At 42.9% G+C, this 144,179-nt stretch overlaps 1 protein-coding gene across 1 annotated transcript; it reads right to left on the bottom strand.

Moving 5' to 3' along the window:
* Positions 1–29,068: 29,068 nt before the first annotated feature.
* Positions 29,069–97,383, bottom strand: PAPSS1 (3'-phosphoadenosine 5'-phosphosulfate synthase 1). Its single transcript, XM_066573895.1, has 12 exons — positions 97,216–97,383; positions 90,992–91,106; positions 88,904–89,139; positions 85,648–85,786; positions 83,426–83,544; positions 71,689–71,802; positions 68,843–68,954; positions 62,707–62,912; positions 60,861–60,996; positions 49,825–50,093; positions 38,256–38,485; positions 29,069–32,752 (listed from the first exon to the last, which is right to left on the bottom strand). The coding sequence occupies exons 1-12, from the start codon at positions 97,273–97,275 to the stop codon at positions 32,614–32,616; spliced, it is 1,875 nt and encodes a 624-aa protein (XP_066429992.1). The 5' UTR covers positions 97,276–97,383; the 3' UTR covers positions 29,069–32,613.
* Positions 97,384–144,179: the final 46,796 nt, after the last annotated feature.

Below are 144,179 nucleotides of genomic sequence, written 5' to 3'. Positions count from 1 at the left end.
GGGCTGACAATTTGAAAATTAAGAGGGATGCATTCTATGGAGCGTGTTATTATTATTATTATTGTTGTTGTTGTAATATGCGTAAGATCTTATTAAAGAAGATAGAGCCCCTCAAGGGCTGCCGCCGTGTGGATGAATCTGTAAAATGTAAGAAAACTTATGAAAATGTGTGACACCGACCCGCACGGCAGATTACAAAATGGTGTCTGGGGGGAGGTCTTTAGGACCGAGAGGTGCCTTGAAAGATCAAGGTTTGCTAGACAGTGCTGGAGGAGGAGGAGAGAGAGAGAGACAGTCAGAGAAAGTTAAGTATGTACACATTATTTGTTTAAGAAAGTATCCGTAAGTGAAATGTTGAAAAGTACAGTAAGTGATCAAGAGGGCGTCAGGAGAGTGTCTATTGAAGGTTATATTGGCAGTTAGGTAGGGGAGAGAAATAAGGGGAGCAGGCAAGTCGATAAGAAAGTTACAATGCATGTGATTTGTTGGCAAAGAGAGATGAAAATGTGTATAATACAAGATAGATAATAGATATGGATATATATGTGTATATATGTATATACTGTATGTGCAAATAGTTAACTGAGCTTGCTTTTAGATGAGAAAGATTGTTGACATGTAGCTGCAGTCTCTGTGTAGCCTTCCAAGGTCAAGAAGATAACAGCGAGAGAGAAAATGCAATAACAACCTTGGTTAATATCTTTGCTTGCTTACAATGAATTGAAATGAATTTAATTAATTATACTGTCTTACAAGGCAGGAAATATAGCAATTTCTAAAACATATATTCTTACTTATACAGGGGTTGAAAATGAATGTTGCGAGGTCCCAGCATATGTGTTAATTATGAGTTCAAATGCAGGGCTGTGCAGTCTGTGTTTCATATTCGTAGAGAGATAACAGTTTGTTTTAAAAAGGTGGGGGCTTTCAGAATTCACTCCAAATTCAGGGTCACAGATTCTAAAATACTTCAGCGTTTAATACAGCATATAATAGCTTCAGTAGATAAGAAATATAGAATGTATCAGCAAACTTTTTTTCACATAATTTGTCAAAGATAGCACTCATTCACAATCTCATCTCAATAGAATCATGTACTTTATAACATTATAGCACTCACCTCGGTGTTTTTCAGCTGATGTATGTATGTTTGTCAAACTTTTTTTGTCTGTGCATCTGTATGTACTGGTACACCTTCAATAGGGGGTGACAGAGCAGACTTGAGAGCATGGATGGATGTGAGTTAGTGACCCGTGTTCGGGCTGTGTGGAATGTGTGATGCAGGTAATGACTGGAGATAAAAGTCCTCCCCATGCATGGGACTTTGCTTGGTTGAGATGTGGATGCTTGGACTGTTAAGCTGAAATGAGCTGAGAAGACGGATGCACGGAGCCAATATCGAAGGGGTGGAGCTAAATGATGTAATAGTACGTAGTAATGTTTCATCCCTCTTGCACAAGGGAGGGGTGAGGAGCTTGAGCAGCTAGTAAAAGTTTTTGTTTTGTTTTTTCTCTGCAGAATACATTCTATTGCAGGCAGGAACAGACTAATAATGAATTCACTTAAAGGGATCTCACATTTCCAATATTAGTAGATGTTTTGTAGATTATTCTGCCCCGGTGTAACTCATGTTTCTGTTATACATGCTAACATCTTACAGGCCTTATCTGCATCCATCAAATCTTTTTACAATGTTGTACTACCTTAAACCGGGTACTATTGTTCCAATTGAGTACCCTGTTTCAAAGGGGGGGAGGAGAAGGCATAGGTGATCTAGGTATTGCAAGTCAGCCATTTTTAAATTCAGCCATTTTTAAATTTTTTGCAAGCCATTTTTTAATTTTTAAATTTTTTGCAACAAGGTTCTGATCTTTTTCAAATAGAATACCAGCCTGATTGTCTAGCAGTGATGCAACAAGAAAATTTAAGTTTTAAAAAAAAAGTTACTGAAAGCCCTTGTTAATAATGCATATTTTGAGTTGTTTTTTTATAGATGGTACCCAGGGTGATTGACGACTCCACACTGGATATGCAGTGGTTACACAACAAGATGTCCTAAAAGCAGAATGTCTCTGCATGTCGCAGTACAAGAAGCGGAACTAAAAGCACTCACTGAGGCGTGTGGAGTGGAGGAAGGTAAGACGGCAAACATTTACACTGACTCCCGGTATGCATTTGGCATAGCTCATGATTAAGGCCCAACATGGAAGGCCAGACAGTTTTTTACCACAGCAGGACAGCCAATTAAGAATGATGCAGCGGTGCAGTCTCATGGAGGCCCTACTTCTACCTGACAAAGTGGAAAGCTCACACCAATTCCTACACCAGAGAAGCGAGAGGCAACGCCATCACAGGCCACACAGCAAAGGCAGCGGCCCTCAAGCCGTGGAAGAAAGAAGAAAGAAGAATTCGACAAAACTTGGACTTTGACAAAACTTGGACTTTGACAAAACTTGGACTTTGATATGAACTTGGACTTTGATATGAACTTGGACTTTGATATGAACTTGGACTTTGATAAAAACTTGGACTTTGATAAAAACTTGAACTTTGATATGCTAAAGACTTTACAGTTAAGAAAAAGACAAATGGACTAAAAAGGGACGGCGTATGGTGAACAGTCAACAGAACTTGCTTACCATAGTCCCTGTGCCCCATGATGGCCCAGCTGACGCACGGAAAGACGCACCTCTCAAAGCAACAATGATGTCAACGCTTGAACGAGGACGGGTGGCTCCTTGGTTTTCTGTAGCTGCTGCATCATTTGTCCAATTTTGCATGATCTTTGCCGTAAAGCAACAGGGCAGAAGTAAATTTGCCACATCACACTTGCCTAGACCACTCTACCCATTTCAGGGATTGCAAATTGGCTACACTCAGCTCCTACTTGTTGGGAAGCATGAATATGTGCTTGTTGTTGTTAATGTTTTTCAGGTTGGAGACCTACTCTGTTACCAAAGTAAATAAGCAGGTAACCACACAAAAGTTCATGAATGAGGTAATCCGCAGATAAGGGGCACTGGAAGTGATTGAGTCAAACAAAGGTACAAATGTAACAGGTGAAATAATGCAACACATCATGTCTGTTTTGGGTATATTCTAGGCTTTTCACACACCCTACCATCCGCGGAGTAGTGGGAAAGTAGATACAAAAGACAATAGAGAAAATGGTCAAATTTTGAATTGAGTGTCTTTCATTAGTTTTTCTTTTTCTTAGGAGGATACATGCCAAAGTAGCAGAGTTTGGGGAATGATTTTCTTGTTAATTTTGTCATAGGCCTCTCCAAGGAATTGTCAATAATGCATTCTGTAGTCTCTGCTTTTCTCCCAGGTCCTACAGATGAGTGTCACAATCTGAAACCAGGTGACAGGGTCTATGTGAAAAAGTTTAGGAGAGAAACCCGGTTTGAATGTCCTTACCAGATGTTGTTCACCACCCCAACTGCAGTCAAGCTCGAAGGAAAGCCCACTTGGATCCACACTTCGCACTGGAAAAAACTCATGATCCTGTATATCCTTTACATGCTATAATGTGGTACAATTCCTCTAACACACACCTTTGACTACTGTACACTAGCCCCCTGTTTCAGAACAAATTAATACAATCAATAAGATTACACTGATGTGAGAATCCAACAACACATCGTGCTAAGAGAGAAGTTGACGCTCCAGGTGGTAACTTTGATCCACATGTACACATAGATGTAATAGGAGTGCCAAGGGGGGTGCGAGATTAATTTAATTCTAGAGATCAGGTTAAAGCAGGTTTTGAGTCCTTATTTGCTATTGTCACTGTTAATAATAATGTAGACTGGATGAATTATATCTATTACAATCAGCAGAGGTTTGTAAACTACACCAGGGATGCTTTGCAAGGGTTAGCTGACCAGTTAGGGCCCACTGCATCCATGGCGTTCCAAAATAGAGTGGCCCTGGATATGATTTTAGCAGAAAGAGGTGGGGTATGTAATTTCCTGTATGTGTATTATCCCTTTGATCAAAAAGAGTATGAGTAAGGGACTGGACAATATGACACCAACGTTTCCCTTGTTTGAAAAAGATGAAGAGCCAGTTCCGATAATGCCAACCACGTACGTTACCAGAAGAATGGAGAGATGTACTAGTACTGCGCTGCCTCAGTCTCCTAAGATGGATTGTCAGTGGAATTCCCATTTGCCTAGGGAAAGTGCAGAAGACCTTAGGTTCCGGCGAGGGCACACCCTGTGGGGTGTTAACTCGTACAGATAGAGGGTATGGATGCCCGGAAATAAGCCCAGGGAATCCATGGCCTCCTTCTGAGGTGAGGTAGGGATCCCTCCCTTTTAGGAGTAGGGACTTACGGGCAGTGGAGAAACCCTGACGCAAGGGAGAGGCGACCGAGGAAGAGTGCAAGGTCTGATGCTTGATCTCCATATTAAGTTTTTTAGGGGGGTTTGTGAGTATATATATATATATATATATTGCCATATGTTTTTTTATGCTTTATACCTATATGCAAGTTTTATTCAATTCCAAATGAGAAAAAACTTATATGTCGCCTTACATCAGATATTCCAAGAGGTCTTGCCAGGCGAAGACAAAAACGTATCTTGAACAAAATGTATCTTAAACACAGCAAGGAAGAACCAGACATGAAGGCCGCATGTACTTGGCCGTTTTCCCAGAAGCGCTGGAACAAGATATCAAGATGTTCAACCATGTACATAATTTTCACTGTCAGGCCGGAAATCCGGACTGCCCATATATGGTTATAAGCCCATCACCCCTTGATGGGGATGGGACAAAGGGTATAAGATCTCATGTAATCTGTAATAAAGCACGTCGGCAAAGCGCAGCCATGTCCCGTGTGAGGAATGATACCAGACCTCTGTGTGGTGTTTTTTTCTTTACCGCCGGCAACGGGGCAAGTGGGGTGGGCCCGATTGGTGCTGTACTTAGAAAGAATATTACCCTGACACCCCTGTAAACTGGATAGTCATTTTACTGACCTCGAAAGGATGGAAGGCCGAGTCAGCCTTGAGCCGGCTACCTAAACTACGCGGGGATTGACCCGTAACCTTCAGGTCGTGGGCGAGAACTTAGGACTGCATTCTGCTGCCCCAACACTCTGCGCTACACGAGGCTCATAGGGCATCTATAAGACTCCATTAGAAATAAACAGGCTCAATGGGCTTATCAGGGTTTAAATAAAATTAGTAACTTTAAGTAGATATTCTCTAATAATATGATTGCCAGATAGGTCTCGGGCATCTTCATTAGCATATAACATCGCAAAACATGAACTCCCCTTTTGTCAGAGGAGTAGGGGGACCGTTTAACAGGTGGACATTTGCTCATTAGCTTCTATTTGTTACAGTACAGTGAATGGCTACTTGAATAGCAACACTTGCTCTTTCAGGATTGGAGCTTCCCCTATATGAAAAATTACACATGACCTCAGAGTGCAGGAGCTCCGTTTTAGTGTGAATCCATATTATTATGGGAAAATCAAGAGATCAGAGTAACTTCGAACAAAGCATGGTCTTCGGTTCTAGACAAAGCAGGGCCAGTAATTCAAAACTGCCAACCTTGTGCAGTTTTCTTCTGCAACAGTCTCAGGAGTATGCTAAAAAATGGTGTGAATGAGGAAAAAACATCCAATGTAAAGGGATCCTGTGGTTGTAAACTGCTCTTCACTGAAAGGGGTCAGAGGAGGATGCCAAGAGTCATTATGAGGAACATGTGGTGCCCAGTGAAGCTAATTGCAGTCAAATTCACACTGGTGCTCCAACTAAGATGGCCAATTGCATAGCTCATCATTCCTTAGCACGTATACGCAGTAACAGCAAATGACCAGTTTGAGTGCTGTTGCTGTCTATGAGAAACAGAAAGGCAAGACTCAAATGGGCAAAAGAGAGCAAAAATAGTTCTGAGCAGTGAAAAAAACATTGCCTATTAGATGAATCTAGATTTCTATTGTTGCATGTTGATGGGAGGGTCAAAATTTGCCATGGGTGAAATCAATTGATGAACCCTTTCTGTCAGGTCTCAAGAGTTCAGACTAGTGGAGGTGAAGTAATGATGTGAGGAACATTTTCTTGGTGCAACCTTGAGCCCTCCGATACCTGTATATTAGATGGCAGGAGGAATAGCTGCGGTTCTGAAGGTCAAACAAAGTCTAACACAATACTAGATGGGCGTCTATAATAACATGGCCATTCAGTGAATGAGTAAATGTAAATGCTAGTCATCCGACATTTACATGTATAATACTCCTACAGCTACACTCAAACTTGCATTTGAAAATGGCAACATGAATGATCGTTGTAGTAACAGAAATGTTCTTTATCCTATGATTTGGAGCTTCACCGAATATGCCTAAAAGCTATCATCATCGGTTCTTTCACCTGATAATCCTGATTTTGACAGTAATTGTTTTGTTTTCTTCATCGTCCAACCAAATTGTGCAAAGACTTTGCCGATATAAAGTTGAGAGGTCTTTAGGCCTCATGTCCACGGGGAAAATCAGGCCCGCTACGGATTCTCTATGGAGAATCCGTAGCGGGTCCCTCCTGCCCCGCGGAAATGAGGCATAAAAATAAGAGTTAACTCACCTCTCGCCCGCTCCGGATCTTCCCTTCGCTGCGGCTTCATCTTCTCTCCGTCGCGGCCGGATCTTCTTTCTTCGGCTCGGCGGATGCACAGGGCACGTTGGTCGCGTGCCCCGCGCATGCGCTGGCCTGAAGGAAAAAGATCGGCCGCGACGGAGAGAAGATGAAGCCGCGGCGAAGGGAAGATCCGGAGCAGGTGAGTAAATTCCGATTTAGGTCTCCCGCGGATCCGGACGGCTTCCATAGGCTTCAATAGAAGCCTGCAGGAGCCGTCCCCACGGGAGACCCGCACGAAAATGGAGCATGGTCCAGATTTTTTCATGCTTCATTTTTTTTAAAATCACTTTTATTGACCATCCGCGGGTATTTATCTACCCGCGGGTGGTCAATGTATCCCTATGGGATGCGGATCCGCGGACAGGAGAAGAGTTAAAATCCGCTGCGGATTTTAATTTTTCTTTTGCCCGTGGACATGAGGCCTTAGTCATCATAATTCTTTCTTGACCTTCTCACCCGAGATGGCACTCCTATCTAATATTCCAGGCCCCATCAAGACAATTAAGAAAGGGGTCCTCAGGTTTTTTCTTCTTGCAGCAAGGCAAGTGATACCACAATTGTGGAATACCACAACAACCCCCACACGCACAATGTGGGTAAAGGCACTAGACGATATTATGCATATGGAGGAATTAAGGGCCAGAGATGAAACCAAAGTCTTGAGTCATTATACCTTATGGGCGACCTGGTTAAGTTTTTGCTCCTCTGCTAAATTTAACTCTTGGATAACTAATGATGTGCTACAACCCTAAATATAGCTACAAAGGACAGCGATAAACAATAACAACAACACTTAGATGGCAGCTGCCGGATGGGTAAGCCCACCCCCCACCCCCCCCCCCCCCAGTATCCTAACACCTAGGGCTTATATAGCCTTCCCAGCCCTTTCTCACCCCCTCTCTAATCCCTCTCCACCCTCTCATTCTTCCCTCCCGACTGCTTCTGCTCTACTTTCTCCTTTCCACTCTTCTCTTCACCAGCTAAAACTAACGCTTTGTTTAGACAACGCTGATACGATCTACAGCACAGAGGCGAGTTACGCACTATACTCTCGCCGCTGCTTATAAGTTTACTTAAGTTTCTTTATTTGGTTACAAGATGATAACATTTAACAAGTTAATGTGCCTTCACCGGTTTACTTGCTTGAACTGACTGATTTATTGTAACTGTCAACAGTTAGGTAAAGTTATCGACATGTAAAGTTACTGATATCCCAATAAAATACTTATTGAACATAATTCTTTCTTGTCTACTGCCATGCAATTTCTAGCAGATCTAGGGTTAACTATGTAGCGTGAAGTCAGAACTTCAGATTTCTCCTACTTTATGGAATTCTTTTCAGGCTGAAAGCAAAATATGAGTTAGTTGTAGGAGTTTTGATGAATCCAAAAGGATAGAAATGAACAAAGGAAACCTGATATTTCTGATTTTTTTCTGGATCTACTCCTGTGTTTGGCTCAATAACTGCTACAAAATCTACCATGGACAGCCTAAAGCTACCATGGACATGAGATATCAACAGAGTATTGGCAAAGCAGCTAAATTTGGTGAGATCTACTGACAATCTGATGTCCATGGTGGATACAAATATAAGATTAACAGCTTTATGCTACTTAACCCCTTAAGTACCAAGCGCGCTTGGTCCTGGGCTTCAATCCTGCCTGATCTCAAAAATACGTTGCAGGATTAAAGCCTCTGCTCCTGCAATCAAGCAGGAGCAGATCGGATTCTGGGCTGTTAGTCACAGCTGAGAACCCTTCTCCTTTCCCTAGTGCATAGCGCTCAATGAGTGTTATGTACTAAAAAGTGAGAGTGGATGTCTTTCTTCCATTACACAAGCTGACAGTCATGTGTCTGCCAGGATTCCCTGGCACAGCATAGTTGTAGGGTCCTAGCAGACTCTGATCAGCTCTGCCAGTGACTATTGGCACTATAGGGAGATATTTTCCCCTGTAACTGGGGCTCCTATGGATGCTCAAGCTACATTGGAAAAGCTAGTAATAAAAAAAACTAAAACATGTGAATGTCCCCCAGAGGTCTTATATGACATCATGGAGGACATAGATGGTTAAAAAAAAAGAGTTACAAAAATAAGTAAGAAAAAATTACAGAATAAAATAAAAAATATATACATAACAAGGAAAATGACCCAAAGTCGACGCCAACCAAAACCGTCATCGTATGCGCCCTGTAATCCGAAACCATACATATTATATATATCAAAGCGTCCGAAACAAAATGAGGAACTCATATTTTATTTTAGCGTAAATACACTAATTTAAAAAAAACTATAAATGGTAAAGAAAAAAAAAATTTGGTAGCTTTTTACCCCCAATAAAACAAAAAAAAGAATGGGAAAAAAATGTCAGTGAAAAAGAGATTTAAAAAATAGCCCTATATGCCATGAAAAATGCAGCAAAATTAATTTTGGTAGCTGAAGGGAAAAAAAATAGGGCAGTAAAACCACCACATGGGTAAAATCCCTAAAAAGTGTCTGGTCCTTAAGGGGTTAGAAAGGTGCCCAAAATTATTAAAACATGGATTTTTGTTTTAAAAAACAGCATCACACATGTTCACATACTGTGTCTGGTACAGTCATCACCGATGGGCAGGTGTGGTGCTATTCCTGGAGGAAAGCACTCATGTTCTCCTAATCCTGGAAGCCAATAAACTGGATCTGCCAATGATCTATAGATGAACATCACATGTGAATGGTCAGCTTTAAGGTGTTATACACATAAGAGGAAAGTCAGCTAACAGCAAGTGCTGGTGGGAAAGAAGACTTGGTCACGTTGGATGTTATCATACACAATCCTTTGCTCTCAAGGGAAATAAGCTAGGGATGTCCATCACTAGTTTGGTCCCTCTCTGATAAATATGTATACTGTGTATAATGCATTTACATAAGAAAAACATCTATGAGAAAGTGTAAAAAACTTTTTGTAAATATTTTTATAATCATAATTGCTGTTTTCCATTAGATTAAAGGTAGCATGAACTTTGAGAAAGCGCTTTTTAAAGAAATAAATTATGAAAATATGTCCAGGTTCTCAAGTTTAATAGCAATTTAAATCCAATCTTGGCAACATACCTTCGTGTTCAGTTTATTTGTTATATCCAATGGTATGGATTAGATTTATTACTGTATGAAAGGAAAAGCATTCCAGCAACATCAGGTCAGCATGTGTTCTAAAGGTATTTTATTATTTGCTAGAAATATATTTACTGCTTCTATTCACCTTTTTTCTGTTTACCAAATGCCTTGAGCTATCGAGCCTCCTCCACTCAGACATAATGCTGATTAATTTTTATGGTGATGAGGTACATATGACAGACTTTTTCAAGAATGTTAGACATTACTAAATACAGTGATACCTTGGGTTAAGAATGCCTCAGTTTACAAGCTTTTTGACTTGAGAGCAAGCTCTCTCCCAAATATTTGCTTAAGAGCAAAAACTTGAGTTAGGAGCCTTGCTCTCAATGGGGCCGCCGCTGCTGCCGGTGGTCCCATTGAAAGCAATGGCCTGCCGGCAGCCCCTGCAGTGATTTTCGAGGAAGGGCTTTAAATAAAAGCCCTTTTCTGAAAATCTTCCTGTAGTAAAAAATACATACTCACCTGTCCGCTGCTGCCGGGGCTCAGGTGTGTCTAGCCGCCACTTGTTCTGTCTGCATTTTTAATCCCTGCCTGCTAAAAAAAAAAAGCTTTAGAGTAGTGTAGGGAGAACAAAGCGGCGGCTAGATTCACCTGACCCCGGAAGACAGGTGAATATTTTTTTTTTTACTACAGCTAGGGATGATTTTCAGGGAAGGGCTTATATTTAAAGCCCCTCCCCAAAAATCACTGCGTCCTATTGCTTTTAATGGGTCAATGCCATTCCCATTTAAATCAGTGGGAGAGCTTCGCGAACGGGAACGGATTAATAGCTTTTTCATTCATTTCAATGGGGAAAATTGATTTGACTTACGAGTGTTTGGCGTTAAGAGCTCTATCACGGAATGAATTAAACTCTTAACCCAAGGCACTACTGTAGTTAGAAAGCGCTGCGGAATAAGTTGGCGCTATACAAATAAAGATTATTATTATTATATTATTATTACATGTATGCAGAGAATTGTACACATACACACAAAGCATCTATTTATCTACTCAAACATATGGACATATGTATGTTTCTCATGATCTTCGGACAGATTCATATGGGCGAGCTTGATATCGTAAAGAGAAGGGGTTTTTCATTCAAAACGCCTTGCATTACGTCTGTGAAATTGTGATCCTCAGACGTGTTTTATATGTGTGTCAGAGGATTGCAAATAATTCCCATTGATTTCAACAGGAAACATCGCAGGGCCATGCGATGTCTTCTACGGTCCCACTGAAAACAATGGTTGTCAAAAGATAGATCATGCTGCGATTTTTCATATTCGTACAATTTTGGGCATCCCACACCACACAAAATTCGTGCAAGATTGTTGCCCATATGAATATAGCCTTACATATATTTAGATGTAAAAGATTGTGCTGAAGAGTAGAACTGTTGTGATTGTTTGACCCCCCACGGTGGTTCTAGTGTTAAAGGAGTATGTCATATAGAATACCTAGAATATATGCAATATTGTAGATATGTTTCAGCTGAAAGTCCGACCATTATAATAAATGGAATAAACAAGATATCAAAGGAGCCAGAAATGGTTCAGACAGGAGCAATACAGGCAAATTAGTCCAGTGTTGTTCTTGAAAAATTTTAGGTTTTTCGTTAGTAGTCTAAGGCCAGATTCACACTCTACTTTGGAGATACCCCTGAAAGCCAGGTATCAAAATGTGTGTCTAGAATTCGTAATTGTATCACTTCCAAGGGTATTTTAGGAATCCGTAGAAGAAGGATCCTCAATGTTAGAGATATCTCTTTCCATATAAGTATGTTGGCTGCTATTGTAGGAGATGTAAATGTAGGAAATATTTTAGTTAAAGGGGTTGTCCCGCGGCAGCAAGTGGGTCTATACACTTCTGTATGGCCATAATAATGCACTTTGTAATGTACATTGTGCATTAATTATGAGCCATACAGAAGTTATAAAAAGTTTTATACTTACCTGCTCCGTTGCTGGCGTCCTCGTCTCCATGGTGCCGACTAATTTTCGGCCTCCGATGGCCAAATTAGCCGCGCTTGCGCAGTCCGGGTCTTCTGCAGTCTTCTATGGGGCCGCTCGTGTAGAATGCCGGCTCCGTGTAGCTCCGCCCCGTCACGTGCCGATTCCAGCCAATCAGGAGGCTGGAATCGGCAATGGACCGCACAGAAGCCCTGCGGTCCACGGAGACAGAGGATCCCGGCGGCCATCTTCAGCAGGTAAGTATGAAGACGCCGGACCGCCGGGATTCAGGTAAGCGCTGTGCGGGTTGTTTTTTTAACCCCTGCATCGGGGTTGTCTCGCGCCGAACGGGGGGGGGGTTAAAAAAAAAAAACCCGTTTCGGCGCGGGACAACCCCTTTAATCTTGAGATGCACAAAAGATTTGACAATTTAGAATATCCAGTAATACTGGATTCAATGTAAACCCAGCGTTTAGAAGGGTCATCTGTTCACCAACTTTGCAGTGGGTTAAGAAGTGTGTCATAGTAGTAATTCATTATACAGGCACAGCCCAAGCCACCTTACGAGGGTTTGAGAAAAAGCACTTTGGACGAGATTCACACTCTTCGATTCTGTCACATGAAAAGCATTAGTAGACCTTGAATTCTATTTAAAATAGTGTTGGTCACAACCATGGGCAGATTACTGAACAAATATAAGATTTTGGGGAGTAATAACATTTTAACAATAGCTATACTCCCTATCCAAGAGACAAATAAACACTGATAATGTCTTTTTCTAAGTCTGTTAATAGAGCTTTGAAATTAATGGTTCCCAGCTGAGATATGGAGAATGTTCACGTGATTCCCAGATATGAAATATGTCCATCGGACCATTTGTATGGGTAATGATTTTGTAAATATGTTTGGACAGGTTTAGGGATGCCCGTATTGAGAATAGTGGATTAAGGTGCATTAATTTTATAATAACTTACCAGGCCAAAGTTCCCAATAAGTTTTGAGATTGTACTAAGGAGGGATTCCAAGGACGCCAGGCTAAGAAGTGCATCCTCTGCAAAAAGCCCAATTCATGTTCAATGTTGCCTATAATGACTCATGCACATCCAAGGATGAGTAAATCATCTGGGAAAAGGGTTCCATCACCAAGGCAAATGTAATCATTAAGAACGGGTTTTTCTGGCGTGTCTCATTTAAAGGGGTTGTCCCGCGGCAGCAAGTTAGTCTATACACTTCTGTATGGCCATATTAATGCACTTTGTAATGTACATTGTGCATTAATTATGAGCCATACAGAAGTTATAAAAAGTTTTTTACTTACCTGCTCTGCTGCTGGCGTCCTCGTCTCCATGGAGCCCGCCTAATTTTCGCCGTCTAAAATGGTCGAATGGCCAAATTAGACGCGCTTGCGCAGTCCGGGTCTTCTGCTTTCTTCAATGGGGCTCCGTGTAGCTCCGTGTAGCTCCGCCCCGTCACGTGCCGATTCCAGCCAATCAGGAGGCTGGAATCGGCAATGGACCGCACAGAAGAGCTGCGGTCCACGGAGGAAGAGGATCCCGGCGGCCATCTTCAGCCGGTAAGTATAGAAGTCACCGGAGCGCGGGGATTCAGGTAAGCGCTGAGCGTTTTTTTTTTTACGTCCCTGCATCGGGGTTGTCTCGCGCCGAACGGGGGGGGGGGGGGGTTGAAAAAAAAAAAACGTTTCGGCGCGGGACAACCCCTTTCAGATGTTGAATGAGTCTGAGGCTGAACCAGATGAGTGCACCTGAGCCAAAGGCTAGAATACCGTGCCATTTTAGGGGAAACCAAGGGTCCATCAAAGCCAAACCTCAGTAGTACCTCCTTGAGATAGCCCCAATGCACATGGTCGAATGCCTTTTCTGTGTCTAAAGAAGCAGAGAAGGCGCTCCCCAATCTGACACCATAGCTATGAGGTCAATGAATCTGCATGAACCCCACCTGGTCTTTGTTAATGAAATTTAGCAAAACCTCTGAGAGCTTATTTTTGCTAGTATTCTAGCATACAATTTTATGTCTGTGTTCAAAAGAGAGTTGGGTCTAAAATTAGGAAGACAATCGGAGTCCTACCAGGCTTCGGTATGGTTATAATGAGCGCTTTCAACATTGCCGGAGGGGCCCTTTCCTTGGAAGCAATTTCATTGAAAATTCTAGATAAATAGCGGGCTAGAGTAAGTTTATAGTATAGTATTCCATCAGGCCTAGGGGATTTGTTGGCCTTAAGGAATTTAACAGCCACTAGGACTTCTGTAGAATTAAATAGCTGTGATAAAGTAGTCAATTCGGCAGAAGACAATGTGGGTAAATTAAATATGCATGGGTTGAGGGGTAATGTCGTAATCTTTTAGATTATATAAGGGTTTATAGTAATCTGCTACCGTAGTACATTGACAATACCCTGAGGGTCAAAGATTTTATTTTCTTCGGCATCATAGATATAGGTATACAGGATTTATTTGCGCTTGATTTTGCATGTTTTGCTCATATTACTCCTGGTTTATTACCTTGCCAATAACATGTCAATTTCAGTTTCCTCAAAGCTAGGTCATAATCATACACATTAAGTTCATGGAGTTGTTGAGTGAGAGCGGATATTTCCTTGGCTCTGTCTGCTGAGTAAGATGCTTTACTTAGTCTATATAGAGAGCAAAGTTGTGCTTGCAACAATATAGTAGAGCACCCCCTTGTTTTTTGTCTTGAGAAGCATGCCTTATAAAATGGCCTCTTACAAGTGCTTTGTGGGAACCACAAGGTAGAATCGGAAGTCTCTCTATTATAATTGAGCTCAAAATAATCAAGAAGTGATTGAGATGATTGAGGAGCAGATTTTGGGTGCTGTAATAAATAATTATTAAGCCTCCAAATTTTAATGGGTGGACGACTGCATTTCGCTCGAAATAGAATATAGAAAAAAGTGGCAGCATAGATGTTGTGGAGTTTCACAAACAACACAATTCTTTATTGCTCCATAATCAGACATATAGGCAATGATTCAAACTATAAGGTCTTTTTCAAGCCTAAGACTGGATTCAGACACACGTATATCGGCTCAGTTTTCACGCCGAGCCGATATACGTTGTCCTCATCTGCAGGGGGGGGGGGGGAGGATGGAAGAGCCAGGAGCAGGAACTGAGCTCCCACCCCCTCTCTGCCTCCTCTCCATCCCCTTTCCGCCCCTCTGCATTATTTGCAATGAAAGGAGGAAGGACGGGGGCAGTGCTAAGTTCCGTGAATTAGCCCTGCCCCCACAAGTACTACACTCACGTGCCCAAGGCGGGCCTCATGTAAGGCCCGCTATTGATATAATTTTTCTCATACATTTTTTTCCCTTTGGTTTGTTGTCACTATAGGCCTGTGCACTGTGGCAATCTGTATATTCCTCCTTATTCCCTTTGTTTCATCATGCATGCGCTACTAATGATTTTTGCCTTGGGCACGTGAGGGTAGTAACTCTAATCAAGCATAAAAAATCCGGCGGTATTGGTCTAGCAGATTTTGAACACTATTACAATGCAATACACCTAGCCCGTATTTTCGAACTTATACCCCCTTCTAAAAATAAACCGTGGGCTCAAATAGAATGCCATTCGCTAGAGACTGAACTCAACTCTCTACCCTGGATAACTCCATACAACAAACCTTCACTAAAAGGAATTACCAAGCCTCTCACCGCAATCTCTTTCAAAATCTGGCACAAATTTAACAAGAGACTGTGCTTCTTATCCCCTAATTAGCAGATACACTCCCTTCCTAAATCTATTGCCAAACAAGCTGGAGCGTCTTAAAAATTATCTCTTACAACACTCAAATCTCCATAATGTGCCTGTCCTGAAATTATTTCATAATGATTCGTTTATCTCGCATTAAGATCTCGAAATATCCCTAGACCTGTTGGAGATGTTCTAAGGCAGGGGTCCCCAACTCCAGTCCTCAGGGACCACCAACAGGTCATGTTTTAAGGATATCCTATGGTAAGTACACCTGTGGCAATGTCTGAGACATTTACAAGAATTACATCACCTGTGCAATACTGGGGAAATCCAGAAAACATGACCTGTTTGCGGTCCCTGAGGACTGGAGTTGGGGAACACTGTTCTAAGGCAGAGGGCTCTCTCTCACATATCTTGTTTTCGTGCCCATCTCTGGTCCCCTTCTGGCACGAAATACAAAAGATTCTAAAATTAATTCTGGGTTCTGAAGTAAAACTCACACCCAAGCTGCTTTTACTAAACATAATCCCCCTGAGGGCTTCCAAAAGGAGAAACCCATTACTCCCTTTTCTCCAAGATGCAGCAAAAATACTAATTCCGAGGCATTCGAAAGACGTTGACCCCCCTAACATCTATTAATGGTTTAATGAGGTTAGCTTAATAAGGAGCTTTGAAAAAACTAGATGCTTGCAAGAAGGAGAGCCAGAAAAATATTTCAAAACTTGGAACAAGTGCATCTCTTAGAGGAATAAACAACCCTCTATTTAGGAATGTGTGAATCAAGCAATTTACCCCTTCAATACAATGATTTGTATCTTATTTCTTTTGCATGACCCCCAATGTGGATCATAAAGCAAAGTTACTAGAAAACTGACCCTGTTATCCCTCCCTACCCCCACTTTCACCTATTAGACTCTTTCCACTTTTTTTTTTTAATTCTGTTTCCCTTTGCTAGTTTCATTAGTCGTAGAATAATTGACACTTCCAACTGTATATAAAGACAAATTTCAGTGTGCTTCAGTGTGTCCTTTCTTTTCCTTTCTGTACCCAAGTTAATATTATAAATAAAGAATTTGAATTAAAAAAAAAAATTTAACATTTTAACAGTCTGTCACCCATTGTAACTGATGGAATATATTTATAAACAAATACAATAATATTTTAATGGTGGTGGCGATTTAATCCAAAGCGCAATATTATATGGATGTATTAGTTAGAACACCTCAACTTCTAAAGAATGCAATTTTATAGCATTACAATAAAGGCTCAAGTGCAATGGTGACTTGTTTTTATGAAAGTTCCAGTAAAGTTGAGTGATTTCCAAAGAGACTTGTATCCATTTTCTGAAGAGACTGAGACAAGAGCGGTTCTGTACCTTTCATGCCTACTGTATCATTAACAACATGTTATAGCCCAAATCACTCAAATACCTACTCATATAAAACAATTCACTGCACAGATCACATTATATTCCAAAGTGTCCAAAGTCACACCACAGAAAATCTTGTTTTTGGAAAAATGGCATTTGTTGGGATTTAAGCCACTTTGGAAGTCATCTCTTCAACTGTGGGTTTTCTGGGAAATATGGAAGCACTTTACAGTTAAAGGGCCACTCCGGTTACACAAAGTTGCTGTCAAATGAATGATAATCAAAAAGTTATTAAACTTTGCATTGTGGTTCTGCTTTGGATTTTGTGTCTGCCGCTCTATAAACTATTACCTTCTCCTGGCACTTCAGAAGTGTTTATTTTCAGGTTGTCCTGGATACGACCTGTAGGCATTGCAGTGCTACAGGTCGGGCGTGCTCAATAGGAACTGAATTGCAGACGAATAGCAGCGGTCGCACATTGGAAGAAAGTACAGCGTGGAGAATTGCCCAAAATTTAGCTTCAAGCTGAATATCAACAGGGAAGCAGCGACCATCTAGGAAAATAGTGATGTTGGTAAACATCAGAAATGGGTTCAGGGTTAGAAGCTAATGTCTGCTCGATTTATACCCTTAAATCAGTTTGTACATAAACATGGCACAAACACCTTTCATATCTGGGGTTTTGAAATTTCACTTTACAACTGGAATACCCCTTTAAGTATAGCTTAATTACCTTATTATGCACTGCCATACTATTCATGGTAGGGCAGCAGATCTAAGTTAAAGGGGTTGTCTGGTTACCAGAACATATTTACTGTATATGTCCAACTGTGCTAGAACACAAAAAAAGAGAGCTGTATTTACCGATCCTCTGCTGCAGGGATCTAGCTCTGTAGCCCTGCCCTCCCCCCAGTGCTTGCTGGGAGGTCATCGGATATCACCTGACTGCTGCAGCGTCACCATTCTGAACTCTTGGCATCATGGTGGTCAGGATGTGGGCATTGATGCTAGGAGAACAGTTGGTGGCACTGTGGGCTCTGATTGGCTGCAGCAGTAAGATGATATCCAGCGACATCACATTCTACAAGAAACACCAGGAAGATGTTGGGGCTACAAAGCTGGATCCCCGCAGCAGAGGGCTAGTATGTACAAATCCTTTTGTTCTCTTAGCACAGTTGGAGCTATATGGGGAATGTTCTATGGTATCCAGACAACCCCTTTAAAAAGTTTCTTTTTAAGCTTCCTTCACATCCTCTTTTTTGGTGGCTCTTGTTATCCCAAACGCAGTATGTAAAAAAGCCAGCATGTTTTCTAAAAATATATATTTACTTCCAGCTAACATTTGACCGCAGACATTAAAAAAAAAACCAAACACCTGCAAGACAACGTAGCATTTTTCCTAAATACGCCATATGTGAAACTACCCCGAAATAGTAACACACTATGTTAGGCTGAATGAAGACAATGTCCATCTAGTTCAGCCTGTTTCAACCCCCCCCCCCCCCCCTTGTTGGTCCAGACGAAGGCAAAAAAAACCCCAAGCAGCCATTTAGCTCATTTGGAGGAAATAAAATTCCTTCCTGCCTCCCTAAAGGCAGCCAGAGTAATCCCTGGATCAACATTTGAGATAGACAATCCCGCCTGTCACCTAATGTCTATATCCTGTAGTATCATAGCGCTTTAGAAAGACATCTAGTCCCCTCTTAAACTCCTCTATGGATTTTGCCATCACCACGTTCTCAGGCAGAGAGTTCCAGAGTCTCACTGCTCTTACAGTAAAGAACCCTTTTCTGTGTTGGTGATAAAAGCTGCTTTCTTCTAGATGTAGCGAATGTCCGCTTGTTACCGCCGCAGTCCTGGGTATAAACAGATCATGGGAGAGTTCCTTGTATTGTCTCCTCATGTATTTATACAGAGTTATTTGATCGCCCCTTTTTTCCAGGGTAAATAATCCTGATTTTGATGGCCTCTCTGGGTATTCCAGTCCTCTCATTCCGTTTATTAATTTAATTTAGTTGCCCTTCTTTGAACCCCCTCAAGTGCTGCAACATCTTTCCTGAGCACCGGTATCCAGAACTGTACACAGTATTCCATGTGAGGCCTGACAAGTGCCTTATATAGTGTTCTCGTCCCTCGCCCCTAAACCTCTTTTAATGCACCCCAAGACTTTATTTGCCTTTGCAGCAGCTGACTGGCATTGGTTACTTCAGTTTAGTCTGCAATCCACTAGTACCCCCAGATCTTTTTCCATATCACTTTTCCCTAGCAGTACCCCATTTAGTGTATATTGGTAACAACCATTTTTGCTGCCTATGTGCATAACCTTACATTTATCAACATTGAACTTCATTTGACATTTTTCTGCCCAAGCCCCCAGCTTATCTAGGTCCGTTTGTAGCCGTACATTGTCCTCCGTTGCATTAATTACCTTGTATAATTTTGTATCATCTGCAAATATTGATATTATACTGTGAAGCCCCTCTATCAGGTCGTTGATAAATATATTGAACTGTATGGTGCCCAATACTGAACCCTGTGGCACCCCACTAGCAACGGTGGTCCAGTCAGAGTACAAACCATTTATTACCACCCTCTGCTTTCCATCTCAGAGCCAGTTCTTTACCCAGATACACACGTTTTCCCCCAGACCGAGCTGCCTCATTTTATATATCAGCCTATTATGTGGCACGGTGTCAAATGCTTTAGAGAAATACAGATATATGAGATCAATAGACTCTCCCAGGTCCAGCCTAGAACTTACTTCATCGTAGAAGCTGATCAGATTGGTCTGACATCATCGACCTTTCATGTAAGGGCCTGGTAGAAATCTTATTTGTGAAAAGATGGAATTACAACCAGGATTTGAACCAAATAGAAACTCTCCAGAAAAGTTCATTGTAGTTGAAGCACTGCATGATTGGGGTTTATTTGCAAGGCTGTGGTCAATGTCATATTTTGCCACAATTTTAAAGACTGTCATCAATGATTCCATCACGAAGATTTTCGCTACCTAGATGGATGACGATCAGTGATAGTTTTATCATTTAGTACTAAACTTTTACAGCTTTTTTTTTAAAGATGGATCAAAACAGCTTTAGGAATGTTCTAGTGTTTTACAAGGATGCAGACATCAGAAATATCTCTTGGCCTTAGACAGATAAATTAAAGAGCCAAGTCTGTCTCAACTCATACAACGGAGGAAGCCCAGCAGTCTGACGAGAGACATACTGCCTGCAGATCATAATTTGATAAACATTGTTCGTACATTTTGTATATTACAACAGGAACTGCAGTATGGTCAATTTGTAACACTTCAGCAAAGTCAACTTGATTGTTGACATATAATGGTAGTGTATATCAAGTAGGTGAACTGAAGCCCTCACTGAGTCCCTGGCAAACTCAATCAAAAACCCCAACTACAACTGTAATTTTATACAAGCTACTAAAAACCACGGTGTGTTCATATGTAACGGACTTGGTGCAGATTTTCTCAAGTGAAAAAAATCTGCACCATTTGGGGTAGATTTCGCACCTTATATTAAAGGGCTAAAGTCTGCTGTAGATCTGGATCAAAATCAACACCAAATGGTGCAGATTTTTCTGCTGTGGGAAATGGGCACCAAATCCGCTATGTGTGAACACTCCATCAAGGGAACCAATGCAACACCATTACTGGAGCAGTTGCCTATAGTAGCCAAACATCACTCCATCACTGCCTCCAAGATCTGAAGTTCTTTCCATTAATTAGCATGATATAGGTCTCCTAATGAAGAAATTAGGAAAAAGACAAAATATAAATAAGAGAGAATGCCATTCATGTTCAGAGAAAATCCTGGAACTAACTTATCAAACACTTTAATTCCTGACTTTTAAAGTTCCGATAATTTTCACACACATTGTAATAAAATAAAACATATAGAGGTATTGTCCTGCCAGCACCCAAGGCTTGTTCACATCTGTGTTGGAGGTTCCAATCGAAGCCTCTGTAAAGGAAGCCGGACAAACCCCATTATGGTCCTTGAGGTCCATTTGTCATCGTCCAGTTCGGATAGAATTGCCCTTCCCATTCCTTCACAGTAAGAGCTCTACTTAATTTATATCCCTAACCACTATACACAGGATCTGAGGAGAAAGGAATCTGCCCTTACAGGAGATATCGCATCAAAACCCCTCCACCGACGTCCTCCCACCTGTCTCCAGTCGGTGGTACGGTTGCTCTTGTTGCACAATCAGCGATCCTCCAATGGTATCCACACTAAATGGAAAAAAAAAGCTCTACTTGTCTTTTTGAGAGCACGTCCCACTACAACCAACAACAAACATAAGGGGACGAACAATTTGAAGGCACTCCTAAAATGACAGATGTCAAGAGAGAAGAGTTTACAGAAGAGGCAAATGTGAATATGTAGGCTTCCGATGTGAAAAAGGAAACAAAACAGCGGACACACAAAAAAAGTAAGCTTTACAAATGATTTCCTGCTCTTGAATAAACAGATGTTGACAGATTTGAAGGAAAATAGCTGAATTTTGGAGAGCCGCTCACAACACTGGCGTTTTTCAGAAAATTTTTCACTTTGTGCTAGAAAAATTCTTTAATTCAAAAGGGAGTTTTTGACATGTTCCTTGTCAGATGTCGATAGGGCTTGAAACACAGTAAGATAAACAATCAGCTTTTAAAATCAACCATTTGTCAAACACCCAAATGTCAGCAACAACTGTCCTATGGTGGATCTGCAGGAGTCCTGTGCTCTGCTTTCATATAAGTATACAGTATATCCACACATGCAGCACATTTTCTGCAGACATTTCTAAGACTGCCTATTTATCTAAATGGGGATTGGAGAAATTCAAACACCTCAATTGACTCCTTCCTGAAGTGAACCATACATGTATGGCACACGTCAGGTGTCCCTGGATGGAGGGGGCTCAGGAACTGAGCCCGTTTCATACACCGCAGGTGTCAGCTGGCATTGACAGCTAGAACCCACCTGCAATTGGAGACGACGCCTACCCAGCCAGCGCTCCCAGAATCCCATAAATAGCAGGGCTGAACCCCCACAATCAGTTACAATCAGTTCTGACATTTCTTGAAACATCACACTGGTTTAAGCGTTTTCACCATTTACTACAACAGTTGAACATTTTTGTGGGTTTAACGCCTTGCAGCTGGTCTTAATAGTCATTTTTATTACCATGTATACTCCAGTATTAGCCGACCCAAGTATAAGCCGAGTCAATAAGTGTTACTACAAAAAACTGGTAAAACTTATTGACTCAAGTATAAGCCTAGCCATACTTGAGTATATACTAGATTAAAAAAAACAGCAATACTTACCTGTCAGCTGCCATCTGTGTCACCGGCAGAGCGGCAAGCTGCTTCAGACTACTCCCCGCTGTCATCTCCCTGGTTTTGAATTCCCCTGCCGTCAACGCTGTGTAACTAAGCGCTGTGATTGGATAGAGCACCAGTCAATCACAGCCGGCGCTCAATACACCAATCACAGCCATTCAGTGATGTAATTCACTGAATGGCTGTGAATGATCAAGCGCCGGCTGGGGGAGATTTAAAAACAGAGCCAGAGAGATGACTGCGGGGAGAAGTCTGAAGCAGCTTGCTGCACCGCCAGGAACAGCATCGCGCCGGGGACACAGATGCCAGCTGATAGGTGAGAATTGCGTGTTTTTTGTTTTTTTTTACCTCACTCGAGTATAAGCCAAGGGGGCCTTTTTCAGCACATTTTTTGTGCTGAAAAACAGCTTATACTTGAGTATATACGGTAATTTGTGAGATGCAGCTTAAGCTGTGTTCTGCAAATTTGTTTTTAGCCAATAGATACTTTGGACCATTTAGCTACCGGTAGTAATTTTGGTCTTGAAGCCAGTATATATTCTTTAATGCAATTAGCTTGTTTTTAAACCATTTGCATATTACCATATTTTTCGCACTACAAGACACACTCAGATTTTAGACAATAGAAAATAGCAAAAAATATTTAATGGTAATTAAAATTTCCATGTTGATTTAAAGATGTGGAGAGATTGTCACCAACTTTGATCTTCTGGTCCAAATTCAAGTCCCATACAATTCCAGGCAGAGGGCTTTATACGGTTCTTAAAGACAGGACACTTCAAGCAGATAAGTTAGAACGGTAAATTATTATATATTTTACTAGAGACAGAGAAGAGCGGACCTTGGAGAAATCTTATGGGAAAGTCTGCTAATGATGACTCGGAAATGTTATGAACACTCATAAAAATGCTATGTGGAATAGTCTTCAGCCCAGGCAGACCTCCTAGGTAGACGAGCGTGGGGGAAGCCTGGGGACCTGCATGGCAGCAGGATTGTATTGCGGATCTCCTGTGAGCTATTATGTGCAATGTGCAGTGTGCGTGTGTGCGTGTACCCATAGAGGACAATGGGCTCTATCTCATGTGTATACATGGTAAAGTAGAACATGCTGTCTTCTTTTTTGTGCTTGCGCATTATGAAGTTCCAACACGCTAATGTGAGCATAACTGTGCAAGCCAACGTAATTAATTGCCTGTGAGTTACCACGGATCAAATGGGTGTGCAGCACCCCCATATAACACGTAGTGATCATATCCCCCATGAGCCCGACCTGTATATCCATTCCACCTACTGTAAGGCTGGCTAGCTTTGCTGAGGAATGGATTTCACCCCAAAACATGTTCTCTCTGCTGGGTACTTATCAATAAAAGACAAGTCAGATTTATAGGCATCTGCTTCAAATTGTTTTATTGGAAGTTTGTGCCGTGAGCAGATTGTTTTCATCTTTCTACAGTCTTGGGTGCGGTGTATTTTTCTGGACTGACAGCACTTCTGTGATTACTCAACTAGCCTCAGTTTTTCTGGCTTCTAAGTTCCCATACTTCCAACCCAGAGGTAGCTCCACCCACTTTTTTAAAAACCTTATCCATTTATTAAAATATCACAATCTTGCACACAGAATGGCAGGAGCAAAAAAATACACAATGCCAGAATTCACCCCACAAAAACAAGCCCTCACACAGCTGCATTGACAGAAAAATAGAAAATCTATTGAAAAGCTATCACAAGGTAGCAACTAGAGATGAGTGAGCATATTCAGTAAGGCGATATACTTGAGAGAGCATCGCCTTTTTCGAGTACCTGCTGGCTCGTTCCTGAAGATTCGGGGGGGGGGGGGGGGCGCGAGTCGGCGCGGGGCAATGAGAGGGTGCGGGGAGGAGAGTGAGAGAGATCCCACTCTCTCCCTCTCGATCCCCTCTGCAACCCCCCCCCCCCCACCCCGAATCTTCAGGGACGAGCCAGCAGGTACTCGAAAAAGGCGATGCTCTCTCGAATATATCGCCTTACTGAGTATGCTCGCTCATCTCTAGTAGCAACAGAATTTTTTTTTTTTTTTTAAAGGTATTTTAAATTTAGTTTTTTGGCACTGCTACATAAAAAAATTTGGTATCACAATAAGCATACTGACCCACAGAGTAATGTCTTTATACTGCATTGTGAATGCCATAACCCCCCCCCCCCCCCTCCAAAAAAACAAACATTTTCTCCCATTTAAAAAAGTTACAATTTTTTTTTAAAAGGCAGCCTGTGGATTTTGGTACAGAAATAATGGAGGTTTGAGATGCGTCATGCAGCCTAGTCCATCCTATGCGAAAGATCCTTTATTGGTCCTACTCAGAGATCTCCATTTAGTTCTATGTTTGCTCCAGTCTATATTATACATATTACAATCATCTGTAACTGGACTTCAAATCTTTGTTTCATCAGCTTTATGACAAACCTAACAATTAAGATTAATGAAGATGCTGCATGCTGAATGCTGAATGTCTGACAATTCAAGTGATCCAACATCGTTACCTTTAATTGTTCTTTTCTTCCATTCCTCTGATCCCCTAGTCTCAGGTCCAATTTCTGGCCTTCCAAGATGGCCAACACAATCTTCACACTTCCTAATCCCCACGATGCATTGGTAGTGTTTGAATACAAATTCACTATCAGGTATAATTCACACGACCGTTATTTTGGCGCGTATTATACATGCGACGCGCGACAACGTGACATGTGGTGAATAGAGTCAAAGTATATGAACTTTTATTGGTCCGTTTACATTAGCGTGTAAACACTGCGTATACATATACGCATTAATAAGATTGCAGCATGCCGTTTCACCACATATCATGAGCCCTATTCTTTTGTATGGGTAGTGTATGCAATGCTGTCCACATGCATTACATTGCATATGGGTGACAATACTTACAAAACCCCGCTATAAAACAGAGCGGGGAATTTCGAAGAAAAAAAAAGTCACACTGCACATGACAGCGCACGTGAGATACGCAGCGCGCCTGCTGCTGTATATGCTCTCTGCTGGCTCACACAAGACTGGTAAAACTCTGCGTGACTCACGCAGGGTTTTATGCATACGGTTGAGTGAATGAGCCCTAACTGTTCTCTGTTTGGTCAGAACTAATCACGTAATCAGCAGTGGACAAATCAGAGAGCGGTGCACAGTGTGCATTAGGTTGATGGAAAATTGCTGCAGTCATATTGGACAGCTGAAAATGAGGCCTGGAAGTAGTGGATTGGTGGGACAGCAGAGAACAACAACTGCAGGTTGAAGGGACCTCCAGGGTCATTGGGTCCAACCCCCTGCTCAATGTAGGATCACTAAATCATCCCAGACATTCCAAAATTTTGTTCTGGAGAACTGAAACATGCTATAAAATGATTGTACTTGTAAAGTCCAAATGCTGGCCAGAATAAACACTGCTGGAGGCCTATGGGGCAAAATATTGGGTGGTGTGGCGCCCCTCTCCATTTCATTTTCTCCAAAAAGGTCTCATGTCCACGGGTGAATTTTTGCTGCGTTCTGCTCTGGATTCCACAACAAGAACCCTCCATAGCATGCTATGGAAAATTATTTTTCATGTCCACGAGGGGAAACAAATTTTGGTTTCCGCTCACGGATGAAAAATGGCAGCATGCTTCATCCAGTGCAGAAAGCAGTCTACAATGTGCCCGAAACAATGCGCCCAGTAGAGACTGAGAACATTTTGTTTGTAAAATTTGTAAACAGGAGATGGTGGACAGCCAGGAATAATTACCCCATTGCCCTGCCACCATTTATCCCTGTCCATATGCAAATACTAAAGCCATCCTTGCTATACAAGATCCCTAAAAAATTAAAAACTTGGGGGTAATTGTCCATTAAGCAGGGCTGAGAGGCCCATGATACACTTGATTCATCTCTCTTCTATCACATCTTTTTCTTGGGTCCCTTCCCCCATATATATATATAAATATATATATCATTTCCTTTATGATTGATTGGCTCATAGCCCAGAACGCAGTTCCTGTTAAAACATTCCAAGATTACGTCCTATCTAGGTAATGCAAACCAAAACTTCCTCCAACGATTATAGCACAATCAGAATGACACATGCTCTGTTTTTCCTATTCCATCTTTGATCATTCAGAAAGTAATGTTTGTGAAGGCATTCTATTTATTTAAAAGTGTCAGGATAGGCATCGGTATGTCTTGTGTCATTACTGCAACGCAAAGAAGAATCCTTCATATTTCCCTAAGTGTGGATCAAACCATGATTTGTTATGTGCAAGTAGGCCAGCAGAAACAATAAATTGTATAAATATGTCCCCCGTCTTCTATATATCTTCTATCTATTTATCATTTTAAATGAAACCATAAAAAGGAAAAGACAATTAAATAAGAGGAACATTCTGGGTCAATGCACAGGGATGCAATTCTTCCATGAGCCAATATCCGGCTTGAGACAAATTACAAAGCTTACAGTCAACAGGATTCCTGCTCGGCACTGATGAGGAGCAACTAGCTCGAAAAGGAGCAACTCACAAATGGGTGTCTCTGGTTTGGTTTACAACTCAAGTTGTGTTTCAAGGCTATTTAAAGTCTTTAACACTGACTACAGGTGACACTGACTAGTTTTCTCTCTTCTCAAGAGGAGCTATATTGCATAAAACACAACACTGTTTCAACACAAAGCATACATATGTTACTTGTTCTTTCATCAAAATTATGCATTTTGAACATTTTCAAAAGCAATGGATGCCCAGCATACTTCTCATAGCAGCTAAGGTATACAATATTTTGAGGGGGACACTCTCCCTTCTCAGTTGACCGATAACTTCTTTAAATCTAACTGCATTTATAGAAGAGGATGAAATATCATGATTACTTAAGACCATCTATGGGATTTCAAAGGATTAGCTGGAAATGGTTTTGTGGATCTCAAAGTTAGATGCATACTTCTGGCAAAAACAGACAAAGTATGCGCAACTACGCTTGTTGCTACGGAGTTTAGTTGTGCAAGAATGGGGTTTTTTCCCACCCTTTTTGGGAGGTTCAAACTCCGCGCCATGAAGCAAGAGTTTGAAAAAAAACAGCAAGAAGATACGTCCTAGCTAGAGATGAGCGAGCGTACTCGGTAAGGACAGATACTCGAGCGAGTATCGTCCTTACCGAGTACCTGCCTGCTCGCAAAGATTCGGGTGCCGGCGTGGGTGAGCGCTGTGTTGCGGGAGTGAACGGGGGGAAGAGAGAGAGAGATCCCTCCCGTTCCCCTCCGCTCCCCGCCGGCACCCGAATCTTTGCAGGCGAGCAGGCAGGTACTCGGTAAGGACGATACTCGCTCGAGTATCTGTCCTTACCGCATACGCTCGCTCATCTCTAGTCCTAGCCTATCTTTCCCACACATTGTTAATACAATGTGCGGGAAGGATAGGGCAAGTCCTACTTTTCTTACCTGTACTATTAACAGGTGAAAATACTGCTAGTAAAACGAAACCATTGAAATCAATGTTGTGTTTCATCCAGTCATGCAGCCGAGATTATCATGAACGCATAACAGAAGTGAATCCCACCCATGTGTTTAAGCCCTTAGTCTGATATTTAATATAAACCACTTCTTTGGTCTTGGAGTATGTTACAGATCTTATTTTCCCCCCATTCAAATATTACCAGTTTTGGCACCAACACATTAGAGCTTATAATGGGGGAAACCCCTTTTCTATTGTTCTAATTTAGCAACTATTTCATTGTCTCGGACCTGACCCACTAATTGTTTTCACTCAACTTCTAGCAACTGAACTGTTTGCCAGAAAAAGGCTACACATACAAATTATAGACTGAAGTTGCAACAAGCAAAGAAACCAAAAGGCCAATTGGAAACAATAGCATTTGCTTTTCTTAACTTTAAAGTATAGAATGCAGTCATAGCAGATAAAGTTGAAAGATCTGTGTGGGAAGTAGTCCATAATCATTTTTATGACAGGACATTCTCTCCTGTGATTGATAATCCATTCTAACATACAATCCCACACCATGTAATACTATGACAGCTGGAACAAGAACAGAGAAGTGGACCCTACTTTTATTATCAACGAGCTTCATATGCAAATGTGAAAGGATGTTGCAATTTCTAGCCATGGATACAAATACGCTTTTGCTAAAAAAGGATGCATATTGAAGAGGAGTCTTTTTATAGACACTCTGTATTGGACCTCTACGAGTGATCTACTAATCCAAAAGTCATTGTTGCTTGCCTATACAACCCTGATACAATGTGGATGCAAAACAAAGGCTTTTTAGGGTTATATTTGACTGATCAGGGTTTAAATGTACTTCATACTTTTTACTTGGTTCCAAGAAGTAGACAAGTACACTTTTTTGTGGTACTGAATAGTCTAAGCTTTTCAATTTTCTTAAAATAAAGATAGTATCCATAGGAAGACCAGCAAGGCATATGCCAAAATAAGTCCCTTTTGGTAGACAAATGGGTGCGAAAAAAAGAGTTTTTGAACTTCAAGTCAGAATACACACCTCTTCACGAATATTTGGAGTGTTGTCTTCTATATCTTGTCTTCTATACATGTTATTGCAACCTATTGACAGGATTGGTCATTGAAGATGTGCTCCGTTGTAGAGCATGACGATTTATATAATTCCCCTAGAGTGCGCTCGAAAGCAAAACGAATGGACCTGCCCGATCCCCCAGAACAAAAGCGGGACTTTCTAGCTGCTCTTCAAATCTGGCACCGATCAAGAGTTCCCTCTTCCTTTCTATGAATTCCCCATATCCCAAAAGGGTGTTGGAATAAGTCTTCCAATCCATACAACCCTTTCTAATAAGCATTATATTGCCAATATTCAAATAACCATAACTCTAAAGTAAATATGCATTTAATTCAGAAATCAAGAGCATGTACACAATTTTATTAAAACAGTATGGAAACAGGCAATGAGCTTGAAGTCATTTAGACAAAATAGAAGTTAATTAAAGAAGCTTTAACAGAAAACGTTTTAAAAAGAGAAATATAAAAAATACTTTGTATAAGCAGTTATTAACAAAGATAAAACAAGCCTCGATGGGAAGTTATAAGGGGAGAATATGATAAAATTGCCTCACTCTAAGCTGAAACAAAGTATGTTCTAACTGTGCTCAAAGAGTGAAATAAGTTAAATCACAAAATTTGGGAAACTATATTGGCCGAGCAATGGCTGCCGCTGGAAAGGGTCAAACACTGAAAGTTCGGCGAAATACATAATAATTACTATAAACTGAAACAGTAAAAATGAGGATCAGAACAGTCTTAGTAGAGAAGAGAAACTACATGTAACAGAAATAGGCATTTGACAGCTCAAGCTGCGGCTCAGTAGTATAAGCAATATGTAACAGATCAATATATAACAGCTGTCGTATGAATCAATGGAGTAGGAACATCTTGGAGAAAATGTAGCGGACTGTTTAACAATCGAACATAATATATGTAACATAAATATCTGGATGTACATATGCGAAGGCAATAAGCAATGCACATCCTAAAAGCCGAGTATGACTTAGAGCAGGGTCCTTCTGTTTATATAGAGAGCATACTTGCAAACTCAGCAGGAACATTCTAGCATCGATCATGTAAGAGCCAATCCTTTATCGAAAATGTGCTTTAAAAATAAAATGTGCACATATATACAAATTAACCGCTTATGTGCTTCGGCTTGCTTGGAACCTTAAGGCCCTTTTACATGCAACGATTATCGCTCAAAATTTGTTAAAACTGTGGCTTTTGAGCGATAATCGTTGTGTGTAGATGCTCCCATCGCGCACTTTTCGTTTGAACGATGATTTTTAGTGGAGTTTAAAAACCATAGTTCAGACCGCACGCTGCGAGCAGGAGAGAACATTGTATTCTTTGTGCAGCCCCTGGGAGAAAACAGATCACAGGCTGTTATCTATACGAGAGCTAGAGATTACATTGTTTTCTCTAAGCAGCCCATGCCTGAACAATGGAGCTAATTGCAGAGCTCAGACCTCCTGCTGAGTTATGCAACAGCTCCTGGAGGTTCATTTGCACGGAAATTAAGCTGATAAAGTACTAATGGACATTAGTGCCCATTAGTACCTTATGCAAAATGATTGCTCAAAACTGTCATTCTCTTTATCTTTTGAACGAATTTTGAGCGATCATCTATGCGTGTAAATGGGGCTTTACTCATAGCAACATGCCATAAGTATAGCCCGAAGCTATACAAAATGCATGATCGGTACCAGAACTTACCTGCTGAATTTACCATTTGTCTGAGTCCCAGCTTGGTATTTCCATTTCTGTGCACCTGCTTGATGGATCAATGTGGACAACGGATAGCTATTCCATTCTTCTGTGGATGGTGAGCTGTACTTATTGTTTTTTCTTTAATTACAATACTTGCACAATGCAGGAAAAATTAAATGTAATGTATCATAAGAGTGAATGCGAAAACAGCCGCGTATAGCGCCCAGCCATTTTCCGTTTGCCCCATAGATTCTGAATGGAGGGGCAGGGCATACTGCTCTACTGCAGCTCCATTCAAACTTCACCTCACTGTGGTCATGCAAGAAGAAAGAAAGATTCTCAAGATTCTTGTTCTAGTGATCGATGGAGATTCCAATGGTGGGCCCCCAGCGTTCAGACATTTATTGCCTACCCTGTGGCTAGGTAATAAATGTCCATTAAGGAAAACCTTTTCTGTGCTGTATGCAGCATCTGCAGTTAGTGCTGTAGTATGCGAATTCACTTTGCCTGCAGTGTATAGATACACTTAATTCTCTGCACAGCAAGCAAACTGGCCAAGTATCTGCACATCTGACATAGCTTTACATGAAACCGTTCCATATGCACATTTAAAAGCAAAAACAAGGATCACACAAAAATAATGGAAGTCATGTTGATTGTTTCCCACTTTCTAGTTATACTAGACACATACGCTGCAATAACCGTAGAGCTACCCAAACCATGACAATAAGTGCCATTTTATAGATCAGCTTGTTCACATGTGCAACCAAAGTAACCATTATGCCCCGACTATGGATGTTTTGGAAATTTGGTTAAAATTTGTAACACTATAAGGCACCACATCAGAGCTTCAGTAGCTAAGTTTCGGAGTGCTATATAAGGAGTTAGAAGGATCGCCATTTTGGGGGGGATTCCATTTGAATATATTTAATTATTCCGGATTAGCTTCTTAGCTCATCTTCATAGTTTAAACTACAGTGTGCTGTTCTACAGTCATGTAGCAGCCTTTGATCCCCATTATCTTCACAAGCCTATTAGTAAAACAACACATTATATTAAACGGAAATCTCACATAGATAGAGAATTGCATCAAAGTGAACCTGCCACCAGGCTTATGCTCTCTGAACCATGTGCCGCATGAATCTGAGACAGCCACGACCACTGCAGGGGAGCTAGTTTAATTCTGAAACGCTGCGGTGTTTCAGAATAGACATACTACGAATATCTACATGAAACAAAGCTCAACGTCACAGGTTAGGTACCCTTACACAGATTGATTATCACCCGATTAAACCGCTGTGAATTTGGGTGATGGTTGTCCTGCGCACATGCAGCAACTCACACAGCACTATGCAATTTCTTGCTCACTTGTCAGAGTTGTCTATGAATGACTGCCTGTTTACGGTAAATGGAGGTGGGCGGCTGGAAGAGATGTCTGGCTGCTCCACCACCATTTTCTGAATGACTACTGCTTCTGCGTGAACGTACAGTCAGTGAGATGGCTTTTAGGCACTTATGTGCCCAACAGTCGTCTCATGTAAAGGTAGCTTCCTGCTGGGCCTCTCCCCATACAAGATTGACAAGGTGTCTCGCTACATTAAAATCAGGGAAAGACCTGCCAATCCTTGTGATTCAGGTAAAGAGAGGCTGGCAAGACTGGTGATAGGTTTCCTATAAGAATTTTTTTTTTCTGGTAAATTTTGATTATTACAGACTGCAATAGTGTATGTGTGCTATACGGCATAAACACAGAGTTATGAAAGCTGCCCTCATAATGTACTTTAACACAATTTGTCATCATAAGCCAAAGCTGAGAGTCTAGAAATTGGAAAGAAATTCTAGAGGGAATGGTGGAAACGTATTTGGACTCTATTCTTTTTGAATATTCTACAGGTTATTAAGGAACATCCATGCGTTAATGAATTAGTCGCCAGCGACTCAGTGCTAAATTAATGAAACGGAAGGTTTAAGATCGCACGCAATGATAGTGCAGCATTAGAAAGAAGGCTTGCTAACGTAAAACTATGACAGTTCACAGTTGAGTAAATAGAAGATCAATCCAAAAGCCAAGCATACGTTAAAGTAGTACAAATGCTGGTCTTCAGAGACAAACAATCTGGCAGAAGCCACGACAGAGAAAAGCATTACTGTGGTCCATGGAAAGTGTAATATGAAAAACGCTAGATCGACTTATGCTTTTTCTAAAGATTTGTAATATTCCTTCAGCACGACCCAGGCCTTCGGTGCCATGAAACCATCCGGTGGATTTTGTCCCTCTCGAGCCAATTTGCGCATTCGAGTTCCAGAAATGAATTCATAGTCTTCAGCGCTGTGGATATAAAAACATATCAATGAAGTATCAACCATAGACAGTAAGATCCATAAATATGTAGTTACCGGATCTGAAGATGCTTTTATTTTATGTTTGACCTTAAATGCATAAAAAATTATCATAATAAGCCATCATAAAGGCAGTTGCTAATGACACAAGTCTACGGGCACATGACATAGACTTACTATCTGGGAAAGACCATGATTTGGTGGAAGTCTGTGACAGAGATTCCCTTGGGTAATAAAAACATTGCTGTGCAACGCCTAGTTTTATATTCCCCTCATCATTTCGAGAAGGTGTGTAGGATGAGAGGGGATATGATGATAGCTATAATATAGGAATCATGATAGTAAAAATTAGAGAAGGTATTTAATCCCTTTTCCTCTCCACTTTCAAAACTTTCGATCTAGTTGTCCGATGGCTTGTTTGTTTTACGAGAGGAGTTGTATTTTTGAATGGTACCATTTAATGTACCACATAATGAACTGAATATTTGGAGTGAAATCTAAAAAGATGCAATTCCGCCATCTCTGGGTGGGTTTCTAGTTTTTATGGCTACACACTGCGGCATAAATGACAGATATCTTCATTCTATAGGTCAGTACAACTACAATACGAAATGTAAATATTTTGTCGACAGCTGTACTACTTTCAAAAAATAAAATATCTTTGGAAAAAACAAGTTGCGGCGATAGATTATAATTTTATTTACTTTTCTGTCAATCTAGTTGTGTGAAGGCTTGTTTTTTTGCAGGCCGTCATGTAGTTTCTATTTAGATTACATACGACTTTTTGATCGCTTTTTATTACTTTTTATCTAGAAGGCGGGTTGCTACTTTGATAGATTGCACTTTTATGGACACAGCGATATCAAATATATTTTTTATTATTTAGATATTTTTATGATAAGTATGGAAAAAGGGTTTTTTGAAGCCTTTATTTTTTTAATAGCACTTTTTTTTTTACTCATTTCACCATTTTTTTTTTAGTCCCAATTAGTATTACGTTATACTGCAATCTGACAGGCAGTCTATCAAGCCACGCCACAAGCATGGCTTCATAGGCAATCTGCAATGGTAACCGAACAGCACCCCGTGATCTTTTCAGCAAGCCATGAAATATTTGAGAATTCAGAATGAAAATCAAGCTACATATGGGAACTTATGGAAAATCCACAAAGTCAGACCCTCATGAGATCAATTCTTGCAGAGCTAACCCGTGTTCCAGAGTATATTAAAGATTCAGCAGAGATATTAAAGACCTTCTTAAATTTTGACTAGCATGATTCCTGGCTTACTTGTTAGGTCAATGCTCTTGAATTCAAATATACCCCATGATCTTAGGATAGTAGCACTAGCACATTATTTATAGAATTACAGCGATTACATAGAAGAACTATAAGTTCAATATAGAGGCTACCAAATAGTTACTTCAATATAATTAATTCTTCCTCCCAACAGCATATGTACAAGTACCAAAAGATCGTGAAAATCTAACACCCATTGGGGCTCCCTAGATTTAAGGAAGAATTCATAATCAAAGGAGAAATAATTAGAAGACCAGATAATCACTTTTGAGTTGATACTCGTTGGCACAGAAGAGTTATCGATTATGTTTTTTGATAGTTTAGAATGGCATCATTTCGAACATTTAAATTTTTGTTTTTAGTATATTAAGTTTTAGTAATATTAGCAACATGGAAACATTAATCCTGGGAAGGCGATACCATTACAAGAGAGGTTATGACCTCTTCTTACCATAAAGCTATAGCTGGTAACGCAGTCTTACACGTAACCAGCATTCATCTGAAACACACATTAAAATTAATCCCTATGGGGGAATTAACAAGGATCAAACACACACGTTCACATAATGCAGTTTTCAAAATACAGGCCTAATACACCAAGCACCGACTATTTGCTTGGGGCTATCTGAAATGCTCATAAGGTCAAGATACTACAGGAACACGTTGCTGTATAATAAAACCAAAATTAAAAGAAAAGACAGTAACTAAAATAATAAATAAATCACATCGACAGAATACTACACTGCATTGGCCTTCTGTAAATGTTTCAAGGTGGTCACACATGCTCAGCCTTGCTTCTCTCTCTGCTCCATGTGAAGGGATCCCCAATATGGCGAATGGCTGCTTCTGAAGTTGTAACATCTTTTCTGCTTGTCAGAGGAGATCCTGAGCCGGTGATAAGAGTGAGACAGCGTTACCACTACCGCACTTACTACTCAGCGTCTCTTTTGATAAGCGGAGAAGATGCTGGAGCTTCAGAGGCAGATGTTCACCCCAACGGAGATTCCTCCGCAAAGCCAGTGGAGCATAGAGAGAAGCAAGACTGAGCATGTGTGACCACCTTGGTACATTTACCAAGGTGGACACATTAGAAAGAGCGGGGGGCGCTATTCTAGCATTAGTCTTGGAATATATGGTGACATAAAAACATTTTTAATAAGTGTTAAGTACAGAAAACTTAATAACGTTTATTAACTGCGCTTATCTATAAATAATATTCTTTGTAGGACAACCCCTTTAAAGGGCTTCTAAAGTGGAACTTCACCTGAAAACTAAATTTCAGTAGAAAACAATTATAGATCAAGCAATATATAACTTTGTTACAGCACAAGCAAGTCCACTATTTCCAAAGTGCCTTTGAGTTGCACTTTGTTCTAATCAGGTTACCAAGTATCTTGGGCAAATACAATACTAAATCTCTGTAATCCTCTAGAGTCCAGCGGCTCATAGACAAACATATTCATGTTAAAAGTAGCTAAGACACCTGTTTAACGTGGGCGCTGAAAAATTCCTGAAACAAGACTATTATAACTCAAACAATAGGAGCAACGTGGAATGCAATCCAAACCTCAGTAATGGTGGTCTGACCACATAAACTGCAAATAGGCTCTCCCACATGAAAGGTTATTTTGCTGGATGACTCTGTAAAGGCTTTTTAGATTAAAGAAAATGGGAGCCAGATCAGTTATGCTGTTACCTCATTCTTCTTCATAATATATCTGTCACCACACAACATTTCTGGAATGTCTTCTGTAGCTTCAATTATAACGTACAATGGAAACATGGACTATCAGGGTTGCAAACTGCATTATGTTGCTATCCATTTACCCAAATACCCCCCAAACATATTTTTATGGTAAAGCCAACTATGTTGAGGGGATTCTGTTACCACAATACCAAAATTGAGCTGTTACTATAGAGCTATGTGCCACATGGCACAAAAACGAGAATATATTAGTTAAAAGCAGAAGATTAGTTAACACTGGTAAAACTTACTTTTATAAAGTGGCGCCGTATATGCAAATTGGCCCACCATGAGTCACTGAGGTGGGCCATCTGAGCTCAGTGTCACGGTGTCCCGAATGTGCCAACACCCCTCCATCGCTACCCCATAGCCCCATGGTTGCCGATGTCAGTGCAAGCAGCAGCGGGGTGTTGGCACAGGTAGGGCGGCATGACTTGGAGCTCAGGCGGCCCGCCTATGTGACTCAAGGCAGACCCATTTGGATGTACAACGCCACTTTACAAAAAAGGTCATTTAATCAGCAATAACTAATAATCTGCTTTTAACAAATATATGCTCAGTTTATGTAGCCCTATTTTAAGAGCTCAACTTCGATATTGTGGTGACAGATACCTTAAAAGGTAAGTGGAGAGAAGGAATAGGACTGGGTGTGCATCCAATCATTCCACAAGCCGGGGGAAGGAATGTATGGCCGCTGATACAAAACAGGCTTTTATTATTTCAGTGTACACAAAATTGAGAAGGGGGAATATAATAAAAGAGAAATGCCCTTGATACTTTTATTCCATGATGTGGGAACACTTTCAAACAGTGTCATCAGATATCAGACTAAGCACAGAGGACTTAAAAGATGAAGCCAGAAACAGCCTTGTGTTACCTTGTGTGCTAAAGGTCACCGTCATAGTGAGCCTTGGTACAAATTTTTGATTCTTTAGCAAATATGTGTTCAAATAGAAATGGACCGAGGCAGAAGGCAACGCTGAGGGTCAAACGTTCTGTAGTGGTCGGACCCTGGTGTTCACTAGAGCTTGGTTAGAAGGTAGCAACAGCTGCATCTTTTACAGAAGGTAAAACTTTTCCAGGTTTCCTCGTTGTAGTAAAAAGTTCTTGAATCATCTATAATGTTATTTGTAAAATTTGCACAGAACAGATTCCTCAATTCAATAAGGTGGTAACAAATCATAAATACGCCAAAAACATGGTATATTGTTCGATTCAATACAGTGAGCTGCACCATGAATAGCAAAATCCTAATTATCATCCCGATATTCTCAACTATCAGCAACTGCACAAGCAGATCCTGATAAATATGCAGTATATAGCCTCGTATACTTGAAGGTGCTTTCATTCATACAGTAGATGGATATCACTGACAAGGTATATCTAAGAGAGACACCAAAATAGTCAGCTGACTTTTGAAAAGTTTGGAACACACTGCCAAATAGTGAGAAAAATAATGAGAAATAAAAGAGATTATTTAGAAACATGAACCAATTACGCTGGTTAAAGTATTGCAGATGTACCCCTACCCCCTCCCCCCCCCAAGATGGCCAAGGCATAACCCCACTTTGTAGAGTGTGTTGAGTTTCCTTACTCTGAGAGGCAACGGATTTCATCTCAATCCACCACCCAGCCCGCTCCCTCCACTTCGCTAATGAAATCAGATTAAGTGCCCCTTTAATTCAAACCTCTCATTCCCACCTTTAAAACTTCTCCAGAGCAGCACCAGTCCTCTGGAACAAGCTACACAAAACTATCCAGGAAATCCCCGACTTTCACAACTTCAGTCGTGCTCTAAAAACGCACCTCTTCAGGGAGGCGTACCATATCCCCTAAACGAAACCCTTCTGTACTCCGCCTGACAGCATATTATTATATTCCACAACCTGATTGGCTGTTTGGGTTAGCTGATTCACAGTGATTGGTTGTTTGGTTGGGTCGAGCAGAATTGTTGTGGAATATAAAAATATGCTCCCTGCCTCTCTGACTGCAATCCCTGCTAGCCGCCATCAACTGCCCCTGGCAGTCATATCGATTCAACCACCACGCGGCTTACTGACCATTGTCTATGTGTATAGCTTCCCTCACTCTCCACCTCGCCATACTGTGCACATCTCCAGCCCCTTTACCTTCTGTTTCACTCCATTATCTGTAGTATGTAAGCTCGTTAGAGCAGGACCCACACCCCTATTGTTTCCATCAATTGATTACTTCATGTAACAGTGGTTTTTGAATCTGTGTTTCTTGGATCTGTTCTCCCCTGTTTTGTAAGCGCTGCGGAATATGTTGGCGCTATATAAATAAAGATTATTATTATTTCACCAGACATTTGTCAAACTGTACACAGTCAGGAAGTTAGAAGTGATTAGGACAGACATAAGTGAGACAACCCAATCATTCACCAAGATGTTTACACTTGAAATCTGTGCTGGACACACAAAGTGACTTACTGTGCAGAATCAAAGTAGTCCATGCTCTTTTTCTTCTTGTTATAAGCAGCCACACGAAATGGGACAATTTCCAGGGAGATCAGACCAGGAGCCATGGTGAGCACTTTCGCCCCGTGCGTGGGCTCATACAGATCCTTTCCGGTCACTGGATGTGGCATTCCTGCAGGATCTCGACCGACTATATAAAAGTTAGCACCTGCCACCATGCGAGCTCTGCAGTGCCACTGGACCTGTAATGTGGACACACAGCAGTGAGAGCAAGGGACACTTACATTTAGAACCAAAATGACATTAAAAGTTAATTATTGGGGTTCTTTTACCAAACAAAAGTCACCACTCACTACTGCTGTAAACATTAGAGTAGATAATCCCCAGAACCTTGGTTTTATGTAAAACAACTTATCATTAAAGGGGTTCTGTCAGTAAAATAAAAATATTTATACTCCCCTGCATCCCTGTACAGTCTAAGCTGTGGATGGAAAGAAATACAGTTTAAAAAACAAAGCAAACTCACCTAATCCCGTTGTACTTCTTCCATCCCTTGTTACCTGGTGCGTGAAGGTCATCTCCCAGTGGCTCCTGTGCGCTGACGCCGACCTGGCCGCATCTAACCTCAGACATTCTTAGAGAGTCGACCGCAAGTGCACAAGCATGCCGGGAAGGGGGATGCATGCGCACTCGCCATCGACTCTGAGGACGTTGGAGGTTAGACGCGGCCAGGCCAATCAGTGGGCGGCAGGACCTGCCGTCCAGCAGTGGTCGAAGCAGGGGCGGAAGCTGGAACTTCGACAGCTTCTGCCCTGCGACTGGACAGCTGCCGGAGGGACAGGAGAAGAGCGGCAGCTTCCCGGTGAATGGCCCCCGTAGGGCACAGGTGAACATCATTTTTTTTTTTTTTTTTCTGATAGAACCCCTTTAAACAGTTATGTAATTTCCTTATACACTCTGTGTTTCTGTTCGCTGTCAACATCGGTTTCCATCCAACGGATGTAAACCCTAAAAGATGCCCACAGACATAAAATGGACGATGGTCAAAAAAAACATCACACAATTTATGCAAAGCTCAGCCGACGGGTCACCTTTTTTGTGCAAGTTCTTGATCTGCCAGTTTACTTTGGCATGTTGACCGTCTATATGAAAGGTCTAAATCTTGACTGAATTGTGGCCAATCCTAATCTTGTGTATCTAGGCAGCTTTAAGATGATAAATCAGCCGCTGATTGTGCAGCCAGGCTTATAAAAGTAGTAAAAAGGAAGAAAAAAAACAGATGTATTTTGGACTAACCAAGGGCGATATTTTCCAGATGGGCGGCTCACACTTTCAGCCATCCCGATCATTCACATAAAGGTTTCAGATGGTGGTTGGCCGACTATCTTGATCAGCTTAACAGACTTGACACTTTTTTCCCAGATGAGGAGGTAGAGACAATTCTATTCAGTCTAGGCAATTCTGAGATCAGCAGCCTGAACTTAAGGGGAATGTGTCATCAGAAATGACCTATTGTATATATGTAGTTTTTATGCTAAAAACAACATTTAAGATTTTTCTTTATTTTTGAGGTCATAATCTATATTTACAAATCAAAACAAAAAGCACTAAAATCCTACGTTTTTCACACTGACCACTACACTAACAATTTGACACTTCCTGTTCTGTAGAGAAAACTTTTCAGCAGCCGTCTCATTATCATCGCAGGTTTGATTACAATGAAAGGTAAATACCCATATAGACTAAACAATTATGGTTTAATTTTGCTCACTTGGAACAATTTCCTGAACGATAATCGTTCAGTTTAATCTTGGGCAAATGACTGAACGACGCTTGAGAATCACAATGTTCTTGCTAGTCATTCAGCTACAGTCGGCATAAAAACCAGCGGGGGCTTGTGCACTTCTCAACACTGAACGAATATTGCACGAGAACTGCATGATTCTTAATGAGAATCGTACAGTGTAAACAGGCTGCACGAGCGCCGATGAGCTAGTGATGATGTCACCGGCTTGTCCATTTCGGCAAACGAGAATTGTGAAAAAGAGTCTTTACACCTATATATAAAAAAGACATAACACCATTCACAGTAGAAGATGGTCACAGCTTATCCACTCCTCCTCCCTGTACAATGACCTCCGCACAGGTCACAGAGCATGTCTAGAACAGTCTCCTAAAGAAGTCAATGGGTCCCCTCCTGTCCATTGTGTGAATGACACAGGATTTCACGTGAACGGCATTTCTAAACGCTATCATTTGTAGCTCAGACAAGATGGCCGTCCTGTAGTCATGTGCAGACGACAGAAAAGAAAAACAGATTAGAAAAGGTTGACCATCCAGTTCTAATCAGTAGGTGAAAAAAAAATAAAAGAGTGATACATTCCTTTTAAGGCTGCAACATTTTATCTTGAATGATGTAGTGTAATAAAACGTCCTGCGGGGGACGCACAGCTGATGGATCTGGTCTAGTGCTGTCAGCTATATACAAGCGGAGCAAACCCTCAGCCGAGTGACATGATAGATGTAGGCATTTCTAGCCTGTGCATTTAAACATGTTTTAAATTGAAAAACACTCTATATCATTATTTTCCATATCCAAGTTTCAAATCTCTGCATCTGTTTTAGATAATACTACATAAAAGATGACAGAAGAACAATACCTACACGATCATTCTACATGAATACCACATTGTGAAAGGTGTACAAATAGCCAATAAATGAAAAAAAAAGTTTTATACTGCAGATAAACATAACTTTTTGACCATTGAGGAGAATCACATAGATTAATATACTGCTCGTTCATTTCAATGCCACACCTAAGGCAGCCTGCACACGAATGAATCGGATTCCGCTGGCGGATTCCCACCATGGAAGACCTGTGATTCCACACGGAAATGAATTGCAATTGCTTGCGGACGATCGCAGATGCGGTTGTTTTTTTCGCGTGGATATACGTGGATTCACAGCGGATCGTCCACACGGAAAAAAAAAAGATCGCAAGCAGGTGATTACACATTACTGCTTCCTTTTATTCATTTTATGTTAAAATCCGCGTGCCATTTGCAATGTAATTGAGTGCGCATTCACAAACTATGTCATCGCTACAGAATTTAAAAGGCACTGAGCATGCCCGACCAGAAGAACAGCGGAGCGTACAGGTCGTAACCACTGGAGAACCTAGCAATGGGGGTGGGAGAGTCCACAGGTAAAGCAAGTTATAACATTACATTGCAAATTTACCTGTTATCGCCTTATGAAGCATAGAACTTTCACTTTAAACAGTCGGATTACCTCTTTAAGGAAATCAAGGCTCGATTCATTTGCAAACTATGTGTATGATTACAAAACACGTTTTTTGCTAAATTTGTAGTGTATTTAAATTAATGAGCTGCAGTGTAATCTTATAGAAAAAGGCCAAGTATGCATCATACATACATGGAAACAGAAGTTTTAAAGGGCTTTTTATGGCATTCCCGTGCAGTGTGTAACTTGGCTGGAACATTTGCCTTAATGTTTAGCTTGTTAACGCCTATTGTCTTCCAATTGAGGCTGGTATGGGGGAATCCTTCCAGTTTGGCTCTAAAACCCTAATCTTAATAGAAAACAACTTATTAGACTGTATAGACATTTTACCCGGCTTAGGATTGCCAAAAACCTTATCAACGCAATACAAATAACTCACTTAAGAATTTTAATCCAAGTGGTGCAGAGTGTTCATAGATGTGAGCCTCAGGAACGCACACAGTCTATAAAATAGAACTTCTGCACAAAATAGAAGTCAAAGTGATGGGGTTCGTGGCGCTTGTTATGTCTGGTATCAGCAGAAGTTGTTTCAAAATGACAATCGATATAAAAGTTGGTGGAAGTTTGATGATCGATAATGTTACTTCCAAAAAAATATTAAAGGGGTTGTCTCGCGGCAGCAAGTGGGTCTATACACTTCTGTATGGCCATATTAATGCACTTTGTAATATACATCGTGCATTAAATATGAGCCATATAGAAGTTATTCACTTACCTGCTCCGTTGCTAGCGTCCCCGTTGCCATGGTTCCGTCTAACTTCGGTGTCTTCTTGCTTTTTTAGACGCGCTTGCGCAGATGCATCTTCTCCCTTCGGCTGGTCTTGGAAGCATCGGCGTTTTGGCTCCGCCCCCTTGAACGCATCATCGCGTAGCTCCGCCCCATGACGTGTGCCGGTTCCAGCCTCCTGATTGGCTGGAATCGGCATGTGACAGGGGCGGAGCTACGCGATGACGCTTACAAGGGGGCGGAGCCAAAACGCTGATGCTTCCAAGACCAGCCGAAGGGAGAAGATGCATCTGCGCAAGCGCGTCTAAAAAAGCAAGAAGACACCGAAGTTAGACGGAACCATGGCAACGGGGACGCTAGCAACGGAGCAGGTAAGTGAATAACTTCTGTATGGCTCATATTTAATGCACGATGTATATTACAAAGTGCATTAATATGGCCATACAGAAGTGTATAACCCCACTTGCTTTCGCGAGACAACCCCTTTAAGGCTGTAAATCTGTAAAAAAAAAAATCACAAGGGTTTTCTACGAGGCTACCCGCTTCCAAGGGCTATAGAATCAAACTTCTGGAAAATATGAGAAATCTTACCTACAAGAATGAAGCCATGTGACTTAATGCCATAATGGAGGTCTAAAAGTAAACTATAGTACAGGAAGGGTAAGCAAAACAATAGACTATGTAGGAAGTGAATCAATCATAGGTCACCACATTGAGGGCCATAGTAAGTATAGGTAGAATTTAAAGGGTTTCCCAGGGAGAATACTACTGATGACCTATCCTCAGGACCCCGACCGATCCGCTGATTGCGGCATGGTCATCGGACACACAATTACACAGGGGATTGGAGCGGAAGTCTCTGCTCTGACCTCTGTGAAGTGGCCGATGCTTGTAACTGTAGGCACGGCTCACGAGTCATGCCTTCAGTCACAAGTGCCGGCAACGTCACAGAGGTCGGTGCAGAGACTTCCGCTGCTTCCACTCCAACCCCTGTTTTTTCGGCGCTCTCAGTGGGCTCACAATCAGCTGATCGGTCAGAGTCCTGATCGACGGATGCCAGCTGATCAACCATAGATGACCAATCCTAAGGGCAGGTCATCAATAGTATTTTCCCTGGGGAACCCCTTTAAGATATCTTATGCTTCGCTTCCAGACGGTCACCCACTTTACTAGGAAGTTGCATTGATTAAAAAGTTTGATCATAAAGATTTAAATATCTTGTATAATGAAAGCATCATTAGAAGGCATATTAGATAGACTCAAGTTTTTCTGACAACTGGTGGACAGCAACTGTAAGCGCAGTTGCCGCCTGACAACGCAATTACAGCTTGTTAATATTGCTAATTTCCGAAGGGCACCTGCGCTTACAGGTGCCACCCAGCAATTGTTGTGTAAACGCTCATGTAATAGCATCATATTCAGTCCCCAATGTCCCACTCTACTAAAATGTAACCTGTCATATACAGTAAACTCAATAGAGAAGAGAACAGCTGTAAGAAAAATAAAGCCCCCCCCCCATATTTGTCCTCAGAGATCATTAAATAAAAACAATTTTTGGGGTTCTAAGAAAATGGTCTGCAGAGAAGGTTATCGAAAGTCTGGATTTAGCATGTCGGCCATTACTGCTACTTATATGAAACTACTTTTTCTAAAGGTGGTTGTACAGCATTAGAAGAACATGGTTCTTTCTTTCACAAATAGCGCCACACCTGGCTATGGGTTGTGTCCAATATTGCAACTAACATCGATCCTAGTGAATGGGTCTGAGCTGTAATGCTACACGCAACCTGCGGACATATTTGGAAAGCAGCCAAGTTTTTCTAATCCTGGACCACCACTTTAAAATTTACAGGCAGGATAAAATACGGTATACTAGTGATGAAGTATAGCCTAACAGAGTCAAAGTTAAGGAAAAAAAAAAAAGGAGGCCTGTAAATAATTTTCTTTTATAGAAAAATGGTATAATGTCTTCTCTATGACCCAAAGAAAATGATTAAAGTGAGGGATGGGTTTTATATTATTGTTATTTTTTGGCAAAATAGACTATGTTGGCAAGACTTTGTCTGAAGTCATTGGAAAAAACAGCTAGTATTGAGGGATTTTGTTTTTCATTACTTTTCTCCAAAGATGACGTAGGGAAATTAAGGCTATAAGTGCTTTCAAACTACTAAAAAAAAAAAAAATCTTTCCCTTTAACTGGGAACTGACTGTGGAGCCATAAACTGGGTGGGAAAAAGCAAATGTTCAGGTGTTAATGTTCTATTCTATAAAAGAGCTACAATACGAGAAAATGTACTAAAGTAATGATTGAGAGTCGTGGCAATACCGCCATTGGCACCACGACAGCGTCCGTGTTCCTCCATGGGAAAAAACAAAAACTTATAAAACTTTTATTTATTCAGTTAAAACAGTCCCTCGCTAATAAAACATATATATGACTTCAATTTATGGCAGGATGAACAGAAATCTTCCACCAAAGTGAACGAGATAAATGTTATAGCACCTGGAAACTTAATACAAGACAGGGCCAGAATACACTCTGGGCGTATAGTTAAAGGAGATGTCTCGAGGAAGCAGTTACATTTTTTTTTTGCCCAGTCCCCCCCATTAAGTACACATTACTAAGCCCCCCTGTAAATGACATTTCTAGCTGGTTCGTACTTACCGTTCCAGCGTTTCAGCAACTTATAAAGTTTTCTCAAGATGGCCGCCGGCTCTTTCCCCGTCGCTCGCTGCAGCCCGACGTGCGCGCTCCCGAGACGCCGCCAGCTGTGTCTCCATGGCAACCGGACGCATCGCAGCCGCCGACCAGACGCCCCGCAGCCGCCGACCAGACGCCCACCGCCAGGCAGCAGGTAAGGCGCTAGCCCCCGGCTCCCCAGCGCTAGACCCTCAGCCCAGGTGAAGGCCCCGGAGCCCAGCGCTAGGTTCCGGAGCCCAGCGCTAGTTCCCCCGGCCTAGCGGCAGCCCCCCCGGCCTAGCGGCAGCCCCCCCGGCCTGGCGGCAGCCCCCCCGGCCTAGCGGCAGCCCCCCCCGGCCTAGCGACAGCCCCCCCGGCCTAGCGGCAGCCCCCCCCGGCCTAGCGACAGCCCCCCCGGCCTAGCGACAGCCCCCCCGGCCTAGCGCTAGTTCCCCCATCGCAGCGACAGCCCCCCCCCCGGCGCAGCGCTAGTTCCCCCGGCGCAGCGCTAGTTCCCCCCCGACCCATCACTTACCTGGGACGCTTCTCGGGGCTGCTGGGCTGGGCTGGGCTTCTCCGCTGGGCAGCTCCAGTTTCTGCACCTTCCTCTAACAGAGGAAGGTGCAGAATGGCCGCTGCAGCGCGCTCCCGAGCAGTGACAGCTCGTCTGCGCATGCGCAGAAGAGCTGTAGCAGGGAGCACACTGAAGCGGCTCGTGCTGAATAGAGAAGACCGGACTGCGCAAGCGCGTCTAAAAAAGCAAGCTGCCAGCGAATTTAGACGGAACCATGGAGACGAGGACGCTAGCAACGGAGCAGGTAAGTGGAATAACTTCTGTATGGCTCATATTTAATGCACAATGTACATTACAAAGTGCATTAATATGGCCATACGGAAGTGTATAACCCCACTTGGTTTCGCGAGACCACCCCTTTAATTACACAATGTGACTCTTCTGGTGGTGTATGCTCGCATGTTGCGATCCGAGTACACAATGCATGGTGCTCTTCTCATTTGCAACACACTTCTGCCCAAAAGTTGTCACAACCTCATGGTGGAAGTGCAATGCAAATTTGGATACAGTATCATCTGTATTAATTGTTTCAATTCTAATTAAGTGCCTCACGAGATGAGTGTTGGGTGCGTAAGAGTCTAATGGCCGCCCCAAGAATTATAGCGCCTGCGCTTTTACACAGGAGTGACAGTCATTTGGTGAAGGGAGGTGGAGTGTACCGGAGATCTCTTCTGGTCGCCTACCTGAATGACTGAGTGTTTACACAAAGAGCGAAGTCGCTCGTTAGTCGCTTTGTTTCAGTAAGTTGAAATGTAACTTGTGCAGGAACCAATGAAAGGGAGGCCATTATGGACCTAGTACTAACTAACAAACCGGACCGAATAAAGAGGGTACAGGTTGAGGGGCACTTGGGGAACAGTGACCACAATATAATCAACTTCCAGCTGTCATTCAATAAGAAGCCTTATCAGGAAGCGACAAAAAAACTAAACTTTGGTAAAGCAAAATTTGATCAGCTAAACCAAAATTTGATATACTATTGGTAACGTTAAATGGGACAACATCCTCAAAAATAACGGTACAGAGGATAAATGGGAAAAGTTTAAAAGGATCCTAATCACCTCATGTGAGCAGTTCATTCCCTTTAAAAATAAAAGATTCTCAACTAAAAGGAAATGTGGTTCAACAAGACAGTAAGAGGGGCAATAAACGAAAAAAAAGAAAGCGTTCAAACTACTAAAGCAAGAAGGCACTAAAATCGTACAGGAAAAAAAACAAAATCTGCAAGGATAAGATCAAAACTGCCAAGGAGGAAGCAGAAAGACTGATCGCCAAAGAGAGCAAAAACAACCCGAAGCTATTTTTCAACTATATTAACGGCAAAAAGGTTTGCAGGGAGAGCACTGGCCCTTTAACAAATAATGCAGGAGAAATCATTGAAGAAGGCCGCCTGCACATGGGCGGAAATCCCGCAGCGGGATTTCCCGCGGGATTTCCGGCACTGAAAGTCTGCTTAGGAGTGCATTACAATACGCACTCCTATGCAGACGGCCGCGGTTTGGCCGCCATGTCGCGCGGCAAACAAACTGTGGCATGTCCTATTTTTGTGCGGGGCTCGCACTCACCCGGCCGCCGGCTCCGGTCTGCGCGTGCGCCGGCTGCGCGGCAGCCGGCACATGAAAGAGCCGGGGCCGCCAGGCGCGGGTGAGTACGCGCTCGTCACTGCAGGCTCTCGGGTCGGGTCCCGCGGCGAGAATTCTCGCCGCCGGATCCGACCCGCTCGTCTGCAGGCGGCCGAAGATGGAGGGAAGGCAAATCTATTACACAGTTTCTTTTCAAGCGTATTCACAAACGAAAAGGAAATGCCACACGAGATGCAGGGGAATAAAATGAATCCCTCGCAAAATATGTTGAACCTAACGCAAGAGGAAGTGCGGACCCGATTAAAGAAGATTAAAATCGATAAATCGCCAGGCCCAGATGGAATACACCCAAGGATATTAAGGGAACTAAGTGATGAAATAGCTAGGCCGCCCGCTATATCTAATATTTCTAGACACTATCAGGACCAGTGTTGTACCATTGGATTGGCGCATTGCCAACGTGGTTCCAATGTACAAAAAGGGGACCATAAGTGAACCTGGTAACTACAGGCCGGTAAGTATCACTTCAGTAACGGGAAAAATTTTCGAGGGGTTTCTGAGAGATGCCATCGACGAGTACCTCAAGGAGAACAACGGAATAACTCCTCACCAGCATGGATTCATGAAGGGTCGCTCATGTCAGACAAATCTGATCAGTTTCTACGATGAAGTAAGCTCTAGGCTGGACCTGGCAGAGTCTATTGATCTTGTATATCTGGACTTCTCTAAAGCATTTGACACCGTGCCTCATAATAGGCTAATATACAAAATGAGACAGCTCGGATTGGGTGAAAATGTGTGTAATTGGGTAAAGAATTGGCTCAATGATAGAAAGCAGAGGTTGGTAATAAATGGCTCATACTTTAATTGGGCCACCGTCGCTAGCGGGGTGCCACAGGGTTCAGTATTAGGCCCCATTCTGTTCATGTATTTATCAACGACCTGAGAGAGGGACTGCACAGTAAAATATCAATATTTGCAGATGACACAAAATTATACAATATAATTAATGCAACGGAGGACAATGTACAGCTACAAACAGACCTAGATAAGCTGGGGGCTTGGGCAGAAAAATGGCAAATGAAGTTCAATGGGGATAAATGTAAGGTTATGAACATGGGCAGGAGAAACGGATGTCACCAATATACACTAAATGGGGTACTGCTAGGGAAAAGTGATATGGAAAAAGACCTTGGGGTACTAGTGGATTGTAGACTAAACTGGAGTAACCAATGCCAGTCAGCTGCTGCAAAAGCTAATAAAGTCTTGGGGTGCATTAAAAGAGGTATAGGGGCGAAAGATGAAAACATTATCTTTCCATTATATAAGGCACTTGTCAGGCCTCACATGGAATACTGCGCACAGTTCTGGTCACCGGTGCTCAGGAAAGATGTTACAGTGCTGGAGGGGGTTCAAAGAAGAGCAACTAAACTAATAAACGGAATGAAGGGACTGGAATGCCCAGAGAGGCTGTCCAAATTGGGATTATTTACTCTAGAAAAAAGACAGCTAATGGGCGACCAATAACATGTATAAATACATGAGGACAATACAAGGTTCTCTCCCAGGATCTGTTTATACCCAGGACTGCAACGGTAACAAGAGGGCATCCGCTACGTTTAGAGGAAAGCAGGTTTCATCACCAACATAGAAAGGGGTTCTTTACTGTAAGAGCGGTTAGCCTGTGGAACTCTCTGCCTGGGGAAGTGGTGATGGCAAAATACATGGAGGAGTTTAAAAGGGGACTTGATGTCTTTCTGGAGAGGAAGGATATTATAGGTTATAAATCTTAGGTTAATTGTTAATCCGGGTATACAGGCCGGTAGGAACTATTAAGGGGTTGATCCAGGGATTAGTCTGATTGCCATTAGGGAGTCGGGAAGGAATTATTTCCCCAAAAGGGCTAATTGGCTTCTGCTCTTGGGGTTTTTTTGCCTTCCTCTGGATCAACAACACAGGAGGATAAACAGGCTGAACTAGATGGACATTGTCTTCATTCGGCCTTACGAACTATGTTACTATGAAATGAAGCGACCATTGACTAATGGGCGATTTCTCACTCACTGTCAGGTCCTGCTTCTACATGCGATGACTGTCGGCCGAAAAATTACTCAAATGAGCGATTTTGACCAAAAGTCCAGCCGTGTGAACGTACCTGTAGATTACATCAGTCAGCAATAATTTAAAAGCTAGTTAGGTTTCCGGCTTCCTCTGCGTTATGTCAGGTGCTGGATTTTATTCACCCCAGTTACAAAGTATAATGAAATGTATGTAGGGGTTTTTTTCTGTGCGTTTCTTGAGCATTTTTTTCTGGTCACGTTTGCTATTCAGCTTCTAAATACTAAACTACATTTATTCTTTCAAGGGTTAACCCATATTAGAACTACTCTCATTTCTCTGAAACTATGCAGGGGGATGAGGTGGGGTTTTTCGTTCCCAAGAAAACAATCTGAGATGGTCATATGGTTACTTGCCACTTTTTTCTGGCACCTGTTGTGGTCATGACTCGATTTTACAGTATTTTTAAACCCATGTATAAAAGGGTGTGAAATGAAAAGTCGTTCCTTCCAAAACATGTGCTTCTCCTACTACTGTAGTAGCGTTGGAAAGCATAAATACGTTATTGTAGTCCTTGTCTGGACATATTTCTGCAAACATTGCCTTATTCTTTAAAGAGAAGGAACATGAAATATATAAGCCAGTGGACAACTTACCTCTGTAGGACCAGCATACATCATTGGTGATGGAAAGATGGCTACCACCGTTGTCTCTGGGTCAAGCACACCTTCTTCCAGGACAGCAGCATGCTGCTTCATACGCCACATCAAAGGAACATCATCATCTTTAGTCCATCCTCCCAGTGGGTGAAGTAAAAGCACTGGTCGCCGGTAGCCCCGTTCAAGCAGCTGCTTGTGGGTATCTTGCATCAGTAGTGCATGCCCATTATGAACAGGGTTACGCAACTGGAAGGCAAAGACTGCATCTGAAAGCATAAAATGACAAGTCATTTCAAGGGGTTTTCCAATCTATGGTAAACGAGGGGTGGAAAAATTACTGTAGCATTTAGGACAGGTAAAGCATTGCCGGGACCATTTTTTAAATTTTTTTTTTAAATATGCGAAGAATAAGAACTACATATCATAAATATTTATAGAAAAGAACAAAAAAGTCAGTCTCCAGTTATAAATTTGAAGGAGCAGCGAAAAAAGATCCCAGTAATTGGCAAAAAACCTTACGTTTCTAATTTGTAATGTTCCATTTCCTATAATGTGAAAACCTTCTTAATTAAGCTTTGCCTATAGAATACCGTGAGATTCCCTAAATATATATTACACAACAGCACATCCAATAGAAGTTAATCAGAGACATTTATTTATGGCTTTACATGTGACAAGAAAGGAACCTGTTGTGAAGAAAATAAAAAACTGCGGTAAGCACCGTCGTCTACACTTTACCGTACAATGGAGGGAAAACTTATACAAACTGATGCCCAAAAGATACTTGCATCAGTCAGTTAAGACATATACCCTGCCCCTAAATGGCTTCTAACTCACATCATCAGAAATTACTTCAGTGTGCATGATTACCAATGGATGTGATTGGCTCACGGTGACCTGGGACTAGATCCAGTCCAATAAACTATAGTGACTGAACATACATACCCATAACACCCAGCAATGACTGGCGCTGTGATAAAGAGCTGCCTGGAATCTACCACCGCAGATCCTCTTGGAATAAGCCCTTTGTACAATATTTCTGTACATACGAGTGGTTGTCGATTACCACAGGAACACAGACATAAATATACAAGATTATGCAGAACCTCTTAGAATCCTATACCCTTCTACAAAAGTTCTTTTAATTCCCATACTTTACTGCACAAACTCTTACATTCCACATAAAGGCTGGACAGATCTGTCTGGGATGACCTAGTGAATCCTGCACCGAGCAGGGTGTTGACCAGATGACCCTGGAGGTCCCTTCCAACTCCAACAGTCTATGATAAACTGCTGCAGAACCTCTTAGACTTGCCTTAAAACATTCCAGAATATTTATCCTTTTCTAATTCTGCAGAATTCAATACCACTAGCACAGAGCTCTATGATACACCAGTCCAGAAAGACGTTCTGCCCCACGTTCATCGTTAGCCATCGGTATACACCCAATGGCAGGATCAGACATCTTCATACCAAATGATAGGATCTGGCAGAGGAAATACACTGCAGCTGCAGAGTGTGGGCTGATGAGACTGGCCTGGCATGGATGGCACACATTGGAGGCTGGCAGGGTGGCAGCTGCAGGACATAAATTGTTACTGTATATAGATTGTTACCATACAACCTGCTAGCTACTGCCCGGAACACACACAAAATAAGTGGATCCTTTCCTCCTTGGAACGGCATATTCATTGACTTACCATTCTGAGCTGGTGGGCGGGCCTAAGCTAGTGGTGGTAAATTTATACTAAAAGAGGGGACTGGTGAAGAACAAACCCAATCCTTCATTCTGTTAAAAAAAAATGTGGGAATAGTTGGCGACCCTGGAGTAAAAACCATGATGCCCAAGGTTGGCATTTTAGCAATTATTCATGATTAGAGATACTTTGCTTAAATCGTTAATTTCATCTATTCCTTCCCCTGTGTGTCTAATCACAGTGTGGGGAAGTCTGAAACAGTGGCAGCCACATTGTGGAGAGTGGAGCAGCGGAGCAGAGAAGAAGCAGCATGGACACCGATGGCAGCATCAGGAATACGGACTATACATTTAGAATAGTCACATTTTAGTTTTGGACTGGAAAGTTGTTTTAACACTTGGCTATGTGTAACAACTTCCTCACACCTGAGACCTTAAGTTTTCTTCTGCGAACAGGACTACGATTTGGAGCTTTCTGCTGATGACAAACATTACAATTCGTGGCAAATGGACATTCCTCTTCTTCAGTGAACCAAGAAAGGAAACCTGTCACCCTACTTTAGGTAGACAGAGTTGGGCAAACACTACATTGATAAAGTCCAGCTTTAAAACTGCCTTTAATGACGGCCACAATTGACATAACATAAACCTGCCTGCGCTGAAGTGTAGACCACAATGCAGAAACGGCTAGTATAACAAACCCAGAATTACTCCAGGCACTCCTGAACAGGAAAAGCCGCTACAGAGCTGTAGACCATCCAAATCTTCACCCTGGAGGACGCTGCTATGCTGCAAGAAATATTTAGTCATGCAAAAGGGTGCCAAACTGCAAATTACTGAGAAATGGGGTGTATTATTTACTCTTGTGAAACACTTTGATATCTCATGACTCTTGACCAGGAGACATGAGAAAAATATGTTTCTTTGCACTATGGTTTTGACTTCCAGCCAACTTGGAAACACTGTCAATTCTGAAGAATAAAAGATCATTTTGTGATTATGCAGGTAATGGGTAGACTTAATATGAAAAACGTGTTTAATTTGGGGTTTTTATGGCCCATTCTTATCCAACTAAGAGCACAACAAATTGTTTGCGGCAGCTGAGTAAATGTTCACATTTGTGAAAAATTAGAAAAAAAAAGCAAAAAAAAAAAGTGCCCCACACTGGGAATAGATGTCATCCTTTAATAAAATAAGACCTCTTTCACAGACAAGTACTCCTAAAGTCAGAACAGTATTACTACTACTAATGTAGGCAAGTCCAAAAGAATCAATATGGGTGTCCAGTCTATAGAGGAGCAAATCAGAGTGCAGTTTTGTGAAGTTATGAAGCAGTGGTTCAATTGTAAACTATTGCTGTTCTATAACTAGGATAGGCCACCAATATCTGATCATGCACCCAGCTGATTTCTGCAGGAAACCGTGAGCTCCGTTCCCACTGCCTCTAATACCAAGCCTGGCCACTGCAGTGGGAACGGAGCTGCCTGCTCCCTGCAAAAATCAGATCCGTACAGAATCACATTGGCCTGGCGGGGTCCTGGGCAGCAGACCCCGCTGGTCTACTATTGATGGCCTAGCCTACAGGCACGTCATCAATAGTTTACAAGTGTACAACCCCTTTAAGTTAAATGACCATATAAATTTGGATGCTACAAATTTGTACGATTCATAAGCATTTTGTAAATCAGCAAATATAAGAGCCTCATTCCTGATGATAAACTATTAAATGCAGCTATTCTTTAGAGAAAAAAATACATGTGAAAGGACAAATATTTAATTATTAATAGCTTGGGCTCACTAAAAGCAGACATTATTAGAGGTCATGGACATAGAGTTTGTATAGCAGCACACAGAATCATTATTGGTGCCTTCAGTGGAGCAATATGGAGATATTTTCCACCAGTAGTAAAGTGGGGGTGTGGGAATGTACAGTTAGGCCCCGTGGGAACTGTGTTACAGCTCCGTACAACCTAAGGATTGTGAGAAGTGGCGATATGGCTATTATGCACAAAGTCAGACTCTGTCCTACACACAATCCCCCGAATGATGTTAGGTGGTCTCATATGGTCCCCCGTGATGAGATCGTGGCAGTCGGGGGCCTTCTGAAAGGCCCCAGGGCTGTCTTGGCAGAATGCCTATCAAGCCATGCCTGTGGGGTGGCTTGATAGACTGCCTGCCCAATAGCAGTATGAAGTAATACTCTGGCATTACATCATACTGCAGGAGGGATTTAAGCATCGCATGTTGTTGTCCCCTCTGGAGACTAAAGAGAATTTTTTAAAAAGTTAAAACAAGATCAATAAAGTTTTTACTAATTATAAAAAAAGTAATAAAGGTTAAAAAAAAAACCCTTTATAATAAAAAAAAAATCTAAATAATAAAAAAAATACATATTGGTATCGCCACTTCCATAAAAGTCAGATCTATCAAAATAACGTATCACTTACCCAGCATGATGAATGACGCTAAATAAAAAAAAAAAAAAAAGAATGCCAGAAATGCACTTTTTGGTCACCCTGTCTTCAAGAAAAAAAATGCAATAAAAAACGAGCAAAAAGTCGTATGTATTCCAAAATGGTACCAACGCAAACTACAGGATGTCTTGCAAAAAATGAGCTCTCGCACAACTGAAAAAAGTTGTCAAAAATAAAAAAGTTATTGCGTGCAGAATATGGCGGCAGAAAATAATTTTTTAAAAATTTAATGTCTTTAAAAAAAAAAAATACAAGTAGTTCAGAAAAAAAACCTAACTATAAAAGTTTGGTATCCTAGTAATCGTACTGACCCATAGAATTAAGTCATCATGTTATTTTTATTGCAGTTTGTGTGCCGTAGAAACAGGAGGCACCAAAAGAGGGCAGAATATTTTTGGTTTTTTTTCGATTTTACTCCACTTAGAATTTTTTAAAAGATTTGCAGTACATTAAATAGTACCATGGAAAAACAACTTGTCCAGCAAAAAAACAAGCCCTCATACAGCTACGTCGATGAATACATAAATGGGGTTACAATTTTTTTTATAGGGCGCAAAGAAAACTGAAAATGGGGGGGAAAAAAGGGCTGTGTCATTGGGAGGTTAAAAGCTTCCCATTCTTCCTTCTTTTAGGGATAGTTAATGATTGTGCTTTGAGAATCTCATTTTGCAATATTTCCCAACCTTCTTGGACATTTCTGTCCTTAAGAGCATCCAGCCATTGGACCCTTTCTACCCTCTTTCTGTGTGCAAAAAAATGTGAAAAAGTTAAATAGACGGTAAATATGTATTTCTGAATGAGGTGACTTGGAAGGCCTCCTGAGGCCCTGTTGTACGCTGTTCTGTTGTAGCCTTCACTCTCGCTGTACAGCTACAGGAGCACGTATCAACATTCCAGAAGCTAATCTGATGCTTCAACTCTAGGGGTGTGAAAATGCCCCACAATACCACTTGAGCTTGGCATGGAACCTCTGAAACGTGCGCTCTTAAAACAAAATTCCATTTTTGACCAAATAGTATATAAATGTAAATCTATCATTCAAAGAGTGACAGCATAAGGTAAATGGACAGGCAGCGCAACAATGAAAATGGACAGTTACCCTAACAAACTAAGTGAAGAAGAATGTCTGGGTTTAGGAAGCAAACCACATGCCAACACATGTTCTTATTAGACCACATGTTCAACGTCAGTGTTGCAAACTGTACAGCTAACTGTAAACTGTTGCCTATTAGTTAGGGAACAAGAAAAATCCCACCTAAAATGAAAAGGAAAGTGGAATAGGGATGTTGGGCTTATAGAGGAAGAACAGTGGCAAGATATCATGAAGCCCCTAAATTGTCATTTTAGGTAAATTTGCAATAATCTATGAGCTTCTCTATTACATAAGGTCTATAAAACAGTCTCTCTATGACCGAGGGCTGCAAAAACTCCCTTTAAGCAACCAGTGCAAAATTGGTAGTGCTGACTTATTGCATCTGATGTGGTTGTGTACCAAAAGAATGCGCTTTATGAAAAAGGTATTAGAGGTCGTTAATTCAATCTATGGTCCCAACATTGTACTGATGGCCTATGCATGTATCCTTGGACGATAAAGATGGCTGTGGCTCGATCATTGTAAATGGCCAAAAAGTTTCTTGTTCAGAAATGGCTGCAGGAAAAGGGATAAGACATATGTTTGAGGACACATGGTCAATTTAGCTAGATTAATCGCAATTGGCTTCAGCCGCCTTGGCCAAAGGCAAACTTTCTTTTCAGACTGGTATGGGACTCCTGAAATCTAGGCTTTCCCAATGTGAAAGACTGAAGAATGCAGTTACTGGTGTCAAGATGCTAAGAATGGACGCGGGATACATACCTTGATGTTAACGCAGTACCTTATGTTATTGATGGTCGAGGGGGTTGGAATGGCTTTGTTTATTTTTATGACTATAAAAGAAAAATGCTAATAACTACATGATTAAAAGTGTAAAATGTTTGTCGTCAACGGCCCAATGCACAGGGACGGATTTTTGCTGCAGAATCTGCAGCAATGTCAGTCCATAGCACGCAATACCAATTCATTCTTCCACCCACACGAGCGGAAATCCCTTGCGATTTCCACTCGTGGAGGAAGAATCGCAGCATGCTCTATCTAGATGCAGGACTTGCACGACTGGCTTCCATTGCACTCAATGCAAGGTGTTTCATCCACGGCGTTTCCAAAATGTCAACTTTGAAATCGCAGCGGATCCGCGTCATCGCTGGCCCCGCATTCCCTGCACTGCGCATGCGCGACGGCCGACACATCCACAGCAGATCCGGACAGGCGAGTATGTATCTCTAGCCGGGCACTGGGTCGAATCCTGCTAGCAGAATCCGACCCAGTCGTGTGTATGCGGCAAAAGAGGTATTTCCTGAAAGCTGGGGCTACTTATAACATACTCCGACAGAAAGACCACAGGTGTTTGATTGTTAAAAAAAAGTTTGCAGACTATGAAAAGAATTATACATACTATAGTTTAAAGGTAAACTAATAGGTTTAAAGGTATTTCTACAACCTCGAAAAAGACAGCCATCACCCTTTATAAAAAGGTTTCCCCACTTGGATGTGTTATGTATAAATGTCTCCTTGCTGTTGCTTAGTGCTTAACACCCAGGGACCCCGTGGCCGCTTAACACCCAGGGACCCCGTGGCCGCTTAACACCCAGGGACCCCGTGGCCGCTTAACACCCAGGGACCCCGTGGCCGCTTAACACCCAGGGACCCCGTGGCCGCTTAACACCCAGGGACCCCGTGGCCGCTTAACACCCAGGGACCCCGTGGCCGCTTAATACCCAGGGACCCCGTGGCCGCTTAATACCCAGGGACTCTGACAACCATCAAGAGTTGTCAGTTATACATAAGAGGTGACGTACCTGTAGGGTTTCGTGAAGAGTAAAAAAAAGCCTGTAAATGACTGCTACGGTTCTTGCAATCCTCTACAATAATGCTCACTAGATTCCCCATGCAGTGTAATCCCAATAGCCTTACAGAAAATGTCTGCTTTAATTAAAAGACAAAAAAGTAAGAGCTTCGCTCAACAAAAGAAAGTACTTCAGACTATTGAAAAAGAGAAAATCAACTATATGCCCTTTGATTTTTATTTAGATTTTCCTGTTAATTAGCTTGGCCCGCAAATACTGTATATGGAAACACAAGCTTTATGAAATTTGAGCTTGAAAAGTGTTTTGGAATGTGTGATTAATAAAGCTTGGAGAGTTGGGATGAAAACCTGATAGCAGGAACTAAGTGACATATTAAATCAGAAGTTCTCTTCAATGTAGAATTTACAATCCAGAAAATTTATACCAGGCTGGCAAAAACAGGCGCCGTCTACGATCTCAACTTGACAGATATTTTTGGTATGATAAACAAAAGGAGAAACATAAGTACAAAAGACATAATTTGAATGGTAACATGGTGCAAATCAGAAATTAAAGGAACGCTCCTAATGATGTGGTAAAAGGTTTCATTTACAGCCGCATCATAGAGTAGAGTAATATTTATAGCAGCAAGGTCAACTCAAGTTTTCCAACTGCTTTACCAACTTTTAGTACACTTCAGAAACATTTTAAAACTTCAAGAAAACATGCGTGATTGGTGAAAAGCTAAACCTAAGCAACAAGACCATATTTTACTAGAAAAATAAAAGACGATTAGAAAAGATATTAACCCTTCCCAATCCACTGTCTGACGTCTAAAGACATTCTGGTTGACGTTTGTGCAGCTCCGATGTCGGAAGATGTCCGGCAGGATATTCTTACTGTATATTACTGGCCGCTCTGTTGTCGGGGGCCTCTCCAGCATGTCCAATACAGCAGTACTGGCTTTAGCCAGCAGATGGTGCCGTTGTATAATGGCAGAAAGAGAAAACCCCCTAGGAAATCCTAAATCCGAAATTAGATTGCAAATGGTTAAGATGATCTGGATTGAATTGCATCTCCAAGACCTGGATTTATGTTCTATCACTCAAGTGTATTTATAGAAAAAAAAAGCTTTAGATGCTTTTCTTTAAAAGGAGTTGTACCAACACCTTTATGATCTGTGGGATTTTGATACACCCACAGTTGTTGAGACTGGGCATCCCAACGGTCCTTACACGAATGGAGTGAAGGACCGGCATGCATCCCACCAAATATTGTCATCAAGGGAGATTGCCGAGCGCTCGCATTTGACAATTTCTGACGGTCTAAGCGGTTGGACTCCCACTGATCATAAAATTATTCCCTATCCTGTGAATAGGGATGACTTAATACCTTGGTACATCCCCTTTAGCCTCCTCCTGTGCCAGGTACTTCCTGCACAATGCCATACTAAGACAAGACAGCAATAGCTTTTTTTCCCATAAAAAAAAGGTTTTATTGTGCAAATGTGTAAAAAATTTAAAGAAATGTATATTTGCTATCACAGCAACCATAATCTGTAGAGTAAAATTGATGAAATGAGAAACTGACTTATGATGCCATTTTTGTAAAGGACTTTGGATGATTGGTTTTAATTTTTGATATCATAGTCTATTACAAAATATCCTAAAATGCTACAATTTTCACACTGTACACCAAAGGCCCATGCAGCATAAACGATGGACAATGAGATGATCACTCAGTGTAAATAGTCATTCAGTACTGAATGGCCGCTATGTTAAGTGAATGCAGAGGGGCAGGGGAGCAAGAGGGGAGAAGCCTCCTCCAGCCACCCCGCTGTGAGTCAATGATACTCAGTCCGATGCAGCAGCACGGGAGCGAATATGTGCGGGGACCACTGTCGGGCATTGTTTGCTTGACATCCGTCCCATGTAAGTCGGCCTTAGGCCTAATGAATCAACTGACACTTCCTGTTCTGTAGAGAAAAACTTTGGTAGTCATCTCATATACAAACAGAGGCTCCACCATTCACAATAGGCCATTGTCACAGCTCCTCCCCCTCCCTGCACATGACTGAGCATGCTTACAGCACTCTCCTATAGAAGTCAATGGGTTCCCTCCTGTCCATTGTGTCTATGGCCCATGAGGCTTCTATACAGCATATATCTAAATGCTGTTAACAGCAAGTTTGTCTAAGATGGCAGCCCCTATAGTCATGTGAAGACCACAGAATAAAAAAAAAAAAAAGTATAAAATCAGAAAACAAGAACAGTTTAGAAAAACTATAAAGATTTAAAAAAAATGGAATGCTTCACTATCTAGTTAGAAATTCGTAAAACAAATCAATATTTCAAACTATTGGATTTGCTGATTAACCTATTTTTGAGAGGTGGAAGATAATCAAGACGTTATTTTACTTCTACATTGACAAAAAAATACTAGTACAAAAGTTATGGCTCTCTGAATGTAACCATGTCCTTAAAGGGGCATTCAATTCTAAACCAGAAATGGCTGCTATGGGAATACACACTGTGGCCATCAATGGTCAGAATTACAACTGGCTGTTCTAGGCTGTTTCCATAACGCCCATAGTGAATAGGAGTTATGTAAACAGCGTTGAACAGCCAGTTTGGCTGTTTCCATAATCCTGGCTTTTATATTTTTTTACATTAATTTTTTGTTGCTTTTTGGGTGTTATCTTGTACAAGCGATATTGAAGGTTTACTGAGATCTATGAAGCTGAATGCTGGAAAAAAACCACTTAATTTTAAGAGCCTGCTATTAGAGATGAGCAAACGTACTCGTTAAGGCAAAATACTCGAGCGAGTATTGCCATTTTCGAGTACATGCCCGCTCGTGCCAAAAGATTCGGGGGCCGGTGGGAGAGAGCGGGAGGGGGGGGATATCTATCTCTCTCTCTCTCCCTCTCCCCAATGCTCACTACCACGACCCACCGCTCACCCCTGCCGGCTCACTAATCTTTTCTCACGAGCGGGCATGTATTCGAAAATGGCAATACACGCTCGAGTATTTTGCCTTAACGAATACGCTCGCTCATCTCTACCTGCTATGCTTTGACGAATATGTCACGAACCGAAATGCTATATGTCAACAGATTGAAGGACCTAAGAAGTAAGCACTTTCCAGATTCAGCTTCTGCATACAGTCCAATAACAAAATATCTAATAGATATCTATCTAATATCTATATCTAATATACCTGTATACATATACAACACGCACAGATATCTTAGCCTGATGTGGTGCGTTTTGTTATCAAAACAATTCTGACCTCATGTCTATGCATTATGTAACTATGCCTCACAGTCACTCATCATCGCCATAGCATCTACAGCCCGGGCCACACTCCTATGAAAGCTGTCTAAAAGAAAATCTGCCTTTGTTGCCTATAGCAATCACAGCATAGCTTTTATTTCTTATACTGTGGAGATACAATGAAAGCTGTGCTCTGATTGGTTGATGTGGGCAACAGAGATTTTCTTTTAGACAGCTTTCATAAGGTTGTGGTGTCGGCCTAAATTTCCATGGCCCAACTCGTACAACAAACTTCATGGGGATGTTGTTTACTGGGAAATATTTTAATTAGATCACTAAGAATAAAAGAAGTCACTGGAGGCTTCCGAAACATTGTGACCATGTCTACAAAAGTGGGTCAGTGGGGCAACGAGCAAAGGGACTTCCACGCTGGTTTTCAGAGTATTTCATGTATTCGAAACAGCTTTTGTATTCTAACTATAATAGACCCTTAAAAGTAAAAAAAAAAATATATTACAGACTTTTATAAAATAATGATTAATAAAAGGTAAAACATAATTAGATCTCAGCCAAGAGGACATCATTAGAAGCAGTTACGTATTTTATTGCTGCATTCAAAAGAGTGGGGATATCCCTTATAATATTAAACATGTTCCGGGACTTTACTTGGCATTGTATAAAATAGCAAAAAGATAATAAACTTACCCGCATTCAGATCTTTAAACTTTTGCTTTAGCTCAGCTGGGGTAAGCCTGTACTGATCTAATCCATCACCCCAATAAATGCGGTCGAGGACTTGCAGGTCTCCACCCACCAACCATTCTCCACTCTCCATCACCATCTGCAGCAAATCAAGAGACATCACTCACATATAGGAAAAGCAACTAAGGTTCATTTATGAGTATCAGTGCAAACGGAAAGCCGGAGTATTGCATGTCCAACTCTTGAGCGCATTAAAAATTAAGAACACAGACATCATCATCAATTTTCTCATCTCACACCAACTTGATAAAACAGCCATATTGTCGGTTAGTGGCCATTCCATTCACAATAGAAGACGCCTACCTACTGTTAAAACACCTCTCCATCTAATATAGAAGCTAACACGTGTCCAGGAATATTGTTTGCACAGTTCATCATCTTGTTATAGCAAAGGTTTGGACCCCAGAACTGCTCTCCCTACTGTAATGCTCCTTTTACACTGAACGATTCTGAACGAAGGGGTGGGAGGGGACTTGTTATTTGTATAGCGCCAACTTATTCCACAGCGCTTTCAGGTAATTTATTTATTACCCCCCAGCAGGCTGGGTACTCATTTTACTGATCTTGAAGCATGAGTCAACCACATTAGTTTTATATTGGCAATAATGTTATAAGAGACCTTAACATATCAGTATTTGATTATCACCAACCTATTCCACAGCACTTTTAGGTATTTTATTTATTACCCCCCACCAAGCTGGGTACTCATTTTACCGACCTCGGAAGGATGGAAGGCAGAGTCATCCTTGAGCCGGCTACCTGAACCAAGCAGGGATTGAACTCGCAACCTTCAGGTAGTGAGCAAGAGCTAAGGACTGCATTCTGCTGCCTTAACACTCTGCGCCACACGAAATTCGTTTATACGAGTAAAAGACCTGGAGATGTGATCCCCAGCTTGTTCGCGCACCATGTCTTTAGAGCAACGATTGGAAATGGAAAACGAAACCAGAATCCATCCTCAGACAGCTGTTTCGGGGGTTTTGCCCCTCATCAGTGTGCAGTAGGATTCTGGCCCGACTAGTGAGAGGCCTTTGAAATGGGTCAGGAATTTGTTTCACAAACTTTTGCTCGTTTGATCGATTTGTTGAATGATCAGCGTTCCATCTAAATGCACCTTAACTGTGAACAGGAAGTTGTAATCAGATGGAGGCTACGTGTCATTGTATAAGCTTGTATCCCACATGGGCCAATGATAGTACCTGCTCTCTATTCCCCCTAGTGTTGTGTAGGTTACTCCCAAAGATCTGCGTATGTACCTTCCGTGTCTGAAAGGGTTGAAGAATTCCTACAAGACCTGAGAACTACCAATGCAAACTCATATTCTATTTATTGTTTCCAAATGAGAAACAAATTAAGAACTATGCTTTATAAGGGATCAGTCAAAGGAGCTTTAAAAATATTTCATGGGTAGTACAAGCTAAGCAAGAGTCTCACTGGAACATTCATTTTCTATTACATATACTTTATGATTGCTTCTAGAATTTTTCCATATTTCTTCACTATAAAGGCTTAAGCAATATATCAATTAGCTACTGGTGTTCTGATCGGATTCATTAGGATTAATACGATAAAGAAAGTATAGTCCATTCTGTGAACGTAAGGGTTATTTAAGCGCCTATTATGCAGGTAAGGTGCATGAAAAATGCTGCAGGGGCGCCCTCTGCTGGTTTGAGTAACTGAATTCCAGAACAACTATACTGGTCAAAAGATGTCCAAACATTTATTTTATTGATGCATTAAACACGTTTTTTAAAATTTTTAAGCAATGAAATAGGATGTCAAATCGGACCTTAATATATGGGTGCTCCTTACAGGTGGTCCCCCATTGCCTGGCACATCGCTCCTCTTTCCTGTGCTCATAAAACTCTGGATGGCGTAAAATAGCTACTCGCCTTCCTTCATAAACCAATGCAAAAGCTGTGCAGCCATCGAGTCTTTGCTTGTCTTCATTGGTTGCGGTCAGCACAATGGGCACAGATAAATTGATGACACCCCCTGTGGAAAAGTAATGAATACATGACAATAAATGATAAAGCCAATATTAACATTTTCATCACGAAAAGAAAAAAGTAAAGTATAATGGAGGGAGAACTCGTATCTCCGCCTCTGCAAGTGATATACAGTAGGTAAAGATAGTACTGCCTCCTAGTCTCACTATGTATCTCATTCATACTCCCTAAGCAATGGAAACCGGTCAGTGAGAAAAGCCATGGCTGACCAAACAGACGGGCAATAAGAAGGTTGCTATAACAAGCACCAAAGACAAATTGGATCTAGCGCTCGTTAAGGGGGGCATAAGAGAAATTACTGCCCACCACTGCCAAGTTATTCGCGTAGCAGAATAGTTCTGAGCTGGTGATTTTCACCATGAACGCTGAATCCTCAGCTTTGCTAATGAACACCACGAATCAGGGCAACCTTCCAGACTGCTGGTCACAATGTTTGACACTACAACTTCCAATTTTTTCCTGCTTTGATATCACCATATGACACATATTAAAACAACATTAATGTATCATGTCAAAGAAACCGAGGGAGTCAAATCCTCCTCTGGTTATCTGGGGAACAAAGTGTCAGAAGAGTTTTACTGTGTAAGGATAAAACCAGTATGATGGGGTGAGCTCTTTGCATCTGACCTCACTTACTTTTACTGTAAAAGGGCTTTTTACAAGGATTAAAGTCTTCTTTTGATGTGACTGTAAAGCCAGAGAAATGGCTAGAGAAAAATTGAGCAAAAGCGGGGAGTAAAAAAAAAAGAAACACTTTTGCCAACTCTGCACATGGAAATATGTATTGTTTGTAATATAACTCTGTATTAACAGAAAGAAAAAACGCACGCAGGACTTAAAAGATGAAGAACAGTGCAGTATGAGTCATAGAATGGTCGAGTTGGAAGAGACCTCCAGGGTCATCGGGTCCAGCCCCCTGCTCAGTGCAGGATCACTAAATCATCCCAGACAGAGGTCTGTCCAGACTTTGTTTGAAGACTTCCATTGAAGGAGAACTCACCCCCTCCTGTAGTAACCTGTTCCACTCATTGATCACCCTCACTGTCAGAAAGTTTTTCTAATATCTAATTTGTGTCTCTTCCCTTTCAGTTTCATCCCATTACTTCTAGTCTTTCCTTGTACAAATGAGAATAGGGCTGATCCCTCTGCACTGTGACAGTCCTTCAGATATTTGTAGACCGCTATTAAGTCTCCACTCAGTCTTCTCTTCTGCAAGCTAAACATTCCCAGATCCTTTAACAGTTCCTCATAGAACATGATTTGCAGACTGCTGACCATCATGGTAGCTATCCTCTGAACTTGCTTGAGTTTGTCTATGTCTTTTTTAAAGTGGGGTGCCCAGAACTAGACACAGTGTTCCGAATGAGGTCTGACTAAGGAAGAGTAGAGGGGATAATTACCTCACGTGATCTAGACTCTATGCTTCTCTTAAAGGGGTTGTCTTGCGGCAGCAAGTGGGGTTATACACTTCTGTATGGCCATATTAATGCACTTTGTAATGTGCATTAAATATGAGCCATACAGAAGTTATTCACTTACCTGCTCTGTTGCCAGCGTCCCCGTCGCCATGGATCCGTCTAATACTGATTTCTTCTTGCTTTTTTAGACGCGCTTGCGCTGTGCGGTCTTCTTCCTGGTGAATGGGGCCGCTTGTGCCGGAGAGCTGGTCCTCGTAGCTCCTCCCCGTCACGTGTGCCGATTCCAGCCAATCAGGAGGCTGGAATCGGCAATGGACCGCACAGAGCCCACGGTGCACCATGGGAGAAGACCCGCGGTGCATCGTGGGTGAAGATCCCGGCGGCCATCTTGGTGAAGGAAGAAGGAAGACGTCGCAGAGCGGGGATTCAGGTAAGTAATAAAATTTTTTTTTTTACCACATCCTTTGGGGTTGTCCTGCGCTGAACGGGGGGCCTATGGGAAAAAAAAAAAAACGTTTCGGCACGAGACAACCCCTTTAATACATCCCAGAATTGTGTTTGCCTTTTTGGCTGCTGCATCACATTGTTGACTCATGTTCAGTCTATGATCTATTAGTATACCCAAGTCTTTTTCACATGTGCTGCTGCTTAGCCCAATTTCTCCCATTCTGTATGTGCTTTTTACATTTTTCTTGCCCAAATGTAGGACTTTGCATTTCTCCCTGTTAAATACCATTCTGTTAGTCGCCGCCATCTGTTCAAGCTTTTCTAGATCTTTTGAATACTCTCTCTGTTCCCTAGTGTTAGCTATTCCTCCTACCTTTGTGTCGTCGGCAAATTTGATCAGTTTCCCCTCAATTCCCTCCTCCAGATCATTTATAAAAATGTTGAACAACACTGGGCCTAGGACAGAGCCTTGTGGTACCCACTTGATTCCTTCTTCCACTTGGGTTATGACCACTCTTTGAGTACGATCACTCAGCCAGATGTGAATCCTTTTAACAGTTGCCTTGTCAATCCCATATTTGGTCAATTTTTTCAATAAGGAGGGTATGAGATACTTTGTCAAATGCTTTACTAAAGTCAAGATATACTATATGCACCGCATTTTCCTGATCAACCTAGTTCGTGATTCAGTCATAGAAGGAAATTAGATTTGTCTGTCATGACTTGTTTGTTACAAACCCATGCTGGCTCTGGTTAATTACTGCATTTTTATCCAAGTACTTGCATACATGCTGTTTAATAATCTGTTCAAAGATCTTTCTTGGTATAGAAGTAAGGCTTACAGGCCTGTAGTTTCCTGGATCCACCTTCTTCCCTTTTTTGAAGATAGGGACAACACTTGTCCTTTTCCAATCTTCTGTGATTTATCCTGTTCTCCAGGAATTTTCAAAGATTATGGCGAGTGGTTCAGCAATTACCTCCACTGCTTCCTTTACTATCCTAGGATGTAATTCATCTGGACCTTGAGAATTGAATTCATTTCAGTTAGCTAAGTTTCCCTCACCATCTCTTGGCTGTTAGATAGCCTGCATTCTTTTATTCCCCCAATAGCACATGGAAGATCAGTTGATGTTCCATCTACTTTCTGAGAGAAAACAGAAACAAAATAGGAGTTTAAAAGTTCGGCCTTCTCAACAGGATTCTTAACCAATTCACCATTTTCATCTTGTAAGCATCCAATAGCATCCTTGACTTTTCTTTTGCTTTTGACATACCCCCAGAATCCTTTTTTTATTGCTTTTGGCCTCTATTGCAAGCCTCAATTCATTATTCGCTTTAGCTTTTCTGACACTTGCCCTACAGTTTCTGCAGACCGCATTATTGGAACCTCAAGCTGTATTCAACAACAGATTTCATGAATATCTGCTCACAAACAAAACATCCATCCATGCCAAAACAGATGTCAAAAGTGTTGATTTGTGGGGTTCCGCTGCAGAGATTCCCACTGATCGCTAGAAAGAGGTGGCTGCAGCGCTCACCAGTGCGCTTTTAACTTTCAGCTATCTTTTTTGCTTTTCAGCTTCTTCATTACATCATACTGCAATCTGACAGGCAGCCTATCAAGCCACCCCATGGGCACGGCTTGATAGGCAGTCTGCTAAGGCAGCACTGGGTCCTTTCAGAGCGCCCTGGCTGTCTTGACACCCGCACGGCTTCCTGCGATCTCACTGTTCAGGGCATTTAAAGGGTTAATAGTGCTGATTAGCCGTGCGGCTAATTGTAGCTATTGCCCGCGGGTGTCAGCTGTAATAAACAGCTGACGCCCACACTGTATGAAGAGAGGTCGCCTCACGATCTCTCTTCATACATAAACTGCCGATACAGGCAGTCAAAAAGCGTATCGGCGGTCGTTAAGGGGTTAAAGGGAACCTTCAGGCCTACAGAAACACAGATGGCCAAACCAGCTTCTCTGACTACCCGATGTACACCATTGTGTATTAGTAAGCATCATTAGTCTAAAGCATTGACACCTGCTTTGATTGGCCAGTGTTGCCCATGTGAGCAGTGCTGGCCAGTTAGAGCAGCAGGTAGTGTCCTAGACTACCAATGTATACTATGCACAAAGTACATCAGGCAGTCACAAAAGCGGTGCAGCCATCTTTGTTTCTCCAGGTCCGGAGGGCATATATCTATATTACACCCCAGTTTGGCACTATGCAGCAATTCCAGCAACCTCATTAGTTCTGATTCACAATTCCAGCAATCTCATTGGTTGTTTGGCTTGTGTGATTTAACCTCATTGGTTGTTTGGGTTCCCTAATTCAACCTGATTGGTTGTTAGTGCCGAACTGGGGTGTAATATAGATATATGCGTCCGGAGGGTAGCTTTGACGCTTTAGGCCTCCTTCCCACGAACGGATTTAGGCCGCGTAAATCCGCGGCAAAAATCCGCTGCGTTGCACCCTGCTGTTAGGTTCTATTGAACCTAATAGCACAATGCTCACGATGCGTAATTCCACCGCGGAATTACGCACCGCGATTTCTCCCGTCCTCACCCGCAGCATGCTCTATTTTCTGCGGGTGAGGACGGGCTGTACGCGCTGACGGCTTCCATTGCAGTCAATGGAAGCCGTCCGTTCACGCTATCTCCCGCTGTAACCAGCGGGAGATAGCGTGAAAAAACGCTTTCCCGCCCACCGCCGCGCGTCATATGACGCAATATGACGCGGCCGGCCGCGTCACGTGACACGGCCGGCCGCGCATGTGACACGGCCGGTGACGCGGCCGCGGTGGGCGGTGACGCGGCGGCGGTGGGCGGGGAAGCGTTTTCACGCTATCTCCCGCAGGTAAGTATAGGGGCTCTGGGGGGCGCCGTGACGGGCTTCACTGCGTAATATTACGCGGCGGAGCCCGTCACGCTCGTGGGAAGGAGGCCTTAATGACACAGGACATACCGTTGCGTCCTGTGCATTCAGGGTACATATGGAGGTGAAAAGAGGGTTGATCCTGCTCCATACAATGCAGGTGTTGGCTGCTTCTTACAGCCGACACCAACTGCAATCAGCACTAATGCTGATCGAGGTGGTTAACCCTTTAAATGCCCTAATCGATGTTCAGGGGTCCTTAAATGGTCCCCTGCGATAAGACTGCAGGGTGCTGTGCAGTGGTCATGGGCCTTCTAAAAGCCCACAAGGCTGGCCATTGCAGATTGTCTGTCAGATCGTGGAATAATGTAATACTATGGTATATTATACTGCAGAAGGGATTAAAAGCATTGTAAGTTCTTAAATAAAATGCAAAAATCAGTTTTAAAAAGTTTAATTATTTTAAAAAATTTCAAATTTTTTTTCAAAAAATGTAATAAAACTTGAAATAAAACCCTCTTCCCATATTTAAAAGAAAATAATCTAAGTATATTACCTATATTGACAAAAAAAAATTAAAGACGTTATGGCTGTCAGAAGATTGCGTCAGAAAGTATCTTTGGAAAAAAAAAATATATTTTTTTAAGGGCTCATGTCCATGGGCGAGTTTGAGTTCTGGAATCCGTGTGGGGCACCCGAACAGATGATCCAGCGTTCAAGCCACCCATAGACAATCATGGGCGCCTGCAGCTTAATTAAAGCATGCGAGTTTGTTTTTCGGACCTTCCGATTGCAGCATGCTCTATTTTGCCGCAGATCCCGCAGGGGCGGCTTCCATTGAAGTCAATGGAAGCTGTCCGATCTGCGGCACACCAGAACTGTCACTCCATGGTGTGCTGCGGGTCCAACGGGAAAGCAGGAGGTTTAAATAAATATACACATCTCCACTGCTTATTGGCAATGATTGCCTGCACATTTGGAGACCCTTAGTGGCCAGCACTTTAGAGTGACCTTTTTAGGTAAGCAAATAGCCATTTTGCTGGTTATCATGCTGGCCATCATAGAAGTACAAGTTTTTGGAAAAATGATTATCCAGTTAAATTCTGAAAGTACAAATATGTATCCGTGTTTGATGCAAAGTACCCCCCACACCACAGTAAAATAGTATAGAGGGAAGCCATGCTTACCATCCAACAAACAATCAAAATGAAGGCACTGTAAGTATTCCCTTTCTCTCATAAAGCCATTAAGAGGTGTAGCCCAACCTTCAGCCAATACCTGAACCCACTGCATATCAACCTGTACAAAGGGAAAGAAAGTCACTATGGCAAAGGAAAAGTTTCATATCCATACATTTATGTATACAGCACACAGCTGCATACAAATTAGTATATTTTCTTAGTTTTAGATTATATTTAGAATATACCTTATTTTATTCTTTGTCACATGAACAAAAGAAGTTCATATAACCCAAAAAAAAGAAAAGAAGATCATAACCTAATTAAAGTGACCCTCCAGTCAGGAGCTCAAAATTGATATATAAGCCAATAGCTATGGGGATGATTACCTGCTATTTATGTGGTCTCAGATCTTGCTCCTTGGCTGCTTTATAGCTCATCTCTACTAGGACAGAGCTGAGATCTGTGCCTATAGTTTAGCTACAGTGCCTAATCTGAGGTAGTCTGGGACACACCCCCTGCAGAGGAAGCAACCTGAATCAATGAGGAGACAGAGTCCAATAATACCTCAGGAAATAGCAGGTAATCATCTCCTGTTGGTACTGACTTACATATACAGTTTTGAGCTTCTGATTGGTGGATAGCTATAACATAGGCATGTTTTATAGAACTGAAAATCGCATTAAAAAAAAGTGTTCTTTCCTTAAAGAACGTTAAAAAAGTCATAGTGCTTTCGCTGGGAGTCCTCCACTCAAGAGAATGCCAGTTGTAGGATATTGAAGTGAGAGCCTTTAAAACCGTAAAAAATGGGAATTGCCATATAGAATGCAACATACTTGTGACTCAACCAAGGGGCACGGAAACCTTTACCGTATGCACAATTAATTTTCAATGTGACTTGTTTTCAGTTAGTCGGTGACCGGTTGCATCCCTGGTACTTCTGTAAGCACACAGCAGGCTGCATTGTTCTGGGTCTCGTTCTTATCATATTTAACTATGACTCGAGGAGGGTGAATGAATAGCAGATGTCAGGTCTTATAGGTGTTGTTCAGTGTGCTTTTAATGTACTTAGGAAGTGCAGAAATTCTGTGATCTTTAAATATGACAAGCATAGCCAGATAGACAAAAAGTCTTACACAGAAGGAGAATGAAAAAAACAAGTAGAAAACCTTCATTCCAGCATCCCCGGTAAGGATATGCAAAACAGTTGTTGCTATTTAAAGGGGCACTCCCATGAAAAAAAGAAGCCATTCATTATGTAGCTATTCCCCAGTATATATAAGTGAGCTAGTGTTACCTTGGTTATTATTCCTTTGTATCTGAAACTCCTGGCCTCTTTCTCCTCAGATGGTCATGTGATCTAAATTCTAAGCAGCTCAGATTTCCTCAGTTTTGAGTCAATTTCTCAGTCTGAGTGATGCAGTTACATGAACCTACCACAGAAACTGCCTAGAGGGGAAATACAGACACTCCTATCACAGTTAGGCCGCCTGCAGACTGCCGGGTCGGATCCCGCTGCAAGGATTCTCGCAACGGGATGCCGTCTTGTGCACCTGCAGAGGCCTCCGGCTTACCCGCTCCCGACGTCTTCATTCTCTGCTATGCGCCAGCTGCCGGCAACCAGGCGCATGCGCAGAGTGGAGCCGGCCCGTCCCCACTGACATTTCTGTGCGGGCCTCTGCACAGCCATCTGCATAGGATTGCATTATCTAATGCAATCCTATGCAGGTGGGCACAGGTAGAAATTCTGCGGGAAACCCGCTGCAGAATTTCCACCCGTGTGCAGGGGGCCTTACTGATGATGATCACATAGCCCCTGTCACACAGTTATAATAGAAGAGAACACAGATCATCCTCCTGACTGGACACTTATCATCTGTAGCTTATTTATATTAGTATACAAGATAATCATAATTAAACTCCCCCAGCCACCACCCACCAGCAAGCACACATGGTACAACCTCTAGCTAATGCTGTGCTGATGCATCATGGAATTGATTTGAAAATGAAAGGAAAATTTTCACCATCAAGTTGGTGCCTAATAAGCATCAGACAGGAGACTGCACTGCATAAAAGTGGCTGCAATGCACAGAGGAGACCTCCAGAGTGTGACAGGCAATCAGGTGAGAGGGCAATGACAGAAAAAAAATGTGTTTTCGCCGAAGTGGCCCTTTAATACTAGCCTCAAATAATGCATAGTAGCAGCAAAAAGGGAGCGAACGCGGTGGACAATTTACTTGACATAACTGTGCATGGTCATCTTCTACTTACACTCTTACTCGGGAATCCACCGGTGGGCCCCCGAACCAGAGTGAGCGGGGCCAGCCCTCTGCACAAGCTGCGTTCAAGAACCGCACATATTGGGTAAATGGGAGTTTACCATTTCCCGCCTGCTGCATTCTTCACATACATCAGAAGAAACAGGGCCACATGCAACAAAGCCATCTTTCTGTTGGAGTATATGTAGAATGCAGTGGCCAGTAATTTGTGAATGGGGATCACCTAATACTTGCATGTAGCTGCACACTGAGCCCTCGAAATGAATTTCCCTTGTGAGCCCTGGTCAACCCAGTCCGACATGGCTGGTAAAGAAAAAAAATATATCAGACAGACCAATTCCTTGATATATCTATATGTCCTGCACTGCAGGGGATGGAAGATCCATTGGTGGAAGAATACAGAGAAGAGAAAAACCATAAAAATATAGTAGCATTGAACTAGGAGTAAATATGCAACTCCCAGAATCCATTTCTCAGAACACAAGTGTCACATTTGGAGAGAACGCAATGAGTTGAGCCTCCAATTGTTCCAGCAGTGTTTAGACGCGCTTCACATTTACAGAACTCTTTATTCACCCTGTTTATGTCCAACGCCGGCAACGTTTCGGCATCGGTCTTTGCTAGCTGAAGTTTGTTCTCGGGTACATACAACTCCTTGACTTCGTAAGAGGCATCCACGGGTACAATATCCTATTTAGAGAAAGCAGAAAGAAGTGAGTATATTCAGCTGTTAAACAGATGCATTGAACTTATCAAGTGAGGGAGGTAAAACAACATGGGATATCAAAGCTCGATGTTTTTTTTCTGGCTCTGGAGTTTAATATTTCTTGCAATTTCTTGAGGAGAAAATAATAAGTACAAGTGTTCTGCGGGTTTACGTGAATATATTTTCTGGACAGAGCCCGTGGCTGGGATCATGGGAAGAACACAGATTTTTACAGTGCCCCGCCAATGAACCTGAAGAGGACTCCAGGGGAAATTCATAATGTACTGGAAAAGTATTCTGGGTCTACCGAGTTTAGTACTGGAGAATCTGCCCCATCCTGGAGAAGTGGGAGAGGCAGCCAAATGCCTGCGCAGAGAGAACAAACCTGTCACAAAGAAACTAACATTGCGAAATGCACATTTTCCAAGTACAAGGCTTTGGTTTACAAACTGCGGCCGTGGTAGGTTATCTGCCATGGGTTTTCAATATTATAGCCAAAATGCTGTTGTTTGCCACAGTTTCAAAAAACTATGCCAAAAACCGTAAGACGTCCCCCAGGAGTGAGCAGAGCCTAAAAGTTATTTATAAAAATAAGGTGAAAGAGGAAGAAAACAGAAGGAAGTCATCTTTTGCTATAGTCGAGTGCAATGGGAGGATAACACGTTATTTGCACTGCTTGGGGTAGCGTAGTAGTGGGTGGAACGGTTTCCTGTCTTGAGGTCTTAGTTGGTGTGAAGCATGCAGGGTTAAACTGTAACCTTTGGATGGGCAACATGTGTTACACCCAAAGTCCTGTGTAGTAGGGTAACGTATGTGCACAATATGCTCAAAAGTATATGGATACCCCACTTAAAAGGGGTATTCCCATCTCAGACTTTTACGGCATATCCAAAAGATATGCCATAAAAATCTACAAAAACTGAAGATCCTACATCTAGTTTGAGTTCTGTCTTTTCCAGTCTGGCTGTATACAGTAGTTGAGATCACGGAAAAATCCAAGCAGGTTCCACTACACAGGTTTTTGTAACGCCTATAGAAGTGCATGGGAGTTATAGAAGCAGCTCAGTACAGTGAGCTACGCTGCTCCCAAGCTCCAGGAATGGCGAATGTTACTGTGCTATACTGCTTCCGTAACTCCAACTTACTTCTATGGGAGTTATGGAAACGGTGTAAGACATCGGGCTTTCCATACTCCTGACCACTTCATACAGTAGAGTATTCTCAACGTGGCTATTGGCAGAGATAGGATTACACCTTTAAAGAGACTGTCACTTACTTTTAGGCCTACAAGCTAAACTTCCGGGCTCAAAATAGATGCCCCACTAAGTTTGGTGATATATATTTTATACTCCCCTTCCCCGTTGTTACCCCCATTGTAAGCGCTGAAAGTCGCGGCTGAATGCATTGAGCAGCATTTCCAAGTAGTTCGCCTGTTCTAATTTTATAACGGGTGGACTACTTAGCAGCGCTGCTCAATACATTCAGCAGCACCTTGCAATGCTCACACCGGGGGAACGACGGGGAAGGAGAGTATAAAACTTACATCCCCAAACTCAGTGGGCCACCTACTTTCAGCCCATAAGCTTAGCTCGTAGGGTTCAAAGTAGTCTCTTTAAATTACTGAGTTCAGGTGTCGCAATTTCAAGTCTATAAAATCAAGAACACAGCAATGCAATCTCCATAGACCACCTTGGTAGTAGTTTGGACAGTACAATACTTAAGATCTGCTGCTCCCCTTTTAATGAGGGAGGTGATATTTGCAGCAAAATCCAAATGTAATATATGTGGATTTTCTAAAAAAATCTGCGACGGATTATTTGGGTGCAAATCGGGTTGCGGGTGGATGTACTCTAATGCTAGTAATGTGCGGTGAAAGCATCTAGGAGGTCAGCCATGCAAACTCAGAGCCAGGAGGCAGATTGCTGTAGCGTTCCATTCATTGCAGCCTAACCTCTGCCAACATGGTGCGTGGGGGGGGGGGGGGGGGGGGGAATTGATGTAAATGCAGCCTTATGTGAATTTTAGGTGTGATACTAGTTTAAAAAGTGCAAGAATTACTAAAGCATATACTTTCACACCATGCAGCTGAGGAAACATACCTCATAAAGTGACTCAGTGCGATTACGGAAGTCAATTACAGTATAACTCCGCTTGGAAAAACACAAGTGTCGGTTTAACGGACAATAAATATTACACATGGAAAGGATGGAAATTGTTGTAGTAAAGAAAAGCAAAAACACGCCCGGCACCAATGAGGTGTCCCCTTGATCCAGCCAAATGGGCTGCTTGTAATTGGAAACTGAAAATGATTAGTACAAGGGATGAGTTAAAGATTCCAGATACAAGCCGGCTCCACCAGCACACATCAAACACTCTGGAGTCCGGAGAGCTCTTTGTAGCACGCTTGCAGGCCCTTGATATAGAGCAGACGTGATCTGGGGTGCATCTCGGAAAAGTACAATAATGGCCTTTAGCACAGGGACGGGCCATCGTCCGCAGGATGAACTACATCTGCCACAAAGCCGATCAGCTGTTCTCCTGCCCACGTCTATGCAGAGCACCTGTTAGGACAAGTCGGAGATTGGGGAAACTAGACTGAAAGGGAGTCGAAGCATATGATGTTCCCCTATGCATCTTGGCACGTATTGAAATAAGCTGTCAAGGAACTCAACTGATAGCTTGAGAACACAATTTTACCATTTTCCTAGCTTTTGCCATCATTTTGCCTCAGTTAAGTTTGTCATTCAAGTTAAAGTTTGAAAAAGTTCTTCCACTACAATGGCCACTAATCCCTCCGCAGCATCTGCCACGTGTCTCAGCATCTATTAGGTTTACAAACCAGGGGGGATTTTCTGTGTAGGGTAGTTAGACTGTGAAACTCACTGCCAAGCTATGTAGTAATGGCAAAGTCACTGAAAGCAGAAAGAAAGTTTGGATGCCTTACAAGCGAAGAGATCAATAGCCGTAAGACTCAAATTACGCTACAGCGAGTGATCCAGAGGACTAGTCTGACCGTCTGTGTAGAGGGGAACAGTTTCTATATGGTGGGGGGATACGCTACGGCTATATCACATATGCAGATAAGTTAGAGAAAAATGAGAAAGTGACCCTCCTGCACGACAACGGATACAAGGCGATGCTAGTGTGGTGCAGCTGCTGAGCAGCATGCTTATGTCCTGTTATTCAGATAGGTGCTGTGCAGATTAATCCCTTCACTCCTGAGCCAGCATTTTTTTTTCCTCCCTGTTGCCATCTTCTAAGACCCAGAACTTTATTATAGGCTTGCTTTTTGGAAGACGACCTGCGATTTCTATTGACACCATTTTGGGGTACATACAACTTTTTGCTTTTGCTTTCAAAGCATTTTTTGTTGGAACCAGGATGACAAAAAAAGGTCAATTTCGTGTCCTTTTCTTCCGGACGATATTCATTATGCAGAATAAATGCGTCATTTTTATGGACCGGACTTTTATGGACGCGCCAATACAGGTTTATTTTCTTGTTAATATTAAAAATGGGTGAAAGGAGGTTTTTTTTTTTAATGTACCGTATATACTGGCGTATAAGACGACTTTTGAACCCTGAAAAATCTGCTCTGAAGTCGGCGGTCGTATTATACGCCGGTAATACAAAAAAAAGAAAGTGTCAAAAAAAAAAAAAAAAAAAAAAAATCATTACTCACCTCCCCCGGCGTTCTGCGGCACTGCTGCAGGCTATCGCTCCCTCCTGGTCCCCGGCAGAGCATTGCTTTCTGGACACAGGGCTTGAAATCTCCGCCTCCAGAAAGCTAATACTGTGATTAGCTAACACACGCCATCAGCCAATCACAGCCATTCAATGACATCATTGAATGGCTGCGATTGGCTGAAGGCACGTGTGTTTTAGCCAATCACAGCCATTCAATTATGTCATTGAATGGCTGTGATTGGCTGACGGCCCTGCGTCCAGAAAGCAATGCTCTGCCGGGGACCAGGAGGGAGCAACAGCCTGCAGCAGCGCTGCAGAACGCCGGGGGAGGGGAGTAATGATTTATTTTTTGTTCCGCTGTATTCCCGGCATATAAGGTGAAAGTTGGGGGGGGTCGTCTTATACGCCCCGTCGCCTTATACGCCGGTATATACGGTAATAAATGTTAAAAACCAACTAAGTGGTAGGGATCTTTTTCTCCTCTTCTTTAACATGTTCAGGATGGCATCGGTTACAATACAGGAAAGAGTTCTCTGCTGTTGTTCTCCAAATACAAGTATCAAAGAATTAAACTTTGAATTCCCCCCGTTGTAAAGTGAACTTCATGTTAAATTCGCTTTCAATGCTGGGAGAAACTTCTGAATGCAGAAGGAGTCGCCATCCCAATGATCAGCTTTGTCCGAAGCCGTTCCTACACTGCTGGCGCATAACTGTATAACATCTCCTAGAGACCGGCCATAACATAGTATGGTGGGAATACCCCTCTAACATTCTATCTGCCTCACTTTCTCCTTTACAATTACATTTCCACAATCATCTTTTAACCCCTTGAGGACCAGGGTGTTTCAGGACCAGATACTTTTTAGAGCGGTTTTACAGCCCTATTTTTTTTTTTTCAGCTACTAAAATTATTTTTGCATTTTTTTCACCTGCCCATATGCAGTCTGCGCTACATAATATGTAACCCCCCACATAACATGTGCCATGCTCATCTTCGAAAATAAACAGGAATACGTCAGGCTGCAATTTCTTTCACACGGATCGTTTTATAAAGTAACTTCTAAAATGAAAATACTAAATAGGGTGACATACAGTTATAGGGGGTTGTCAAAAATATGGAAACACCGTACGAAATGCATGCCTTAAAAATCAGTCTCTACATGTCTTACTGATATAAGATTTCTAATCCCAAGTAATATGACATAGATGCTGCCAGGCAGAAACGAACATCTGCTCGAGCAACAAGGTTCCATTGGTCAGGGGGGTTTGAGCTCCCAAAACCACCCAGAGCAGGGCAAGAGGTGGAGAAAACACAAATTTGACAGGAAAGCTCAGGGCTAATCGTTAAAATCCCATACATTTTGTACGGTGTTTCCATATTTTGTCCACCCCGTGTAAGCATGACCTATCACCAGATGACAGATGTACAACAAAGACCTTCCATAAGTGGCATGAAAATATGGGTCGCTAAATGCACGGTTTGCATAAGTCACATATTTCTTTTATGTCCACCAATGTTCTCCCTTGGAACATTCTAGCAGAAATCAGCCGGCATCGCAGGCATCCACTTTCCTTCATACCGTCTATCCATTGCATGTATGTCCTGGTGAAATCTTTCACCCTGCTCATCTGATAAAGTCACTGCATCTCTATGGGAAGTACAGGTAGACCGCTTTGATAGGCGAGGCCCATGTTTTTAATAGTCAACATAATGTAACAAAACGGTACAATATTGAATATCAGACTTCCTTCGAATGTTTATAACTTCATTATCTTGCCTGACAGAAAATTCTGGTTACTGTATTTGGGTTCAGCACCCTGCATATAGGTAAGAACACAATTTACAGAGGAAAATGTCCCCTTGTGAGTCCGGTTTCACATCTGTGTTGGAACCTATGTCACAGATCCTGTACAAAATACTGTAAGAAAAAGCACTGCTTGGAGCCCTTTTTCTTCTGGCTGAAAGCGGGGCAGCTGAGCAGAGTGAACGGGCCCCATTGTGGTCAATGGGCTCTGTTCAGCGCTATTCGGCCGCAGGGATTCCCCTTTTCTGCTCCCCAAACAGAGCAGGAAATTGGAATCCCCGACTCAGGTGTGAACTTATCCTAACACATCGAGAGAACCTAACTGTTCTACACTAGAGTTGAGCGAACATACTCTGGCGAGCTTGATGCTCGTTTAGTATTAGCGTACTCGATGGTGCTCGTTACTCGAACGAGCATCACATCACGTTCGACCCCACCCCAGCTTTTGGCCCCTCCCCGCTGAGGGAGGGAGAGGGGGAGGGAGATGGAGAGAGAGACACGAACCAAGAAAGAAAAAAAAAGCTTGGCACCCGGCGTCCCACATACAAAATTGCTCGAGTCTCCCATTGTAGTCAATGGGGTTCGTTACTCGAGTAGAGCTCTCAAATTTTACGAAAAGCTCGATTTGAATAACGCGGACCCGAGCATTTGGGTGCTCGCTCATCTCTATTCTACATGTATCCAAAAGTAAAAACATTGAATCTGAATTCTGAATTAAGCCTTAAATTATCAAAACATAATAGCTAAAAAAAAAAAAAATCAAATTAAAAAACACACGGTCTTTCCTAAAGATGCTAAAATCAGATTGGACACAGTTATTAAATATATAGCCCAGGAAATGGAAACCTAACTTTTCTACCGTACAACTTTTCTGATATAAATAATGTAGCTTGCATATGACACCTAGTGGACAACATGAGACTTGCACCTACAAAAAAACGAAAGCAGTTGGTGTGACCTACTGTCTCAGTATGAAATGTGAACAGATATTTTGATCACATTTTAGCACTTCCTAAAACTTCTTAAGGGCCAACAGAACAATAGCAGTCTGCATGTGGGTTGAGGAACTTTCCAATTTCCCCTCAGAAAAAAAAAAAATATATATATATATAAATATATTGTGTATATAACATGTACGATATATAAATAGTTAAGAGACTGCGATATGAGTGTTCACATTTTAATGCAAGCTCTTTTAAAAATAATTTGCCAGAACTGCCTCGACTACAAACCAGTACAGCAAACATCTGCGAAATACCTCCCCGCCGTACCATGTGTGTTTTTTTAGGTGCATTTAAAACTTCAAAAGTGCTTTGAAAGCCAAATTTTGTCAACATTTTATAATTTTAATATGAAACTTTTGTTAGTAGGGAAGAGAGCAGTTACTTAACACATGTACCAGAAATGGGGCTAAACAGGACTGAATCCGATTCTTATTACCTTTATTAGCCATCTGGTGATGAGGTGCAAGAGAACTCGGCTGACACTTTTATGGTTCATCAATTATTTGCAGCAGAGGAAGCTTTATGGATCTACATATCAACATTAAAGCTTAGGAACTAAAGGTTTGCCAAGTCCTTGTACGGACTACAAAATGTGGGAAGATTTTGGTTTTACAGGACTCTCCTCATTGATCCAATTTCTGACAAAAGCAGAAGTGACGACCTTGGACAACTGTCTAACGGGCGAGGGTGCTTGTACATCTCACGCAGTCCTTTTTTTGATGTATTTAGATATACATTTGTGCTGATGAAAATATACGGTTTGTCTGCCTCGTCCCTATCCGGCGGTAATAAATAGATGCAGTCATGCTGGGATGAATGATGATAACCTACTATAGGTGTCATCATCTAAGCTATGTAACCCTATGGTAGTCCCCGGATGATCCCATATAAACTTTGGATTAAACGTGTCGGCCCAGAATTGTAATAGGGTATCTTTAAATTGGAGGGTGGGGGGAGGGACTTGTTATTTGTATAGCGCCCACTTATTCTGCAACCTTGAGCCGGCTACCTGAACCAAGCGGGAATTGAACCTGCAACCTTCTGGTCATGAGTAAGAGCTTAGGACTGCATTCTGCTGCCTTAACACGTGCAGTAGTAACATAAAGCTTACTGTCCATGTGATTGCTTTATTCTGATACACTGCAGTGCACTTTAAAGCTTGAGCTCCGAGTCACAGAGTTCTCACATGGATTTCAAAAGTCGATATCGTCTCAGGATTCACGGCCCGATTTTACCCTCGTGAAACTAGACTTACTGTTGCTTAACATAGCAATTAAGAGAGTAATGAGCAGTTGTTTGCATCTAATCAAATGCCCTTGATTAATCGATTATCTATAAAAGCAGAAGTTTTAGCAGTTTGCTAGTCTGGAGCATTCAGGCGTGCGTTAACACAATGCCAAGTATGAAACAACATGATGCTCATAGAGAAGCAATTGTTTCTGCCCATTAATCTGGGACCCAATGTTATACTTGCAACCTCTCAGGGCCATGGGTAACCTATGTGGATACTTTGTCCGACTGTCTCTTGCAGACCATAGAAAGTGGACCCCAGATTTCTTGGCAGCTGCAGATCTTCCAAGACTGGACATGATGTATGCCGTGATATTCTGCACCAGAGATAGGGCTGGCTCAGTTGGTACAAAACCAAAATTATGACAAAAAAGATCGCATTACCAGTTATATGTGAGCTAGGCCACATAAAACTAGTGTCAAACTCCCAGTATAAAAGATAGTTATCTAGTGCTATTCACAAATAGTAAATATTCATGACCATTGCAGGTGACCTCCTCTATAAAAGCAGACATGACTTCAGCAGACATATGGTAATGCTGACAACCATCAACCTAATAGCATGTACAACTTACACCCCATAGATGGAGAGAAATCATGCAATCAATCTTAAAAAAAAAAAGCTAAGATACCCTAAACATGGTCAATACACCCAGAAATGCTTATTTGCTGTTATAATTTACCTACACCCCTACAGGGCATCACAAAACAGCCATTTATATTAGTTTCAGTATCATTTTTCCACATAATGATTTATGTACAGCAGGTAAAAAAATATATATACAAAAGAAATAAGCCATTTTCTGCCTTCACCTCCAGTAAGGACTTCGACCTAGAGTAGAAGCACCATTTAATGCTTTAACCCTGGACCACCCAAGGTCAGTCTCTTGGACTCATGCCATGAAGTTTTTGAGAATTTGAGGTACTTCCTTTTAGCTTTGTGCAATATCCCTTTTCCTAGCCCCACATTATGCTGTTCCATGTATAACACGATTCTGCATTTTCTTTCTACATTATGTATAAACCAGATAAAGGCATTTACTTAAACTTTGTTCCACAGACACCCAACATGAGTCTGACGGACTCACGAGCCAATTTGCGGGTCACTGCTTCTTCCCACCTTCGTGCTTTGCTGTGGACTGCAGATAATGTATCACAGTGGCCTTGGGTAGATCCCACTACAAGTGTGAGAGATGTGTCTAGCATCAGTTGCCAGGTTGTAGTCGAAGAATAAGCTTGGGGGCAATTTTTCCCATTGTTGCTAGTGTTTCCGCATGTCAAAAAAACCCAAAACTGAGTGGCGCAGAAATATCTTGTTTGCTTGGGAAGAAGGCAACAGTGACAGAGTTCAGTGATGAGATATTGGATTCCGAACCAAATGACAGTGAAGTTGATCAGATGAATGTTGTGGGTGAAGTCCCAGGCGTACAGAGTGCTGAATATATTGATGGCGATTTGGAAAGTAACAGAACTGGACTGCCGACTGCCGAAAACTCCTGCTCTGTAGGGAAAGCCTGTTTTCTGTGGAGCACAAATCCATTGCCGCCATGCAGAGCGAGAAGCCACAAACATACAAAGTAAAGCTGCCACCTTTGAATATATTGGAGAGTCCAGTGGGCGCTTATGATTTGTAGATCACGAGTGATATTGAAAAAATAGCCAAGTACACCGATTTAGAAATAAAGAGAATCTAAGATAAAAAAAAATAATCGTTCATGTGCCCAAAATGCGATTCAGTAGAAATTCGAGCTCAGATTGGACTGCTGATCACTGTAGGCCACTTAAAAAAATAAAAAGCCATTTCTCAAACTCCATATTCTTTGAAGCAAGAAATACGGTCCACCAATTTTTCATGCCATGATGAGTAAATGGAAGATTTGAAGAAGATCTAATGAACTTTTGGAGATTTGATGACAAGTCGTCAAGAAGTCTTTGTAGGCCTTCAGACAAATTTGATTCTTCTCATGAAATATGGGACCAGATAAATTACACTCTTCAAAAAATACTACCTTCCAGGTGTGAATCTGACTACAGATGATCAACTGGTCCCATTCCGAGGTTGCTGTTGCTTTCGCCAGTACATGGGTTAAGCCCCACTTACACGGGACAAATGTCGGGCAAACCATGCCAGACACTCGTCCCCGCATTGACTCGCAGCGGGACGGCTGGAGATTTCACTCCTCGCTCTTCCCCACCCCTCTCTATTCACTTTAACAGCAGTCGTTCAGTACTGAAAGGCTGCTGTTCACACTGATTGATCGTCTTTCATTGTTTAGGCTGCATAAACTATGAAAGATAAGCTGAACTATGATCGTTCAGTTTAAACAGCAGCCGTTCAGTACTGAATGGCCACTGTTAAAGTGAATGGAGAGGGGAGGGGAAGAGTGAGGAGTAAAATCTCCTCCAGCCGCCTTGGCCCCCGATGGTCACTCTGTCAGCAGCACGGGAGCGAGTACACACAGGGTCGAGTGTCAGGCGTAGTTTGCCTGACTTTCGTCCCGTGTAAATGGGCCTTCAAAAGTCAGCAAAATATGGAATGGAGATCTTTGGATAATTGTGACTGCAGCTACTTTAAACTTACCTGAAAGACCCGCCCAACTTGTGTAAGGAAGGCAGCGGGAGAGGAACAAATATTGTATTCAAGGTGGTGAATAAATTGAAATTAGGGTACTTCGGCACCCATCGAAATATTACCATGGAACTCTTTGATGACTTGCTGAAGAACAGGCCAACAATGCTTGACGTAGCGTGTCAAACCCAGACTTTCATACCAAAGAAAATTCTTCATAGCAAACACAGGGCGGTAAAAAGTTTGTTTTCCAATTTCACGATAGACCAATCCTTAGTGTCCCGTGTGTCCAAAGAGTGTTGTGCTTCTCTCCACAATGTGATGTTATTGGGGATGACTCTTACAAACCTGAAATAATTCTTCATTACAATAACACAAGAGGAGGTTTTCGATACTCTTGATCAGATGGTAGACACCTACACTTGTGTAAGAAAACCAAGGAGATGGCCCCTCAGTGTTCATGACCCGCACTGACCAGGCCGGAGTTGTGTCGTTCAGTCTTTTTGGCAAAGAATCTTGACTGTAATGCGAATAAAAAGAAAACCAGAAGACAAATCTTCCTTGCTGATCCAACTGAAGATTTGGTTCAGGAACATTTTAGAAGGAGGTCAAAACAGGGGCTGCAGAAACCATCAGTCTATATAAAACGTTGTTGCTCCTCATGCCGGTGGAAGCTCACCTGTTTTTACATCAGATACACCAAATAAAAGAAGGTGCCACTTATGTGATCCGAAGAAAGGGCATATGTGAAAACCTGTGCGTGACCATTGTAGGAATAATGTGTGCAGGGAGCACTCTCCCCTTACAAGGAAATGCCGAAAAGGTTTAAAGTAAATTAACAGTGTGGTACTATTTGGCAACACTGGTTTCACCATCTTGTGTAAGGAAAGAGACTAATGAAGAGTTTCAGGATAATGTACAATGCATGTTAGTGATATTCTCAACCACTTAATGGTGAAACCACCAAAAGTAACAAGTAGTTAAGAAAGGGGTCGTTTAAAACCACATTTGCTACAAAACATGCAATACAGTGCTCAGACCTGTGAGTCTAACAGACTCATGTTGGGGGTCCATGTGAGGCAAAACCTTAAGATTTCCAGGGATAACTTAGTCCAATGCAAAAAAAAAAAATGTTATTTAGTTAGTAGAGGATTCCACTGGCTTCTGAGATGACATGTTAATATAGCAAATGTGTATGATATAGGAAGGAGACAGCAGATGATCAATATTACTTTCCAAGCCAATCATTTACCATTTCTTGCAGCAGCTCCACAACTTGTTGGATGCAATCATTGACATCGCAGGAATCTGTTTTTAAGACCAGCTCCGGGGCTTCAGGCTTCTCATAATCAGCATCAATTCCAGTAAAGCCTAGAAGTGAACAGAGACAAGTGACGGGAGCAGCTTTTCCAAGATATGCATCTACATCTATATCTAAAACGTACGGCGAACAAAGGGATGTCTACGGACGGATACAAGCGGGAAACTGCTTATAAAGGCGGCCGCTGACAGATCTCACCGCATTCATCAGACTCGGTTCTGACTTTAGCATCTCAATTAATAAATAAATAAATGCAGACGTTAAAACGAGTTGTCTAAAGACCGCCTCGTAAGTCTGGCTCATGGAACCTTCATTCTGCCATAGATTTCTGCTACAGTAGCCACGGAATGAGTGGTAACCCATGTTAGCTTTGTTGAGGTTTTCATTTAGATTAAATTAAAAGGCTCCTTATGTACAATTGGTATGGGGAATATAAAGGTCTGCTGATTAGCGCTGCCACAACGCAGTATGACACGAGCATTCACACCACCGAATGTTAATCTCAAAACTCAGCACCCTGCTGGATGCAAATAGAAGCTTTGACTTGCAGAAGATCCGACTCCGGCTGAATTTTCCCTGCACACAATGACACTGGATGGGCCGATATACTTGCCTTATGATGGGAGATGTAATAGTGTTACTATTCATATATGTTACCTTATCTACTTCTGTGAAGTAGCGATCCTCCGATGCAACTTGTGGGCGCGTTAGAGGATCGGCAAGTGCTTCCCATTGTCTTCAGTGGGAAACCTCACTCCGCACTGATGTGCTATGTGTTTTACTGTATCATGAAAAACAATGGGCAATGCGTTCCGAGGAATGTAAAAACATAGGACATGCCAGCGGTGCAGGAAAGCATCGCTCATGTATAGGACTCTATCCAAAAGAATGGGGCTCCTATTTGCACAAGTTTTGCAAGTCTCGCAACGTACCAAACTTTTCCCAGATTCTTGGCCACGTGAACCCGGACAACGAGCCGAACTCATAGAATGCGGTGGAACTCTCCGTTTTTACTAGATTAGACTACTGTGGCACAGCTACTGATGCATCATGAGGACTGCGCTAAATTTCAGGGCTGGAGCTTCAGAATTGTGTATGCAGCTCCAGTCTGTTACTGGCTGAGACTTGGCATAAGCAGAGTTAACACAATATATCTGAAAAGCTGCTGAACATGGTTTTTGGACATAGATAGATAGATAGATAGATAGATAGTAAATGGCCACATTAAATAGCAGCTATCCATCAGGGTCTACTGTGTACGGGAACATGCAGTTATTACAAAAAGGTCATTTCTTTGACAGCCATAATTTCCATATGGACACGGTCTAAGAAAATTATTTCTCTCAATTAGGCCCCTCTCACACAAGCGTATTACACTGGTTTTTCGCAGCACTAAGGCTCCATGAATTTCAGTAGGGCCCTTTACATTAGCGTTTTTGTGCAGTGTATTTAACTCATGCAAAAAATTCCACGCTGCATATTTCACGCACTACATAGCCATTTGAAATTAATGGCATGCTTTAAAAAAAAAAAATGGAATGAATGGGGTGCGTAAAAAAAAATAAATAAATAAAAAATTTTAAAAAAACAAAACAGTAAATACGCAATTGCATCCATAATAGTTTTTTTATGCAGTTTGCTTGCTATGCCACTAGGAGGGGAAAAAAGTTGTGACATCAACTTGCTTGAATGCAGTTTAACTGCGCAAAAATATGCAGTAAAAACGTAGATAAACACGCACAAAAATGCAGCTCTGCACGCTGTAAAATGCTGTGTAAGAGACATACAGTCATGTGAGAGGGGCCTAAAAAAACTAAATATTCTTGTAGATAATACCTGTTAATATCCATCAAAAGGAAATTATGTTATACAGCAAGTTTTAAGACTACATCGGTCTCTTCTTCAGGCTTGGTCCACAGTAAGGCATCAAGAACGCTGAGCAGACATTCCGAGCCGTATACAAGATATGTAGAGCATTTCATCTTGGTTTATGAGCAAAATACGCTAAAGAAGTAAATTTTTAAGACTCGCAGACTGAACTTTTATTTAGAAACAAAGAATAGAACATTTCTGGAGTTCCTCGCGGAGGCATTTATGCGATCACCTCCTTTCAGAGAGATCTGGAGTCAAAGGACTTCCAGATGAAGCTTTACCTTTGATTTCGCCAGCTCTTGCCATTTTATATAGACCTTTGACATCTCGCTGTTCACAGACATACAAAGGGGCATCCACAAACACTTCATAAAACGGCAGACTAGCGGCCTCGTGAATTTGCCGGGCATTGTTACGATCCTGAATAAGGCCAAATCAAGCAAGAGAGTTAATAAGTTTTGGCAGGCTTTATAAATACCAGACAGTTCTTTAAAGTTACAGAAAAAAATGTAATCCTCCTCCGCTTTGTTGTCGGAAGATAACAAACATGGAAAGAGCTTGTATTCTTTATAACACGATTCCTGCTAACCCAAATGAACACTGGTGATAGTAAATAAATCACAAATTGTGGATAATCTGCTGTGTCCAAAAATGTCTGTAATGCACTGCAAGCTAGTACAGATGTAGCAGAGCTTAACTTCAGATTCGATGCGCGATGATAACTTTCTGTGCTGCAATTGGGTTAGCCCCTTTAATCGCTTTACAATGGCTTTTGTTAAGAGGGCCACAACCTAGACGCGGACACATAATCTCCTATCACAGTTAGTGATGATGATCACACAGTTATAATAGAGGAGATCACAGCTCATCCTCCTGACTGGATTCTTATGGTCTGTAGCTTATCTAGATGAATATAGAAGGCAATAATAAATTAAACCGTCCCTCCCCTGTAGGTGAAGACGGTATAGCCTTTAAAGGGGTGTAAACATTTTTCCAGCAGCTGGGCCTATATTAAAAGTAAAAACAAATAGATTGTACTCCTCTCTCCTTGGATCCCCGAAGCAGACCTGAGTGGCTCACACTACCCTGGCTTCAGGGTAGAAGGCTGTGTGGAAGCATGTGACCACTACAGACAGTGGCCGCAGCATCACGTCCCCAGACTCCTGGCATCATGATGCCCAGGATATGAGAATTGTTTCCAGGAGCGCCAACGGTGATGCTGTGACCTATGATTGGCTGCAGTGGTCATGTGCTTCTGCCCGGCCGTCTACCCGGAAGTCTGTGCAATTTGAGCCAATCAGCTCCACTTCGGGGGTCCGAGGAGAGGGGAGGATTATCTATTTTTTTATTTTCAAAAGGGGCCCAACTGCTGGGAAACATTTTTTATACTTGTGATAAAACTGCTTTAACTAATGCTGCTTTGATGTATCATGGGATTGCTTGAAAGTGCAAATAACAAATGTAACCATCAAGATGGTGTTTGAGAAGTATCAGACAGAGGGCTGCAGGGCATGGAAGTGACTGCAATACACAGAAGAGACCTCCAGGAAGTGACAGATAATTAGGTGAGGGGGCATGCATGGAAAATGTGCTTTTTGCCAGAGTGGCCCTTCAAGCCAAGCAATCAAGTTTTTTGATGTCACAGAAAGTTATCGTACACAAGTTAAACTTTGCCACATCAGTATTTGTTTTTCTTGCCATCCTCCCCTTTAAGAGTACCTACCCTGAGTCACTTAAAGGGGTTGTATAATAATCATCAAACCTAAAATTATATACCATTGGGAAGGGCAAGGAGACTTGTGTACCAAGTTCCATGTACCACTTGTATTCTTTTGTGTTGAACTCAGGGCAATATGCTCACTGGATCATTGCAACAGAAAAATCTAGTCTCCTTGCTCTTCCCATCATATTAGTTTCCAGAACTTGTTCCAGATTATATTCTGTGCGCCTCTCTGCCCATCACAGAAGTTGGCAGATTGCGGCTATTACAGCTTCCTACAAAACTTGCCATCCTCTATGTCCCCATGTTCCTCCAACCCCAGCTCTCTACCTCCATGTTTGTTCAAAGCAAAGAACAACAAAATTCCTACAAAATATACATCTACGAAATATTAAAATCCGTAAAATAAATCTAATTCTCTGATGTATCATATGGTATTTACAGCTGAGCAAAACCTACTATTCTAGATATTGTGGAAATGATCTACATATGGTAGATCATCTTTATGGGAAAAAAAGGTAAACTCTGAGGTCATGCTTAGTAAATGACTTTTTACAGGACGCTGCGACAAAGACAAGGAAGAATACACTTTGCCATCTTAGCACCTAGACAGGTGTAGAGCAGATCTACTGGTAAGACGGACAGGTTATAAGAGGATAACAAATGAGTTTGTGCATTGATGAGGATACTCCGGGACACAGTTGTGAACTGAAGGGTCATCCCAGTGAAGTTGATGCACCAGGGGAAATCATACTAAGCCTGAAGCAAGAAATGCCAGGCTTAGTAAGGTTCCCCGTATGTTTGCAAGCTTTCAGAGCACAGAGCCTCCATCAGACAAGTAAGAAGTTACTGACTGAGAGGAAAAATGCCTGATGAAGAGGCCCTTGTACTCCAAAAGACGGTAAGGTCTCATGCCCACTGCCATGTTGGTTTCCGCCTGCGAAATCTCACAGCGAAATCCGACTCGGCGCCCCCCAGAGATTCCCATACTCACCTCTCCGGATCTGCGGCGAGAGTCTCTGCTGGGGAGCCAGTGCGCATGCGAAGCGCATGACGCGCCGGTGCTGGGCGGTAATGCGATTTCCCGTGATATTTCCACTGTGCTCACAGCGCGGATTATCGCAGTACAGCTTCCATTGACTGCAATGGAAGCCGTCCATGCGATTTTACGCGATGAATAGGACATGCTGCGATTCTCCCCCCGGGAAGAAAAAAAGAGCTGATTTCCGCTCGTGGGCAGAAGAGAATCTGTTAACATAGTATGTTTATGGACGGCTATTGCTGCAGGATTCGTGGTGGGTGTCTGACCGGGAATCTCGCAGCCATTATCTGTCCGTGGGCATTCGGCCTAAATCTCATTTTTCTGGTTAAAAAGATATCACGCTCCTACAAAAAACTTTTTTGTTTCTCAAACATACAAGTATTTATCAACAAAACTCTTCCTGGCCAACACATTACAATGCTATGTTTGTTGCACAATCAGCTCTGTCAAGTGATGAAGCAGAAGTATTGTTTGTGGTTTAGTCACATCAGTGTGAAAGACGTTTTTATCACTGTAGATTTTTAGTAGCTTTTGCATTATCTCAGCATAATTCTAATTCATTAAGTCCAAGGTTGCTTACAGCTGCTTGAAAACAGCATTCAGGCACTGCTGACACTAAAATATAGGAGTGCCGTTCATTGGACTGCAGCTATGGATGGCATATTTCTATCACTTTATTACTGCAGCTTCAGGGATTGGACGGCTACCATATAGACCTGTGTTTATGAATGCGATACATGGAAGCATGCAGGTCCTAAATCTGGGAGACCTTTACCTTGGCATATGGGGATATGAAACTAGTAATGCAAACAAGGCCAGCATCAGCAAACAGCTTGGCAACTTCTGCAATGCGGCGGATGTTTTCTTCTCTGTCTTCCTGGGTGAAGCCAAGGTTTTTGCTGAGCCCATGCCGAATGTTGTCCCCATCTAAAGTATAGCAAGGAATGCCGTGACACACCAAGTATTCCTCCAGTGCCATGCTGACTGTGGTCTTTCCCGCTCCAGAAAGTCCTGGAAAGAGAGAATCAAGAATACAAAGACTGATTAAAATGCTAAATATTGGCAATGTAACAGCATGCAACCGTTTTGTGTTGCTCTTGCTTCTTTAAAACATTAAATAGTTGTGTATACCTTAAACTGGTACCACTAAAAGCTCAAGTAGTCCCATAAGACACAAGCCCTCATACAGCTGTCAACTGAAAAATACAAATTCTCAGGTCCTGGAATGTGGCATACAGAAAAATAAAGTGTTTAAATTGTGCAAAAGTGGTAAAACATAACCAAAACCTTTCTAAATTTGGTGCACGCCGAATCGTAATGACTCGCTGAATATTTATACCATATATTGTGACCGCCATAGAAATAAATCAAAAAACAATGGTGAAATAGATTTTTTCCATCGCCCCCCACTAAAAAAAACAACAAAAACACAACTATTCAATACATTATATGTACATGAAATGGGTCCCTATAAAATCTGGAACTCGCCCTGCAAAGTACAAGGTCTCATACACCTACATTGGCGACAAAAGTAAAAAAGTAAGGACCACTGGAATGCACAAGGGAAACAATTTCCTAGCTCCTAACAATAAAATTAGTTGTTGCTGAGTGGTTGCAGTTGCACTTTTAACAACTAAGTTCTGCTTCAAACATATTTACACAAGGCTTAAAAACAAAATCTACAATAAAAAAAAAAAAAAAGTTTGGGAGTTTTTTCCCACTTTTTACATGACTGTTGGGGGGCGTTAATGCAGGATAACAAACATTACAGAAATACCTTTGTTAGGCTAGCAGTCCATATAGTAATCATTATGAGGTAGTGATTAAAACCCTGCTGTATAAGGCCAGTTTCACATGGGCAATAAAAAAAAAAAAAAAAAATCAAAATCGCACGATTTTCCGGTGATGCGAGTGAGAAAAACATGGACTTCATATTTCATTGACTTTACGCCTAATGTCTTACTTCCCATTTGCAATGTTTTCCTTCATGCAATGTGGGGGTCGAAAAAAAATCACGGCATGTGCCTTCTTGCTGCGATAAACTTTTTTTCTCACCCATGTTTCCCTATGGAGCCTCCGATTTATCGCATCTAGAGATGAGCGAGTATACTCGCTAAGGCACATTACTCGAGCGAGTAGTGCCTTAGCCGAGTATCTCCCCGCTCGTTTCTAAAGATTCGGGGGCCGGCGCGGGTGACAGGTGAGTTGCGGCGGAGAGCAGGGGGGGGGGGGGGAGAGGGGGAGGGAGAGAGAGATCTCCCCTCCGTTCCTCCCCGCTCTTCCCCGCCGCTCCCCGAATCTTTAGAGGAGAGCGCGGAGATACTGGGCTAAGGCACTACTTGCTCGAGTAAAGTGCCTTAGCGAGTATACTCGCTCATCTCTAATCGCATCGCAATGCAAAGTACTTTTACCATTAGCATCGCCTATTGTAGTCTATTGTGCAAGAAAATCGCAGGCAGCAGTGAAGAAAAAGTATTTTCCAGGAAAAAGCCTCGCTGACGCTCAGACATCGCATGAGCAAATATGCAATATTTCTGCGAGTTTCTTGCGGCGATATTGCGCTCACCCCTGTGTGCAACTAGCCTAAGGAAAGAGTTGTACTAAGTTGTGTTCAGTGGAATGTGTGAGTTATTATTGGTGTATTAGCACATCTGCTGTATTACACTGGATCAACCAATCACCATTCCCTGACCCCAACACTATCATCATTTGGAGCAGACAGCCAGTTCCACTTGACCACTGATTTTTGACTAGGGCCAGAGTAGCTTGTATGTAAATCTGTACTCCATGTTCATAGACGCATCATACACTTAGACAGCTTGCGAGGCCTCCACTGCCACATTCCCATTAACGGATTATGTACCTGTTAGCCACACTGTGCAGCCCCGGAAACCGCTTCTTGTTCCAAGAACTTGTCCCCTCTTGTTCCTGCTAACATGGTGAGCTTGGTAGGTAACATTGGTCGCTCGCTGCATGCCCTGCAGAAGGGGAAAAACATATGTACATGAGAAAGGATGCAGCCTATCCTCATACAATACCAGCTGATATATCCGTCTTCGCCCGAGTTAATATTATACAGGTGTTTACTCATCATTCACAGGGAAAATTTTAAGAAGTTATGATTACTTTAGAGGAATAATAATAAAATATGTATATACATAGAGAAGCATTAGATTCTCGTCAGACTGCATGTACTGATGTCCCTCTGCAGAATGTGCCACCCCTCCCACTCTCCTCACATTTTACCCTTAAAGGTAATGCCCTTTTTTTATTTAAATTTAAGCCCGGACTAAAAATTGCAGTCCCTTCTTAGCCTGAGGGCGCCCACCCACTGGCGTTTGCGATTTTCGTGCGTGAAAAACGCAGCGTTTTCTGCGGCGTTTTTCGCGGCTTTTCCGTTAATTTCGATTGACATTCATGGGTGCATTAAGAGAAAAATAAGGACACATATGCAACTGACAGTTCCTATGTTAAAAATTGCAACGGACAGAAAAAAAAAACGCCAGTGGACAGGAACACATTCTATACTAATTGCTCTTGAGAAAAAACGCAAAGGAAAAAAAAAAAAAAATCGCCAGTGGGTGGGCGCCCTTAGGCTGCATCCGCACGGACTACAAAATCTCGCTACAAAACATCACTCATGTGAAAGAACCCATTGGAAACCCATAGACTTCACATTGTAGCGAGATTATGTAGCCCGTGCGGATGCAGCCTTAGGCCTGTTTCTCACAGGTGACAGCAATATTGCTGCTACAAAATCGCTGCGATATTTCTGCTATGTACACACAGTTTTGTAGCATCAGCGATGCTGTTTTCTTAGGAAAAATGTAGCATCACATCGCTCCTATTCGCGATTTTATTGCGCAAAAGTTTAAGACTTTCTAATGTAAAAAATCGCATTGCATCGCAAGTTCGTGCAATGTGATAAACTAGGAGCTCCGAAGGCAAATATGGGCTACAAAACATCGCAGGTCACAGCCATATCTAGCAATCCGCAATTTTTTTCTCTCGCAATGTCGGAGGCTACAAGACCTTGCTAATGTGAAGGAACCCATAGGAAAGCATGGAAGTGACATACATACGATTTGTCGCATTACGAGAAAATTGTGCAATATTGTCGCCCCGTGTAAAACAGGTCCTAAAGGCATGTTCCATCCCAGCAGTCTATGGCTGCTTCCTAATGTACTTTACAGCCTTTCCGTATGTGTACACAGAGGCAGGGTAGACTCTCCCCGGCGTGTGCACACAGAGGCGGGGTAGACTCTCCCCGGCGTGTGCACACAGAGGCGGGGTAGACTCTCCCCGGCGTGTGCACACAGAGGCGGGGTAGACTCTCCCCGGCGTGTGCACACAGAGGCGGGGTAGACTCTCCCCGGCGTGTGCACACAGAGGCGGGGTAGACTCTCCCCGGCGTGTGCACACAGAGGCGGGGTAGACTCTCCCCGGCGTGTGCACACAGAGGCGGGGTAGACTCTCCCCGGCGTGTGCACACAGAGGCGGGGTAGACTCTCCCCGGCGTGTGCACACAGAGGCGGGGTAGACTCTCCCCGGCGTGTGCACACAGAGGCGGGGTAGACTCTCCCCGGCGTGTGCACACAGAGGCGGGGTAGACTCTCCCCGGCGTGTGCACACAGAGGCGGGGTAGACTCTCCCCGGCGTGTGCACACAGAGGCGAGGTAGACTCTCCCCGGCGTGTGCACACAGAGGCGAGGTAGACTCTCCCCGGCGTGTGCACACAGAGGCGAGGTAGACTCTCCCCGGCGTGTGCACACAGAGGCGAGGTAGACTCTCCCCGGCGTGTGCACACAGAGGCGAGGTAGACTCTCCCCGGCGTGTGCACACAGAGGCGAGGTAGACTCTCCCCGGCGTGTGCACACAGAGGCGAGGTAGACTCTCCCCGGCGTGTGCACACAGAGGCGAGGTAGACTCTCCCCGGCGTGTGCACACAGAGGCGAGGTAGACTCTCCCCGGCGTGTGCACACAGAGGCGAGGTAGACTCTCCCCGGCGTGTGCACACAGAGGCGAGGTAGACTCTCCCCGGCGTGTGCACACACAAGGAGCCAGGCGTTAGCTTTATCTTCTTCCAAAGTGTCTCTTGCTGAGCGACACCACCAGCTCCTCCCACTGGAGACGACATGCATTCCACCTCGCATGAGATGCGTCTCACTGACAACAGCGCATGGCGTTAGTGCCACTGGGAACGAGTCATAGCGCATGGTGTATCCGAGGTAGAACGCATGATGTCACTAGTGGGAAAAGCTGGATGTGTTACTTAACAAGAAAGGGGCAGCTTTTAGCTGAAAAGGCTGGAAGAGAGCTGGACTGTCGGCAGAGGTGGAACACCCATCGGAGGGTCTGGGGCTCATTAGCATATGGAGAAAGTTATTTCCTGACATCTTCGCATAGGAGACACTTTGGAAGAAGATAAAGGTAACGCCTGGTTCCTCGTGACAGTGCAAACATAAAAGTATATGAATAGGCCAAATTTAGGTGACAAACTTCCCTTAAATGGCGATTCACTTCTTGAGTAATAAAACAACTATTGTCCGAACTTCTGCATTTATTATCTTTAAAGTGAACACACCTAGCTTCAGCAACAATAACTGTACTCCGCTGGGGGGCGGTGATACCAGTCTGTGTGCCAGTGCTGTGTGCCGTCCTCAAGACGCAGTCGCACTGCGTGTGCCAAGTACACGATTACAGTGCATAGTTGCTGGCATACTTGCATCAGCTCAGTGAGCAGTCAGGACCTACAGCCCATCGAGCTCTGAAGCCAATCAAGTACAGGGGGCGTCACTCCCCTGTCAATCTTGACTCCACCAGTTCTTCCTGGTCACATCAAAATACACTAATATCCGAGACTCCACCCCGCCTCTCCTCCGCGCGTACACGCAGAGCAGACTCCGCCTCTCCTCCGCGCGTACACGCAGAGGAGACTCCGCCTCTCCTCCGCGCGTACACGCAGAGGAGACTCCGCCTCTCCTCCGCGCGTACACGCAGAGGAGACTCCGCCTCTCCTCCGCGCGTACACGCAGAGGAGACTCCGCCTCTCCTCCGCGCGTACACGCAGAGGAGACTCCGCCTCTCCTCCGCGCGTACACGCAGAGGAGACTCCGCCTCTCCTCCGCGCGTACACGCAGAGGAGACTCCGCCTCTCCTCCACGCGTACACGCAGAGGAGACTCCACCTCTCCTCCGCGCGTACACGCAGAGGAGACTCCACCTCTCCTCCGCGCGTACACGCAGAGGAGACTCCACCTAAATACTGAGAAGACTCCACCTCTGCTCTGCGTGTAAATGCTGAGAAGACTCCACCTCTGCTCTGCGTGTAAATGCTGAGAAGACTCCACCTCTGCTCTGCGTGTAAATGCTGAGAAGACTCCACCTCACCACTGGATTGCAAAGGGTTAAAGAAGTGACTGATTCTTCAGGAAGAGATAAGCAGCACCCATGTAACACTGCTCATCTCCTAGCCGATTCTGTAATGTCCATACAAATATGTCAATATTAACTATTACCTTACTCTGCGGAGGCCCGGTCTATCAGGGCTTCTCTAGCAGCACACATGGGTTGTATTACGACAGCCTCTGTCTATAGTATTACACACAGAGCACAGGTCCCCATAAACAGCAGCCTGTATACCGCAGCTACACCTGCAGGCCATCGCTAGACAATCTCATATTCCTACAGTTCCCCTTATCTAGGGACAGACAACTCGCACTGATAGCGCACTATATTGCAGAAATGAGGTGTACATAGGAGTAGTTTAACCCCTTGTAAGTACTAATTAAAGGGGTTGTACGGTTAGTGCAAAACATCCCTTTAATAGAGCCATCTGTAGTAAAATAAGTGGTACTTACCTCTCTGCCAGGACTCAGCTCGGGAGCCCCACTCCGGTCCCTTAAATTACCACTTCCATAAGGGGTTAAATGACTCCTGTGTACACATCAATATAGTGCATCATCACTGCCTTTATCAGTGCAGTTGTCTGTCGCTAGAGAAGAGGACCTGCAGGAAAGTACTGCGGTTTATTATTTTACTATTAAAGGGATGTCATCTGGTAACTGGACAGCCCCTTTAATGACGCAACAAGAAAAAAAAAAAAGAGGTTTGGTTCAGATTTTTCTTTCTTTTCCAGCATTTGCTGTGCGGGATTGACAGCCTGTTCAGTGTATCGGACAGGTGCTGCAATACCAAACATGGATTTCTAATTCATTTTCTTTAGAACAAAAAAAAAGTTTGCTAAAAATGTCTTTTTTTTCCAAACTTCTTCTATGTCCCTGAAGGGGACCTGCGCCTGTGACCTTATGATCACTCAGATAATACACTGCAATACTTCTGTGCATCTAACCAGTTACATTAAAAACCATGACAGACCCAGGAAAGCCAACGATGTCACTGAGGGAGCTTCCTCCCTGTTAAAGGAGATGTCCCGCGCCGAAACGGGTTTTGTTTTTTTTAAACCCCCCCCCCCGTTCGGCGCGAGACAACCCCGATGCAGGGGTTAAAAAACCCACCCGCACAGCGCTTACCTGAATCCCGGCGGTCCGGCGTCTTCATACTCACCTGCTGAAGATGGCCGCCGGGATCCTCTGCCTTCGTGGACCGCAGCTCTTCTGTGCGGTCCACTGCCGATTCCAGCCTCCTGATTGGCTGGAATCGGCACGTGACGGGGCGGAGCTACACGGAGCCGCTCTCTGGCACGAGCGGCTCCATAGAAGACTACAGAAGACCCGGACTGCGCAAGCGCGGCTAATTTGGCCATCGGAGGCCGAAAATTAGTCGGCACCATGGAGACGAGGACGCTAGCAACGGAGCAGGTAAGTATAAAACTTTTTATAACTTCTGTATGGCTCATAATTAATGCACAATGTACATTACAAAGTGCATTATTATGGCCATACAGAAGTGTATAGACCCACTTGCTGCCTCGGGACATCTCCTTTAACTCTATACATGCTGCGATCAACATTGATTGCTGTTATACAGCTGAGTGCTCCAAATGGAGGATACAAGCAGGGCTGCTTGTCTTCTGCATCCAGATATTATCTGCACGGAGCGCCCAGCAGTTATACAGCTGAGCATTGCGAGCGGAGGATGCAGAAGACAAGTGAGGTGGCCCCGCTTGTCTTCTGCTTCCAGCTGTTCTCTTCTCAGAGCACCCAGCTGTTATACAGCTGAGCGCTCCAACCGGAGGATGCAGAAGACAAGTGAGGTGGCCCCGCTTGTCTTCCGCATCCAGCTGTTCTCTGCTCCGAGCGCCCAGCAGTTATACAGCTGAGCATTCCGAGCAGAGGATGCAGAAGACAAGTGAGGTGGCCCCGCTTGTTTTTTGCATCCAGCTGTTCTCTTCTCGGAGCAACCAGCTGTTACACAGCTGAGCGCTCCGAGCGGGGTATGCAGAACACAGCTGTACCACTCTGTTCTTCATACCCCGGCTGTTCATGGAGAGCTCAGCTGGTATACAGCTGTGCGCTTTGTGCGGAGTATGAAGAACACAGCTGGACCGCTGTATTCTTCATACCCCGCCTATGTTCAGGAATGCATGCTCACTTAATGAAATGAGTGAAAAAGCGAATGATTCTCGTAACTTTGGTCGCGCTTAGACTGAATGATTCTCATTCGCCTTCACTTGTTTGAACAATAATCATTCCGTCTAGAAGCACCTTAAGTAGTTGGCGATGGGGAGCAGTGTTCTCTCCGATCCCCGCCGTTGTAGCTGCACTCCAGCTGTCTCCATATGTCATACATGTACGGCATATCGCGTAAACACTTCCCTCCAGGAAGGGTTAATACCGTGTGGGCGGCGCGGTGACTAGAACGGTCGGCTTGTACTTCATGGTGATTGTAGCCATCTTTTGGCGGCTCCCCTCCCACTCCAGTAATACACTAAAGGGTCATATGGAATTTACTTTGTGCACCAATGTGACAACCCCGCGCTGCGCTACTGCGTAGGACGGCGCTATATAGCAGAGTCCTACAGTAACTTTCCCAAACATGAGCCGTCACCATGGGATGTAGGGACTGGTCAGGGTGCTGCCCCCTACAGGACAAGTAGCAGACTCCCAGAGTCCTCTGCGGCACTCACCCAGTTCTGCAGCTTACTGCTCAGCTTCACCTTCTTGTTCCTGTTCTCGGAGATCTCCATGTCGTCCGGCGGTGCAGCGGCAGGATGCAGGCACTGGAGGAGAGATGCCGGCGGAGACTCTGCGCTTAATCCCGCCCCCACAGTCGTGCCGGAGCTCAGCGACTCGACCGCGCCTGCGCCGCGGACCGGAAGTGACGTCACTCTGAGCTCCCAGGCTGCCGGAAGTGATGCGCGGCCGCCGCCGTGTGTGGAGGAGCGCTCGGCCGGCTAAGTCATGGACTTGTCCGTCCGGGCTGTTCATGTACATCTCTGCTTACTGCTAATGGATGGGACATTGTTCCGTCCAGCGCCATGCTCACTAACACACTTGTTCCAGTGCAGTGATGCAGGATAGCAGCCAGCAGTATGGCGCAGTCAGTTATGTATCCCCGCAGTCAGTGCTCATTAGTGACCCCCTCACAGTGATAGTAGTTCTGTTAATGACAGTTACCAGCCCTACATAGTGATTGCTGCACAGTTACCTCCAGGGGTCGCAGGTCGCATCATCTCTGATTGGTGCATTTCTCTCTCCCTTTTCTTCTCTATCCGCATCCAGACCATCATGATAACTCCTCCCGGCCATAACTTGTCTCTGCAGCATTTGACACACAGCAGTCTTTCGCTCTTTGCTTTTCCATCACCCTCCATATGTTTTTTACACCTCCACACAGTCCATAGTGTTCTAAGGTAGGTATTAGGCCCAACGCAGAAAGTGATGCTTTTGGTGCCCTACGAGCACTAAAAGTGCCCCTTTTAGTAATGCTGCCTCATCTGCTCCATAATTAAAAATTCACCTGTTCTGCCCCCATAATGATGCCCACTTTCTTCCCCCATAATTAATAGTGCCACCTTTTTGTCCCCATAATTAATAACGTCACCATTTCTGCCCCTGTAATTAATGTCACTTTTTCAGCTCCAAGGGGTTTCCCTGGCAGCGCCAGGGTTGGAGTGAAAGCCGCTCCTTCGACCCTTGTGTAGTGGGCGGTGCTCGTAATTGCAGGCTGGGGTCCCACTGAAATCAATGGGAGCTGTGCCTGCAATTACAAGCAGCGGCCACTACACAGGAGTCGGAGCAGCAGCTTGCGCTCCAACCACAATGTATCCTGGCAGCAAGTGCTGCCTGGAAACCCCCTTTAACAGTGTCGCCTTATCTGCCCCCATGCTTAATAATTCTGCCTTTTCTGCCCCTGTAGTTAATAAAGACTTTTTCTGCCCGCTGAGGTGCGGCGGTCTCACACAGAAGGCACTCAGCAAGCTGCTACTGGAGCAGCAGGAACGTGAGCGTTCCAGGGGCTTCTTGTAAATTCCGTGGGCGTTACAGGCAGCGATCTGAAACAACGCCGGGCTCACACGGCCGTATACGGTATGCGCATGCAAAGGTCGAAGCGGATCCCAGCTGTGAGCCCTGCAGACAGCTGCGTGATGTACTGCACATTACTGCATAATCACGCAGGCGGTCGTGCGCAGTACACGTTTTCTTGTTTATTTTTCCCATGCCATTGCTTAGCGATGATGCGGGTACCCGCAGCCCGTACACATTGTAATTATGTATGGACTGCAGGTATGTCCGCGACCATAGAGCACAATGCGCTCTATTACGTGGAAATCAGTGGTGAAATAGAACATTCTCCGTTTTTTTTCTTCTTCGAGTGGATTATGTAATTCCGACTCGCTAACGTAAACGGAATTGTGTAATCCAATGCATTTGATTGATCTGCGTATAATCACGGATCAAACGCTTGCAGAATCTACAATTCATGAGAGACCGGCCTAAGGTAGATTGCTACCTTTTTATACCATTGGATAACGGCGATCACATGACCGGGGACCACTCAACGAGGCCTCTGGTCACTGCTCCAGGCTCTCGCCTACCTTTGGTAGCGAGATTTTAAATTATCCAGGCCCTCCTTAGCTTGTGTGCTTGCGTCCGCCATTTTGCCAATTGGCAAATGTGCAGAAGCCAGGGAATGGTCCGTGGATAAAGATCTCGTCGGGAGCCTTAGGTAAGTAATTTCATCTCCCTTCACACAACCGATCCGTCAGGGGAGGTGAAACTTTAATAATTTTTTTTTTTTAACTTTTCCATGATCGCCGACCGCATACCGTGGCCCCTGCTTGTTCCTAGCCAGGAGCAGAGAGAATTTAAATTTCTCTGGCAATCCCTGGCTTTTGCACCACGCGTCTGACATTTTGTGGACGGGCGCATGCGCAGAAGCCGGAGGAGAGTCCATGGATGGATCCAGTTGGGGGATAAATCTGGGGGCCTTAGGTAAGTAATGTCATCTCCCCAATCCATGAGGGGAGATGAAACGTCAACTTTTTTTTTACTTTTACATGATCGCCGTAATCCAATGGGTAACGGCGATCACGTGACCAAGGACCCCATACCGCGGTCTCCCGTGACATCTCGTTGTTCTTGGCTACTTTTGGTAGCCGAGAGCAGGGAGATTTTAAATTTCCTGGGCCCTTCCAACTTATGCGCATGCGCCCGACATTTTGCCGGTGATCTGCATGTGCAGAAGCCAGCAGCAGGTCCTAGCAGGACCAAATCGTCATGTGACATCGCGGAGGCCAGAGGTGAGTAGTTCCGTCTTCCCTCACAGATCAGATCCGTGAGGGAAGATGAAGCTTTAACTTTTTAAAACTATTATGGGATCGCCGTTCTCCATTGGATAACAGGGATCGCTTGACTGGGGACTGCACACTGCGGACCCCATGACAGCTCCGTGGCTCTCGGCTACCTCCGATAGCAGAGAGCTGTCACACTCAAAGACCCCGGGCCTTTACTCCACAGGGTTGGCATGTTTTTATGGCCCTGTAGAATAAAATGAACAAAATTAAGAAAACCAAGATTAAAATCGAGAAGAGATTGAAAAAATTGAGATTTTAATTTTTAGCCAAATCTTGCTGATCTGATAGCTTGTCAGATTTTGAGTGGCCCTTCTGTTGTCCCTCGTCCCCTGCTGTTGGCTTCACAGATGAGAGACCGTTCATTGCTTTGTGTAGGTCTTCTGGGCACTGTATCATTCATTGCCTAGTCTGGTCTGGGGACCTTATTATCACGGCAGTCTTTTGGGGTCTGTAATAATAGGGGTCTATGTTTAGGAGGAGTATGGTCTGGGGTCTGTATTTTGGGGAGCTTAGTCTAGGGTCTGTATGAATGGTGCTCTTATTAGGGTTTGTATTTAGGGAGATTCTCTTCTGGGGTCTGTATTTTGGGGGAGTCTGGTCTGGGATCTGTATTTAAGAGGCTTAGGAATTGAAAATAGCTTAAATTCCATGTGAATTCTGCTTCTAAAATCCACATTTTTTGTCTGTGAAAATTGTGTGAGATTTGTGTGATGCGAGAGGCACGAATATGAACCCCAGCATGTCCTATCTTTGGGCATTCTCTCAGAACGCCTTCACTGTGTGCGATACGAGGTTTCCCATTGAAAACAATGGTAATCTCTTGCCGATCCTCTGGCGCAGCTATCAGCCTCTATACTGCAAAAGCGCACAGGAACAAGATTTTCTACATTGAAATTCCACTCCAGATTGACATCACTGTGGGGGAGAAGTGACCCACACGGTGACAGGAGAGTGGGACACAGAGTCCCATTCTCCAGATCGCGTTGAGACCCCCAGTGATCAGCAAGTTATCCCCTATCCTAGAATCATAGACTGGTATAGTTGGAAGGGACCTCCAGGGTCATTGGGTCCAACCCCCTGCTCAGTGCAGGATTCACTTAAGTCGTCCAAGACAAATAATTGTCCAGCCTCTGTTTGAAGACTTCCATTGAAGGAGAACTCACCACCTCCCTTGGTAACCTGTTCCACTCATTGATCACCCTAATATCTAATTTGTGCCTCCTCCCTTTCAGTTTCATCCCATTGCCTCTAGTCTTTCCTTGTACAAATGAGAATAGGGCTGATCCCTCTGCACCGTGATAGCCCTTCAGATATTTGTAGACAGCTATTAAGTGGGTACTTGATATTCTGGTACAACATCTTTAAAACCAGATGACAGCGCAGTGTTAGGGTGTCTTTACACGGGACAATTAATAGCCAAACAAATCATTCAAATGAGTGATTTCCAGCTATAGCTAGCCGACAGGACGCTCAGCAAGCAATCTCTTAATAGACACTAGTTAACTCATTTCAGTTCACTAAAACAAAACGACTAGTGAGCAAGCTTACTGAGCGAGATGTAAACAGGCGGGCGTTCAACTTTAGAGTAAATGGAGGCGGGCGGCTGTAAGAGATCTCTGGCGTGCCGCATTCACTGAAGGACTATTGTTCCTGTGTAAAAGCACAGAAGCCATAAGTAATTGGATTGGCTGTTCTGTATAAAGCCACCATTAGGCCTCCAGCATGTTAGGGCATGTGGGTCCGTGTGCTGTTCATGTTGAATCATGCACAGCACACGGACCTACTATAGCCTATGGAGCTATGCATACTCATCACATATCCTATTCTTGTCCATATCATGAATGAGAATTAGTACATGCAAATGCATGTCAATGTATGGGCCATCTGTATATACTGATACCCATGGGGTATCTGGTGCAGACACATGGTAAATATGTCGAAGGCTTTGGTCTGTGTTATAGTCACTACATGTGAAATAACATAATGCTACCTCTGTATTTAAAGAATGCAACTGCTGAAAATTAGCAAAATTGGGTCAGGGGATATTTTTATGTAGCTGTTTAGTGGGCCCCTAGAAACAATTTTACTGGTGGGCTCTAGGCACCCTTGTCCAACATTGTGGTGTGTCACCATATTCTGAGAGCCATAACTTTTTTATTTTGCACCCTGTTTCTTTTTTGACCATCCTCTTCAGTACTGGTCTGCTGAATAATAAATTCAAATATAACTATAGCCATAGACTGACAGCTATATGAATATGGGATAACAGTGACAATGTGGATAGTAACTAACCTCAATATAAAAAAGAAATGCCTGCAGCATATACTGGACTTTTAAATAGAAGTTATATTTTAAAGGGATCCAATTCATAATTATTGGTTATGGCAAGAGCTCTTTTGATTTCATACCTTCTATACCCGCCGGATACGCTGTTCATATGAGAGAATCATATGAGAACATGCAACTTCAGTTGAACCGCCTTGAATACACCACACAAATTCCAGTTGTGCTTCGAGATCTTAACCCCTTAGTGACTAGCCTATCGTGCTTTTACGTCCTGTAGCTGCGGGCTATGTATGAAGAGAGATCGCGTGGCAATCTCCCTCCATACATCGTAGCTGCCGGCAGTTTCCTACTGTTGACACCCGGCGGCAACAGCTTCAATGGATAAATAAAGTGTTACATCTTTCTGGCGCACAAAAGCGCCACTCCTCAGAACGGACGCAAATGTGTCCATTTAAAACCACAAACACAGAGAGTACTTGCACTGACCAATTGCATTTCTCGGTCCCTAACTGTTCAGAGAAAGAGGGGCACCCCTACCTAAAAGCTGAGTCATCGCCTCGATAAAGGCCGCCCCACTGTCTTCTTCTACTGACTTGACTATCCCTGATCAGGGAGTTGGAGAGATGCACTAAACACACACGACAGAACACTGTTCACAGACACACAGAACAGGACTGCACATAAAACAAATGTCTGGCACCCTGCACAGACCTAACATATGTCGCTGTTCACACCAACATAGTGTAACACATAGAACAGAACTGTACACACCACATGTCTGGCCACTTGCACAGACATACAACACAAGTCATTGTTCACACCAACATACAGCAGGTAGTGCATACAACACAGACCCCACCCAGAGCTCATATACCAATGACAAACAATAGCCAGTCCAAGTGTTCTCACTCCAGGGGAATAGAGAGTCAGCCACCTTGCTGATATAGGGAGCAGTGTCAGGCATCACCCATCTGACACACAAGACATAAGACGTCTGGAGGCTGCACCTGCCCAGGGATAGGGAGAAACCTGCAGGGCGCCTGCACCTGTGTGGTCACCGTACCACACGCTACACAATGCACGCACCCCAGAAACCGTAAGGAGGGGAGGGACAGCAGGTGTCCAGACCATCTTCAGGGGAGGAGAGAGACACTTCAAACAAGCATGCAAACACCAGCTCTGAGTGGGATAAACAGTGATAAATAAGCCACGAAAATGACCAACAATCTCTCCCAAGAGTTTGTTGGTATTTATTTGCTGCAGACCAAGGGGATTGGCTGCTGGAGAATACCACACCCAGCCAGCTCAATTAACCCCTACCTGTGAAGGTGTGCACAAGGAAGCCTGTAGAACCACTGGTCCCAGACGCACAACCGTAACATAAAGAGCTATGATTTTTTAAAGGGGGGAGGAAAAAGTCGAGCAGGAGATTTGCATTATATCAGAAAAGACTGGCCTCCCCACAAGAAATTGGTTCCAGGGCAGAAGAATGCCAGCTCTACCACCACAAGCACCGTTTACTATTGGGAAGAATCAGCCAAGCTACTAACAGCAGTATAGCTATGTAACACCTCCTACTAGGCATTACAAGGGTGAGCTTTCCGGACGACCCCACTGAAGCCAGGGGCAGGGATGGCACACATCAAAAATGTGTCAAGATACATAAACTTGTAGTGTGTCTGCATGAAGACTAGGGATGAGCGAGTATACTTGCTAAGGCACTACTCGCTCGAGTAATGTGCCTTAGCCGAGTATCTCCCTGCTCGTCCCTAAAGATTCGGGGGCTGCCGCAGCTGACAGGTGAGTTGCGGCGGGGAGAGAGGGAGAGAGAGATCTCCCCTCCGTTCCTCCCTGCTCTCCCCCGCAGCTCCCCGCCCCGCGCCGGCCCCCCGAATCTTTAGGAACGAGCGGGGAGATACTCGGCTAAGGCACATTACTCGAGCGAGTAGTGCCTTAGCGAGTATACTCGCTCATCCCTAATTAAGACCCTTTTAATGAAATTTTGTTATCCGAAAAGTTAACATTTATATACGCTCTTTTGATGCTATCTAGTTGTAACAATACAATTCTCTTTGTGTTAAACCGTTTGAAGTGTGTTTATTTATTATGAAAAAAAAGTTTTATTAGTGGAATGACTATTCATGCAGTGTTCTTTGCATAGGGTAATGAGGTTGTTGCAGCTGTTCTGGGATTGCTAAGGTGCTGATAGTCTGGTGCAGGTTTTGCAGGTGGTTCTCCATCTGGCCCTGGTGGGTGTGGTATTAGGTGAGACATACTTAACTGCACCTGTGGGTAATTAATAGAGCTATTTAGTCTGGCTTGTGCTGGACTGAATTGATGTTGAATCTTCATTAGAGATGAGCGAACCTACTCGGCCACGCCCCTTTTTCACCCGAGCGCCGCGATTTTCGAGTACTTCCGTACTCGGGCGAAAAGATTCGGGGGGCGCCGTGGGTGAGTGGGGGGTTGCAGCGGGGAGTGGGGGGGAGAGAGAGAGAGGGCTTCCACAGCCCAACCCGCATTATTGGCCTGGCAAAAATCAGGGTGGCTTGAATTACCAAATACATGTTTCGGGTTTCATGTGAATTGTTCTCAGGAAAACTCGCCACTTACTGGTTAGAATTCTAAATGCATATTCGACAAATGCCAAGCTTGAGTGAGACAGCAATTGAAAACCCATCCCCTTGTGTCCAACCCTCTGTGCAGAAATGGATGCCAAATATGGGTTGTCAGGCCGAAGCCCTCATCCGCCGCAATGACGAATAGGGCTGGTAGGTCTGGAGAACTCGTAACTCTGGCATGCCCAGCTGGTTCGAAAGAAATTGCTGCCCCATTCTAGAAAGCCCTGAAGATGTGGGCATCCACGGTGCTTCCATAGGATCTGAAATCTACCAGTATAAATCGATAGTTACTGTCAGCCACGGACAGCAGACCTATCGAAAAATACTGCTTGTAATTGTAGTATTGAGACCCTGAGTCCGGCGGCTTCTTTACGCCGATGTGTTTTTGCCATCCAAGGCCCCAATGCAGTTAGGAAACTGCTCAGCTGACTGAAAACCCTCAGCAATCTCCAGCCATGCTTGCAGAGTAGGTGGCAGCATCACTGAGGGCTTCAGATGCTCCCAAAGCAAGTCGCTGGTCTTCCTTATGATGTCACAGATGGTGGTGGGGTCAAACAGGAACTCACAGTGGAGAGACGCAAACAAGTTCCCGATCATGAGGAATCTGAAAAGCAAAGAGGGGTAGAATTAGTTTCATGTGAAATTTCAACACAAACACATGGGGGCCTTTTAGGCCCGTTATGCGGTCGTGCAAAACTAAACCATTGGTTTGGTGGTTTTAGACCAATATATGTGCAGCTATGCTCGCCGCTACAGAATGCAGTTGTGCCTGAACAAGGGAAATTTCTTCCCCTTCGCCAGATTTTTAAACTCTGTGCCACAGTGCAGGAGTTTGAAAAAACACACAAGAAGATAGGTCCTCCCATATCTTTCCCGCATGTAGTATTGACTGCGTGCAGGAAATATAGGGTAAGTGGTTCAAAATGAAGCAGGTAAAATACTGTGAGGTTTCCGTATACAAATAGAGTCTTGGCCCATAACACGCCTGATTTGACTATCATGGAAATGAATAGGGTGTGGCTTATCAGCACTGCTGTACCTGATGATGGCAGAGTCGATGGGAAACAGAAAATGACCAAGTATGAAGACTTGAAGATTGACATACAGCTTCTCTTCCACAAATCGGCTACGGTGGTCCAAGTAGTAATCGGCACACTTGGTATCTTGCCTAAAAACCTCCACCAGCAGTTGAAACAACTGAGTATTGGCAAAATTAACATCTGTCAGTTACAAAAGCCGCACTGCTGGGCCCTGCACGCATTTTATGCCAATACATAACATCATCCTAGGTTCCTGAATGGTACCCCATGTGTTATGAAGATGAACTACCAAGCTTTGGTCACCTGCTAGTGTTGTACTGAAAAATAATCCTACTAAAATATTTATATAGCGCCAACATATTCCGCAGCACTTTACAAGTCATTGGGAACATACTGAACACAAAATGAAAGAATATTAACCCTTTGCAATCCAATTTTGAATTCAGGATTTTCTAGGGGGCTTTCGCTTTCTGCCATTATACAATAGCGCCATGTGGTGGCTAGAGCCAGTACTGCGGTATATGACATGCTGGAGAGGCCCCCAACAACAGAGCGGCCAGTAATTTACAGTAAGAATACCCTGCTGGACGTCTTCCGAAATTGGAGCTGAACAGCCTTCAATCAGTATGTCTTTAGATATCACAGTGGATTGGAAAGGGTTAAACTGATAGTTTGAACAATAAGGGCTAAGAGCCCGACTCGCAGGAGCTTACAGACTATAAGTGGTGACACAAGAGGTATAATAAAGCTTGTTCTGTATAATGCAGAGAGGGGAATATAGAAGTGTAGTTGCTGATACAGTTGGAAGAAGGGGGACAGATTTCCAAGGGGGAGTGTAGAAGCAAGATAGATGTTTAGATTAGGGAATGTGGTAGGCCTCCCTAAAAAGGTCTGTTTTTAGAACACACTTAAAGCTATGGACATTTGGAGTTAACCTGGTTGTCCGGGTAGCGCATTCCAGAGAACTGGTGCAACTCTGGGGAAATCATCTCATTATCATCACAGGCAGGATTACAGTGCAAGGTGCTCACATGATCAGCGCTGGGCAATGAGGTAGCATGTAGTGTGTTTGGGTAGTCAGAGAAGTGGTGTGACCATCTTGGTTTGTTCTTGATAATTATGGCTTCATTTTGAGGCATGTTTACTGTTGCTGTATTAGTATATATTTATTATACCCGTGGAAAGATTTTACATAGACATGATGGAGATTTTAGAACATTTCCATCTCACTACAAATGGAATTTGTTTGCTTTTAGCATAGTTCCATCTACTTGACATTAAAGCGGTATTCCCATCTCGGTAATTCTATTTCACTGTGTTTCAAATTGCTAAATAATGCACTCACATATAAGAGGTTTATTTGCAAAATGCTCCATTCTCCAGATATTGCAACTGTTGATTCCTCTGCCCTCCGGTTGTTTACTGCTTGTTGCCAGGGAAACGGGCTACTTCTACAGAAAGAAATAGAGCACAAAGGTAGCTGTTGGCCAGGCACTTGGGATCCCGGTCATCAGATTTAGATGAAAGTAGTCTGTTTCCCTGACAACAAGCGGTAAACAACCAGAGGAATCTGTATGTGGCGGAACAAGCATTTTGGAAATAAACATCTTATGAGTGAGTGCATTGATTTGTGATTTCAAACACATTGAAATAGTATTCCTGAGATGGAAATACCCCTTTAATATCCAAACTTAATTAAGTAAGGGCAGAAGTGTAAAATGTTTTAAGAGATTTTACAGTCTAGCTGTAATATCTTTAAATATCCACTAGATGGCTCTATAGTCCTTTTGACAAATGTTTGCCTGTACTTAGTAGAGGCTTGTCGTCATTTTTTCAGTGCACGTTAATTGGCTTTCTCACTACTTCTCTATGCCATAAAGTTTCTATAGTCTTTACTAATACCTATGCCGGCACCAGGATTGACGTGCTTGCAAGGTTGGGGAAACATGAGATTCCCATAACCCAAAAATGGGAGTACAGACAAAAAATGGAAAATCTTTAAATATACACTGTGATAGGCGTATACCTTACGGGAATAAGTGTTAGGAACAGGAAGCAACCATGGTGGCTAAATACTGATATAAAGGAGGCAATTAACAAAAATAGAGCATTTAAACAGCTAAAACAGGAAGGCAGTAAAGAAGCACTAAAAAGTTATAAGGAAAAATATGAATAATGTAAAAAGGGGGCAAAGGTTGAGACAAAGGCTCTAAAACTAACCCTAAACTGTTCTTCAACTATATAAATAGTAACAAGTTGAAAACAGGAAGTGTTGGCCTTTTAAAAAGTAACGAGGAAAGAATTGCAGAGGGTCATACGGAGAAAGCAAATCTGTTAAAGGGAACCCGTCACGGTCTCACAGCACCGTATACTAAGTTATGGTGCTGTTAGGGCGCCAAGTGATGTGTTTTTATACTTGCCTGCTCCCGCGGTCCAGCAGTGTCCCCATCTGAAATCGATGCACAGCTTGAAAATTACAATATATTTATTAAGAACCTGGTAGAAGGATTGTGCAGTAAAATATCAATATTTGTAGATGAAAGAAAACTGTAAAGTAAGTAACACAAGAGAGGGCAGAATGCAGTAACACAAGAGAGGGCAGAATGCAGTAACACAAGAGAGGGCAGAATGCAGTAACACAAGAGAGGGCAGAATGCAGTAACACAAGAGAGGGCAGAATGCAGTAATACAAGAGAGGGCAGAATGCAGTAACACAAGAGAGGGCAGAATGCAGTAACACAAGAGAGGGCAGAATGCAGTAACACAAGAGAGGGCAGAATGCAGTAACACAAGAGCGGGCAGAATGCAGTAACACAAGAGCGGGCAGAATGCAGTAACACAAGAGAGGGCAGAATGCAGTAACACAAGAGAGGGCAGAATGCAGTTGCAAATGTATCTGGATAAGTTGGAGGTTTGGGCCGAAAATTGGTGAATGTAGCTCGCAATTTCGTTCATAATGGCGTTTGCATATCGTTCAGTCGTTCACATTCACTATCAAGGAATGTGAATGACTGTAAACGATTAGCGTTCACACGTAATGACAAGCAAACGATTATTTCAATGCCTGAATAAAATGAACGATAGACAAGAAGCGAACAAACTCTTGAAAAACATCACTTGTGTAAATAAATCTATTCAAAGGAATGGATTTCATATTTGTGCGAGTTTTGTGCGCATCGCATGAAACGCGCACCAGAATATTTCTCATGAGACTAAGCCCTTATGGTATGTTCAAATCCAGCGGATACTCCTCAGCAGATTTTAGTGCATATCAAAAATGGAAAACAGCAAAATTCACATTTTATATACAGTCATTGATGTGGATTTCAACAAGTCATTTGCAGACACGAAACCTATCCTGAAAGTCCGCACTACGTCTCATTCTGCACTTGGTTTTCCTGCACCGCGCAGAAACGTCACAGCATTAATGATGCATCCGCACATTCTGCAAGGCGCTCTTCATACGGACTATTTTAGCTGTCTTTCTTTTACCTAGAAAAGCATATTACAAGGTAAGTATTTAACTGGTACATTTTGTGCTTTTTTTACAGGCACTTTTTGGGTCCACCCCCACCTCCCGATTTACACCTTTAACATGTTTTTTTTTTCTGGTGTTTTGCATGGTCCAGTGAGAAGCCTATGCAAGGACACTAAAACAATGCCAAACCTACAGCCAGCTGTGATTGCAAAAAATGCCACAGATCCAAAAAATACAAGACGAGTGAGACTAAACAGCAACAAAAACCATACTGTTTACAGCGCATTTCATCTGGCTGCAGCGTTTTTTGGCAAAAATAAAAAGTTGCAATAAAACACCAAAAAGAACTCCACAAAAAATGTTGGCTGCAAGTTTTAGGCTACCTGCACACGGGGGCGAGTTAAAAGTTGTGCCTGAGATTCTTAGCCGCAACTTGCATCAGACAGCACTCCGTCCGTGTGCTATCCGATGTGCTGAAGGCAGCACATTCATATGTGCTATTCTCAGGGTAGGACATGCAAATTTTTTTTCTTTTTTTTTTATTCGAACTATTAGAGTTTAAAAAAAGGCCGTGTCCATACACATTCAAATCAATAGGTGCTAGTTCTGCTCCCTTCTTTGGTCCGAGAATCAGATGTAAGAATCATCCATGTGCAAGCAGCCTCGGGCTGACTACTTCTTTAAATACTGATTTCCCAGACAGCTGATATTGACCGCTTTCACGTGGCTGTATTGTGTCTGCATTTTTACTAAACCAAACTTAGGTCCCCATAGGATTCTATGCAAGCTTATTTCCACACCCTCCCCTCCCCCTTACACCTGTAAAGGGGCAGTTCCAATAATTCGAATACATTCAGAAATTGCTGTAATACACGAGTGTAAATTCATCAAAAGGTACACTGATCCTAAAAATAGGAAGCGGAATAAGAATGAAATGAATGACCACAATTTTAGCCATTAGGCAAACAAAACTAATGTAAGGAGGGAGTTGTCTAAATGAAATCTATAACACATGGAGTGCAAATTTTGGCTCCGTTAAGATGACTGAGTAATACTAGTTTGTTAGAGCCTTAAATGTCAAGACAAAGCAAACTGGCTCCTTGCAAGCTAAACACTGTTTCTTATTTGCATGCAGTAAAGAGCAGATTCCCTGCATAAGGAAATGCCATTGATTCCCGGCTAAAAATAGATATTTCGATAATTGTGGATGCGGCGCCCCGGGGATGGTATCTGCAGCACCCTTTGTGGTGGTATGTAATTGTGGAAAATAGATTTTCTGTTTGTGCACAGAATCTGTAAATGTCATGTTCCTGGAACGATCTGCACAAATGAACTGTCCATTTTAGCCTATTCAAAAGATATCTGACTGTTCTGCGGTATTCGTTTTATTATGTGTACTGTAACAACAAAGAAAGAAATCCCTCAGTATTTAGTAATCCAAATGTCACTGACACAGGCATGAAATGTGCAACAGATGTATTCTATTCATCTGTTAGTCTTTACTCTTCAAAATAAGGCTAATTTACGTCTGAGGTGTAACTAGATCCTATGGGATCCATTTCCCACCAAACTGCTACTCCACTGCCAACTAACAGATTCATCTGCTGTTCCCCCAATCAGCCTTGTTCATGCCAGGCACTATACAGTGTTAATAAATAGTGAAAAATTAAAGCAGAAGGGTTTTTCAGCTGACCGCCATCCACAGGAGCAATTCAATTGGACAGGGAGGATTTCTATACCAATGCTCGAAGTAGGAGTATATTGAACCATGCCGTTTAGTTTTTACCTATGCCTGTTCACTCAACTTTCCCAATTTCTCCTGTCCTGACCTCGACTTGTACCTTGGCCATAATTTCCTGATTGGCAGACGGTCAGAACAGGTAACAATCTCTTCGGTAACGCATGAACTTAGTCTGTCCTGGCCTAGTCATCTTTGCCTCTCCCTTCAGCTGTGGTATCTCTGGCCTATCTGTGTCAGTTGCGACTGCACCGAGACTACTCTTAGGGTAAAGGCCTAGGGATTCCTGCAGCTCATACCAGTTCCCTTACAAAGCAGTCAGGAGGTGAGGGGAAGTAGAAAAGGACAGAGATGGACAGAATAACGCTCTATTCACACCACAGCAGTGCTGAGGCACTTCTGCTTTTTGCTGTATTTGTTGCAGCCGTGGCTTACATTCACATTTATTTGTTCCAGATGCTGACTTTATCTTTCGTTGAATATAAATGCATGTTTCAGGCCAAGCAAGGAACCTCCAGTGCCGAAGGCCAGTTGGGGAAGTTGTCTTAAGAGTGCAGGATTCCTCCTTGAAGTTTACTTTGCCAGTGTTCCTATCCTATTGTAACATCCTATTTTAGAATCAGACTTATTTGGACCACAATAGCACCCACTATTGAGCCCAGCACTCCAGTTTTAATAGGGCGTCATGTCACCCTGGTAACTGCTGGAACTAACCTGCTTGTCAACTGAAGTAAAAAAGAAACTCCTTTTAAATCCCCTCAGAGTATTATACAATTATGCAAACCTGTGATGCCCTTCGAATTTTGTACCATGGGCAAACCGGCACTAGCTTGTACAAGCAGTTGGTCAACGAGATAGAAGCCAGTCAGAGCAGTAAAAAATTGCTTTTAAATACCAATTTGTGACATGTTCAGTTTTGATTTTGGAAGGATTTGAGATGCTTGATCATGTCTGTTATTACAACATCGATGTGGATGTGTTGTGCCTCTAAAGTGATTTGACTTAGGGTTAGATCAGAGGTCTGCACCTGGGAATCCCTGGTTTCCACCCTTTAACTCAACCAATCGGGAGAATGTCTTCACTGTAGGAAACTTCAGACCGCTACCCCAGAAATAGTCTTGGTTAAGAGGCAGCTGACACAACTTGGTCAGTTTTACCATAGTGCAGTACTGGAGAGTGTAGACAGAGATGCAGTTATCAGGACAGGCATAATTCTTGCCTAGCCAAGGAACAGGCCAAAAATCAAAATTGTCAGAGTTCTTGCAGGCAGCAGACAGGGAAATCATGGTCAATAAGCAAGCCAAGGTCAGGAGAGGAGCTATCGGGAAAACTGTGTAGGATAGGCACAGATCAAAAACCAGGAAATCGGTCAAAAAAAATACTTTAGCACCTTTGCACACTAGGAGATTAATTGCTAGGCACCATTCTTAAACATACTGGAGACAGAAAGCTGAGTGCACTCACACGGCCTTTAACAGGTAGACCAGGCACATGCAGGAAGCAGTGACAGCTGGAGTGCAAGGAGGGCATTGGCCATGACTGACAGCAGAAGGAGGTGATAGATGTAATCTGCCACGAACGGTGGCCATAACAGCACACACCCCTATTACAATGAGTATAATTTATCTGCCACCCACATTTTGGTGACAATGGCTTCTCCTGAGTGTCATCCATACTTTTTACTGTTCCTATTCATTACAGATGCACTGGGGCTACAGTGATGATTTGGACAGGGTCAATTATGTGCTGAGGCTCTGTGCAGAGATCGGTGTCATTAAACAAAGTGATAGGGCATGCAATGTAATGATCTTGTTGTCACATCTGAAGTACAGACAGAAGTCAGTGACAGGGACCAGCAGCCCTTTCAAGGATTCAGATGTTGTTCTATCTGTAGGGTAAGTCAAGTTCTTGTGATTGGTGTAAAGCAGCTCCTTCAAGCAGATTCTTCCCCTCTTCAAGTGCCAGTAGCTCTCTGTCCCTGATGGAGCAGCCATAACATCTGTATTTAGGAGAAGATTTAAAATGACTTGCTTTACTTACCAGTAGTACTACTGTATTTGTTGCACTTTCCTTTTATTCATACATTGTCCTTTAGAATTAGTTTTATCGTGTTGGTATCTTATAATATATTCCTAGAATTAACTCCCATTGAGGATTATTTTTCTTGCTAGAAGCAAATTCTGTAAAACTTCTAAACCTGACCTGGCCACCCAGTGGATGGGCTTTATTATAAACACCAGGACATAAATCTAATGCTGCATTTAGGAGAGACAGGCCCCTGTGTCTGTTGGAACCATTTCCAGGTGCTTTGCCAAAGACATTTGGTCTCACAGCGCCATTATGTCTACTGCCTTTGATACACACCGTTGTCTCCATTTACAGTGGTGTCGTGAACGACGAAACTGAACAATTTGATTGTCCTCAGCAATGAATCTAGGTTTAGTTTGGCCACTGATGATGACTGTGTTCATGTTTGGAGACCTGGGGTTGCGTTAAAAGTTGTACTATGAGTTGTTTTTCAACAATGAAATATCAGTGTTAGGCCCCCTGTCCACGGCCGTTGCGGTATCTCACGGGAGCCGCCGCCCGGGAGCTGGAGCCGCAGACTAATCTCCGCCAGTCAGCCTAATCTGATATAGGCTGACCGCGGAGAATCGGGGGAATTCGCAGCATGCTGCGAATTGCCGGCCGCGAGCAGAGAATCGCAATGATTCTCCGCTCATGGACAGGGGGGCTGCGCTTTCCATAGCAATGGTATGGAAAGCTTCATACAGCATGATTCGCCAGCGGTAAACTGTCGGTGAAATCGCTGCCGTGGACAGGGGGCCTAAAGCCAACTAAAGACCAAATAAATGCTCAATGTTTTATTTTTCATTGGAAAAAGTTAGAAGTGGACTTTAACAGCAAGAAAAAAGCCAGCTGCTGTCAATTAACTGGAATTATAAGAGTTAAATCTAAATGAGAACCATAAATAGCACAATGTAGGAAATAATAAGAGTGCCGTTACATGAGTGCTAGTGACTGCAGTTCTTGGGCTAAAAAAGTGGAAATATAAAAAAAAACCGCTATTTATTTATTCGATCTTCTACCAATGCAGTGCAGATGCTCCGTCAGTCTTTTTTTAGAAGTTTCCAGCAATGAGCTTAGTAATCTTTTTCTATATTTTGTTTTTTAACACTTGTGGCTTTTTTTCCCCAAGAACTGGACATGCCCCTTTAGGGCTCCTGCACACTTGCGTTTTTCTTGCGCGTTTGTTTCACGGGATATCGCTGCATTTTTTTTCACACCATTGTCAATGGGACTTTTTAATGTTAAAAACGCATTGCACAAAAATTGCAAAGCACCAACTTGCGATGCGTTTATAACATTAGAAAGTCCCAAGTGTGCAGGAGCCCTTAGACCTCCTTCCCGCGGACGGATTTCCACCGCGTAATACGTGGCAAAAATCCGCCGCATTGCCCACAGCTATTAGGTTCTATTGAATCTAATAGCTCAATGCTCACAGTGCGGAATTCCATCGTGGAATTCCGCACCGTGAAATCACCCGTTCTCACCCACGGCATGCTCTATTTGCCGCGGGTGTACGCGCGGACGGCTTCCATTGCAGTCAATGGAAGCCTGTCCGTCACGCTATCTTCCGCTGTAGCACAGCGGAAGATAGTGTGAAACCGCTTCCACGCCAGCCGCGTCATATGACGTGGTCGGTGCGTCATGTGAAGCTGTGGGCGTGTCATATGACGCGGCCGGCGCGTCACATGACGCTGCGGCGCATGTGCGCCAAAGCGTCATGCGGGACGGAAGACACCGGATCAGCAGGTAGGTATGGGGTCTCTGGGGGGCAGAATTCTGCGGCGGAGCCCGTCACAGCTGTGTGCAGCCGGCCTTAAGGTGTTGAAATATAGAAAAATGATACACAGGTAAGTTGGTGAGCAGAAAACTTAGAGAAATGCTTTCCAAACAATACCATAATGAAGATGGTAGCCTCCGTGTAGAGGGACATGTAATGTAACATTATAGCTGCTCAAACATGTTTGTAGTACCTTTATATTATTCCAAAATGTAATCTCCTTTCAGTTAAAGGACGGTGCGATGATGCTGAATTCATTGTAATGTAATGAGAAAGTCATGGCATGTAAACCATGAGACAGTTTGAACCATGTCTCAATGCTTCCTCTTTTTGGTCCTCTAAGGCCAATAGTACTAGTGTTGTGCTGCTTTTAATAAGTTGTGTTTTTGTTCGAGCGGACGTGTTTATTTTTTCCCACGCAGTCACATGAACCTCTGGACAGATGACTTCCTTTCTACTCTGTGCTACAGTGTATCATAAGTTTACTAAGGTACTCAAACTTGTAGGGTATGTGTAAACTTCTTACATCAAGGTCTATAGTTGTTATGGCAGTTAAGCTCAGAATGTTACTGTTATGGTAACCTGCAATGTTGTCATATCCTGCAAAAAGTTAATAGCCCCACTAAAATACCGTTACAATTAAATCCCCTCAAAGCACAAAACCATTCCACAGAGCAGACAGTAGTTCTACTTTAGTCTTACAATAACACAATATTGTCTGTACACGTACTGTATTTAAAAAAGTAGTCTTTCCCTACAATATGACTTCTCAAAACAGCATCTCTACACTACTATATTGAGTAATTTTAAAAAGTCCGACATTAGTATTATCAGTGCTATAGTACAACATAGTTTAGCAGTTCCGAAACGGTAGTGCCCATTTAGTAGTGTCAACTAGAGATGAGTGAACGTACTCATTTAGGGCGATTTTGCACTCGAGCACCGCTTTTTTTCAAGTAACTGACTACTCGGGCGAAAAGATTCGGGGGGCGGCGTGGTGGAGTGGGGGGTAGCAGTGGGGAACAGGGGAGAGCTCTCTCTCTCTCTCTCTCTCTTCCCCCCCCCCCACTCCCCTCTGCAACCCCCCACTCACCGCCGGCACCCCCCCCCCCCCCCGAGTAGTCAGTTACTCAAAAAAAGCGGTGCTCGAGTGCGAAATCGCCCTAAACGAGTACGTTCGCTCATCTCTAGTGTCAACATTTTTATTACCTAGTTGTGCCAAATATCAGCATTCCCGAGTGTGTGCCAAATGGCACTTTCACACAATAGTGTCCATACTGTATATTACTACTCATAGGGTTGCATTATGAATATATTGATACTATGTAGTACTATATAAATACTTTTCAATATCACAGCTACTGTCAAACAGCTAGAAAAGAACCAGGGGCTCAACATAGTAACATAGTATGTAAGGCCGAATAAAGGCAATGTTCATCAAGTTCAGCCAGTTTATCTTCCTAAGTTATTGATCCACAGGAAGGCAAAAAAAACCCCAAGAGGCAGGAGCCAATTAGCCCTTTTGGGGGAAAAAATTCCTTCTCGACTTCCTAATGGCAGTCAGACTAATCCCTGGATCAACCCCTAATAGTTCCAACCTGCCTGTATACCCGGTGACATTGTAAGTTTTTCTTGGGCTATTATCTCTGATAAGGTTTGTGTGTAGTAATTGGTTGGGAGCGTTCATAACTGTGGATTTCCAATCGTGGATTGTTACATAATGTATAATTGTAATCTTAGTGGCATACATTTATGTATTACAAAATTCAATAACTGATAAATAATTTATGTCCTCAATGCCACAATCCTAGTAACAGCTGTTTAACTTGGTGGCACGGATTTGCTTGTTCCCTGAATGTCCTATTATGAGCTGTCTGCATGCTGACAGATGGGTCTATCTTCGGGTTATCAGCTGGTTAACAAATGTAATTAAACAAGCACTGGCTCAACAGTTTATGTGATCCAGTTTGGCTCATTATACTTTCACACTTCATCTGGGGGCATAATTACTTTTCATCAGTTTACCAATGAGTTAAAGGAGAAGAGCATGAATATCTGCTTAGCTTTTAAGGCAAGTTTGAAAAGTCACGATTTTTCTAGAAACCGTTCTTTACCAACACAAATTACTTAATTTTTTTTAAGCCATATTTTTTGCAGTCACTCCTCCAGGTGTAGTGGTTTTAGGCACTAAGGTAGAGCCGCAGGTGTAGTAGTTGCAGGTCTGGGGAGTAGTCAAGGAAGAACCAGGAGTCAGCAATGGGAGGTCTTAGTTCGCAATACAGTTGGAGGCAGGTAGCGTTGTCAGAAGGGAAGCCAGGGGTCAGCAATGGGAGGTCTCAGTTCAATAGCAGAGGAGCAGGCAAAAGTAGAGCTTGATCAAGGCTTGGAACACAATCACATGCTTTTATAGTCAGCCTAATCAAGAGCAGGGTGAAGCCAAGACAAGAAACTGGATCAGGGATATGTGAACCAGGCTAAGTCTAGCAAGGGAGCTGTGCAGAAGGTTGAATGGCTCATCAGGGAGAGGTACTGACTGGAGCACAGGAGGTCGTGGGTTTGAGCCATGACACTAGGGCCCTAATGGAAACTTTCTTACCTGAGTAATTTATCATGTTAAACCCTTTCTTGCCCTGCACTTTAACACTATGTTGAGCCAACATACTATTACAGTACTGTGATGGTGTAGGCTCAGGAGCAGTACCTGTGCCATCACTTGCAGGTGACGGCTGTATTACATCCCAATCCAGGCAGTTTAACCTTTTAGATGCTGGAGTCAATGCTGACTGGAGCATCTAATTGTTTAATAGAGGAAGGAATGCGATTGTGGAGGCCTGATGTGTTGTCATGGCAAGTGATGGTCTAACAGTTGCCTTTGAAGCTGCCATGGCTGTCAAAAGAAAAAGAACAGAGATACAGTGGATCCAGAAAGTCTTCAGACCCATCCAAACTGACAGAGCTTCAGAGAATCTGTAGAGCAAAAGGGCAGAAAATCCTCAAATCCAGGTGTGCAAACCTTGTGGTATCATATCTAAGAAGACTGGAGGTATGTAATAACTGCCAAAAGTGCTTCAACTAAGTACTGAGTACAGGGTCAGAATACTTACCGTATATCAATGCAAAATGTTTACCACAAATGGACTCCAATCAAACTGTAGAACTATCTCAAAGATGATCAAGTGAAATTGTAGGCCTCCAGAGCTAACTTTCAAGTGTCATACCAAAGAACTGAATACTTATGTCAAAAAATTAACTAAGATTTCTAACATTCTGTTTTCACTTTTTCGTTAGGGGTATTGAATGCAGAATGGTGGGGAAAAGCTTGAATTTTTTTGTAATCTGTAGCCACAACAAAATAAAATCGTGTGTTCAAGTGCCCTACAGTGAAAAAGAAAACAAAATTGGAAAAGTAAAATAAAAAATGCCCCTTCTTTATTTAAAAGAAAGGAACACATTATGTGTCCAGCAGGGTGAACACTGTAAAAGAAAAAAAAAAAAACCATAAAGCGAAAATGCTGTTTTGTATTTTTTGACTCCCAAAAGATACAACTGTGAGCAAAAAAGCTCCGTACACATACACTGAGTTGTTAATGTAGGCAGAGCTGCCACTGAACTCATATCCTCAGAACAGCTCATCAATAGTTTAGTCTCAGATAACCCCTCTAAGATTATTCCGCAATCAGATTACCAATAAACTGAGTTTAATACCAGAGTGTAACTGTCCTTCTGAAAGATGAGGCCATCTGGACTTAACCAGGATAAAAGAAGAAGCAGAAGTATTATGTAAACATTTATAGACTTAGAAGTCTGACTTTGACATTTTTTAGATCAAAGAGTAGAACATATAAGAGAGGTAGGGCAAATGAAGAAAATAATTTTGATGGTGCTGATAAAGTGGACTATTTACACAGAATGCAAAGAGTAATGAAATAACAGCAATAAAGTACAACAGAAAAAACAAGTATAGTTCAAAAATAAAGGTGCAGGATACTAATGCAATTCCCTAATAAAGTGCCTCATGAAAATGCAGAAGAAAGTGCCATGTGTGTACAAGAGGAATAACTATTTATGGCCTTATTTAACTTGCATCCTGAATTTACCACCAGTTTAACCGTCTGCAGGCTCTATCCCTGATTTACAGACATCCCTGAGCTGGAGGATGGAGAGTGGCAGTAATGATGTCTTCTGTACGCTACATATAGAGATAACCGGGACTAAGGACCCAGGGGTGGGGGGGGGGCATGGAGAGGGTGGCAGCAATAGGGAGAAGGCAGTGACCTGGGACCAAGTAGTGGGAATGGGGGTCAAGTGGGGGGTGGAGTTAGTGCAGATACAACTGACAGAACAGCTAATAGGACCGTAAGTTGCATAATGAATATGAAGAATAACAAAAACTGTATAAATTGTATGGCAATGAATGCAGGAAGTCTTATTAGTAAATTGGGTGAGCTTGAACTGAGAATGTCTGAAGAAAATTACGAAATACTAGGAATAATGGAAGCATGGCTTGGTAATAAGTGCAAATGGGCAGTGAATTTACAAGGTTACAATCTCTTCAGAAGAGACCGTAGGATCTAGAAAGGGGAAGGGGTATGCATGTATGTTCAATCCTACTTAATGCCGTGGATCCGAGAAGATATAGGTGAGGGAGAGGAACATGTGGAATCTCTATGGGTAGAAATACAGCGAAGAAAAAAATAAAAAAATCCTGATAGGGGTTTTATATAGACCACAAAAAATAACAGAAGAAACTGAAAACGTATTATTAAGACAAATAAAAAATGTGTCAAACCGCGATGAAGTAATTATTATGGGAGACTTTTATTATCCAGATATAATATGGGAAGATGAAACCTGTGGATCTCACCAGGGCAATAAGTTCTTGAACAATTCAAGATAAATACCTTCCCAAACTTGTATGGGAGCCAACTAGGGGAGGCCCATCCTGGACTTATTATTAACTAACAAACCAGACAGAATCATGGGGGTGCAGGTTTAGGGACACTTGGGAAATAGTGACCACAATATAATTAATTTCCAGGTGTCATTCAATAGGAAGCCTTATCAGGGAGCGACGAAAAAACTAAACTTTAGTAAAGCAAAATTTGAGAAGCTCAGAATTACTCTTGGCAACATTAATTGGGACAATGTCCTCAAAAATAACAGTACAGACGACAAAGGGGAGAAGTTTAAAAACCTCCAAATCGCCTCATGCGAGCAGTTTATACCCTTCAAAAATAAAAGAAATACAAGTAGAAGGAAACCAATGTGGCTCGCAAAACTGTAAGGGGGCAATAAGTGAAAAAAGGAAAGCGTTTAAACTACTAAAACAAGAAGGCAGTGAAGAAGTGCTAAAAACATACAGGAAAATAAACAAAACTGCCAAGGATAAGGCAGAAAGACTGATTGCCAAAAAGAGCAAATATAACCTTAAACTATTTTTTTAATTATATAAACTGAAAAAGGAATTGCACTAAAAAAAAGCACTGTCCCTTTAATAAATAATGCAAGAGAAATCATAGAAGATGATGGGGGGGGGGGGGGGCAGAGGCAAATCTATTAAATAGTTTTTTTTTCTCAAGTGTATGCACAAAGAAAAAAATGTCACAAGATACAGAAGGATAAAACAAACCCTCCACTAAGTATCACCTGCTTAACACAGGAAGAAGTGTAGAGCCAGCTAAAAAAGATTAAAATCGATAAATCACTTGCCCAGATGGAATATACCCAAGGGTTCTAAGTAGCATGATAGACTACTATTTCTTATTGCATATTGCCAATGCGATTCCATTATACAAAAAAGGGTCTAAAAGAGAGCCTGGTAACTGCAGGCCAGTAAGTCTCACTTCCATAAGTAGAAAAACATTTGAGGGGTTTCTGACAGATGCCATCCTGGAATACCTCAAGGAAAACAATGGTATAACTCCTCATCACTATGTGTTCACGAGGGTTGATCATGTCAGACCAATTTGATTAACTTCTACAATGAAGAAAGTTCTAGGCTGGACCTGGGAGAGTCACATTGCCTATCATATTAACACAAGTTGACTCTTAGTGTGGTAACCATTTCATTACTTAGAACCCATTCGACAGCCAGCCTTAAAGTTAATGTCCATATTTTTACAGGTTTGTATGAGTGGTTTTTTTAATGCTACATAGCTCCAAATCTCCTGATTTAAAGAAGTTATGTCATTAATACAACTCCCCATCCCCCATATGGGCCCAATCTAAAATAAAAAAGTGAGGATAGACTCGCGTTTCTTGGACGCAGCTGACAGAGATTTCCGGTATCAGCAGGGATAGACGGCTGGGTGAAATCACATGATCTCTGCAGCCTCCCCGGAGTGCTCCTGGCATCAGCAGTCATATTCTGAGTGCCATGATGCCAAGAGTTTGGGGACGTGACGTTGCGGCCTCTCATTGATCACAGCAATCACATGATTCCACCTGACTGTCTACCCGGAAGTCAGTGCCAATACTGTCAGCTGCGTCCCAGGGCCTTAGGAGAGTCAAGTATACCGTCACTTTTTGTTTTCGGCAGGACCCAGCTGAGGGACAGAGTTTTGTTCTAATGACAACATCCTTTTAATGCTGTCTCCTGCTAAGTTCTCCCTGCACAGCATGCTCCCCGCCACCTGGCAGTTCATGGAATTGCAGCATAGCCTCATAGTTTCATGCTGAGTGAGTGGCTGGGCAGCACTCTGCAAGGTAAAACAGTAAAGTGGACACAGCATTAAACTAGGTCTGCGGACCCTTCATTCTCAAAATCAAAGGTGCCTGATCTCTTGAATGATCGTAAAGTGTTTCCATATCCTAGCAATGTGCCATCGTTTTACAAGATAGGAATGCCTCTTTAACTAAATATTCAGCACATGATGTTGGACCAAACAACACCGTGTTGATGGATGCATATTCTTTTTACAGACTCACTTCCTGCAATGTAAAACCAGTTCAAAATAACACAAACTAGAACATAATAGTGATGTTATTTAGAATGCCACTCTAAATAAAATCTTGTTATTTGTATAGTGTCAACTTATTCTGCAGCGCTTTCAGGTCATTTGTTTATTACCCCCCAGCAAGCTGGGTACTCATTTTACCGACCTCGGAAGGCTGAGTCAGACTTGAGCCAGCTACCTGAACTACAAGGGGATTGAACTTGCAACCTTCAGGTCATGAACGAGAGCTTGGCACTGCATACTGCTGCCTTAACACCCTGCACCACACGTGTAACTAAAATCTTGTACATTTTAGTTATCAGTATCAGTGAGGTATAAAGAGATAACATACAGTATACCACTTCGATAATGAATTTCTTAGTACTGGTACTTATATATGGCAGTCACTGGTTCCCAAAGGGTGCATGCGAATTTCTGGCTCGCCTCTCAAAAGGGCCAGCTCATGCACCCATCTTTCCAGTCCCTGGCCAATCTAGAACCTGAGCAATTACTGTGTAAAAGTGTTAAAACTTTTCTAATTTCCTGGTTTTTAATCAGTTCCTGCCCTACACAGCTTTCCTGGTTTCTCCTGACTTGGTCTACTTTATAGACTACAATTAAAGATGAGCGAGCATACTCGCTAAGGACAATTGCTGGAGCGAGCATTGCCCTTAGCGAGTACCTGCCCATTCGGAAAAAAAAGTTCGGGGGGCGGGGAGCAGCGGGGGAGAGCAGGGGGGAACGGAGGGGAGATCTCTCTCCGCCCTGCTCACTCCTGCAACTCACCGCTTACCCGCACCGGCACCCGAACCTTATCTTCACATTATTGAACATTTTTCAATTACATGTTTATAAATTATTTTGCATAACATCAGAACATGCTAATTATCTTCATAGGCAGAATCAATTATTACAGATATCCTTTTCTGTGCGATCTCGTTCTCCTATCTCTATGCCCAGCCATGCCTCAGGAAATTGCTCTGAGGCAACATGGCAGGAGGTAATTTGAGGGGGGCATTCTTGCTAGTAATATGTGTATCCATTATGATACCCATGCAACTGCTGCTACAGTATGGTAACACATTGGAGAATGGGAATAATAAAGTATGTAATAAAGAACAAAATACATTCATGTACCCCAGATTTTGAGGTACAGAAGCTACTAAGTATGGTATACACAAGCAGGCAAACCATGGTGAAATCAAATTTTCAACAGCTTTTTTGCAACCCATCAATGGGCCATATGCTAGCACTTTAGAGCCATACGCTCCATAGGCAAACTATTGACCACCAAATAGTCTACCACTAGTCTCCAAGGGCAAGGGTCGGTTGATTTCTTTACAGGTTGAAAATCAGAATTGCTGGTATACTTAAATTTTAATGTTAATATAAGCACTAAGCTTAGTGGTCCTAAAGAGATGTCTGACTCCTTCCGGGATCCAATTATCTTCCAATTCGTTCTAGAGGCTATAAAGAAGAATCTACATTGCCTTTATGGTCTGATCCTGCACAGCTGTGCCTGGCACCATTTCTTTTGCCCTGCAGCCCGGAAATATACAGAACACGTCTCCTCCGAATCCAGGGAATCGGCCTACCTTTCTGCTGATTGAGTACTGGAGCTCTTGCTCGTGTGTCAGGCTACTTAATAGACTGTTAGTCCAGTCAGAGGGATCTGGTGTAGTCACTCTCTTTGGGTCATCCATATCACAGGTCATTTTCCCAGAGATTACATTTTAAGAAATCAATGATTATTGTATGCCAATACATATTTAGACTAACTGGTTTCTTTTAACTGTCATGTTCAAAAGTAAAGTGTGTGCCTGCAGTTTTCTTTACCTTGAGTGTTGGTCTTATTTGTTAGCAAAAAGTCACCTCAGGCACTGGCATCACGACAAGTTACTTCATTTTACAGTCAAATTCTGTTTGTTTTTTTTCCCTCAACTTGTACACAAAAGTTCATAGAATAAGTGACACTCATTTGCCACCATGACACGACTTTCAGGCCACATCTTAGAAGCCACTCAGAGTGTTTAGCCCTCTTCCCGCTTGTTGCAAGTATATTCAATGTCTTGGTCTTTTCCCTTTGGTTGTTTGGACTGCCTGGTTAACATCCATGACAGTGATGGAGGACACATTTGGCAACATCAGCAAGATACCCTGGCTTCTGATTGGCTGCATGCTGACCTCTGTAGCAAGCATTATGGGAAATTCGATTTTCTTACGATTTTCGCCAAGAATCGGATTAGACTAACGCAATACGATTTTGTGAAAACTGGGATGATTTTATCACCCGGCTGATCAAGATGAACAATACTATTAGTGAATATCTTCTTACATCCATACTAATTATTCCCCTGCACACAGATGTTTAATACACTTTTCATGTTTCAAATTCCTAACCCAAAACAGACTGTTCTAGGAATGTTGAATTTTACCATTTCTGCTGTGCAAAAATATTGACTCAATGCTTTGTGTAAGAAAAAGTGACCTCTTCAAAGACATAAGACTCACTGTTGATTTGCTAGCCCAGACCAACCATCATGATATAGACAATACATTGATTAGTAGAGCACATCCATCAACACAAAGGCATTTGCACCAAATTAATCCCTTAATGACCAAGTCTGTTTGATGCAGTAAATGACTCTGGAGTGCTTTTGTTGCCTCTCCGCAATTTGAGAGTGATACATTTTCATTTTATTACTTATTTGATAGCATTTGTAGCTTCATATACATAGTGCGCGGTAATAGTTCTATCTTGTGTTTTATACCCTTACAGTTCACACCAAAAAACCTGTAAGATATTCAGATAAGTAACTTAGAAACCTTTTTTATAGAAAATAATTGTTTTTATTTTCTTATACATTTTTATTCCGTTTTTTAAAATCACATTAAGGGCTCACACCCACTTGCTATTTTTTTTTCCCTTGTAATGCGACAGCAATAATTAGGAAACCAATGATTTTCAACAGTTTCATACTCATTTGCGATGTTTCAGTAGAGCTTTGCATCGCAGAGAAGAAATCTGCGATATCGCTTAGTGTTTTTTCAATGGGGCCAGCGGCAGCAACGCTATCTCCATTGAAAACACAAGGAGAATACCGTGGACTTCTGCAACTGCTGTGACATGAATAGCTAAGTGCTGCCTGTAATTGGCTGAGCACTCAACCAATCAGTACAGCCCTTTCAGGAGGCAGGGATTTTTAAATCCCTGCCTGCTGAAAATGCTGGACAGCAGTGCAAGGAAGCCAGCCAGAGGACGCGTCTGAGCGGCAGAGAGGTGAGTAAAGTTTTTTTTTTTGTTGTTGTTTTGTTTTTTTGTTTGTTTTTTTAACCAGCTAGGGATGATTTTCAGGGAAGGGCTTATATTTCAAGCCCTTCGTCTAAAATCATGCTGCGGAGGTTGCCACAAACCCACTGTTTCTAATGGGGCCGGCAGGAGCGCCGACCCCATTGAAAGCAATTGGATAGCATCCTGGACTTCTGCTGTGGCAGGTTTGGCAGAGGATTCCTTCATCCCCGCGGTCCCAGCGGGGATGAAGGAAGTTCCTGCCATAGCTGTAACAGCTGTGGCAGAAGTCCGTGGTATTCTCTCTATGTTTTCAATGGGGCCAGCACTGCTGCAGCTGGCCCCATTGTAAACTCTGGTGATATCACAGCGTTTTTCTTGTGCTGCGAGGTGAGTGTTTTCACTCGATCTTGCAGCACAAGAGATAAAACGCCAGTGGGTGTGAGCCCTAACAGATTATTACCTTATTTTCAGTGTGCAATTTTATAGCATATATTTGTAGGACCCTATATCTGACGTTATAGGCGTTCCCCAGTCTTTCTTTTACCTTTTTTTAGACATTCACATTCTTTTCACTGTCAGGGGTATACCACGAGCAGTGAATAGTGTACGTAGGGTTTTTGGTTGTTATGATATTGTTTTATATTTTATTGGTAAATTATTTTGCCAATCCAAAATATTCAAAGTTATCCAAACTAATATCAATAATAAAAGCATTATATATACACTAAAAATTATTAGATTTAAACTAGAACACAAATTTGATGAGCGCCCTGTAGTCTTTATTGATATTGTAAAATTACACGACATTAATGATCTCACTGAGTTTGCTTCAGGCTTTTAACTTTGAAGAGAAATAGGTCACTTGCTTTACATAGCTACGCAAGCTTAGATCAAATTTTTTTTGTTGACACAAATTAGCTTTTTCTAGATATTGTTTTATAGGTTCTCTAATGTATATCTGGGTTATATGTTCCATATGTTCAGAATTTAGGCCGATCATATATAATAACATGCACTAATGGGCAAAATGATCAACTCTATTAAATCCTCTCACAAGTAAAACTGGCTGCATACCTTTCTAGCCGGCTCTTCACTGATGTCATTGCTGTTTTATTCTCTTCTATCTTTCCCATCACCGCACACACTTTCAAATGCAATCGCTCCCTTTACTTCTAGCGCCCAATGCTGTTAAATTGTCTAGTTGGCAATTTCCACCAGACTGCCCACCTGAGGATTTATGCGCTGAAACTGAACGGGGTGATTGCGGGGGTGAATGAGGAGGGATAGAAGGGATGGTGCAATCCATGAAGAGCTGGCTATAAAGAGCTCGTGCAGTTTAAAGCTAGTTTTACTTGTGAGTTTGTCTCTTGGCTTAAATATGTTGTCTGAACTGCAGGCATGATGTTATAGAGCAGGAGGAGCTGAGCAGATTGATATATAGTTATATGGGGAATGATTCAGAAGAACTTGTATTTCATTCATTTAATCCTTGTACTCTCCCTAGAACAGGGAAATCCACCAGAAACATGTCAATCCTAGAAAATGATTTATGACGGAATGAATAAAAGGTATACTCCCTAGAGTTCACATTCAGACATCTAAAAGCATCAAATACCTCTGCTTTGTGGATCCAGGAGGATGGAGTGGGACCACTTCCTCTCCTTACATTACTAGAGTCTAGAGAATCATCCGCTATGACATTGAAGTCCCTGTACAAGACCAGGCTACCCTGTTGTACTTTCTTTATTTTCCTCATCGCTCCCGTCAAGAAACTCAGTTGTCTTGCATTGGGCACATAGATGTTAACTAGAGAAATGAGGAAACCCTCTATTTTGCAAATCAACATCAAGAATCTACTACCTCCTTCACCAACTGGAAATTCACCGAGTCCTTTATAGCTATACACCCGCCTTCTTCTTGGAAGCATTTGCCATGAAGATCCTAGAAAATCTGGGATGGGAGACTGTGGGAGCCTTGTCTCGTGCGAAATGAGTCTCTTGAATACAGAAAATGTCTGCTTTGGAGGACAGGGCCTCTTTCCATAGTACGGATTTATTGAAAGGTGAATTAAGTCCCTTAGCATTTAGGGATATTAGATTTAACTCCATTTGACATCAAGGAATATCGCATGTAGGAATAGCAGTTTAATCTTATTTCTACTTGTAGAATGTTCATGGTTCTTTAAGTTAAGTAGTAGAGATGAGCAAGCATACTCGCTAAGGGCATTTACTCGAGCGAGCATTGCCCTTAGCGAATACCTGCCCGATCGGAAGAAAAGATTCCGGGGCGGGGAGCGGCAGGGGAGAGCGGGGGGGGGGGGGGGGACGAAGGGGAGTCCTGCTCACTCCCGCAACTTACCGCTCACCCGCGCCGGCACCCGAATCTTTTCTTCCAAGCGGGCAGGTACTCGCTAAGGACAATGCTCGATCGAGTAATTGCCCTTAGCGAGTATCCTCGCTCATCTCTATTAAGTAGCACACTGAGACAGAATGCCTTTTGTATGTGAATCCTATTTTGAGTTGATGACAATATACTGAAACCACTGTCCAGAAAAAAATAACTGACAGTTTTCAATTTTTTAAAAATAGCTTGGGGTAGGTATAAAGAAGAAGGACCTTTCTGATTTCTTGAGAGCAATAGAAACCCAATAATGAAAGGTCATGGTCAGGGGTGTACACAGTTCAGCCTATTACGGATGGATAAACAGAACTTGACATGAGGACTACAGCAGATAGCATAAATCAGCAAAGGGACATACTCCTAGTGGTTGGCTGATGTTTTCTTGTTTGGTTTAAATGCCTGTTTGTAAGACCAGTCCCTGGTTATGTATGGAGGAGCGTCGTCTTTAGGTGCGGGGAGGTTCCATTTTTTTCAGCAAAGATAAACCTTCATCATTGGAGGCCACAATGTTAATCTTGCCTTCCCTACTTATTAAGAGCTTGATCAGGAATCCCCACCTATACATGATCTTGTTTTCTCTCAAGACAGATGTTATTGCAGAAAATTTCCTGCAAGCAGACATAGACTGTGAGAAGTTGAAGAATAGTTTGATGCTTCCAAAAGGAGGAGGCAGCTCTTTGAGATTTCTGGATATTTTCATAATTTCTTCATTATTATGGTAGAAATGCACCTTAGCTATCACATCTCTAGGAACACTTTCTGGAACATTTCTAGGTTTGGGGAGCCTGTGGATTCTGTCCAGAATATGTTCCTCTATCTTGGAGTTTGGCAAAAGTATTCCTATGAGGTCTCGGACATATTTATTTAGGTCTTCTGGTCTTACAGACTCCACTATACCTCTGAATTTAATATTATTGCGCCGATTGCGATCCTCTAGATTCGCCATTTTGCGTTTCAAGGCTTCAAAATCTTCCTCAAGTTTGTAGTGGGCATCTATCAGTTCATTATGAGAGGTTGTAATCTCACTGGTGTTACTCTCAAGATGGTCAACTCTATCTCCCAAATCTGTTATAGCAGAGCTGACTTTGACTAAGATCTATTTTTAATGAACGTCTCAGTGCCAGCACCATATCTCTGATAAAGTATTCAGTGGCAGCCTGACCAGTGCATTCAATATTTAATATGGGGTCTGTGTCTTCTCCCTCTTCTGTCCAGACTTGTGTTGTAGGATTTAAACTGGACCCCTCTCTCCTGGGCTTCCTTTTCTCTGGGTTCTCTCTTGAGGAGATTATAGATTTTTCTTCAGCACATAACACTAGCTGTGGTGGAGACGATGGCAACGAGCTGCTGTGCAATGCTAGCACATACGGAAGAACCGAACATCGTTGAGGGGATTTGGATGCCACTGTCAGAATTGACAGCAGCATTTAAAGGGTAAACAGCCCTGATGAGCCACCTGATGTATGGAGAGAGATCACCTTGCGATCTCTCTTCATACATAGACCACTGATACAGGCCATCAAAAGGTGTATCGGTGGTCACGAAGAGGTTATCCCCATTGACTTCCAGCTATTATCTGGCTGCAATGGTTTTTTGAAGCTTTTTTTTCTGCAAAAAGCATGGTGTTTTTCCGACAAGTGTGTATGTGAAGCAATCCCAAAGCCATCTAAAAAGATAATCTGTATTTGAAAGATTGAAATTTTGGAAGTTATAACTAAGGTATTTGTTATTTCTATTATTAGAAAAGTCAGATTGTATATAACATTTCTAAATAACATAGGCATAGTGGAAGGATTTATACTGGCAGGATGGCATGTCTTCGTGATCTGTCTGTTTATACTAGAGGAAACTTAGTTCAAGTATTGTTAACTCATTCAGCCTTCCTACCAGCCAACCAACCAACCCAGCTAGCGTGAAAAGCCTATATAATAACTATAATATATACTGTATATTTGTGTATAACGTATGTATTACAGTCATAAGAAAAATACATCCTCTTTGAATTCTATGATTTTTTTTCTAGCAGGGTATAATAAAACAAACCTGGTCCTTTGAAGGTCTTACAATTAGGTAACTACAACCTCAGATGAGCATGACAAATTATATCATGTAACTATTTATTTAACAAAATTGCTGCCATGTATTCTGTAACTGTCTAATCAGCTCAGAACTCGGACCATTTTAAGGCTCTGCCCACATCTGCTTTTGAGCCTTTCTCAGAGGTATATGCCAGAAGGATCTCCCGACTTATATCTCCACTGGATAGCTGCAAGTTTACCAACTGTATAGGCATATAGTAGGCTATGTCATCCATGGTAAACAGGCCATAATACAGATATTGTCTATTTTACATGGTTCTACCAAAGTAACATCACCACAAAACTTAGAATATCTAGAATTGATGGGTCGAAGTGTTGCAGTGTATACAAATTCTACTGCATTGAACAAAGCTTTAGATGCATTTCTCTTAATTAGGGCCTTAGGCATTCACATGGTTATTGATTAGTAACTGTGATGCATTTCAAGCTATACAGTATATTGCTAACCATATAGCCTAAAATGTGTAAGAACATCTTTATCTTTGTCTGCTGTTGCTGGAGGGCCCCAAGTTATTCAAGGGCCCCAATAAATTAACTTTCATATTCTATATACCCTTTTATTGGCCCTGGTTATTTCCCATTTACACACATGACAGCTTATTCTGACAATGTATCCAAAATAACAGTTACACTTTTGTGAAATGATTCTAGAACTAAGTACAGAATGACTGATATAGAACGTATATATAAACTAAGAAACCTCTGTACAGTTCAATGGGGAAAAAATGTGTAAAGATTACAAGAAGCATTTCCAAGGTACAAAGACACAAAAGATATGACATATACCTGTTTATTTTTGTGTTGATAGTTTAAAAACGGAAGGCGCCTGGATAAGTAGAGTAGTACCAGCGTTATTTAGGTGTCTACACAATGTAGTTTGTAGTGGTTACAGTTCTATAAACAGATCAAGCAAATTTACTAATAGAGATGAGAAATTGGAAATACAACTGATAGTATACAGAGCTTTGTGAGTTGGATCTGTGCACCACGTCACTGACTGTCACCTACTAGACATGTCTGATCTTTGCAGGAATAGATGAGTCGGACATCAATAAATGTTATGTGTCTATACAGAATGATTGTAAGTGGAAGATCATAATAACAAATTTAGAAAATGGACCACATGGGTCACAGAAGCACCTACTTGATAATACCGAATCCTAATTCTTTCTCCATCTTGCTATAATTAATCCTTGACATTGACATTGACCCTAACACCAGACAACACTGTCCCTGAGTAACCCTGAGGTATGCATAATCAAAACCCTATATAAAAGGCTGTTATAACAGTGTGCTTCCACAGCTTACCCCCATCACCTGTTCCTAGGGTGTGGTCAGGCGTTGCTCACTGTCACTCACTGCATGCCATACTTCCTGCTCTGTTCTCACCCAGTCCTCTCCCTGTAGGGCTTATGCATGCGTCTGTCCTTTTTCTGAAAAGGCCAGCGCATGCTCTCTAACTTCGCCACCCACCAGTCACCAGCCACCTTCTGCTATATTAAGCATCCTCCCTTTATGGGGGATGCTTAAGCAATTGATCTCATTAGCCATTGTAATAAAACCCCAGTTAGTTGTATATTCCGGTTTTGACTTTTTGCCTGTGTTCCTGACAGTTCGGATTTCGGTATTCCTTGACCTCAGTTCTGTGTTCTGGTCTTCATTATTGTCTGCCATGACCATCTGCTTGGACATAGTTTTGCAGCTGTGCTGCCAGCCTTGACTAAAACCTGTTTTCTCAATATGAACCTGTTCACACCATCAGGTACTATATACCTTGTCTCTGTGCAGCATCAGCAACCACAGAACCAGGACTATCCGTGTGAGTAATGGCTTGGGGACCCCACAGAAAAGACTTTAAACCACTTGGGGAGGTCATGGGTAATAACCAGAGTCCCCCAGGTGCAGCCCCCTCAGATACCAGTGTGTGGTAAGGCTGCCTGACAGCTGTGTCTGACAAACAAAGTACACTAGGAACCAGAGACTAGAAAACCAACCCTAGCAGAGCATAACTAAGAAACAAGGCAGATACAAACAAGGAACAGCAAACAAGCTACAAGGCTAAAATAAAGAACTGGAAACTACATGAGAAAACAGTACCAAGAAGAAAGAAAGCTAGACTAGAAACAAAGCACAAAAATTCTATAAGGATAGACAAGGCTAGGCTTGGAACAAGATAGAAGAAGCAAACAAGAAACTCAATTTAAAGGCACATGTCATTCGCTATAACCAGCAACATACTGCAGAAGCCAGGAATATTTAAAGAGAGGCTAGGCAGTAAGACACTCCTCCACAAATGAGGCTTGGCTGCAGTAGTGTAATTAGCTGACCTACTCTAATGAATCAGCTGTAATACATTTGCATAGATACAGCAAACTAAAAATCAGAAGATTAAGATATAGCAGGAGAATTCCTGCTGATCATAAAAAATAATTAGTCTTTGAGTTGTCCTATTTTTTGTTAGTTTGTTAAAAGGGAGCTTCTAAGGAACAGATACCCTGTGTCCCCCAAAATAAGACGCGTCTTATATTAATTTTTGCTCCCAAATATGCGCTACGTCTTATTTTCAGAGGGTGTCTTATTTCGCCGCGGCAAATCCGTCTGTGGCCGCTAATCCCTGAATTGGCCAGCTTTGTGGATGAAATTTCTCAGAAATCTCATCCCCATGGGACAGCAAATCTGTCACGGCAAAGCTGGGAGAAGCCGGTGTTGTGGTGCGGATTCACCGGCCACAGAAATGGAAAAGCATGCAGCCAGGTCGCTTCAAAACAAGCGGCTGAGTGCCATGGGTTTTGAAGCAGCGCTTTCCCGGCGGAAATCTCGCTGTTTATCGCTGTGGCCAAACTGCGAGATTTCTGCTGGAAATACGCTCTGTGAGAACCCAGCCTAAAGAATCACACACAGATTGCCTGACTCACACACAGAGCCATAAAAAAATAAGGGCTGTAAAGTAACGTACCTGTCTGCAGACAGAAGTTCCTGTACCACTTGTAAGCAGGGATGGTATTGCAGCTTCCGGCCACCAGGGGGAGCTCATCACAGCAGACATGTACAGCAGGAACAGAATGTACAGTATGGACTTTTCCAGCCAGCAAGGGGAGCTCACAATAGCACACTCGTACAGCACAGCAGGGACAGGATAACAGCAGACTGTCTGCAGATCTACCTATACATCTGGAGGTAGGAGACAACGGGGATGGCAGCAAGGGACAGGCCTCTTGACTTGCCTGCACACTTTACTATGCCTTACTATCGGGGGGGGGGTGCCTTATATTTGGGACTTCAAAACATTTCAGGGGGTGCCTTATTTTCAGAGGGTGTCTTATTTTCGGGGAAACGCGGTAGTGTGGACTAAGCCCATGAATGTTGTTTTGATACCTTATGGCACTGTTCTTTGAAAACTGTACTGTGGTGCTTGGGGACGATTTAATATAATATTTCGGACACAGAATAGAACAGTGATTTGAGCATTATCTGTTTTTTGAAGGGCAATTGTGATTATGCTGCTTTTGGTAAGTTTTTAAATAAAGGGGAAGGGTGTTGACAATTATAGAAGCAGAGGCTGCATTCACGTTTAGGCCTTAGTGTCTGGAATAGCTACTTACAGCAACTTACAGTTTTTGCATCAAAGCTCAGGATTGTAGGTCTACAACACTTCTGTTTTTTTTTTCCCCACAAAGATATATTCATCCAGTTTTGACTATGTATATTTCCCATTCAAGGGTTAAAGAGGATCTGTCGGCTTAATATGTTGCCTTATGTAAAGGTAGCATATTATAATTACAGGTCCATAATCCTAGTAGCCAAACGAGCACAAAACATGCTGTGCTGCAAGGAGGGCAGAATCCGACCCTGTGACCAAGCGGTGTTTGCGCATACCTGTATTTCATCTGTATGAGGATGGTCCGGACGGTTCGGGGTCAGACATGTGCAGTACAGATTTTTTTTTTTTAATCCGTGCGGTCACTAGGAAACACAACCTTTCCACAATGTCAATTGAGGAAGGGCTGTGGATTGGATGTCTTCCATTGACTTTAATAGAAGCCGTCTGCTCGGAATCCACACAAAAATAGAACATGCTGCAATTTTCTTTTCCACAAATGGAAATCTCAATCATTGTCCGCTCATGTGGGCGGACATGCAAATGTTCTATTCTTGCTAATGGATGCGGAATGCCACAGATCGTCCGCGTGGGTGGCGATCACGGATTCCGCAATTCAAATATGGCATGTGCAGCTGGCCTTACTCATACTGGTGGTTTTCACATTTGTGTTCTGTCTGTATATGCAACCTACTACACATGGTCAGCACACTGACTTATTACAGACATGCCTTTTTTTACACAGGCTTTACAAAAATTACAGCATGTACTATTCTGTTCTGAGTTTTTTGATGACGCTATTTCAAGTCAGTGGGTTTGCAAAAAAAAAGAGGCTATCCATATGTTCTCGTTTTTTTCACTGATCATTGCTAAGCAGGGCTATAAAAAATTTAAGATGATTCATGGATAACACGTGGAAGTAAAAACGCAACATGTATGGATGCAACACGAATAGAGATGAGCGAGTATACTCGCTAAGGCACATTACTCGAGCGAGTAGTGCCTTACCCGAGTATCTCCCCGCTTGTCTCTAAAGATTAGGGGGCCGCCGCGGGTGACAGGTGAGTTGCGGCGGGGAGCAGGCTGGAGAGAGAGATCTCCCCTCCCTTCCTCCCCGCTCTCCCCCACCGCTCCCCGCCCTCTGCCGGCCCCCGTATCTTTAGAGACGAGCGGGGAGATACTCGGCTAAGGCACTACTCGATCGAGTAATGTGCCTTAGCGAGTATACTCGCTCATCTCTAAACATAAACCAAAATCGGACACATTTAACAGATTTAATCTTGTCCCCCCTTTCTCTTCCTTCTTCCGGGCTATACAAATTCAGTTGTTTAAGTTTCTTTTGATGAGTTTTATGCTTGAAACTTGCTACCGTTTTTGTGGCCCATCTAAAGCCCTGTTGCATCTTATCAATGCCTTTTTATAGGTGAGGGGAGTAACAAGCAGTTCTCTCCTGGGAGTTGGTAGATTTATACAGGATGGAGATAATCCACAAACCACAGTGGAGGTATCTGTTTTATTACTATACTAGCTTACCCGTCGCGCGTTGCTGCGAAGACAGACATACATACATACATTCGTTTTTATATATCTAGATAACAACCAATCACAGCGCAGCTTTCAAGTTACCTGAGTGGTATAATATATAACAACCAATCACAGCACAGCTTTCATGTTACCTCAGTGGTATAAGAAGTAGCAACCAATCACAGCACAGCTTTCATGTTGCCTCAGCAGTATAATATATAGCAACCAATCACAGCACAGCATTCATGTTACCTCAGCAGTATAAGAAATAGCAACCAATCACAGCACAGCTTTCATTTTACCTCAGCATTCTCAATATCCAGCAATTGTCAAACGAAATGTTCGGCGGATGCATCATTTTGTAGTTGAACACGCATCCCTTTGCCCATAATGCCTTTTGCTTTCGTGCTTGAGATGGAAATCAAACGATCTTTGTCCGGGGGGCATAACTGTCGATAATGCTCACACGCACGCCACCTATCGTAGGATAGTTGTACTATGCCAGTAATCTTCCCAGGAGTGTACTCAACAACTTCCCAAAGTTTCATGGCGATTGGATGAATGGTGTAGTAATGCATAAAGAACAGACAGACAGACAGACATACATTCATTTATATAAAGCGTTGCTGCGAAGACAGACATACATACATACTTCGTTTTTATATATCTAGATGACGGCAGCAGCGACCACTGAGGTTTTGTAGGCCGCTGCTTCCCCCTTCTAGGCTGAATAAAATAGCCGTTGTGTGAGAATCGCTGGGGGGGGAGACATTCTTACTGCTGGGAGAATTGCTGGGGGGGGGGGGGAGAGACATTCTTACTGCTGGGAGAATCGCTGGGGGGGGGGGGATGGGAGACATTCTGACTGCTGGGAGAATCGCTGGGGGGGGGATCGGAGACATTCTGACTGCTGGGAGAATCGCTGGCGGGGGAGCGGAGGCATGACTGCTGGGAGAATCGTTGGGGGGGAGGGGGGCATGGTGACTGCCAAGAAAATCTCTGTGGGGGAAGGGGGGCATGATGACTGCCAGGAGAACCGCTGGGGGGGAGCCATTATGACTGCTGGGGGAACCACTTGGGGGGAGGGGGGCATTATTATTGCTGGCGGACAGCTGGGGGTGGCATTGTGACTGCTGGTGGACCACTGGGGGGGGGTATTATGACTGCTGGGGGAACCGCTGGGGGGGGGGGGAGCGGGCATTATTACTGCTGGGGGACCGCTGGGGTATGTCACTCTTATTACTAATGGGGGGAGTGTCACTATTATTACTGCTGTGGGATGTCACTATTATCGGCATTGTGACTGCTGGTGGACCACTGGGGGGGGGGTATTATGACTGCTGGGGGAACCGCTGGGGGGGGGGGGGAGCGGGCATTATTACTGCTGGGGGACCGCTGGGGTATGTCACTCTTATTACTAATGGGGGGAGTGTCACTATTATTACTGCTGTGGGATGTCACTATTATCGCTGGGGTGAAGGTGTCACTATTACCGCTGGGGTATGTGTACATGTGGCAGAAATGGGCAGGGCTCTTTCAGAATAGACCGGGTGCACATTTTGACTGCTTTTTAGATGCGGAAATGCTGCAGAATTTTCCACAGAAATCTCCGCTGAGGACATTCTGCAGTATTTCCGCGTCCCAAAAGCAGTCAGAATCTGCACCCGGTCTATTCTGAAACATCCTTGTCCTTTTTAGAACGACGGGGGTAAAATCATACGTTACTAATGGGGGGAGTGTCACTATTATTACTGCTGTGGGATGTCACTATTATCGCTGGGGTGAAGGTGTCACTATTACCGCTGGGGTATGTGTACATGTGGCAGAAATGGGCAGGGCTCTTTCAGAATAGACCGGGTGCAGATTTTGACTGCTTTTTAGATGCGGAAATGCTATCTATCTATCTATCTATCTATCTATCTATGACATCAGGAAATGAGAGAATTAGATTTTGTAGGCCGCTGCTTCCCCCTTGCGGGCTGAATAAAATAGCCGCTGGGTGGAACATACAATTTATCCGGCTGCTGCGGCTTCTTAGGAAGATATCCTAGTACTTGTTTACCCACTTCCAACTCCAATGGTAATTGGCTGGCGTGCTCTAGTGGTTCCAAGCTGTACGTGTCATAATAGAGCCTTAATGACATCACAGTGCAGCTTTATAGAACATGTTGGGGCATGTTCAAGGGCGTCCGATGTTGATGACATCAGTGATGACATCACAATAGCAGGTGGCTTACTTATTCGATCTACGTGGGGGGGGGCGTAACTTTCGACGACGCTCGCGCGCCATTTATCGTAGGATATTTGTACTATGCCTATAATCTTCCCAGGAGTGTACTTAACAACTTCCCAAAGTTTCATGGCGATCGGATGAATGGTGTAGTAGCGCATAAAGGACAAACAGACACGCACGCAGACACGCACGCAGACAGACATACATTCAATTTTATATATATGTAGATTAGTATAATGTATTTCAAAATTTGATGTATTCATCAGATTTAGGTTATAATGATACAGTGCATCTTAACCCATTAAGGACCAAGCGCTGTATGGTAACTTATGGTAGTAAAAATATGGTAGGGGATTAAAGCCCCTGCTTCTTCAATCAAGCAGAAGCAGGTCAGGGTCTCAGCTGAGAACCCGAAGAAGAAGGGAGAAGTGATTTTTAACCACTTCTGCCTTCTCCTTTCCCTAGTACAAAGTGCTCAATGAGCGCTATGTACTAAGAAGTGAAAGTGGAACTATAGCTTCCACTACACGAGCCAATGGTAAAGTGACCGCTGGGATTACCTGCTACAGCAGAGCTGCAGGGTCCTAGTAGACCCTGATCAGCTCTGCCAGTGACTAATGTCACCACAGGGGGATGTTTTTCCCTGTAACTGGGGCTCCAATGGATGCCTCAGCTGCAGTGGGAAAGTGCCAAATAAAAAAAACCCAAAAACCTGTGAATGCCCCCCAGAGGTCTTATATGGCGTTGTGGGGGACATAGATGGTAAAACTAAAAAATTACAAAAATAAGTAAAAAAAAAATTCCAGAATAAAATAAAAATATATACAGAAAAAGGAAAATAACCCAAAGCCAACGCCAACCAAAACCATCGCCGTATGCTCCGTTATCCGAAACTATACATATTTATATATTAAAATGTTCGAAACATAATTAGAAACCTATTCCCATATTTTTTTTAGCCTAAATATACTAATTTAAAAACAAACTAAGTGTTAAAAAAAATCATTCTTTTTGTTTTTTTAACCCCAATAAAACTAAAAAACATTTTTAAAAAGTCAGTGAAAAAGATATTTTAAAAAATCGCCCTATATGTCATGGGGAAAAAAATGCAGAAAAAATAATTTTGGTAGCTGAAGGAAAAAAAATAGGGCAGTAAAACCACCACATGGGTAAAATCCCTAAAAAGTGTCTGGTCCTTAAGGTACAAAACAGTCTGGTCCTTAAGGGGTGAAATAGCAGTTTTTGGGCATGTTGGGCTAATCTTTGCTAAATTACAAACAAACTATAATATAGTGGAGAGGGTGAAGTTGGAGTTGGAGTTTTTGTTTTTCTTCCTTTTCTAATTTTTTATTTTCTCCTTTTTGTTTTTGATGAATTACCTATTGTATTGTTTTTAGTTTGTATTTTCGATGTTATTAAGGTCTTGCAAATACATTAACCCTTTTCAATCCAATTTTGTATTCAGAGTTTTCTAAAAGGCTTTCTCGCTTTCCTGTTATACAACAGCGCCATCTGCTGGTTAAAGCCAGTGTGCGTATGCCAGAGAGGCACCGACAGCGCAGTGGCTGGCAATAGATGGTAAGAATACCCTGTTGGACGTCTTCTGACATTGGAGCTGTACGAGCTTCAATTAGAATGTAGGAAGACGTCAGACAGTGGATTGGAAAGGGTTAATACATTAAAAGAGAGCTGACAGATCTGCATTAGGCTGCCTGTCCACAGACGATGATCCGCCGGCGACTTATCGCACAGCGTGATGATCAGGCTTTGTGAATCTTTCAATAGTGTTGCTATGATTAGCGCAGCGCCGGCGTCCATGAGCGGAGAATCATAGCGATTCTCCGCTTGCGGGATTTTTTTTATTTAAAAAAAAGAGGATAAGAAAAGTCAAATGACGTTTTACTGTGGCATCCTTACTGTTTATGCCCAACTATGAAGAAGATCTACACATAAAATTGTAGTTGCGTATGTGTATATCCCTATCCTACTTAGTATTTTACTTATACACAAGCTTAGAATATGTTAGTCACTTATATCCCTTCCACACGAGCCGATTCTCGTTTGGATGAATGCACGAGCGAGTGATGTCACCTCTAACTCGTTCGCAATTGTTTGCACTCGTGCAATCTGCTTAGACAGGCAGATCATCTCAGTACTCATTAGCTCACATTTAGACCAAGTGATAATCGTTCAGTTTTGTTCGTTTGAGTGAATGTTGAGCGACAATCGTTACATGTAAATGGGCAATTTCTTAAGGTCCTTTTAGATGGAATGATTATCGTTCCTGTCCTTTCACACTGCAGTGATAGTAATCATTCAGCGGATGGAGGCAGAGTCTGCCAGAGATCACTTCCTGATGCCCGCCTCCATTCACAGTAAACAGGCAGTCGTTCGTAAATGACCAACTGCCTGTTTACACGGGCCGACTTGTTGCTTGATTTTTATGCCTGCCTAAACCGGACAGCGGACGATAGGTGAATAAATTACTGCTGGCGCAATTATTGAGTTTCACACCATCCAGCAAGACACTGAATGAGAATTGTTTCGTGTAAAATGGCCCTTAAGGAGCACATTTATCTAGCAGAAAAGGTGTATATCCATTCTGCTTTCAGTTACTGTATACATGCCTTAAAGGGGTTGTCCCGCGGCAGCAAGTGGGTCTATACACTTCTGTATGGCCATATTAATGCACTTTGTAATGTACATTGTGCATTAATTATGACTGAGCCATACAGAAGTTATAAGAAGTTTTTCACTTACCTGCTCCGTTGCTGGCGTCCTCGTTTCCATGGAGCCCGCCTAATTTTCAGCGTCTAATGGCCAAATTAGCCGCGCTTGCGCAGTCCGGGTCTTCTTCTTTTCTGAATGGGGCCGCTCGTGCAGGATGCCGGCTCCGTGTAGCTCCGCCCCGTCACGTGCCGATTCCAGCCAATCGGGAGGCTGGAATCGGCAATGGACCGCACAGAAGCCCTGCGGTCCACCGAGGGAGAAGATCCCGGCGGCCATCTTCAGCCGGTAAGTAAGAAGTCACCGGAGCTCGGGGATTCAGGTAAGTGCTGTGCGGATTTTTCTTTAGGTCCCTGCATCGGGGTTGTCTCGCGCCGAACGGGGGTGGGGGTGGGGGGGGGGTTGAAAAAAAAAAAAACCCGTTTCGGCGCGGGACAACCCCTTTAATTCTGGGGACAAATTATTTGAATGAACAATTTTACCTATAAAAATGCAATGTTATCACAATATTGTATTTCAGTTGTGTAACTTGGTATTTTGTGTGTGTGTGTATATGTATGTATGTATATATGTATGTGTGTATGTATATATAATATATATGTGTGTGTGTGTATGTATATATATATATATATATATATATATATATATATATATATATATATATATGTATGTACGTGTGTGTGTGTGAGTATATATACATATATTACAAAAATCCAGATATATGCATATATCTCAAATTACAGCATCATGATTCCCTATACACAGATATACCATCTGCTTTTTGCAGTCCATTAAAGCAGATGGTGACCCTGCCTAAAGGTTATATAGGAGGTTGTTGGTACCTAGTACTAGGGCTTTGTATGCAGGCTTTCATCTCATAAATAGAATATGTTCATTTTACAAAAGTATAGTATTGTTGCCATCTCCAGGTCTTGCTCTTACCATGATCTGATCTGACATTAGCTGCTTGGACCTTTTATTTCTATTTGTACTGTAGTTCTAATGATTCATTTTCTACTTGCATAGGCATTAATGATAATGGCATAAGGTATACTGATATATTTGTGTTAAATAACAGCAATTAGTGCTGTAGGGTAGATAAAGTCGATGTTCACTTCAGAGAAGCATATCTTGAATCTGTATTTAATCCATGTTTTGTAGACCATAATACTGTATGAAGCTAATGACAATCTGTAAGGCTATTCACATGTCATGTGTGAAATATACAGCGTGATACTTTTGTCCTTTTTGATTAAAAATGCATCTACTTTAGTCTATGGAAAGGGATTAAAATACAGATGCATCCATGTTTATCTCTATGTGCCTCCATATGTGCATTCATTGGTATTATTTTCCATTGGTGAAAGCACGAATCCATTTTTGCCCAGTAGAAAATAAAACCAATAAAAGCAAATATAGAGGCAAATACAGATGAAATATGGATACAATTTGCCTTATTCACATGGGCTACAAAAACACATGTATGTGTAGACCATGGTTTCCAATGGGTTCTTTCATTCTACAAAACATCACTCATGAGAAGGAACCCATTGGAAACCATGAGCTTCACATACAGTCGTGCGATTTTGTAGCCCGTGTGAATAAGGCCTAATATATCTGCATTAGGCCTGTTTCACATGGACTACAAAATCACTCGATTTTGTAGCGATTAGAGATGAGCGAGCATACTCGTCCGAGCTTGATACTCGTTCGAGTATTAGGGTGTTCGAGATGCTCATTACTCGAGATGAGTACCACGCGGTGTTAGGGTTACTTTCATTTTCTTCCCTGAGAAATTTGCGCGCTTTTCTGGCCAATAGAAAGACAGCGAAGGCATTACAACTTCCCCCTGCAACGTTCAAGCCCTATACCACCCCCCTGCAGTGAGTGGCTGGCGAGATTAGGTGTCACCCGAGTATTAAAATCTGCCCTCCCGCGGCTCGCCACAGATGCATTCTGACATAAATCAGGGAAAGTGCTGCTGCTGGTGCTGCTGCTATAGGGAGAGCGTTAGGAGTTATTTTAGGCTTCAAGAACCCCAACGGTCCTTCTTAGGCCATAGAAATTGCAGATCGCACCTATGTGCTATCTGCGATTCCTGTTCTCTTCTCTATATGCGCTCAATGGGGCCGGCAGCAGCAGCGCCGACCCCATTGAGAACATATAGAAAACAAATCATTCTTCTCTGCCACAGCTGTAACAGCTGTGGCAGAGAAGAATGATGTTTGCCCATTGAATTCAATGGAGCCGGCAATACAGCAGGTTCCACTGAAAGCAATGGGCTGCCGGCGATCGCGGGATGAATTGTCGGGAAGGGCTTAAATATATAAGCCCTTCCCTGCAATTCATCCAGAAATGTGTTACAATAAAAATATATACCGGCGTATAAGGCGACGGGGCGTATAAGACGACCCCCCAACTGTCACCTTATACGCCGGGAATACAGCGGAGCAAAGAATAAAAATCATTACTCACTTCTCCTGGCATTCTGCGGCGCTGCTGCAGGCTGTCGCTCCCTCCTGGTCCCCGGCAGAGCATTGCTTTCTGGACACAGAGCTTGAAATCCCCGCCTCCAGAAAACACACGTGCCTTCAGCCAATCACAGCCATTCAATGACATCATACTATATACAGAATGATAATGTTCTTATGATTTAGAGCAGAGGTCCTCGACCTTTTGTACAATAGGAGTGAGGGCCCTGCTCACAAGAGCGTACAATCTATAAGGAAATGGGGGTAACACTAGAGGTACAAGTGCTTGTTATTTACAATGATGCAGCCATCTTTTTCTACATAGGGTAGTGAACATAAAGCTGTATGAGCCGGTCACCAGTCAATATGTGTATTTGTACAGATATATAGTAAATTAGGGCGCATAAAGGTGTAAGCATTACTGTTGGATGAAGGCCTTCTGATAAAAAAATGTAAAAGAGGGGTAAACAGAGAAGAGTTTGATTAGGGAATGTAATAAGGTTCTCTTTGTATTGTTAGGGCATGCTTAAAACTATGGATATTCGGGATTAATCTGAATGTCCATGGTAGCATATTCCAGAGATCTGGTGCAGCTCTGCAAAAGCCTTGGAGACAGGAGTAGGAGGTTGGGATTACAGAGTACGTTAGGACTAGAGATGGGCGAGCATACTCGCTAAGGGCAATTACTCGAGCGAATATTGTCCTTAGCGAGTACCTGCCCGTTCGGAAGAAAAGATTCGGGGAGCGGCGGAGAAGAGCCGGGGGAACAGAGGCGAGATCTCTCTCTCCCTCTCCCCCCCCCCCCCAACTCCCCCCTGCTCACTCCCGCAACTCACCGCTCACCCACGCCTGCACCCGAATCTTTTTCTTCCGAGCGGGCAGGTACTCTCTAAAGACAATACTCGCTCGATTAATTGTCCTTAGCGAGTATGCTTGCTCATCTCTAGTTAGAACCCATTTACATGGAAAGATGATTGATCAAAAATCACCCAAACGGCAGTTTAATTAGCTACTTAAGAGTTTATTAGAGTGTAAATGGGGAGAGTGGTCATCTGCATACAGCTGCTTTGTTCTCGAAGCTTTAAACTGGTATCTCACTAAGAGCTCCAAGGTTGATACCAGGTGAAAGAATAGTATCAGCGGTATCCCGCTGAGAACTCAGCGCATGAGATTATTTAAAAAGATGCTCCTGTGTCTACAGTAGATATTGCTGTTACATACTTGCTATAGCGCCCTCCCTGCTGTTCTTTTGATTCCCTCTCAGAATATCCATCTGATGTGTTAGAACTGGTGGTCACACATGCTCAGTAGCTCAGTCCCTGTAAGGACTGGCGGTTCGCGGGTCCGTCGTGCCCGCACCGCCGGTCCGATCACACGTGCGGCCGCTGTGCGGCGCAGGGGAGCCCCGGTCCTCGTCACCACCCCTGGCCGCCGGGCTCCGCCTCACCGCCGGGTTGCTAGGGACGCGGTGGGTGTTGCCCCGCGTCGCGTCCTAGGTATCCTGGCAACCAAATGTGTGTCTCCTGTCCTGCCTCCTGCAGGGCTGGGGGCGGGTTCCCCAGTGCTGCTGGGTGCACTCAGCTGCTGTCAGGCTCCCCGCCCCAATCAGCTGCTGGGGCGGGAGCTCTGACAGCATTTAAACCTGCTGGTGTCTCCTGACCAGTGCCAGTGTTAGTTTTGGATTTCCTGCTACACCAGCGTACTGCATAGTTCTGACTCCTGACTCCTGTTACTGACCCTCTGCCTGTGGACCTGACGTTGCCTTTGCCTGACCCTCTTGTACCGCGTACCCTCTTGTTGCTGACCCGGATTGCCTGACTCGCCTTGCGTTTGTTTGTTCCAGTGTCTGTCTGTTCGTTAGTCCCCGCGTCCCCCTTCCTTAGTGAGTGTAGGGACCGTCGCCCAGTTGTCGCCCTGGGGCTTAGCCCAGGGGGGCAAGTAGGAAGGGACAGGGGTTGCGGGTATTTTCAGGGACCTCCAGTTTCCCGGACCCCGAGTCCTGACA

Source organism: Eleutherodactylus coqui, chromosome 7 (genome assembly GCF_035609145.1).
Source record: "Eleutherodactylus coqui strain aEleCoq1 chromosome 7, aEleCoq1.hap1, whole genome shotgun sequence".
NCBI classification, from domain to species: Eukaryota; Metazoa; Chordata; class Amphibia; order Anura; family Eleutherodactylidae; genus Eleutherodactylus; species Eleutherodactylus coqui.
Note: the sequence above shows the minus strand (reverse complement) of the source record. Positions and strands in the feature narration are given on the sequence as shown.

Excerpts from the sequence above, each read along its gene's own strand:
- PAPSS1 (XM_066573895.1), bottom strand. The coding sequence starts at position 97,275 with ATGGAGATCTCCGAGAACAGGAACAAGAAGGTGAAGCTGAGCAGTAAG. Across the intron at positions 83,545-85,647 it reads AAGAGCTGGCGAAATCAAAG|GCTTTACTGGAATTGATGCT; the intron begins GTAAAGCTTCAT and ends GTTCACTTCTAG. Across the intron at positions 38,486-49,824 it reads TGTATGCTGGTCCTACAGAG|GTCCAGTGGCACTGCAGAGC; the intron begins GTAAGTTGTCCA and ends TCCACATTACAG.